This window comes from Myotis daubentonii, chromosome 3 (assembly GCF_963259705.1).
Source record: "Myotis daubentonii chromosome 3, mMyoDau2.1, whole genome shotgun sequence".
NCBI classification, from domain to species: Eukaryota; Metazoa; Chordata; class Mammalia; order Chiroptera; family Vespertilionidae; genus Myotis; species Myotis daubentonii.
In genome coordinates, this window is record NC_081842.1 from 134651158 (window position 1) to 134795336 (window position 144179).

The 144179-nt window shown below is 41.6% G+C and overlaps 1 protein-coding gene and 1 non-coding gene across 3 annotated transcripts; one reads left to right on the forward strand and one right to left on the reverse strand.

Moving 5' to 3' along the window:
• Window positions 1–15818: 15818 nt before the first annotated feature.
• Window positions 15819–101665, reverse strand: ADTRP (androgen dependent TFPI regulating protein). Of its 2 annotated transcripts, XM_059688636.1 has the most exons (7): window positions 101514–101665; window positions 79177–79425; window positions 65966–66100; window positions 64397–64498; window positions 36015–36130; window positions 23834–23985; window positions 15819–17812 (listed from the first exon to the last, which is right to left on the reverse strand). In XM_059688636.1, the coding sequence occupies exons 2-7, from the start codon at window positions 79327–79329 to the stop codon at window positions 17781–17783; spliced, it is 690 nt and encodes a 229-aa protein (XP_059544619.1). In that variant the 5' UTR covers window positions 79330–79425; window positions 101514–101665; the 3' UTR covers window positions 15819–17780. The 2 variants fall into 2 exon arrangements, with proteins under 2 accessions (XP_059544619.1, XP_059544617.1); XM_059688634.1 differs by lacking the exon at window positions 101514–101665 and having other exon boundaries at window positions 79177–79532.
• LOC132232175 (small nucleolar RNA SNORA28) lies at window positions 37391–37510 on the forward strand. Its single transcript, XR_009452318.1, has one exon. It is a non-coding gene; the product is annotated as a small nucleolar RNA SNORA28 (small nucleolar RNA).
• Window positions 101666–144179: the final 42514 nt, after the last annotated feature.

Sequence of the window (144179 nt, forward strand, 5' to 3'; positions counted from 1 at the left end):
GAAAGAGGTGAAATAACAACCGATCCCACAGACATACAAAGGATTATGAAAAAATACTATGAACAAGTCTATTCCAACAAAATGGACAACATAGGTAAAATGGACATATTTTTAGAAAAATACAAGCTCCCAAAACTCAATCAGGAAGAGTAAGAGAACCTGAATAGGCCGATAACTACTAAAGAAATTGAAGCAATGATCAAAAATCTTCCAACAAAAGCCCTGTTCTGGACAGCATTACAGGGGAGATCTACCAAGCATTCAAAGAAGAACTAAAACCTATCCTCCTCAGACTATTCAAAAAAAATCAAGAGGAAGGAAAAATTCCAAGCACTTTCTGTGAAACCAGCATCACCCTAATCCCAAAACCAGATAAAGATACCACAAAAAAAGGAGAACGATAGGCCAATATCCTTGATGAACATAGATGCTAAAATCCTCAACAAAATTCTAGCAAGTCAGATTCAGCATTACATTAGAAAGATCATACACCATGACCAAGTGGGATTCATTCCAGGGATGCAAAGATGGTACAATGTCCACAAATCAATAAATGTGACACATCACATAAACCAACTGAGAGACAAAAATCACATAATCATATTGATCGATGCAGAAAAAGCATTTGACAAAATCCAACACCCTTTCTTGATAAAAACTTTCAGCAAAGTGGGAATAGAGGGATCATACCTCAACATAATAAAAGCCTTATATGACAAACCTACAGCCAACATCATACTCAATGGGCAAAAACTAAACTCATTTCCCCTGAGAATGGGAACAAGACAGGGGTGCCCACATTCACCATTCCTGTTTGATATAGTAGTGGAAGTGCTGACCATAGTGATCAGACAAGAAGAAGAAATAAAAGGCATCCAAATTGGAAAAGAAGAAATAAAACTGTCCTTATTCACAGATGACATGATACTATACATAGAAAACCCCAAAGACACCATCAAAAAACTACTAGACCTAATAAATGAATTTGGTAATGTAGCAGGATAAAAATTAACACCAAGAAATCTATGACTTTTTTATACATCAATAATGAATTCACAGAAAGAGAAATGAAAAACAATACCATTTACCATTGCACCAAAAAAAATTAAGATACCTAGGAATAAACTTAACTAATGAGGTAAAAGACCTGTGCTCAGAAAACTACAGGACATTGAAAAAAGGGATAGAAGAAGACGTAAAAAAATTAAAGAACATACTATGTTTATGGATTGGTAGAAGCAACATCATTAAAATGTGCATACTACCCAAAGCAATCTACAGATTCAATGCAATCCTCATTAAACTACCTATGGCATACTTCAAAGATCTAGAACAAACTCTCCAAAAATTCAGCTGGAATAAAAACAAAACAAAACAAATACCACAGCAATCCTGAGAAAGAAGAACAAAGTTGGAGGGATCACAATACCAGATATCAAGCTCTATTTCCAAGCTACTGTTCTCAAAACTGTCTGGTACTGGCACAAAAACAGAAGAGAGAACCCAGTGGAACAGAAGAGAGAACCCAGAAATCAACCTAAGCCATTATGTTCAATTATTTGACAAAGGAGGCAAAAACATACAATGGAGTCAAGACAGTCTCTTCAATAAATGGTGTTGGGAAAATTGGTCAGATACATGCAAAAAAATGAAACTAGATCATCAACTTACACTACACAAAAACATACTCAAAATGGCTAAAGGACTTAAATGTAAGATGGGAAACCATAAAAATACTACAAGACTCCATAGGCAGCAAAATAGCAGACATATGTCATAGCAATATCTTTACCAACACAGAATAAGGAGAAAATAAACAAATGGGACTACATCAAAATAAAAAGCTTCTGAAAAGCAAAAGAAACCATCAAGAAAACAACAAGAAAGCCCACTGCATGGGAGAACATATTGCCAATTATATTTCCCATAAGGGTTTAATCTCCAAAATTTACAGAGAACTCATACAACTTAACAAAAGGAAGATAAATGATCCAATCAAAGAATGGGCAAAGGACCTAAATAGACACTTTTTGAAAGAAGACATACAGAAGGCCCAGAGACATAAGAAAACATGCTCAAAGTCACTAATCATCTGAGAGATGCAAATCAAAACAACAATGAGATACCATCTCACACCTGTCAGAATGGCTATCATCAACAAATCAACAAATGACAAGTTCTGGAGAGGGTGTGGAGAAAAAGGAACCCTTGTGCACTGCTGGTGGGAATGCAGACTGGTGCAGCCATTGTGGAAGACAGTATGGATTTTCCTCAAAAAGTTAAAAATGGAACTCCCATTTGACCCAGTAATACCACTTCTAGGAATATATCCCAAGAAACCAGAAACACCAATCAGAAAGGATATATGCACTCCTATGTTCATAGCAGTACAATTTACAATAGCTAAGATTTGGAAACAACCTAAGTGCCCGTCAGCAGATGAGTGGATTAAAAAACTGTGGTACATCTACACAATGGAATACTACGCTGCTATGAAAAGGAAGGAACTCCTACCATTTGCAACAGCATGGATGGACCTGGAGAGCATTATGCATGTATATAAGCCTAACCAATGGACACAGACACCAGAGGGGTGAGGGCATGAGTGGTGGGCTGGAGGGGCAATGGGAGGATAAGGACACATATGTAATACCTTAATCAATAAAGAAAAAAAAGCTGTGGTACATCTACAGAATGGAATACTACACCGCTATAAAGAAGAAGGAACTTTTACCATTTGTAATAGCATGGATGGAACTGGAGATCATTATGCTAAGTGAAATAAGCCAGTCAGAGAAAGATAAATATCACATGATCTCACTCATATGTGGGATATAATGATCAACATATTTGATGAACAAGAATAGATCCAGAGACAAATGGCAGGGGAGGGGGATTAGAGATCAACCAAAGGACGTGTATGCATGCATATTAGCATAACCAATTGATACAGACACTGGGGCGGTGGGGCCTTGCCCGGGGTGGGAATGGCTGGGGGTAGGGAGGCTCAAGCGGGGGAAAAGGAGACATGGAAATCTTTAGACAATAAATAAAATTTTTTAAAAAAAGAGTGAGACAGCCCTCTTTACACTGATTTAGATTTTCTCCAACATGTACAGAAAGATGTGAAGGCAAGGTTCAGAACAGTATATCATCATTTGTGGAAAAAATATGTATGGGCTTGGACACGAATACAGTATATGTGAAAGCATCTGCCATAGATTGGAATTGTAGTTGCTTTTGAAGAGGGGAACTGGGTGGCTAGGGGGTAGAGTATGAGAAAGACTTACTTTTTATGCAGGCACTGTTGTACACTTTGAATTTTATGGTGTGTGCATGTATTAACCACTCAAAATAATTTTAAAATATTTTTAAAGTATATTGTAAGAACCCAAAATGATGGCACCTTAAGCTAAACTGGTATCGATAGAAACAAGGAAAAGAGAATTGGCAGGACATGATAAATAACTGGATTGGCAAGTGGGAGAAGGAAGAGTCCAGAATGATGCTCAGATTCTTAGTGGATAGAAGACAGAGAACCTAAGAGCATATTGCTTCAAAGAAAATTTAATCCTATATAATAAAACCCTAATATGCAAATCAACCAAATGGCAGAATGACAGGTCATTATGAAGTGCACTGACCACCAGGGAGAAGACACTCAACACAGGAGCTGCCCCCTGGTGGTCAGTGCACTCCCACAAGGGGAGCACCATTCAGCCAGAAGACGGGCTCAAGGCTGGCAAGCCAGGGGCGGTGGCAGGAGCCTCTCCTGCCTCCGCTGCAGGTAGGCAGTAAGGAGCGAGGGGTCCCAAACTGTGAGAGCCCCCGGACTGTGAGAGGGATGTCCGCCGAGGGGCCCAGGATTGCGAGAGGGCGCAGGCTGGGCTGAGGGGTCCCCCTGAGTGTATGAATTTTGGGCACCTGGCCTCTAGTGTACATGATAAAACAATTAGGTTTATAGAAAAACTACATTTTATAAAATTCAAGGCTGTTCCTTTCTGTACTGAACAATCATAAACCACTTGCAATTAGATTATATTTTAATTTTCCTTGTATTTCTTACAGAACCTTGTATGGTGTTTGACTTGTAATAGATGCCCAATAGATATTTGTTACATAAATGTCTGAAAATTAAATTTCTAAAAATGTGGGGTGTTTCCCCCCCCCCCCCAGAAAGTGGATTAAATACTTGCCCTGATATTTTCTGAGCACGAGCATCAAAGAGACTGAAAATAAAATAAAATATTTCATCATCTTTTTACCAGAGTGTGACAGGCACAGGTGGAGAAAAGATGTAGTTCCTGCAGCAAGTTGCTAATTGGAACAAGGCATAGGACTTGCAAAACATAAGATCATTTGTTTTAATATCTCTAAGTAAAGGGAAGAGTCAGTTTAGCCACTAGAGGGCTCTCATCATTCCATTTATTGTAGGCCTAGAATTATTCATGAAATAAAAAATGCAGTTGAAGACTAGAAGAGAATACATACTCTCTCCCACCCCATTAAATGTATGCTACCATTGTAAGGCCATTCTGCCAAGTTATCTTATTACACGATGAGAAAATTTAAAGTCAGCAAATGTGCTTTAAATACTCTATTTCCAAATGTCAAGAATGGCCTCCTTATCTTTTGTTAATTAAAAAAATGAATGTATCTCTAGTGCCTTGTAATGCAAAGACTGCTCGGGAGGTATTCTCCTATATTAGGTGGCCAGAAAGAGGAATTTGCAATGGGCTCCTTCCCTTAATATAAGCCTACCAGATGTGATGTCTGTTGAAATTTTAGTGCTTTATAAAGACTTAGAGGGTTCTAAAATCTAGGATTCCTGGAGTCGATGGCATTTACAAGTTTTCATTGCCTTCTCCCCATTTTTATTCTGTTGGGTCATAAGTAATGATCTCATAATTATACTTCAAGTCAGGGAATGATTGGGACCCTCTTGCTGATTCTGTAAAGTCACATAGACAATAAGTTATTCTGATCTTTTGTGCACCATTGGCTGTTTTGTCCATTGTGATTTAACTCTAAATCTACCAGGTTCACAAAGGATAACCTATAAATACCTCTCATTGGATTAATAGAGCTCTTGAGTTAAGAGAGCAGACAAGGAAAGTGATGTTTACTGACTGCCAGATCCTGGTGTGCTCCAGATCCATTCTGACATTCCATCCATACATTCCATTTACACTAATACAAGGCAAGTATTTCACACCAAATTTATATATATGAGAAAACCAGCTCTGAAAGGTTGAATGAGTTATCCAAGGCTGTGGAAATGGGACTAACTGAATTCTGCCTGCCTACAAAGCTCATCCTCTTTCTGGTGTTGCAGTGGCCCTTATAATATGAGCTTATATTATAGGCCTTCTTCATCCTCTGGCTACCACCCTCTCTCCAAGCCATTCAGGGGTCTTTGGAACTGTGGCTCATTGATGGAGCTTTAAGGCAGTGTGTTCTGTAGCCCCTGCAATGCCCACTGGGAATGTGATGTAATGGTGGTTGCAGAAACATCACAGGGCTGCTCCCTAGGTGCAGTAGGAAGGGGAGGTAGTATCCCCCCAACCCTCCATCAGCCACAGTGCATGGGACAGTGATTAGATCCTTGCAATTCTTTTGCAGTAACCTCTCTGATCTACTAATGGCCTCTGACTCTGGGATGGCCTGCAGGTAAACACAGATGAGGTTAATGAGCCAACAGATCAGTGATTGTGTGCCTTGCTGTGGACTTTATGTATTGATCATTTGTTTTGAGCTTATATAATAATGGCTCTTGCTCCCAGGAGTAAGGCACAGTGACCCATGGTCAAAAGGACATATGCTTATGGATTTGCAGTGACTCCTTCACACCTTCTCATCCAATTCACCTGGTAGGCAGTGTTACCTGAGCAGGATGGTAGTTGAGGATGTTTGTAAAGTCTGTAACCTTAGAGGGCAGTGGTCTCTAGCACCTCAATCAGAAAGTCCCACCCAAGACCATGGCCTTATAAGCCTCATTAGCACATTTGCCAAACATGAATGCGCTGGGCAACCCGATCGCTAAGGCACAGCATTTTGAAACACCAAGTTCCCTCACGGTCACGAGCGGAACAGTTTTGAAGCAACACTCACACATTAGTGTTTTCTTCCTGAAATCTGTTCACTGAATGAGCTCATCTGAGGGAGGGCAGACTGTTGTTTCCTTGATTGGAACATGTGGGATTTCGGGAGACTCTTGAATGAAGGGAAGAGAGAGACTTTGGCAAATGGAAGCAGAGGGCTTATTATAGGCCTATGAGTCACAGGGACTGCAGGCAAATGATCCAGAGGACCAGTGAGTGAAGGCAGGTGCCAAGCAGGGCTGGAGGGCAAACCCAGGGGAAGGTAGAGGAGTGTATTAGTCAGGGTGCTCCAGAGAAACAGAACCCACAGGGTGTGTGTGTATGTGTGTGTGTGTGTGTGTGCATGCGCGCATGCACACATGCACATATGTGTATGATGGATAGACTTAACTTAAGGAATGGAATCATGGTATTGAAGAGGCTGGCAAGTCGAGGGTTTGCAGGGTGGGCTACAGGCTGGAGACTCAGGAGAGCTGAGAATAGCCAGAAGGAGCTCCCACAGTGTTCCAACAGTCCGGGCTCTTTATCTGCTTAGGAAGTGAATTGAGGTGTGTAGGTAGATGTGAGAATACCCAATCAGAAGGCTCTGTAAGGTCTCTGAGCATTCCCAGAGCCTGGCTCTGCACTCTGCCTTAAAGTCACCTCTGGTGTTGCAGCCAAAAGGACCAGGCATCAATCATGCCAGCAAATATGCCAAGCATCAGGATGGCCGGGCTGAGAAGGCAACTGAGAAAGAAAGTTGTAGCTCTCCCAGGTTGGCTGCACATTAGAGGTGCTTTTAAACTCCCAGTGCCTAATCTGTAGCCAAATCCAAACTTTCTGCAGGAAGGATCTGAGCAGGAGTATTTTCATAAGCTCCCCGGGTGACTCTGAATATGCAGGCAAGGCCGAATAGCTCTGCCAGGCACTCCTCCAGCAGCCCTTTGCATTATCATCCCCCAGTGTCCCTTTAACCCATTTTCTTGGCCATTCACGCTGCAAGGGCTCAAGAAAGAGGATTTTTGTTTGTTTGTTTTTATTGTCTAAAGTTTTAAATATGTCTCCTTTTTCCTTGATTGACTCCCTCGCACCAGCCATTCCCACCCACAAGGGCAAGCCCCCACCACCCCAGTGTTTATGTCCATTGGTCATACTAATATGCATGCATGCAAGTCCTTTGGTTGATCTCTAACTTCCCACCTCCCCTGCCATTTGTCTCTGGATCTATTTTTGTTCATCAGTTTATGTTGATCATTATATCCCACATATGAGTGAGATCATGTGATATTTATCTTTCTCCGACTGGCTTATTTCGCTTAGCATAATACTCTCCAGTTCTGCCCATGTTGTTGCAAGTGGTAAAAGTTCCTTCTTTTTTATAGTAGTGTAGTATTCCACTGTGTAGATGTACCACTGTTTTTAAATTCACTCATCTGCTTATGGGCACTTAGGTTGTTTCCAAATCTTAGCTATTGTAAATTGTGCTGCTATGAACATAGGAGTGCATATATCCTTTCTGATTGGTGTTATATTCCTAGAAGTGGTATTACGGGGTCAAATGGGAGTTCCATTTTTAACTTTGAGGAAACTCCATACTGTCTTCCACAATGGCTGCACCAGTCTGCATTCCCACCAGCAGTGCACAAGGGTTCCTTTTTCTCCACATCCTTGCCAGTACTTGTCGTTTGTTGACTTGTTGATGAGAGCCAATCTGACAGGTGTGAGATGGTACCTCATTGTCATTTTGATTTGCATCTCTTGGATGATTAGTGACTTAGAGCATGTTTTCTTATGTCTCTCAGCCTTCTGCATGTCCTCTTTCGAAATCAAGAAAGAGGGTCTTCCACAATAATGAGTTTTCTTTTTTTCAGGGCCTGTTCCCTTTCCATATTTCCTCAGAAGGCTTAAAATGAAAATGTTTAACATTTTGACCTTGAGGAGGCAGAAGGAAGGGTTTATTTTCTAGACATCATGAAGGAAACAGAAGCAGGAATTTGTAGAAATTATGTGGCATAACGGAAAGGGAAAACACACCCCAGCTGACCATGCTGGGCATGGGCTCCATTCTTCTTGGGTAATTCTCCTTCAGAAAATCCACTAATCTCGCTGAGCCTCGGTTTCTTCATCCTTAACTTTGGAATAATAATATCTACCTTTCAGGGATGTGGGGAGGTCTAGCGATAATTAACGTAGGTGGCCCTTCATAGTAGGCACTCAGTAGTATAAATTATTGGTGACTGTTTGAATTAAGACAGATAAGTGAGAAGAATGAAAAGCTGAAATTTGATATTTAATGACCTCTGACCCTCAATATCCTCATTTGTAAAATAGGGGTAATTATGCTGAGTTGAATAGCATCTCCCCAATATTTATGACCTAGAAAGTCAGAATGTGACTTTTATTTAGAAATAGAGTCTTTGCATATGTGATCAGTGAGTCAGTTTATCATTTTCACAGTAATTTCAACAAGAGGTGATCATCTTCCCTAGTTTCATCAATCAAGGGGGACCCCCAAGAAAGGGGACACAAGAGATCACAGAAGCCTGGAAACAGATGGGCTTGCATGAGTTCCTGCCCTAGGAGTCCTGGCAGGTATACTGGAATTGAACCTTCTTTTCCTTCACTCAACTGACGGGCCTGGCCCAGAAAGCCACTTCTCCTTCTGCTCCACCATCATAGGAAGAGAAACTGGTGTCTCCATTGTGTGGATGGATTTAAGTCTGGGGCCCCTTGTCCTTCTCCCATAGGCACTGTCCACTGCCCCTGTAGCCAGAAAGGTGCACAGTGGGTGGGGAGACCTCTCTGGTCGAGAGGTTTGAATGAAACATTCTGGACTACAGTTGGGCTTTAAAACCAATGACTGGTGTCTTTATAAGAGAAAGGAGAGGGAGATTTGGACTCAGGTTCCCTCTGTGGTAAGAGATACAGAGGCCCACATGGTAGAATCCATATGAAGATAAAGGCAGAGATCAGAGTGGTGCGCACAAACCAAGGCTTATCATGAGCAATCAGGAGGAAGAATTCTTTCCTAGACCTTCAGAGGGAGCATGGTGCTGCTGACACCTTGATTCATACTGTCAGCCTCCAGAACTGTGAGAGGATAAACTGCTGTTTTTAAGCCACCTGGTTTGTGGCCTTTTGTTATGGTAGCCCTAGGAAACCAATACAGATCATAAAAGCTATACTACTCATAAGTTACTGCAATAACAAATTAATTTACATTGTAAATATAATTAAATTTAGTAATGGTCAAGTTTTAGTTCAATATTTAGTAGGATTATTTAGATATTGGGTGAACAGCCTAGCTTGATGATTATGAAGTTAAGATGATGGAGAGTTAGGAAAACAAATACTGTATGATTTTACCTTGCCAGATATCTGGCACACAATTCTGTAATAAGAGCCAAGGCCACTGGCACTTGCAGGGTCTTTCAAGGAAGACCGTGTGAGATAAAGGGAAATGACAAGTGTTGAGTATAAAAGGGGCCAAGGAGAGGGGCAATAAGGCAATAAGTCAAAATCAAAGAGCTGCCCTCCATGGGTACCTTCACCCACCAACCAGGGAAAAAGGGCTGACTGCTTTTTTATCTCAGGTGCACAAGCACAACCCTTTGTAACACACACAGACACATACACAAATAGCTTTGCAGTGGTTCTCAACCTTCTGGCCCTTTAAATACAGTTCCTCATGTTGTGCTCCAACCATAAAATTATTTTCGTTGCTACTTCATAACTGTAATGTTGCTACTGTTATGAATTGTAATATAAATATCTGATATGCAGGATGGTCTTAGGCGACCCCTCTGAAAGGGTCGTTTGACTGCCAAAGGGGTCGCGACCCACAGGTTGAGAACCGCTGGCTTAGAGCTTTGTTGGCTCTCATCCTTGGGGACCCACCCTGGAGTGGTGCTTTCAATCTCTTTCCCAAAAAGCAACCACTGAACTGAGATCCATGTGCACATTTATTAAACCCACTAGAGTGCCCAGAGAAGTCTCCCTTCACCATTGTTTAGACAATCACTCAAGTAATCTCTGGATTCCATGCGGAGTCTCAGATGGCTCCCCAGGGGCCCGAGAGAAGTTCATCTGTGAGTTGGAAGGGTAATATGCAACAGGTCTCTTCTTTCTCTTGATGTAAGAAAGCCACATTACTTTGCAGAAGACTGACCGATTGGGTACAGATAGATCCCCTGGCCTCTTGCTTTTAGTGTGGCAATATGTGAGGGCACTAAAAGGTTGTGATGGCAGGAAGTCTAGCAGAGGAAAAACATGCAGTGCCAATACAATCTATTTTATAGTAAAAAGAATTTTATTTAATCACATGACTTTAAAAATTGGCAAAGCTGAGTTAATGCATGCACATAAAGTGACAATGTGAGTACATTTTAGCATGTAGTTAAAAATTTTTTCAAATGGAATAAAACATGCCTAGATTGAGAGTTTTCAGAATTGTGTGCCAGATATCTGGCAAGGTAAAATCATACAGTATTTGTTTTCCTAACTCTCCATCATCTTAACTTCATAATTCAAGTTATAATGAAATTAAGTGTTGAGTGAAAACAAATCCCTAAAATGTAACCAAATCTACCTGCTCAGACCAGACTTAAGCCTCAGCGGAAGGTTTGCAAGCTCTTGTAGAGGAAGTGTTTTTTTTCTGTTCTTCCTGTCAGCATCTCAAAGGAGCTCAGTCTGGCAGAGCAGCTGCTAATGAGTGAGCTGGAAATCAGGCTTGGTTCTGCATTCCCAAAAGTGCTGCAGGGTAAAAGGATGTAAATCTCAAATCCTAACGCAGATGGACTGGATGATGACCGCCATGTCCCTATCCTTATGTTATGGCATGTACATGGCCAGGGCCAAACACATAGTAGGCACTTTATAATTACCTGTTTAATGAATCCTATGGTATGGTGGAGCGCAGTGTTGTTCAACTTATTGGTTGCAACCCTATCATTGGATTTAAAAAATCAATGTAATTGTCACAATATACTTCAAACAATAGAAGAAAATAGGGAAGAAAATAAAGGGGTATATCATACACATTAAAAATACGTATGTGTGTTTCTACTAGGCCTAGAAGTAAAATGTATTTCTGAGGGTATCAGGAAATATTAAAAGCCATTGGTGGAGTAGAAGCAACTGGGGTCAGATAGATCTAGGTTTGAGTTCTAGTGTCAGCATGAGACACTGGAGCATGTTACTTAAATCTGCCTGAGCATCAAACATGTACCATTTAAAGTCTACTGTGTATTATGCATTGTGCTGCGTGTAGAGGATACAGTGGTGAATAAGATATACTCTTTGCCTTCAAGGCAGCACACAGTGTGACTTTAATAAGTGTCAGTCTCTCTTCAACACTTCAGTAACTCTGGGACTGGTTAGTAAGATGTTTGGGTAAGAAGGAATCTTGGGGAAGTTCAGTCCTAAATCTCTTCATGAGCCAATGGAATCCAAACTTCTTTCTTTGGTCTGTTGCCTCTCCTCAAGAATGATGACAGCCCAATACTGACTTCTCTCCCAAGCCAAAAAATGAGTTTAAATTCCTGTGGTGCCAGGCAGGCAATCAAGACTGGAAACAAAGAGTGACATGTCACAGCTGTGCCTCCTCTTTCTACTCCTCCAAAGGCATCTAGGATTTTATTGACCCAAGTGGCCAAGATCACTGTCTAGCTCTATTTTGGGGCACGGCAACCACAGATTAGCTCTCCAGGGAGGTGTGGAGAGCCAAGATACATACCCAGCCTTCTCTTGGCAGCTTACATGGTAAAATGTGAACGAGGCAAAGTCTGTCCTCAAAGTCTGCAGCTCACCCTTTCTGTAGCTGTTCTTTTCCTCATAATATCCCCATTTTCACTCTGCCAAGCATGCCCCTCCCATACTAATACTTGCTTTCAAATCATGAACTAACTTTCATTGGAAATTGAACATGAATAAATAGGTCACCCCTCTCATAAGCATTTACATGTTAAATTTGTCTCTCCATGTCACATGGAAGGCTTTACCCCTAGTGAAAGATATAGATATAGATATAGATATATAGATATTGTACATTAGCAAGATACACAGGATGGCAGTAAAATCAGAGACCCTTCTCATGTCCCTAAAGAATCACACCATAGAAGTGGCTGAGGAAGTCTCCGTTATGATAAAACAAGGGTTAGACTAGATCAGGTCTTAATGAGAGAAGATGTCATCTGTAAGGAAGGGATGAGCAGGCGCCTGAAGGATAATAAATGATGATGTAAAGAAGGCTTGTCTTCAGTGCTCCCCCTGCTCCATTTCTCTTTTAAAGATCAGTCTCCCTGACTTGGAACCTCAAACCCCATACGCTGTCCTTGGGGCAACTGTCTAGCCCTTCACCTGCAGGCAACCATCATTCTCCAGGCCATTCCACATGTGCTTTTCCTCTTCATCAAAATGTATTTGTTCTGTGTCCCATTGTACCAATGTGCTTTCCATGCTAGGCCACATGAACTCTAACTTGATCACCACTGTTGTTAATAGGGCTCCAGGATTTAAGATGGGAGAGTATCTTCAATGAGATAGGGAGTCTCACATTTGGAATATCAACTTTTAGGAGAGCAGGAAGATATTTGGTGAGGAAGCTTATAGGAAAGAAGCTGGAAGTATCCTTGAGGCCATCTGTAAGTATTTTTTGTATGTTCTCCTGGCGCTGGGTCAGGCGTTGTGGAGGATATAGACAACTCAACATGACCATGGCCTCAAGGAATTTGCAGTTAAGCAGGGTGGGATGGGGAATCTAGGATGCCAAGCACATGCATCCACCACTTTAAATAATGGTATTTTATTATGGTAGGCATTATCATATGACTTCAAGGCTCAGAAAAGTCAACTATTTTCCCCAAGTTCTATATAAATTGTGAGTGTGGAGTCAGGATTTGGATTCACATCTGGTTGGCTTCTGAAGCTTATGCTCTTCCGGCATTCCATACTCTTATGGAAACAGAAGCCAAGAGGAGAGATAAAGGAGAGAGGGTTGGGATGCTGTGCAGGACTGATGTGGCCTGAGATTGGGGGGGGGGGGGGGAGGAGCATAGGGGGATGGTTAAATAATGTCATTAGCCCAGGGTCTGAGAAGGAAGAAGACACTTTTTAGGAGAACTGGGAAGTGGTGTTCCAATGAGTCCTGAAGCCATGAAGAACAACATATTTATTCCATAGTAGCTGAAAGAAGGAGGTATTTCCAGGTAGAGTTTAAGGAGAGACTTAGGAGTAGGAAGAAAAGTGTGCTGGCAGCCAAAGCCAGAGACTTGATTCAGGAAATGAAAATTATTCCTTGGGGGCCCCCTTCTCTTTTGCCTCATCCTAATTCAACGGAGGGAGGGAGACCCAACGCAGGAGGGGGTTCCCCCTTGGGGACAGGAACTGAGCAAACCCAGCTTCCTCATAGGCCTGCCAGGAGCCGCAGCCTCAGGAGGCTGTTCAGGGCTGCGAACTTCTCAGAAGTCCCCAATGGCACAGGTTGCGCACTTCCGGGGAAGGTGAGGGAGCCAGGGGGTTGTGTTTTCTTTTGGAAATCCTGGCCAGCTTCCATTTACATAACACAGCTTCACCCACGGGGGCAGGAGCCAGGAGGCAGGTTCTGTCCCTTATTTTCCTCTCCGAGACACAGAAACCTTTATTTTCTCCCCATACCGCAAACCAGTGCTGTTAAATAATATTGGATAATTGCACCTGTCGTCCTCCCCATATTGTGTTGAGGAAAAATAATTGCTGGTTTTCTGCCTTGCAGTTTAGCTGTGACTCTGTCATTTGACTCCGAGCATGTCATTTTCTCCCATTTTAGACTGTGTATAGTCAAGCTCTATGAAAGGACTCACCGATAGCGGCCCCGCGTGTGTGAGTGGGCGCAGGCCTCATTCAGCAACGATTTCTAATTTATACAGCATTGAAAATCCACAGCTATAAATAAACAGTTCTGGCTGGCTTTGCTGCCTACTCAAATGCTTTATAAAAAAAAAAAAAAAAGAAAAAGAACTGCCAACTGCATGAGAACGGAGAGCAATGTCTGGATGTGGATTCTAGTTTCTGACTCTTGGCCCTCTGAGGGGACACACCAGGCTAGGGATGGGAGACCTGGCCTCACCTCGCTCCTTCCTTGACCCTCCCCCCTCGACCCCCCGACCCCCCGACCCCCACATACACACACACTCCCCATGTGCAGGCGTAACGTGTTTGGGGATTATTACAGTATATGAAACTGACTTCCTGTTATGACAAATATGGCGAGGAGGTGCAGAGGAGCTGGAAATAGCTTGAGAAATGTATGACTCTTTTGGGAGGTGGGTGGGTAGAGCTAATGTTTTGTTTAGGTAAGCAAGATAAATCTCCCCCAAATTCAAAATTCATGTCACATGTGAGACAGGCCTCCAAAACATGCATAGGGGGATGGAGCAGTGAGGTCCCTGAGGCAGGGGGGCCACTCCTCCCTCTACCTGCATGCATGGGTGAGAGTTTCCACCAAGTTGGGGACCCCTGATCTTTTTTTATTTGTCCAGCCTTACAGATATACATACATTTTTGCTTTTTTAATAAAGGCTTTCAGATGACCATTTATTGCTTTGCTCTGTGATATAAAGGAAGGTTGGCTCAGGAATCAACCATCTTTGTGGCCTTGGCCCAGTCTTTTCCCTTCTCTGAACCTAGTGCTGAACTGGAGTCAGCTTGTACAGGCTTACAAGGACCAAGCGTTGGTTCATATCTCTTCCCAACTCTGCATTCAGTGACCTGTTGGTAGCTTGAAAAAGGCCATGGTGGAGTATTTACACCAGGAAAATGGGCAAACACTATTAAAAAAAAAAAAAACCTTAATTTTTTTTCCAGATAGTTGTGTTTTTTCTTCTTTAAGAATAGTTGATTGATTTTTAGAAAAAGAGGAAGGAAGAGGGAGAGAGACATTGATGTGAGAGCACAACATCAACCGGCTGCCTCCTGCATACCCCCCACTGGGGATGAACCCGAAACCCTTGGCATATGCCCTTGACTGGGAATCAAACTGGCAACCTCCTGGTGCACAGGACAATAGCCAACCAACTGAGCCACACTAGCCAGGGCTAGAAAGTTGATTTTAAAACATTTATCGGGATACCAATATCAGAAACTCAGTATATTCACTTGTAAAATGAGAATAATAATGCATTTTCTACTTAAGATTTTTGTGAGGATAAAATGAGATCATGGAGGTGAATGTGGTTATAAATTACATGACACGATATAAATACTATTGCTGGATATATGCACCCCTGTGTTCATAGCAGCACAATTTACAATAGCTAAGATTTGGAAACAGCCTAAATGCCCATCAGCAGATGAGTGGATTCGAAAACTGTGGTACATCTACACAATGGAATACTACACAGCAATAAAAAAGAAGGAATTCTTACCATTTGCAACAGCATGGATGGGACTGGAGAGTATAATGCTAAGTGAAATAAGTCAGTCAGTGAAAGATAAATACCGTATGATCTCACTCATTTGTGGATAATAAAGAACATTATAAACTGATGAACAAAAAATAGATACAGAGGCAAAGAAGCACCAAAGAGACTGTCAAACTACATCAGGAGGGCAGGGGAGGGTTGGGGGTGGGTGGTAAGAGATCAACCAAAGGACTTGTATGCATGCATATAAGCATAACCAATGGATACAAGATACTGAGGAGTGGGGGTGAAGGCATGTGCTGGGGGTAGGGAAGACCGGGGGGGAGGTCAATGGGGGAAAATAAAGGAGACATATGTACTACTATTTGTAATCCTTTAAACAATAAAATAAAATTAAAAAAATATTATTGCTGGTATGTAATCATTTGTTTTTTACACACTAATAGCTTAACACAGCCTGATATGGGCACTGCATACCCTTTAATGAATGTTTAATCAATGTTCTTCATGGGTGTTTTGTTGCTACTCTTTTTCAAAGCTACAGCAGCACCAAGGAAGCATTGTGTGCTCAATGGGAAATGAATCTGAGGTAGTTCTGGTGTTGGAATAGATACTGCACAATGGCCAGTCATGTAGCAATCAAGGCTTAATTTGGTCCTAGGGACAGTAAAGCCACAAATAGAAATCTGCAGGCTCATTCTAGCCAAGAGCTTACTATGACTGTGAGAAGTATGCAGCCAGAGTCATCTTTAGGGTGTGGAAAATTTGGGTGATCCCCTGCAGGCTTCAGATTTGGGGAATTTCCACTGTGACAACTGCTCTGGGCTCCTGCTGAGACCAGGTGCTTGGAGCAGTCAAGAAGCAGCAGGTACCGGAAAAGAGGGGGTGTCCCAGCTCAATCCAGAAGGACTTGAGGCTCCTATTTATATGAGAGTAGAGGAGTAGGGATCAGGCGGGTTTCCTGGTGTCTGTCCTAGTCTTCCCTTCTACTGCTGCCTTATGTATAGTCTGCTCTCTTCCCTAACCCTGCAAGAGCACTCTAGGTATTTTTGGGGTATTTCTGGAGTTGGAACAGATATTGCACAATGGTCAGTTATGTAGCAATCAAGATTTAATTTGGTCCTAGGCACAGTGTTACCAGGTTTTACCCATTTTTACCAAATTTCTCCTGTATCATGTTTGGTTGGGAAGCTCAAGTACAATTTATTCTGGTGCCCACACCCCAACGCACCTGGGCCTTTGACACACCAATAGATTTGACTATCTTTACCCACCACATACTTCTTTGCAAAAACAGACCTGGAAAATTCCATTAGGAAACTTGAAGCAGGGTTCATGAATGTGCTTGCTGACAATCAGCTTTGTTAAATCATAAACTAACTTAGCAAAGTACTTTGTACCAAAGCAATCTCAGCAGTCCTCATAATCATATCACTTCCCACTTAGACTGTCCCCCAAGTAAAATGTACAACATTTATTTGACAAGTTAATCAATACTTGAACGGAAGAGATTTTGACAATGTCATTATGTTCAGTGTTTATACTTGCCCTGAATGCTTGCTCACAAGGGGGAAAGATTTCCTAATATTTTTATAACTGATTTTTTCATTTCCCCAAATAATTTGCCATTATACCATACCAGGTAGAATCTCCCTACACTTCTGTCTAGATTGAGGGGGAAAAACAGATGAGAAATCCATGAAAATAACTAGCTTATGAAAATGCTTGTTTTTAGGAAATTTGGGATTATTAAAAACATGGCACAGGATTGGAAATTAAGAGATCTGGGAGACAAAAGCTCCTGGCTTAGTTCTGACACGAACTCTTTGGCCTCATGCAGGTAACTTCTCATCTACATTCTCGCCAACCTCTTCTGTAAAGTGAAGATGTTGAATTATCCGAACTTCTTTCTCTGTCTAAACATTCTCTAACTCTGAGTTTATGAGGTGGTTTTTTTTTGTGTGTGTGGGGGGGTGTTTTTTTGTTTTCGGGGGAGGGGAGTTATGGTCAGATTTTGACCACAGACAATACTCTTCAGAGTTCAGACAAAGGTCACAAATTCTGAGACAGCAGGAGTTAATTTTGCATGGCCTTTTAAAACCCAAGAGTCCTCAAATTGAGCTACCTGCATAACCCTATTTTTAATTTAAATATTGTTTCCTGTCCTTTTTACTTTCTTATGTTTCTCCACCACCTCCCCACACCAAAAAACAAACAACAACAACAAAAAAAACCCAAAAGATGGGAAAAGAACACCCTCTTGTGTTTTCTTCCTTTTTAGTTTTTGGAAAACAGCATATAATCACTTCTTCTTCTTTGGCTGCCTCATTTCACCTGTGCAAACAAGAACAGAGAGAGATTTCAGGGTTTCCCTGTAGGTGGACATTCACCCTGACTTCAGGCAGTGGAAAGTCAAGGACTTTTCCCAAGGCAAAAGGATGTCCTTCAAGGAGTTCTAAAAAAACACCACCACTGTCACAACAGCAAGACACCACGCTGCTGCCCCGTTGGGGCTTAGCTCCTGGCCAGCCAGTGGACCAATGACGCCCTTGGACTTCATGCGGCTCTATACATCTAACATGAGCCGCTGATTGCTGTTGCTTTTGGCCACTTGTTCGCAGGGCTGTACACACTCCATCAACAAACTTGGAGACTTTGCATATGGAGACAAAGAGACCACATCAAATTAGAGGGGAAATAAAAGAGTGGATATTCACCTAATTAGGGGTCATTCTGTGACCTCTCACTAAATCAACTTATCAGCCTGGGAATAAAAGTACTTGCATATTGATTAGTTTTTAATAAGCTCATTAAAGGTCTTTATTCAGCTGAAATTATAGCCTTAGACTACTAGAATGACTTCCATTCACCCAACAAGTTGTTACCTCCATATGTAATGATCATAAATCTTTGCATAAGCTTTGAAACTTTACTAATTCATTATCTTGTCTATTGGCAAATGCTACCAATCCTACTTTGAAAATTTTTTCAGCTCAGTCTCCTTCTGGAAGTTAGAGCCCTGTTAGATCTGGTTCTGTAGGACCACAGCAGCCTCATGCTCCTAATTTCAGGCTTTACTTTTTAAACCATGACTCCCCCCACCCCCCTTAAATTATATCCCTAACAGTAATCTCTAAATCTTTTCCTAATTTATGTCACTGGAACTCCCCTTCTCAGAGGCTTTAGTGACTGATAACTTGAAGTCCTGCTGTGGCCCAGTCATCACACTGATTTTCTAGGACAGCCAGCTCCTAATCACAACAGCTCTCATGGCCAGCGAGCATTCATGTCTCTCTACATTCTTAAGGACAGTCCTCATCCTTGTTCTTGTCATCCTCATCAGTTCAAACCACTTCCAGTCACTCCAGCAAAGCCTTACAAATTTATCCAGCTTTACAGGGTTCATGTTCTTTTCATTTATGCTTCCACTTATTATTAATTTTTTATGTGAATTTTCTCCTCCCCAATTAGGTCATCTATATTAGGTCTATAAGTACAAACACCATCTCTTTTCTGAAGTATATACTTTGGGCTGTTAATGAATAATTTTTTCAGCTAAATAACACATTTATTTCCTCAGGGTCAAGAGCTTAGCCAATATAAACTTTTCAAATTTCTTCCCCTTGTAGTCATTCTGAGGGCTCCTAAAGCTTTCATTACCCATGTTGTTTACCAACCCCCAGTGCTTTGAGTCTAACTATAATCATAACCTCACTCCTTCAACCCCAGGTGGCAAGGATTGGAGACTCCATCTCCATTTAAGAAACACACAGAACATGAAGGCTTAGAGAAAAGCAGCAGAAGCTGGAGTGGAAATAGTGGTGGGAGTTCCTCCGGGGGAAGAGAGCAGGTGGCTCCTTCCACTGGACCAGAGTCTCCCACATCCAACTCCAAGCAGCTGGCTGGAGCACAAAGGAATTCTCACAAACCTACCTCTGTGCTAGAGAAGGCACGGGCCCCAAAAGTGTGGGGTTCCAGTAGTCATTTCATTCTGTAGAGACTTACATGATGTGAATATAACAGAAACAATGTTTTCTTTTTGTTTCTACAAGTAGGGGTGGGTCCTTAGTCTTGCATTCTCATGGGGCTGAGCAGTTTCTAGGCTTCTTCAGAATTCCTCTCTTACCATGTTTCCCTAGTGCCAGAGATAAGGAAACTGTTGACTTAATAATAGATCATATAATCTTACCCAAACAAAGTTCACAAAATGGATTTCAAACTCTGAATTCCCAACGTAATTGGGAAATTATGTTGTTTGTTATCGCCCCTTTCTTCATTGATGGGCGTTTTCTGAGTGGAGCAGTTCCTAGTAGGCAGTTAGGGAGTTAGCTCCACTCCTGATTTTAGTCCTTTCTTTATCCTCGTTAGATGTACCGAGAAGTGGAGATACTTTAGGCCAAACATTTAATGTTCTTCTTCTGCAAGATCCAAACATTTTCTACTGGCATGGTAAAGGAACCATTCTTTGAATAAATATCACTATGGATAGTATATGTAATTATACATCTTATTATTCCAGTAGTCAGGACATGGGCTAAGTAAAAAAAATACTGTTCACAAAGATTTACACCTATGTATCTACAACCACAAAAGCTACTGCTAGACTTCAAATTGAAAACTCGAAGAATATTTGCCTAGTTTCAGCAGGTTGGCTTGGAAAAGGGCAAGAAGGCAGATGGTTAGGAGGATATGAGGTGTTAGAGGAATGAGATTTGAGCACCAAGGAGTACCGTCACAGTGCAAAAGTAGCAGGAAGCAGGTGTAGCTGAGGACTGGCTGGAGAAACCTTGAGGGTAAAGAGGCAGAGGAAGAGGGATAAGGAATAATCTAGAGTGGACTGCTTAGGGGGAAGAAGTTAGGACAAGAAAGACAAAAAAAGCTTTAGAAATACCTAAAGAGTAATCTCATGATAATATCCTTTTGTTATGAAATGATCAGGGACAACATGCAAGGCAGACTTTATAAATGATTTCTTCATGGATAAAACCAAGAAGGTAGACTATATGGCCTTTAAACAGCTTTTATCAATGAAAATCTCCTTTAAAAACAAACAAAACCCCCCACAAATTGCTCAAGAGCAAATAGTATTAAAGAAAGGTTTTAATGTTATTCTGCCCAAGACACCATCACCATGTCACTTGGCCAGATCGGAATTTTCAGCTCCTAAACTATCCTTAGAAGGGAAAGGATCTGTGGTCTCAGGCCTCAGAACATATCCCTCAAGGATGTAAGGAGCATGGTCATGGGCTTCCAAGCCAAAATGGCAGGTCTCCCATATGTAATAGGTGTGGCCAGAGCGGCAGTCAGCTTATTGTCCAGGACTCCCAACTGGGCCACACTGGGCCTCAGGATTTCAGAAGCAGAGATTCCAACAATTCTAGCTTGAATTAGCTTGATCTCCTATTTCACTCATTAAGTTCTTCAGGAACTGCACCATCCCTGTCAATTTGCATTCAGTGAGGTGGTTGTTACTTTTAATTGCCTTGGCTGGGGAAATTGGTAATTTATAAAAAAAAAAATAGAAGGGGAGGATTGGAACATCTACATAGACAAGAAGGTTTCTGATTTTTGCTGGAGGAGAATGAGATTAACAGCAATAGTGACCAACTCTATGTGCCAGGCCCTGTTCTTGGCCCTTGACACTACCCAAGTCATTTAGAGTTCTCCAGGATCCTAGGAGGTGGGTACTGATATTCTCTCCATGATGCTCAAGAGGAAACTGAAATAAAAAGACATCAAGTCTTTTTGCAGTGTCACAGGTCTGTGAGTGGTAAGAACAAAATAGGAATCCAGGCAGTCTGGCGCCTTTTCCCTAACCAGTGCTTCCCACCATGTCACCAATGCACTCCTTTGAATTTCTGTTCTCATTCAAGGAATCTCAGACTGTAAAAGGAAGTGAGAAAGTAGAGTTAGCCCTGGATTTGGACAGAGTAGGTGGCTACTTGGGAAGTGTTTGGAGAGGAACCCAAGTTAGAGGATCCACAAAATTGACTATCCAAGCCTAGACAATGCTATACTATGTGCCCATTGGCACAGCAGGCATTAACCAGAACCCAACTGAGATGTGCAGCTGCCCTCATTAGAGGTCATATAATGGTATTGACACAAGTCATATAGCAGAGGGAAGCCTTAGAGTGTTTTAAGCCCACTAGGACATGGGAACGTGTGTTTGTACAGATAGCTCTGTTTAGTTTTATACAATTTAAAAGTGTTCACTGCCATTGGAATTTTAAGTGATCTACTCTTTTAATGTCTATTCAACCATTTGTAATTAAGATCTGTTCTGAATTTAACACATTACGATCCTATTTTGATGCCATCTAGCATGAATGAGTTTTCACTCATTTGATTTTTGAGTTAAAATCTAGAGAGAGGAGAGACACAGTAGTCTCTATCCATTTACAATAGTTTATCCCTCATATAAACATTCACTTATGCACATGTAAATGAAGGCCCACATGGTGATACTGGCCTGTTTGCTCATTGGGACCTAATTGTAGTGAAAAATTGGATATAGTACTTAAACAACAAGGCTGATAAAAAAAAAAGCTTGGTGTTGAAAATAATGACTCAATAATATTAAATATTGTGAAAATTTCATTTTTTAATTCAATGGATGTTTCAAAGTCACTGTTTAACAATTTAAAAATTAATTGTTATTGAACTAAATTTGATTAAAAAAGTTATTGTTTTCTAAGCTCAATATTTTTTTTATCTGCACATTTTTATCTGCCAAATTTTAGATGGATTTCTTTCTTAGTTTCTTTCTTTCTTTCTTTCTTTCTTTCTTTCTTTCTTTCTTTCTTTCTTTCTTTCTTTCTTTCTTTCTTTCTTTTCTTTTCTTTTATAAAGATAGATTGGGGAAGGCATCAGAAATCTTTATCCTGATTTTCAAGGAGCCAAAATAAGTTAGAATTAGCTATCAACACATTTGAAATGTCAACACATTTTTTTTCCTGGAGTTTCCTGTGGTTTAGAGTCCTGCTTTTGGGATTAATTTTTAGTATTCCATTTTTTAAGTGCTTTCAAGGAGGTTATTACCTTTGGGACTTTCTTAACCAGTTAAATTCTTCACAAGTAGAAAACATGTGAAAAAGACAAATTGCTTACCGAGGGTCCCAATATCCTCTCAGAAACATACTCTTTTGTACTGAGCCTTCTGAAACTGTTGTGGGGTTTTTTCATACACGGCTGATGTTTTCACACCAGTTCATAAATTGGGTGGAAGATGCCACTTCTATTTTGATAGAACAGAATGGCATGTGGGTGTGTGACGTGGGGGACTGTTTGTGACTCTTGCCTTCCTTACATACAAAATCAGGGTACCATGCCTGTACTTCTCTTTGGGTAGGAAAAAAATCATGGGTATTGTGCAATTTGACTTTTTGGTGGTTAATTTTCCAACAAAATAATATTTTGGGCATTGGGGTGGTGGGAGAAGCATGAAGGAGAATAAAACTTTCCATTTTAAAATCAACTAAGTTAAGATTATTTTTTCTTATGAAGAAGCAACATGGTTCTACCCACCTATAATTAGAAAGCTTAGCTTGCTGACATATTCACATTGCCCAAGACCCTGTCTAAATGAGAATTTCAATCTCAAATACAGGATGTGATCTTATCTGGTAAATGCTTCACTAAAGGTTGAAAAGCAACCTAATGGGAAAGGGATGGGAACTTATCCCGGAAGGCACTGCTGAGGTTGGAAGAGCTTAAAGGGTCATTTCCTTCAAACCAAACCAAAGCAAAACAAACAACAAAAAACCTTGACATTTAAACATATTGTATCCTTCAAGCCCTTACTTAAGGGAGGAAGACCCTGAATCCATTTTTTCATGCCAGGCATGGTGACACCTTGTTCTCTGGGTCCTAAATTCTCTAAAGATAATTTCTAGCCTTAAAAGTTTATGGGAGGAGGGGAGATAATTTGATGGGGTTCTTTGAGGAAGTATGAACTTCCCCTAGGCTTTTCCTTTGCTTATCTTTTTTTTTTAAGTATATTTTATTGATTTTTTACAGAGAGGAAGGGAGAGGGATAGAGAGTTTGAAACATCGATGAGAGAGAAACATCGATCAGCTGCCTCCTGCACAACCCCCCAGTGGGGATGTGCCCACAACCAAGGTACATGCCCTTGACCAGAATCAAACCCGGGACCCTTCAGTCCATAGGCCGACGCTCTATCCACTGAGCCAAACCGGTCAGGGCTCCTTTGCTTATCTTGATAAGACCCATCTGAGTCTTTGGCAAAGGCATCAAGGTCACTGCTTTCTGCTTTGAACTAGTTTCTCTTGTTTCTAGGAGGAATGGGGAGAGGGCAAGGAAGAAGAGTGGAGGTAAAATCGAAATAAACTGACCCCATTGCCAGTGGTTGAGCTTCTCTCCAAGTAGGTAGATGCTGGCAATAAAGATGTAGCTGAGAGAGAAGAAGGCTGCTAGACCCACTGGGCTGAGTTTGGCAAACACAGGATACACCCACGTACCAGTCTCAGAGTAGATCCATAGGACCCTGCAGAAAATGACAAGCCACAATGATTAGGACAGTAGGAAGAAAAACTTTTTCTTTCTTTCTTTCTTTCTTTCTTTCTTTCTTTCTTTCTTTCTTTCTTTCTTTCTTTCTTTCTTTCTTTCTTTCTTTCTTTTCTTTAGTGATTAAGGTATTACATATGGGTCCTTAACCCCCCATTGTCCCTCCCTATCTCCCCGCTTATGCCCTCACCCCCTTCGTGTCTGTGTCCATTGGTTATGCTTATATGCATTCATACAAGTCCTTTGGTTGATCTCTCCCTTCCCCCCACCCTCCCCTGCCTTCCCTCTGAGGTTTGATGGTCTGATCTATGCTTCTCTGTCTCTGGATATGTTTTTGCTCATCAGTTTATGTTGTTCATTATCAATGAATACTAGAGCCCAGGCAAACAAAAAGAACTCATGGGGGATATTTTTCAATAGCTCAGGTGTTCCGAAAACCTACAAAAGTGAGTCTTTTCTAGTTAGACTTGATTCAATGAGACGTCCTATTTCCTGGGCTGGACTTGGCTATTTTACCTAATCTATCAAATTCAATGATGGTGAAAAATATGGGAAGACATTGAATACATCATTAGTCAAAGACAATATGGGAGAACATGAGTCATTTTTTTCCCTGAGAGGTATAACCTGCTGAAAATTTGAGCCTACTAAGATGCCACCCATTTGCTGGCTCTCAGCCAGACAGGTGGGCTTTGTATTTCTGTACTTGAGTCACGTGTAGCTTTCTATTAGCTCTCCAAGTCTTTTGAGGTAGGAGGGACAGAGATTGAACATTATTACTCTAACACAATATGCCTGGGGTTTCATTGTCAGCCCTGATTTTGCCTCCTGGATATAGCCATGGATAGAGTGTTAAGTAGGAATGGATGGAATTACAGGAGGCTCAGATCTTGCTCAGGTGAGGATAGAATATAAATCATTTCTGTAAGCCAAGAGAAGGGAAAATATGCTAGGAGAGGAGATACAATGTCTTAAGTGAAGCCTGTAAATGCAGTTCTCTGAAAATCAACTACACTAGAAGATGCCAAAGTCTGAAATAACTCTTAAAATTAAATATGGGGAGGTTGCTCTCTTAGCGCAGTAGGCAGTGCGTCAGTCTCATAAAATTAAATATGGGGAAGATGATGCATTAGCTACAGTTTTTAAGTGGTTAAAGTACAGAATCTGGAACCAGGCTTCCATGATTCAAATCCTATTTAAGCCACCTACTAGTCACATTGCCTTCAACAATTTATTCAACCTCTGTCCCTGCCCTCATGTATAAAATGTGGGTGCAAATATCATGCACCTTATAAGGCCATTGTAATGATTAAGGGAGTTAACATGTAAAATAGAACATTGCCTAGCATATTGCAGTTATTTAATAACATTTAAAAGCTTATCTCCTCTGGGGATGGCACAGTGGGAGTCTTCTCAGCAACCTTTCTTTTGAGGCTGTTCATCTCCTACAACCTAGGATAGGCCAGGTTATGCTTCATAAACAATATTTAAAATTGGATACTTCAAGTTATCAAAGGGTGGAAGAATGAAATTCTGTGCTTAATTAAACTTTCAGAAACCCAAGAGTCATCTTGATTGTTTCAAAACTTGAAGTTTGTCAAATGCGTGTGGATGAGACAAGGACTAATATCAGGGCCAAGACTAGGATGAGGCAAGGGAGGTACCCATGGTATTAAATTTCAGGGCCCATCTCTGTGCATCAAAGGGCACAGCAGAGTGAAAATGGAACTATGGAATGGGGAAAATGTTGGCAAATCATATATCTGATAAGGAATTAATATCCAGAATATATAAAAAAACTCCTACAACTCAACAAACAACCTAATTAAAAATGGACACGGGATTTGAATAGACACTTCTCCAAAAAAGATATGTAAATGGCTAACAATCACATGAAAAGATTTGCATTTCTCTATAACATTATTAATCATTTGGGAAATGCAAATCAAAACTGCAATGAGATACCACTTCACACCCATTAGAATGGCTACTATCAAAACAGCAGAAAATATTAAGTGTTGTAGAGGATGTGGAGAAGCTAGAACCCTTGTGCACTATTGATGAGTATGTAAAATGGTATAACTGCTGTGGAAAACAATATGATAGCTGCTCAAAAAAATTAAACATAGATTTACTGTATGATCCAGCCATTCCACTTCTGGGTATATACCCAAAAGAATTGAAAGCAAGGACTCAAATTGATACCTGTACACTTATGCTCCTAGCAGTATTATTCACAACAGCTAGAACATAGAAGCAGCCCAGGAGTCCAACTATGGACAGATAAATGAAATGTGGTATATTTACACACAATGGAATATTATTTGGCCTTGAGAAGGAAGGAGATTCTGACACATCCTACAACATGAATGAACCTTGAGAATATTAAGTGAAATAAGCCAGTCACAAAAGGACAAATATTGTATGATTCCACTTATGAGGTACCTAAAGTCATAAATTCATAGAGACACAAAGCAGAATGGTGGTTGCCAGCGGCTGGTTGGGGGAGGGGGAAATGGAGAGTTACTGTTTAATGGGGACAGAATTTTCAGTTTGGGAAGGAAAAAGTTCTGGAGATGGATGGTGGTGATGGCTGCACAACAATGAGAATGTACTTGATTCCACCAAACTATATACATAAAAATGGTTAAAAATGAAAAATTTTATGTTATGTGTATTTTACCACAATAAAAAGAAAATTTTAAAGGAGGCATCAGGCCTGGCAGTGTGGCTCGGTAGCTGAGCGTCAAGCTATGAACCAGGAGGTCATGGTTCGATTCCTGGAGGAAAGGAGTGCTACGAATATCCTTCTAAAACACATGTCAATGGGATGCACATTCACAGGATTCCACTGTTGGAAGGTGTAAGGGACAAGAAGTAGATAGCCCTGCGGAACTAGGGTTAGGAGTTTGGGCTCAATAGGACATCTGAATATATTCTAATCATTAGAATTAGTTCACTTTGTTTACTTTATATACTTGAAATTTGGGCTTGCTAGTTCCCATGCACATTTACATAAGATAGTCTACAAACAAGGACATTGCCCTACAGGCCTGGAAAGTTTCTGTTTATTTACTTCATTTTTGTTTCCTTCAGCATAAAGTTCTGGAAGGAAAGTTTCTGAAGTAAGATAAGGAAGTCTGTACTTTCACAGAAAAAGCACAAAGAAAGTTATAGGTCTATTAACTGACAGTGAGAAAAGTAATGAGAACACAAATAGAATATCAGGCAAGAATGCAGTTGTTTAAGGAAGGGCAGTGAGCAGAGAGGCCTGAGTGAGGACATGTCACTCAGTTGGTATTGCTTCTTTATGGCTTGCCTGAATATATGTTCAAAGGAGAGAGAGGGAGAGAGAAATGGAGATGGAGAGAAGCTGGGAGAGAACAGGAAGAGGAGGAGAGGAGGAGGGGCATAAGAGAGAAGAGGAGAGGAAGGAAGGAAGAAAGGAAGGGAGGGAGGGAGGAAAGAAGGAAGGAAAGAAAGGGAGGGAGGGAGAGAAGAAGGGCAGGCGAAAGAGGGGCAAGAAGGAAGGGAAGGATGAGGTGAGAAGGGGACAGAGAGGGAAGGAGGGAAAGAAAGAGGAAGGGAGGGAGGGAGGGAGGGAGGAAGAACTAGCTTAGCAGGTCCAAAACTGAATGTCATTGTTCTCTATCTCAGTCAGTGTCAGCTTTTCCTGAGCCCCAGGTTCGATCCCATCAAACCACATCTAAAGGTTTCTCTAGTGCACTCATTTCATGATTTCAGTCTAGGCTCCTTCATCCCACCTGGGTTTCTGTAATTGTCTACTCACTGTGCTTTCTTGCTCCCTTTAATTCACTTTCCACACCCTAGGCCACCAGTAATCCAATACTCTTTCTAAAAGAGAGATGTGTTCATGGCACCCCCCTGATTCCAGTGGATCCCTGCTGCTTTAGGAAAATATCCAAGCTCCTTCACCCAGCCTACCTGGCCTTGCCTTGCCTGCCCATCCACTCTCAGATCTGCAGTCCATCCATATTGAATCTCTTTCTGTTTTATTATTATTATTATTTCTATTTTTTAAATTGATTTCAGAGAGACAGAGAGAGGAAAGATAGAAAGAAACATCAATGATGAGAGATGCTCTGCCTCCTACACACCCCACATTGGGGATCGAGTCTGCAACCCAGGCATGTACCCTGACTGGGAATCGAACCGTGACCTCCTGGATCATAGGTCAACACTCAACCACTGAGCCACGCCAGAAGGGCCCTCTCTGTCTCTTGAACTAACCAAGGTCTGCAGCTTCTAGACCTTCACCATGCTGCTGTCTCTGCTTGGAACACCTCTGACCTTTTCACCTCCTGGGACATACTTCTCCTTGCTCTGGGTCTGGCTGAATCATACTCATTCTTCAAGGCTCAGCTTAAAATTCAATTTCTCTAGAAAAGATTTCCTGAATATCCTTTAACTCCCTTCTATTAGGTTCTTATGCGACATGCTTCCTCTACCATGAACTTAGCCATTTTGCTTATTTGACTCTTTCTCACGACCCTGGAAGCTAGTGAGACAGGGGTCATATCTGTTATACAAATCAGCTTCCTAAATGCCGGAACACAGCAAGTTCTTTATGTTTTTAAATGAATGGCTGTTTGGATGGCCCTATTAGCATCTCCCTTTCAACTGCTGTCCACGTGGCTGCTCTAGACAGCTATCAGCCGCCCGACCCAACAAGAGCTCCACAGGCTTTGAAACTGGAAAATGTACCCAGGAGCCTTCCAAATTAGTTAATCTGATGTTTACTTTATTAATGCTTTGAAGAGGCCAATGGCTCTGACCCTCAGTTGAGATATCAATAATATGTGTTCTTCTGGAACTGTCTGCCATGCGGTTCTATGTGAGCCAGGGTGGGCAGCACACATTGGTAGCCAAAGTCAATCTTACAATCTTCCCATCCTTCATCTTGTAGCATCAAATGATTATCATGAAATGCATATTTTCTGTGTCTTATCAATAGAGAAATAGTGGAAGTCTGTGAGTTAGAGATTACTAGATAGCTAGGAATTTTGTGGGCTTTGAGTATCTTAATTCTTAAAGTGTTAACCCTCATGTCATATCTTTCTAGCACAGCAGAATAAATAGAATAAAGACCCTCTTGTCTCACGTTTCATGCTGACTTCATACATAAACATGTGAGAGGGTCATGTCTGCATCTAAGGCCAGAGGCAAGCACAGCCTGCATTTACATTTGCAAATGAATTCAACAAAGTAGCAGAAGAATTCTCACAATGAGAATATCCCTGAGAATGGGTGACCTAGGGATTACACAGCATGGCGCTTTAGTCTATTGCAGCCCATGAAACCCACCCCCTTGTCACACCTCAATTCACCTACCTTCCCAGGCTTTCTATTCATCCCGTACAAAATGCTCTTAGCCAAATATAAATAATGACATATTAAAAACAACCTCTAGCTTTAATAGCTACAAAAATTCAATCTGATTTTTAACATTAAGTTGTGAATTTCTACCATTGTCTCAAAAAATAAATTCCTGTAATGAGTTACGTTATGTTCAATAAATTTTAGGTGAAGCAAAAGTAAGTAGATAAATAGATATATAAATATAGATAGATAGATAGATAGATAGATAGATAGATAGATAGATAATAGATAGATGATAGATAGATAGATAGATAGATAGATAGATAGATAGATAGATAGATAATAGAATGAAAAGAAATTCTGATGCTTAACTGTCAGTTTACTTGGATGTTGAAAGTGCTGGCAATAATGAGAGTTGGGATGGCAAGCTCTTTATGGTATCTAAAACTGTTACCAACCCCTCCCTCGAACATTCCCTTCTGGTTATGAGGTTCTTATATATTCCTGATTTTCTACCATCTGATTATACTTTGCTGATCCCTTACACCTCCTGTCCCTTAGATGAGGGCATTTCCCTAGCATTCTCTTCCCATGTTTCTTCCCTTTCCTTCTCTTTCTCTCCCTCTCTTCCCTCCCCCTCCTCCCTTCCCCCCTCCTCTCACTACTCCAGCAATCTCATCTCACCAGGAGGGTTAAACTCTTTGGATCTCTGCAGCCAGGTTTGATTAACCAGATGGAAGTTTCTCTGAGTAGGTGGTTCTCAGCCTTGACTGATGATTAAGTTGCCTTGGGGGCTTTAAGATTCTGATGCCCAGAACATATCCTGAACCAATTTAATCAGAATCTTTTGAAATGAGACATAGATATGGGATTTTTAAACTGAGTTTTTTACTTATACCCAAAACTATTTATTTCCTAACTTCTCTACATCTATTAATGGAATCACTATCTTTCCAGACTACTGGCTGAAAATTCTGAGAATTATCCTTGATATTTTCCTTTTTATTTGCCTGCTACGTCCAATCAATCCATAGAACCTTCTGTTACTTCAGCAATGAATCTCAGGTATGTCCCTCATTCCTGATTGCACAGCTGTATCCCTCTTCAGGTTGTTCTTATTTCTAATTTCTATAACAGGCATTTTGGGTGAGTAGGAACTGAGGCTTGAACAGAAAGGGTAAGAAACATAGATAGCCATTTCCTCTTCTAGCCCTTCGCTCCCACCCCTCTTCAATATTCATGCTGGCTAGCCTGGACCCCAAACATTGATAACAAGGGAAGCTGTGTGGCATATTTATATTTATTTTCATATATTAATTTACAAGAGAGCTAAGGAGCCCTTTGGAAAAATGGGGCTGGGATTCTGATCCCCATGAAAATCTGAGGTTATAAAACTATGCAGTATCTACTAGTAGATGACCCTAGGAGGTCATATTTCAGGAAAGGGCAACTGGCTCTGGGAGAGAATTCACATAATGCACTAGTGCAGTGGTTCTCAACCTTCTGGCTCTTTAAATACAGTTCCTCATGTTGTGACCCAACCATAAAATTATTTTCGTTGCTACTTCATAACTGTAATATTGCTACTGTTATGAATCGTAATGTAAATATCTGATATGCAGGATGGTCTTAGGCGACCCCTGTGAAAGGGTCGTTCGACTGCCAAAGGGGTCGTGACCTACAGGTTGAGAACCGCTGCACTAGTGGGAGTAGAAGAGTATGGTCAATGCTAGATATGGCCAGGTGGCTGACCCTGGAAATGAGCTTAGCCCAGCCCTCTGGCATTTTTTAAGATCTTCTGGGGATATGATGTCTCTACGTAGAAGTGTGTATGTGTAAATGGGTGCAGTAATTTAGAGGACTATTAAACCTGCCAGGTACCAGGTGCCCTGCCAGGTGTGGTCGTCACCTCAGTAAGCACAGTATAGAAGAAAAGAATCATCTATCTCATCTCATACAAACTGTTATTGAGAAGTGATTTTGCAAATATCTTCCCCAAGGCTGACTTATGGCTGCATATCTGTGCAACAGTTGCACTGGGCATGCAATACCTTACACACTAGCAGAAATACTAGGGCACAAGCAGATTTATGGTCTACCAATATCAAGGTGGTGATATCCTCCAGGCCAGCGGGGGCTGTGGCAGTGGCCAGAGGCACTGTTCTATTTCTACCATCATAGGGGCAATGGTAGTGTGGCATTGTTAGCAATGGGGGTGAAGTACTAACCCTAAAGCGGAGCCAGGTGATGTTGGGCCCAGAACACTAGGTGTTGTGGCTCTACGGCCTGTGTAGGAGAGCAGTTTTCAGGACTATGCACCACACAGGCATGTGTGAGCATTCATTGGATTATTAGAACTCCGTAAAGGTCGGTGCTCTGAGCACTTGGACCTGGTATGACATTGGGACTATGAAAAACCATGGACAAAGAATAAAACAATGTGATTAAGCTATATGGAAAGAATGTTCAAGATAACTTTTATTTGTATATTGTTTTATTCTATTTTGCTTCCCATGTCTCATCATCCCAACCCATTTTAATCACTCTTGTCAAGATACCTTTTGAAAGCATAATTTTCTGGCCATGTCACTAATACCTCTCACTCCCACCTCCATGCCATAGAAATAAACAACAGTGGCAATCAAATCTCACATTGTCTAAACTATGTCTCCGCTTTTAGCCTGCCATCCACAAGCCTCCTTAAGAGGGCAGTTCCAGTGTGATTTCCTTTCAGTGTCTTCCGGTAAGAGCAAATTGCTGACCATTGTCCTGTGCCCTGTTCTCCTTTGGCCTTGGGACTATGCTGTGTTGTCTACTTTCTCCCATTTTTTGAAGTTCTAATCCAGCCAGTCCTTCAGGACCCAGACCCAATGCACACCTTTTCCACACTGGCCAGCAAGACATAACCACTTCCTCCTCCATGTTTCTGTAGCTCCTTGTTTTGTTCTGACATTTTATCACTTCCCATTGTGTGTCTTGTAATTTGAGTGCACAGCTAATCTCCCCTTATTAACTACAAAACCCCTACAGGCTGGGGTTAGCCTTATATAACTTTGCTTTTCCCAGCAAGACCAGCCTTGTGTTAGGGGAAATATTTGTTCAAAAAGAGAATGAATAAGAGCCAGCAGTAGGAACATTTGTATTTTCCTGTTCCTCGCCATGGCCTCAGAGAGAGCTAGGTGAGGTATTCTGAGGTGAGAGAGAAGGGAGGAGTGAGTGAGCTACCACATTTATAGGTGACTAATGCTTTCCAAAGGAAATGAAAGATTTGCAGTTATTACTACTTTGTAAAGCTTTATTTTCCCACTTAGGGGCCAGCCTCCAATTTTGCAATCTGAAAAATAACAAAAAGCAAGTTCCACATGTAAGGCAGTCCCCACGGTCTCGGCAATTATTTTTAGGTCATTGTGATGTGATTTCTGCGGTGAAATGCTTCCCTGGCTCAGAATTATTGCCATTTTTCGGACTCATGTTTGTTTCTCACGCTCTGTCTGGCCCGGGCCCATATTCCTGACCTCATTTCTGCTATACCGTTTCCCTATTTGACCATCCAAACAGGCACGCCTAACAGCTGACCCACAGCCACTTCCCCAAAACATCTCCATGGATATCCACAGTTTGTGGAGCTTGTTGATGGCCACCTGTGGCCATGAAGGTTCATGGGCCTCTGAGCATTGCGTAAGGGAGGAGACAGCAGGCAGCAAAGAGTCTGAGCTCCCTTAACCAAGGAATGGACAGAAATAGGGAAGCTTCAGTCAGTGGTGCAGCATAACATGGCCACATACAGGTGCATTTGATTTAGTCTAGGAATAAAGGGGCCTGATGGACCAAATGCTGATTTACTGCTTCATTAATAAGGAGGTCCAAACCCAAATCACTGGGTGCACCCAGTCGCATTTCTGCTGGTGCTTCCTCCCACTTGCTCCATTGCATCACTTTCCCATCACAAGCACAGCGCTGGACACTACATCATGAACGCTTTTAGACAGCAGGAACCATGTTAAGCTTTTTCGCATACCCACCCCTGCAGCACTTAGAAGAATATGTTTTGCACATGCAGTGAGCTGAACAAATACCTGGCCATGTGCATAGAGTGGAAAGAGAACTGGATTTGGAAATAGACCTGCATTTAAGTCCCAGCTTTGATTATCCCTGGCCCTATGCCCTTGGGCATGTCATTGAACCCGCTGAGGCTTCAGGTCTCCAATGCTAGGCGGTCTCTAAGTCTCCTTATCCAACCCACCTTCTCTAATTATATTTGAAATTGATTGATAATGCCATCAACTGGCTACCACCAAGTCTCACAAACGCCACCAACGGGTCTTCTCGTGCTTTTCTCCTTAATTTTCACACTCCAGCCAAAATCAACTTTTTAATCATCTTTCTTACCTAAGCCACATCAATTTATTCCTCTGCTTAAAACATTCTCCACAGAAAATCCCTCTAGTTTAAAAGTCCAAACTCATTGATGTGAATTCATGATTTAGCTTTACTCTGTCCTGCAATTCAGCCACACCCTCAGCTCCTCCAGCCCTTCACAGATGCTGATCCCTCTGCCTAAAGGTCTTTCCTATGCCTCTTTTGACTTATTCCTACTCATTCTTTGGGCCTCAACTTACACATTCTTTTCTTAAGAAGACAGTCTTCAGCATCCCACAATGCCCTTTGCTTACCCCTATACAGTCTCATCATCCTGTCTTCCCACTGTGTGTGTACTTTCTTCTCTCCCAGGAAGCCCCAGGAGGCAGCATGGTATCTTGTACATTCCTGTGTCCTTGTTAACTCAGCACAGTGAATAACTGAATGGACCTATGACATACCCCCCCCATGACCACCCACCTCCCCCAACTTGTTGTACCTCTTCTCCCCAACCGCCCAGTTCCCTGCATTGTCAGAACACATGCCCAGGCACCAACAAGCCAACCCCTCTTGACTGCTGTTTCTCATCTTTTACGACCACTGCAATTTCCCCCAAATGCTAGTGGCCGTGGTGCTCTTGCACGTTCTTGGTTTCTGGGGTCAGATTTGAGGATCAATGATCAGCTTCCAAGTTCTTAGGTAGAAAAAGTTAATAGATCAAAAGTACTATCTTATATATGAACTCCAGAAGTTATACTTGGCAAGAAAGAGTAAATAAGATTAAAGTCCACCAAACCAAACCAAAGAAAACAGAGTATAGAAATGCATGTATATAATCAACCAGCTACTGCCCTTCTTCTTCCCAAAACATACAACAGACATATCATTATGGATACATACTCTTACCCCATCTTGGAACCTGGGATTTATTTAGGGCTTTATTCCTTTGAGTTAAGGCAGATTTGGCAAATGCATGGCATATATCTTGTTACTCTCCATTCTCATGCTATTGGCCAATAACAATAAGTGCTAACACAATTTTCTTTTGGTAGGGCCTGAGAATCCTTCCCAGCACAGGGTTCCCAACATCAACTACCAGTAGGTCCCCAACTTAAGCATTATTCTCTAAAATGACCTTTGTTAAAATTCAAAGGCCCCAGGCTGGAGAACAGTGTAGATCACTGGAATCTTGGGTTAGATTGACTGAGCAAGTTCTTTCTTTAAGGCAGGGAAAGCAAGGAAGACTTTGGGCACTCAGGGAAAGAGGGTGCGAGGGTGGGAGGAGCAGGCTTCAGAAAAGGGAAAGAAAGGCAAGGAAGGAACCATTATCTGAGTAGTTCTGGCATGAAGGTTACTTGCTCTAAGACAAAGGTTCATGAAGCCCATGGAGCAGGCACTAGGGGCCCAAGCCCCTGTGGAACGTGTTCTCTTTCTGGCTTCTGCTTCTGACAGGGCGCTGTATTCCATTAAACTTCCCCCAACATAGGGATTGGGGGATTACCCAGCTTGTCAGATATGAATAGTTTATGTGAGTCTAGACTAGAGACGGAACATCATGATTAGCTTCTGATATGCAGGCAGTATGCTTGGCATGCCTCTTTCAGTAAAAGCATGGAGTGGATGAGAAGGCTCTAAAATGGAAAGGGGTTTCCACTCACTGGGTGGAAGATCAAGCACTTCCCCTTGATTACAGATCACTGGGCAGTATTTCTGAGAATTAGTGTTGCCAGGTGGTTGAATGATAAAATCTAGGCCAGCTGCTTAAATGAGCTTGCATGACTCCATGAGGCTGTTCTGCAAGCCCCTGGGCAACTGCCCAAATGCCCTCTAGGAGCTCTAGTGCCAGATGTTGATGCAAATAAACCCATAATGATGCAGGCAACAGGAATGGAACACACCTAGCATGCTCAACTGTCACGTGCCTTTTTAGAAAGAATATATTTAGATGCCTTGGGTCATTCAGCTATTCAAACATTTAATTGCAAGTGGAACCAAAGATCAACGTTTTCTTGGGGAAAGTAACATGTGTAGTAGCTTTGCAATGACTAATTCTTCCTGAGAAGGAGAGAGGAACTCGTGACTTGCTGCATGTGTGTATGTGTGTGTGTTGTGCCAGCTGTGTATTCTTTTGCTGTGATGTGTCCATGAGTATCAAAAACAATCAAAATTCTTTTTACTTGAAAACTTAAAGATGGCTAAATCCCCCATTAACTCAATATAAAGGCAGTCTTACAGAACAGTATGCTTCTGGAATATTCCTCAGAGGTTTGAATGACAAGCTGAAGATGGTTTTCTCTCTGCAATTCTTACCTGCAAATGTAAGCAAGACTCGCAGCAGCCAACAAGGTGAGTCCATTCTTCTTCAATGGATAGCAGTGTGGCCTGAGGATGACTTCAACCAGGGAAAAGGGGAGTATGAATGTGTGCTGCAGGAGGAAATATGGCAGTCATGGCAGTGCCTCGGCTTCCTAGTGTTTCTCATTCTCTCTTCCCCCTCCCGTCTACTTTTTCCACAACTACCAGCGAAACGTTCCGAAACTGAGCTCGTATTCCTTAGGTGCCCAAGTTACCTCCAGTGGCTCTCTCTTGCTTAGCATACGCATCTGAACTCCTTTGTCTGGCTACCAAGGCTCTTTTTAACGTGCCATTGCCCAATCTTGTCCTGTTTATTGCCTGCTGCTTCCTTCTCCTAATACACACACGTGCATGCATGCACACACATGCATGCACACACACACATGTGTGCACACACACACTCACTCCTCCACTGAAACAAGGCTGTTTCCTTCATTATTCTTTGTACCCAGCATGCTTGCTCCCACCTTCACACTTCCCGTTCATTCCTCAACTGTGCGAAACGTGTCTTCTCTCCCTGTACTGTATTCACATTCATCTATGCTCTCACAGCCAGTGCAATTTTCCATGATGCTGTCTCTGAATTTTCCTTGTGCTAATTGCTCTCACCCAATCTAACTGCATTTATATCCTGTGCCATGCAGTCTAGCACTTGTGATGTGTATTTGTAAGATCTTGGGGGCCAGAGAACACGTCTTAGCCCATCTCTGCATTCCCCATTGCACTTGGCGCCATGTAACCTTCCTATTGATGGGGCAGGTGTTGTGGGGAGGGGGTGTGAGACTCCCTCCAAAACCCGCTATGCCCTCCCCACTCCTTCCCTGCTTAACCCTCTCCTTCATAACCATCTGTCTTCTCTCACATCTTTCAAACCCTTAACATGTTTTTAAAACAATGCAATCAAGGAAATAAGCCTTTAGTAATAGTGGTGTTTTCAGGTGGAAAGACTACAGAGGTCTGCTCCCATCTTGGTTGTGGGAACTGATCTGGGAACTAAATTTGCCCTTCTGCCATACTCTGTGCTTATTGGGAATATCTAATAGTGTTAGCATTTTACAGTTTTTACATTTCTGTCATTCCTCTTTCATCCCTCTTGCATCCATATCCTTTTCCTGCAAACTCCATCCCATTCCCATTCCTGAGTCCCAAGGCATCTATGTCAGCACCTTGGTTACAGTAGTCCCTGGGGCTTAGGAAGACCACAGCGCCCGCCTGACCATGCTCCATGCCTAGCTATGTTCTGGAAGGCCTTTGCTGTCCATCCCATTATGCTTGTGCTCAGAGGCAGCCCCAGGAGGCAATAGCTTCCTCTTGCCTTATCTGACCTAACTAAGGTACAGTCAGATCAAGACCTTTAGATGACACAATTTGATCTGGCGATAGCAACAAAGTCTAACCTATTCCAGTGCTCTCTCCTCTATGAGAGAAGCCAATATATAGACTTAGACAGTGTTAAAAAATAATAATAAATTTTAAAAAGACATTTAGATGACAGGAAACAAGACAAGTGTTGGGATGAGAAGGAACAAGTCTTAAGCATAGGGTGTTACTGGGCGGAGAGGGCCTCCTGCGGGCCCCCAGTCAAGGCTGCTGTTGGGTGGCACAGAGCAGTTAGGCCTCTTTAAGGACCTGAGAGCCAACATTTTAGTAGCAAAGCCTAGAGAAACAGCCTTTGGTACAAGCCATAGCTTTTATATAATCTGTCCAAAGCTGGTCCTGAACCTCCTGACTGGTTGGATATGCAAATGGAAAGACTGCCAGGTGCACTGTCACACCTTGCCTCCTGTTTCAGTCTGGTTTTAGGCTATAGCTTCTGTGTCTCTCCCTCCAGTAAAGGAACATGATATTTAAAGGCACGACTTTTGAATCTGGACCCAGACTGGTTTCTGAACTTCTGCTTCCTCGGCTGTGAAATGGGGTAATAACTAATGCACACATGAGGGGTGCTGCTCTGAGGACTGAGATACGTGCATGGAAAGGACTGGCCCCTTGGCCCAGGAGACTTGTAGTGAACATTAGCTGTGATTGCCCTTACTGTGATATCATTCTTCTCTCATTGCTGACCCAATGTGGAGAGGGAGAGGCAAAGTTCTGGGATGCCCACAGCAGCCGGTTCCCGGATGCACCCTGACCCATAGGAGGAGGCTGTGGTAGCAAAGCCATCCCCACAGTCACCCCAAGACTCCCTCCTCAGCCCCCAGCTGACGCCTTTGCTCCCAGCCTCAGAGCCCTGGCAATGCTGTGACAGACATGATGTGTGTGTGTTTTTTTCCCCCAGAGGCTACCTCAGGAGGTGAGAGATAGGGCTGTCCTTCCAGCAAAGCCCCTGCCTCTCCACCTGCCTTCATCCTGCCACAGCCAGGAAAGATCCAACTCCTGCTAGCAACCATTAACAGTCCCATTATACCAGCCTTTGCTCTGACAGATTTTATTAGCACTGTCCACTGGCAGCAGCTTCTGCTCTCTACATTAATGATTATTTGGAACAGAATTCCTGTGAAACAATGCACTGTGTCTGCATTAGGAGAAAATGAGTTCACAGTGATTAATGCTTTCACAACAGATAGCTCAGGGATGCATGACTGGTCACCTCTTCAAGGGGCCTGCCCTTTGCAAGTGATATTCAATTGAATTTCCAAGTGAATTCTCCCTGATGACTCTGGGAAGCTTACTTCAGTGATGTCATTAGTGATGGGCCATATACTGTGGCTTAATACCTACTAAAAGGTCCTTAAAAGAACCACAGTTTTTGGCTGGGCTGGAGGTAAAAATGAGGGAGTAGAAATGAGGGGAGGAGGAAGACCACATTCTGTGAGCTTTCTAAATATTTAGCTACTGTGAAGAGCCAAGCATGACGCACTAAACCTTGTGGTATTTCAAATGTACTGGTATGTCACCTCATGTTGATATAAATTACATAACCTTTGTCAGGCAGCATATTTTTTTAAAGAGGAAGAAACAATTCAGTAAGAGAAAAATCAAATATGCTTTCTACTTCCAAAAGAATCTAATAATTAGGCTGGGATTGACACAAATTAGAATGCTGCCAAAAATTGCTGAAAACAGTGACTCATCCTGTATTTCAATTAACAGTTTCTCAGTTTCCCTTATAAACAGTGAAGCTGACAAAAATTAATTATCTCAGAGGGGGTAAAATATTTCTTTCCAAAGTAAACAAAACACCATGGGCTGAAACAATAGTGTGTGTAAACAGAGAGGATGGAGGACGCTATCTTTCCTTGTCAAGTAAGACATCATTTTGGTACATTTTTCTTTAAATATCTCATTTTAAAAGCATCGGTTCAAAGGACAGTGTTGTTCTTTTCCCATCCTTTTTTACTAAAGTATGTCTTTTCTCCCTTGGTGTAATGCCTGCTTCCATTTGGATATATTAGAGACAGAACTATAAGCATGAAATATTGATTTAAGCATTAGTATAATAATTGCCATTTAGAGTCCCTGGTTGCAAAATAGCTTTGTAGATAAGTACTAAAATTTACCAGCCCATAGAAAATTCTTACAAGGTTACAGGAGTGGCAACATGGAAAAGAATGAGCACTTACTTTGACTCAACTCATACCAGTAGGTAAGTAGCTGCTATAAACAGTTTCCCGGTATATGAAGCTTACAATAGGATGCATTTGCCTGGCTCTTCTGCAAGAGGCCAGGCTTAATCACTGAGATAAGCCATGGAGCCAACAGCTCATCATTGTCATGCAGGCTCCAGTATTGAATCAATAGGCTAGGATGGTCATACACTTATCTCTAAGATTCTTGGGGGAACAAAAGCACTTGATTTTCTCCAGTGGGAGAAATTCAGGGAGCCTCCACACTTTAAAAATCAGGTAACATTTAAAATATGATCTCTGTCTCTTTCCTCTATTTCATTTCTTTACTGAACTAGCTGTTGGGTTGAGTTGACTAAGATAAACAAAACAGTTTGTACCTTCTTGGACTGGTCATTAAGAGACTTTCTCATTCATTTCTGTTTCTAATGAACTTACATGTTGCCCACTTCATATTTGCATGTGTCTTCTTCCTTCCCCTGTTCAGGCAACACTTGGATCTGAGAATTAATTTCTCTCCCATTGCCTCTTCCCAAATTGATGTCCTTTCCCCAAGTCTCTAGGATAATGTCTTAGGTTTATAGTGCTCATGGGTAGCAAGTTTTAAATCAAGTTTTATTGCACCAACAAGATCTGATTTCTGGGTATGTTAAGGAGGGTGTTTTTGCTTAGTGTATATTAAATATGTCACTTTTTAATTTATTTTAGAAATGAAAGCCTTCACAATCTCCTCAGGGCCAAACACATGGTCAAAACATCAATTAAAACTTAAACATAAATACAACAGACATGAAAACAAAGGCAAAACCAACCTTAATAGAATGCTATTTTACCAGGCTTGTCATTACACTGTGGATCATGTTCCTTAAGGCTGAAAACTACATGCAGTAATAGTTGTTTTGTAAATCCTTGTAACACAATCTCTGCTTTTCATAATACCGTCCTTTTGCCAGCTAAAAACTTTTACCTCACTCCTTAGCACCTTCTCTTACTGTAGTTTCTGCCTCCAACCATCTACTAGTATATTCTCTATAGTTCCTATATTATTAAAGGTGCAATTTTGCTTTCAATCTGAAATATGGCAACCCTGAATGTAAATATAAGCTAAATTTCTTATATCTCTAGGGGGGATTTCTCTCTCTCTCTCTCTCTCTCTCTCTCTCTCTCCTACACTACCTGCAGGGGGGTCTTTTTTTTAACTTAAATGCTAGAGTTTAGAAGATAATTGGATTTGTAAAAATTCCCTTTTCCACTTTCTAGGAACTCAAGTGCATAGGCTGGGCACCACTATAAAGAGCCAATGTTCAAATGCCTGGGAGGAGGGATTGGGAAGATAAACCAACTACAGAAAAGCCACAGGCTTCTCTTTGATCTCCATAGTCTATGTACGTAGCTGATACAGCCCAGCCTGCTAAATATTCAAAAACAGAAGTTAAAAACCAATAGTTTCATTTACTACAGAGGAGTAGTAATGATTCCTTGGCAATAATAACAGCATTAGACCCCTTTTATAATCACTAACTCATTCATTTACTTCTTATAACCAAATGTGGTTCACTTTTTCCTTCAAATTCTTCTCATAACTGTCTATTCTTTAACCTTCCCCAGAACCACCTCCCTAGTTTCCCCTATTTTGGTACAAACTCAACATTGCAATTTGACCAACCTCCTAAAGCAAGTTTCATGTTGCTACTCCTTGCTCCAAAACTTCCTGTGGCTCCCTGTTGCCTCTGTCTCCTGCCTATACTCCTTCTCTAATCCCATCTCTCTCTCTCAGCTTCCACAGTATCTTCACAGACTCCCTCTTTTCAACTCAAACCAGTCTTCTCTTTAATCTTTGTGTTTTATCCTATTTCCTTCCCTAGAATTCCTTTTTTTCACCCATCAGTTCTGTAATTCTGCTCTCTCATCTGTCTCAGCTTTGACACACCTTATAATCAAAAGCACATACACTAACATGAGAAGATATTTAAGAATATCAAGCCCTAGGAGAGCACTGAAACACAAATACACCAACCAGAGACCTGCCGGTCCACTATTATTGAGATTCAAATTTAACAATACCTTTCCCGACAGCCAAAGTAAAAGAGAGAGATGGAATGTACACAGTTCTTTTTTTACAAGGGAAACTAATTTTTTCTACCCCTAATTAAGCCTCAAATAAATTTCTACCATTGTATTTCATTTAGGGACATTAAGTCATGGTAGGCAGTGCTCTCAACTGTGTCCCCATAGCAAGCACAGAGGTCTTGGTTCCACAAACTGTAAAATCTCAAGACAAAATAATTAAACACAATCTATTGAATGGGAGATAATATTGTATACTTATGTAGCCTTGTAATGATCAGAGCAGTAGATGGATTTGAGAAATACTATTTCCTTCACAAGCGTTTTTAGTGTTTGTCCCATTTGTGAGTCAGACAACAGCCATTATTTTATTCTGTGTTTAGAGCTGGGAGTGTAGGTATTACACACTGTTGATGATGCTGTTGAATGCTTGGAGGAAGCCAGAGAGTCTGTGGTAATGGTCACAACCTTTTACTGCAGATAAAGACTCTCATCAAAGAAACCATCCTGCCTCTTGGAGCTGAGTGCCCAGCCCTTTCGGCTACCTCTGAGGCCCATGTTGCATCCACATTATACCTACATCACATCCTGTCTTCCTTCGTATGAGATGCTCACTCTCCTGTTCTTCCCACAGCTTCTTTGGTCTACATTAGACTCTTCAGTGCTTGATTATATTCAGTTTTATTTTTCACCGTATGAAGTTCATGTAATTTTTCTTCTATTCCGAATTAAATTATAAACAATTTGAGGTCAAAGTTCTCCTTTACTTTTTCAAGACATCCTCCCAACTCAGATTTATAAATGCTCTTTGACTGATTTTCTTCATTTGAACCTTTATATTGCAAAGTAGAATTAAGCCTTTAATATGGTTTACAGAGCCCCTAGTGAACTAGTAAACTGTCCTGTCTTACTTTCATGCCCACACCCCACCTACAGCCTTCACCCCGCCCTTACCTCCTGATTAATCTGCACTCCATCCCTAGTACCCTCTCTCACCACTGATACATAGACACTTATCCCTCCCCTCACTACCTTCTTCTCACCTTACAGGGATAAGCACATATCACTGATTCTGGGACAGAATCTGAAACATCCAGCAGGTGCCCTTCCCTGGCATGGCCGGACCTCCCTGTGCTCATCCCCCTCACAGCATTACATAACTGCATTCACCTAATATTGGACAAACTTTAAATGGAAACAATTCAAAGAAGCTTAGGGCTATCACCATTTCATCTCCAGTGCCTAGCATGGTGCTTAACCTACTCTGGCCACTTAATATCTGTAGCATTAGCGAATGAATCAATGAAACAATAGAATGGGCACAAGAGGAAGAATAGAGAGCTCTTCAGCATAGCTGGGGAAGATAACCCAGTATCCTGGTATGAGGAGACAACAGCTGCAGTCCAGATTCAAATGGCATGGGCAGCCATGCATCAGCTATGCCCATAGTAGCAGGGTCACAGAGTCAGTTCCACTTCAGGCTGGTCATATTTATCCTTTGTCATGGCTATTGATTTATTCTCCTAACATTCTGAAAAAGGGGTGTTGTGGGTCACAGAAAAACTTGCAAGAAAATGTGACTCCTGGGAACACCCCTTGGGTGCTCATGTCATGGCAACTAAATTGCAGACTCAATAAAGGGGTTTCACCACCCAGGAGCCAACAACTCTGCAGAAGCTGGAAGAAATGTAGCCAGTAAAGGCTGTTCTTTGTTAATCTTGGGACCCACTGGCCTCTGACCCTTCCTTCTGAACTTGGCCAGGTGGAAAACCCCCAGGTTTTACTTGATATCTTCTTATATCCCTCCCCTGTATTAATCTGTCATTCGCCCTTCCTCTGTGTTTCTGTGCCTGGCTGCACATAGAACACAGGGAGACTTGTTTTTAAGACATAGACAGATGGGCAGCTCTTTAGAAAACTGCTCCAAGTTGGAGGACGAAGACTGTTCTTTTCAAGAAAGAGAAAGTTTGGGAAGCTTGGTAATCTGTTCTTGCTTTAGAGCTACCATCTCTCAGGGCACCATCCCTTCCTCTCAGATATCTTACTACAATGTGAATAAAGGACTCAGAATGTGTAGACAGCTGGTTTCCCCGGGAGATAACAGTATTTTAGGAAAGCATCCTGTAAGCATAAGCTCTGGGGAAAAGTTCCAAACTCCCCAGATGACGATCCCATGATGGACCAGTTTCCACCCTTTCTCCTTCCTACCTCCAGCTTTCCCTTGCTGACCCACCAGGGAGTTCCTAAAGGGACTCACCCACTGCTGTGCTGAAATGACAGGTACTCACTGGTGAGTTTCCCAAATGCAAATAATTGGTTGATTCAGAGTTAGTCTATATGTCAGGCTATATGAGGGACACATGAGCTCACCATGTGGGTCTTAACACTAGAGGAGGAAATGGCTGAGAGAGGGACCTAGATGTAAAGGAAAAAATGTCCCCCTTCAATATCCATCACATATTTCATGAGAAGCGGTTATGTTTCAGCACTCCAGGCAATTAAAAGGTATGTAAGATATGTTCCTGGAACTCAAAAAATATTGAATTTGAACTTAGGTGTAGCCTTACAGAAGTAGGACTAGTTAGTTTTAAAGTATTATAATGGAAGCTCTGGAAGTGATAGACAACAACAGGTGGCACTGGGTTAAGCACTTTGAAGTCCACAATGAAAGAGAACAAGGTCTTGTTTAATGCAAAGACCAACTTCTCTTTCACTCACCAGGTAAAATCTCTCTGACCGAAAAGACTTTCTCTTCAACAGCTTTTGTGTCATCTCAAACTGTGTCTTATTATCTCATAGAGTGTCATTAAGTTGTGTTTTGTTCCCTCAAAATAAAAGTTAATTGTAATTCCACTTTATTTAAAAAAGATCACTATATATTACAGATTAATTTTTCAATTATGAACCCCTTTTTCTTTCCTTGCTAGAATAAATAAAACCAAAGGCTTCCTGTAGGCTATAACACTGAAGATGCCAAGTGGGATAGTAGATATGAGTTTGGTGTTCAGGAGATAAATTTATCTGAAGATAGAGATTTGGGAGCCAACAGAGTATAGATATGACTTTTTTTTTTCATGGTAGTAGATGAGAGGACCCTAAGAGATTGTATGAGTTAAGAATAAAGGATCTCAGAGTAAGCACTATGGAACAGCAATAGTTAAGCCAGTTTCTCAACCTCCACACTACTGATGTTGTAGAATAGATAATTCTTTGTTGTGGGAGCTACCTGTGCATTGTAGGATGTTTAGAGCATCCTTGGCTCCTACTTATTAGATGCCAGAAACATCCACTCACCCTCAGTTGTGACAATCAGAACTGTCTCCAGATTATTTCCAAGTGTCTCCTGGAGAGCAAAATCAATCCCAGTTGAGAATCTCTCATTTAAGTGATGGGCAAAAGAATATGTTGCAAATATAATTGACAAGGAGTAGTCATCAAATCTGGCGGTAAGGAAAGAGAATATTTTGAGAAAAATGTAATCAAATATCAAGGAAAGGTATCCTATATAATAAAAGCCTAATATGCAAATTGTCTTACGGGGAGTTTGACAGCTTGCTATAATGCGGGCTGACCACCAGGTGGTGGCGCAGAACATGATGGTCATTGAGGATGCGGCACTGGCAGCAGACAGCAATGGAGGCGTTGCCAGCCCCCATCAAGGCTCCAGCAAGAGTGGGACCTCAGAGAGATGGTGGAGCAGGTGAGTGGGTGACACCAGGCTGCAGTCAGTGTGAGCCAGGGCCTGAATGCCCCACCGATTGCCCTGCAGATGGCGACCAGCGGTGACGGGGGCGGGGGGCGGGGTGGGGCTGCCGCTGGGCTCCCAGGCATTAAGGGAGCCGGGCTGGAGGCCCTGGACCTGATTGATTACCCCGCAGGCAGGACAGAGGAGCAGGTGAGGGGGCAACACCAGGCCAAGGCAGGGTGCCAGGCGGGGCTGCGGGGCAGCAAGGCTGGGGGTGTGAGCTGGGGCCAGATTCCCACAGGCCACCCTGAGGGACATAAGTACCAACCACCCAGCTGTTTTAGAGGTAAGCACACTGTAGTGAGCACACAGGAGTTTGCTCTTTGTGTCCCACATTGCTCGTTCTTCCTTCTAGGCCCTAGAACAGGGGTGGGCAAACTTTTTGACTCGAGGGCCACAATGGGTTCTTAAACTGGACCGGAGGGCCAGAACAAAAGCATGGATGGAGTGTTTGTGTGTGTGAACTAATATAAATTCAAAATAAACATCATTACATAAAAGGGTGCGGTCTTTTTTTTTTTTTTTTTAGTTTTATTCATTTCAAACAGGCCGCAGTGTGCCCACGGCTGCCCTAGAATCTAGGGTGACACTCATATTCTTCATCCAGTCCTCTGCATCTTTGGATTTCAAAGCCCTGTTCCTAATATTCTTGGACTTGGACCATGGAGCCCCTTGAAGCTAGGGGGTTAACATGGACATGTCTCCATGGCTAGCATTGCCACCTGTTCCATAAAACCTGAGGGTGGGCGGAAATCTGGACGAGTTTGTAAGTGTGAAAGTGAGGAACCAACATGCAGGACAAGTCGATGACAAGTTGGCTTGCTCAGAGCCCTCTACACTTCAGGGAATGCAAACCTGTGGCATTAATACCACCTTCCCATTGCCAAGAAATCTGGCTCGCTTCCTTATCGTGGTCTTCTTAAGAAAAACAAACAAAATTTCTTGAAAGGTCAAAAAATTCCTTCCCACCACAATATAGTAAATGTGGCTTTTATGAGTTCCTAGATGTGTTTTCAGAGAGACACCGAAAACACACATGCTTTATTCCCAACCAATTTGTGCTAGGCGGGCTCTCCAGAAGACCTCTTTGAAATGATGCACTTTTTAGTTTCCAAACTCAGTGGTGGGGGAAGGGAGGGAGGGGAGGAGCACAAAGGTTTTGTTTTGTTTTCAGCTTTCAAATCTGAATTTTCACTGGTAAAATCTGTTCCTATTAAGGGAAATGAAATCCCCCCTGCCTTTATGAGTTTTTTATTCTGCCCTCATAATAAGAAGACTCTTGATTACTATTTTACTGTTAAAATGTTAGTTTCTACGGCAGCCACCAAAGAACACTGATGGAGTTCCACATTCTTGGATTCGCTTTTCACATACATACACTAATGAACCCCATACAAGCCTCTTTGTCCATCAGTGGGAATCCTGGGTTGGATATTATCAAGTATCTCTCTCAGGGCCAATGCTAGCCCAGCAATGAAGAGAATGGGGTAATTGGCCTTTCACACATTTCACAGAGATAGAAAGAGACTGTTTTTAACGGACTCCCCTTTTTCCTTTGACCACCTTTCTTTCATCCGGTTGCCTCTGAGGTGCTGTCTTCATTCCTTCTTCATTGCAGCCTTTGCCACCCCTCTTCCTTGATTCAGTGGCTTTTTAGAACTCTCTTTGTTACATGGGTACCCAGTTACCTAATTAAGATCTAAGAATGGTAGTAACAGAGGCAAGTGTGAGCCTGGAAACGGTTCTGCCAAAGAGCATCCATCCTTGAGCCACAGTACGAATCAAAACAAACATCACCTCTTCCTTAACAAAATACCTGCCACTACTATTGCTAACAGAGGGGAGAGGGTCTTGCCTCCCCAGTTGTTAGTGGGGGTAGATTTCTTATGATATCCTGAGAAAAAGAATTTTCTGAGACTCTCGCACTGGAGGAGTTTCCAAGTTCTATTTCTCTTTGCCCCCCCCCCCCCCCCAGAAGGAGTGTAGCTGGGGCTTTAGTAGAGCTAAAATCAGGGCCAGAATCCAGAGTTTCCATTCTGTCTTGCATAGCCCAATCTAGCATCAGGCCAGCTTAATTTTGTTTCCCCAATGCAATCCATCAGTCCATTGCATGTGGAGACTGCAGGGAAACATGGGCAAATGCAAGGAAGCCTAGAGCAAGCCAAGAGCATAAGAGAGCCAAGAGAACTCTTTTGTTTAGGAGATTATGTGTTCCCAAATTTTTGCATGCTTGCAGTGACTATGCCCTTTCTGCCCAATGATCTTCATTCCCAGGTGTGACTAACACTCCATGTCACCCCAACCTTACTGGGCATGCATCTATCTTCCCTTTGTTGGATTCTTTCCCCGAGAGTTTCAGGGAATAGGCTGGTGGTTCCCTGGGTAGTGAAAAGTTGCAGCTTCCTGGTGAAGCTGCCCAAATGACATGCCTATGTCTGTTCTTCTATCTTTGCTCCTTTCTTACTATTAATAACTAGCTAGTTACAATGGTATCACTATGACTCTGCCTCTTTTTCAACATAAATCAGTCACTAATATGTCATGTTTTTGATGTAACAACTAAAAGCCCCATAGATATTTCAAGATACCAACACTCTCCCTGAAATTTCCTCACTTACAACTTTCTATGCAAAAGAGCACCTCAAAACATCAAAGCATATACTGTCAGCCACAGATTCTAGAGATAGGGCTGATAAAGGCTTTTTCTTCACCTTCAATGTTCCCTGGCCCCAGCACACCCCACTTTACCCCTAATGAGGAACTCTGGGGTGAGTCAAGGGTGCAGAGAAACTTCCAGAGTTAAGAGATAAAGACTTCATTCATTCTTGTACACAGTAGTCTTCAGTAAGTGCCTGTCCCATGCCAGTCTGTGTTAGGTACTGGGGATTAAATGGCAAACAATTATGGTCTCTGCCCTTGTAGGCCTATTGTTTAATCAGCAAGATTTTATATAAACAAGTAAAAAAATGACTTAGATACCAATCATGGCATATGCTATGAAAGACACAAACAGGAATCCATGTTTCAAAAGAAAAGTAGAGAGACATTAAGTAAGGTAGTCAGGGAAGGCCAGTCTAAAGAGGTCATTTTTAAGCTGGTGATTTTTTAAAAGTGCAGAATATTATGGAGGAGGACTATTTTCCTATTTACAGTTGACTCTCAAACAACATGGGTTTAGGGACACAATACCTCCCCCCATACTACACTGTCAAAAGTTCATATATAATTTTTGATGCCCCAATAACTTATTTGCCCCTATTGTCCATGGGAGATTGGTTCCAGGACCCCTATAGATAGCAAAATTTGTGGATGCTCAAGTGCCCCATATAAAAAGGTGTAGGTCAGTGCATACAGTCAGCCCTCTGCAGCCATGGATTGAAACAGTATAGGTATTTTTTGAAAAAAAATTTGTGTATAGGTGGCCTGGTGCAGTTCAAACCCATGTTGTTCCAGGGACAACTGTATATTTTTGCTGTATGGAGAAGGCTGAGAATGGAAGTAGGAAGATCAGTGTGGAGGTGTTGTGTCATAGAAGCAAAGGTGGACACCAGGGTATTAGCAGTGGAACTAGAAAGTGAACAAATTTGCTCCGTGAAAGGAACAAGATTAGCTAATACATTGAATATAATGGTGGTGGATAGAGGGAGGTGACAAGGCCAATGCTGGTTTCCGTCTTGAGCAATTGGGAGGATGGTGGCTCCATTTCCTGAGGAGGAGCATGCCAGGACAGGGTTGTCAGTGAGTATCATCTGTCCACGTCTGGACAAGCTGACTCAGAGATGGGCCAATAACAGCAATATCAGGTAGACAGTTAGAGATGTGCTATCAATAGAGCCAAAAAAGCAGAGTTTCAAGGACACAGAGATCTACTGTGATGAATGCCATTGAGAGTTAAGTAACATGGGTGCAAAATAGGAGCCATGGATTGGCAATGTGGAACAGCCGATGACTAGAATAAGAGGAATGCACAGAGTAAGTGTGGATCATACACATGGGTCCGGAGGCAATGCCTCAGGCTCTGTTCCATTCAGAGACACATGCATTCTTTTTCTTGTGGATTGAATGGCAATATCTGCCCTGAAGGAAACGAACCAGCCAACCCCACAACTACCTCCCATCTCAGCCCCAAAATCCTGGTGACATTCAGGGCAGAGCTCAGAAAAAATAAAGTTATAACTTGAGGTTCACCTCTGTTTCAGGTGATAGAAAGAAAGGGTGCTCTTTTTTATGTCTTTCATCTTCTCATAGAGTAGGCAGTTCAGAAGACGATGCCAGAGAAGAGGTGCCAAAAAAGCAACCTAGCAGCAAGCTGCCTTCCTGCTTCTAGAGAGGCTCTCAGTGAAAGAGACAAGATGGCTCAATCTAACTCACTAGAATTCAGGGGAGCAGGAAATGGGGGTGGGGGGTAGGGAGTAGTGCCCACGTTAGCAAAGTCTCCATCTTGGGTCATTAGGCTTCTTGGGGGAGAGCTGAGAGTTTGGTTAAATCTCTCAGTGGGGGAAATCCCAGTTAACGATTAGGACTTGCACTTCACACCTCCCCTGGCCAGTAGGCCCAGGCTGTTCTGTAGGTTTGTGTGCCGAATACCCATGTTGACATTAACCAGAAAGTAAATCAAGCAATCCTGGGGACATTAAAACCCAACCCTGAAACTTTAATTATATATAAACATATAAACACTATGCATCAGAATATAAAGAAATACCAACGTGTGCTTAATTGCTACTTTGCTTATCATGGAAGGCAGGCAATTTGATCACCTCAAGAGATCCCTGTATGATTAAGAGCCTTTTCTTAATTGCCAGAAAACTCTAAGAATGTCCTCAGCGGGGACAGCTGTCAGGATTAGAAAAGAGAACATATCACCCAATTCATCTATAATCGCAATTTAGTATTATTCAATAGTAGCCTGTGGGATTAACCTTAGGAAACAGGGCTCTTGTGTGAACAAAGGGATGAACAAAATGGATTACTTAATCATTAGTTCTCTTTGTTTATGCCTACTCCTTTTCAATTAGTACTTTAGAAATTTCACATTTTCCTCTCTCATGTTTTCTGACCTTACCATATTACTACCTGCCCCACATGTCTGACTACATCAAGCATGTCAAACTCGTGGCCTGCGGGCCAAATGTGGCTCACAATTAATATTTTTGCGACCCAGCCAATATAACTGTATGTAAGAAATGTTTTAATAAAAATTTTGTAACTTAATTTTTATAATATCCTGGCACACATAATTATTAATAACAAACTACAACATTCGTAATTACTATAATCGTCTTGCATTCATTTCCCTTATGCGCCTTTCAGGCAAGTGCACCATTTCTCCCCACTGATAAAGGGTGTCGCAAAATTCACGCAAGAAGTAATTTTGATAGACAACACAGGTCTATAATGAAAAATTTTAAATTTTTTATTGTATTGATGCATAAAGTATACAGTATAGGGTTATGTCTGGAATAGCATATCAGGTAAACTGGATTATCATGTCGCGATAGTGAGCACCATTAACTGTTACTGCCTGAGCAGCCGCATTTTCGAAAAATGGTCCGATGATGCCTCTATCCCAAAATCCGCACCAAACAGTGACACATTGTGTATGCATTTGTTTCTCAACAATCACTCGTGGATTTTCTGAACCCCAAATGCAACAATTTTGTTGATTAACCAAGCCATCAAGATGAAAATGAGCCTCATCGAAATTTAGCCACATTTATGCAAAAACGGTCATGGAAAGTTTCAACAAAAGAGTGCGTATGTGCTAGCAAAGCCATGGAGGCCATTTACCCGATATGCTATTCCATACCTAACCCTATACTGTATGCTTTATGAATCAATAAAAACTTTACAATTTTTCATTATAAACCTGTGTTTTCTATCAAAATTACTCCTTGCGTGAATTTTGGGACACCCTTTACTAGCAGCGAATATTTTAGCAGCTGATTGCCACGTCATTAGTCTTGGACTGACTTGTTTGGTGTGCGCAACAGGAAATATTTCGCTTTCAGAGAACAAGAAAAATAGGTTTATTTGCATTATGCTTATTAATTTGTGCAGTTATTCAGTGTCCAGTTAGTTAATGTTCAAGAAAAAATATTAATTTTTATTAAAATGTTCTATTATTTTATGTTAACAATTACTCATTTATTTCAGCCTTTTGTATTTAGCATGTCTCTATCGAAATAAACCTATGTTTCTATGAAAATTAAAGCTTTTGTATTTTTCAGTCCACATAAACTTAAACCTTGTTTTTTTGGCCCGTGTTAGCCTTTGAGTTTGACATGCTTGGACTACATGAGTCACTGGAATAGCCCAATTAGGGATTATCGTATAACTTAAGAGCTTTGTGCCTTCAAGAATAGTATAAATATTTCTAGGGGGAGGAAACTTAATCCTGCACAAAAGGCCTTCCTGTATTCATGGATTTGCATCCACCCCACACCAGGGCCTGTTCCCCTGCTTTTCTCTACACCTTAGAACAGCCTCTGACCGTCGACCAAATTCTCGTCAGTTTTTCCTCTTCTACTATTGCAGAAGTCATACACTCCAGCTCTATGTGGTTATTTTAGACATTTTAACAAGCTTATTTAACTTGGTAGTGGCTAATATGTCATTGTCTGTAGCCTCTCCCCAGCAGCAATCCAAGGAGGCTTTAGAATGCCTCTCCCAACTTACATTCTATTTTCATCCAGTATTTTAATTCATTCTTTTTCTAATCACCATACGTTGAACAAATTGCTTGCTACTGCTTTTGATATCTTGGCTCTCCCTTCTGAGATCTTTTTGAAGTACACCCTCCAGCATTCCCCTTTACCAAGGGTTGGTGGGTAGTCAAGTCTGTTTTCCTGTGTCAGAAAATGTCTTTATATACTTTCAGTGAGTAAATAGGTTGGCAGGTTTCTTTGTTCAATACTTGGAAGCTATTATTCTATCATCTCCTGGCTTGTTTGTTGCTATTGAAATATCAGCTACCAGTCTAACAGTAATTACTTTTTGGGAAACCATCTTACTACTGGTTGCTTCTTGGATCTTTTTTTTTTTTTTGTATAAATGTATGTGGTGTCATACAAGTGGCTAGATGTCTGCCTTTTGTTCTGTGTGACATTTTTCGGGCACTTCTTAAATTTGAGGATTAATTTTTCATAAATTCCAGGAAATAATCAGTGATTCTCTCTTTAAATATTGCCTCTACCTCATTATCTTTGTTGGATACTGTTCTGTTTTCTTTTAGTTTTGGGGAATTTCCATTATTTTCTTATCAGTAAGTCAAACATTTGAAACATTGTAGATGCCTTGTAATGTTTGTTTATTTCAGGCTATTGTTCCACTCTGCAGCCTGAAACAGAAGTCACTCAGAATTTGGTTCTTTTGTCAGGGTTTGTGGGCATGATTTAGAAGGAAGCAGGAATTTTATGGTCATGTATCAGTCATAATTGCCTCAGGAACACAGAAGTCTATCAAGGCATTCCAAGGAGGAAGGTCTTAGAGTGTAGGAAGCTAGCTGTTGGAAAGGGTAGGACAGTAAAAGTCAGAAAAATTCTGCTGGAAAAGGGGGATTCCAGGGAACTGGCCCAGAAGCTGGAGCAAATCTCAGGTCTCTGGGAGCTGCCAACATGGGGATCTCAGCAACTTGTAGTATAACATGTGTGGCGCCTAGGTGTTTGTCCAGCAGCCACTGCTAACCCTGTGTCTGAAATCTTCCCACACAGCTATACATCTCCCTAGAGACAAATGGATTCTTCCATTCCTTTAGCAGCTCATGGGAATGCCTCTCACTGGGTAACTCTAACCTGGAACCACATGGAGAAAGAGCTTCTAGGAGCTGTGTGTGGTTCCAGGCTTATCCCTTGCTACACAGAGCAGAATGGAGAAGGGGTGATAGTGATTTCAAGTTGACAACAATTTGGCATAGGTCCTTAAGTATTACTGATACAACTTCATGTTGTACATATATTATTTTATTTTCTCCTAATAACATGGCTAAAAATGAAGAACTAACACACCCATTTTGTTTTTATTTATTTCAGAGAGAAAGGGAGAGGAAGAAAGAGGTGGAAATATCAATGATGAGAGAGAATCATTGTTCGGCTGCCTCCTGCATGCCCCCTACTGGGGGTTGAGCCCGCAACCCGAGCATGTGCTCTGACCTATGAATCAAACTGGTTCATAGGTTGATGCTCAACCGCTAAGCCCACCTGCCAGGCTAACACACCCATTTTAAGGGACCCAATATCCAGAGAGGTCTATTAACTTTTCCAAAACCACATAGGAGATAATGGCAGAAATGGGGCCAGAATCGAGGTTTTCCTAGTACTGAAATAAACTATTTTCATGAAATAAAATATTAACTTGAAGAAAATATCCAAGATTATAATTTCTGCAATTTAGACAAAGAACTAAGACATTTTGCTTCCATTCACACCAATCTGACTTTTAGAAATCAAGCTCTAATACCTTTCTTCTTGATAATCTATCCATTTCAACTTTTTAGTCCCAAGAGAAACTTAGCAGATGTGAAAGGACATTTGTGAAGGTAGAATATGATTCCAAGATGGCTCATTTCCTGGTGACCTGTATCTGGGGATGTCTTGGACTATCTGCACCATGCTCTAAGAGTCACTACCTCAAAAAAAGCCATCACGATTAAGTGTCATTTCCATTGGACATGCACTCAATATTCCAACTGTCAAATATTATTTAACAAGTACTTCTCAAGCACCATTTTTTATTTTTTGCCAGGCTTATAATTCCTGTGATCATCATGATATTTCCATGTTATTAACTCTGAGATTATTAGGTTAGCAAAGTATTTTAAAATATGTCAGTAAAAGTATGCATATTAATTAAAATGTTCCTACATAAAAGCCTTAAACTAAACTCCCTGAGCTGATTAGAGACAAAAGACTTTTATTAAATACGATTTGATAGGTTAAGTATTTTAATATCTCTGCCAATCATTGCTACAAAAGAACATTTATTATCAAGCCTGAAATGAGTGAAAAAGGGAAATATTAGTATATTATTGTCTGTTACCGCTGTATGTTCTTAAGATACCAGCAAAAACAGCATTTTTAAGCAATGGCCAGGACATCTTGCCCCTGGTGGAGACCTGTTATCTACCATCAGGTTTTCATTCTGTTTTAAACATTCATAATTAAATGACTGATTCTTTGAGTGGATGGATGGAGTGTGAAGCAACATGCTTATAGATTTTTGTGTTAATGGAGATGCTCTTTAGTGGCATATGGAGCACTTTTAGTTATCAGTCCACTGTGGATATATACTTGGCACTCAGTGTAGAAGCACTGAGCATAAAAATAGGATCTCCACTTTGAACAAACCTTTTATTCACACTCCTTCCTCACTTTGCTTTAGCTTTGCTGTAGTGTAAAATTTTAGAGAAAATGGATGAATCTAGCAAATATGTGAAGGAGACAGAAACAGGATGAAGCTGGTAAATAAGGCTGGTGATAGATTGGAAGAGTTGGTGAAATTTAGGACGAAGTTGGCGAAGCAAGTACCTCTGTGTAAATGAACATGCCCATTGGATTGGGAGAGAGGAATAAAGGCAGGGCTCAGGATTAAAAATACTAGACATAAAGCATCCGAAGGTAGGAATCCACTTGTATAGTTTTTGGGCAAGTGGAATCACCATCAAGATGACCAGATAAGGACCTGCAGAAATATTCTACTGGCTGGTAACACAAGGACTTGGAGGTGAGAGGGAGAAAGAGGATTTGGACAAACTCAAATTCCCATTTAACCACAAGACTGCTCTGCAGGCAGAGAAGGTGAAGAGACCAGGGAAAGAGATGTGGGGGCTGGTCGAAAGCCTGTCAGCAGCTCCTTGTTCAAGGCAAAGGCAGGACTTCACAGCTGTCAGTCAGTGTCTGGGTTGTGTGGCAATGAGAGGCACAATAGGGGCTCTCCTGTGCTGCTCTCTAATCAGGAAGAGGATGATGTCCATTTGAGTCTTACAGAAAGGCTCTCCCACCCACCCACCCACTGGGCAGCTCTTGGACATTTTCACTTCTGCTCTGAGATCACGGGACTTTAGCCCTTTCCTATGCACTTAGATTTGATTTTTTTTTTTCTCTTGGTATTTCAGAGGGGTTTGGGATCTTCTGTAATGAGTTTCTCCATCCTGGTTATTCTCCAGCATAACGTCATTCTTGCCATTGGTAGTATTACACATGGTTGCCATGGAAGTGAGGATTAATTACATCACAAAGGAGAGGAGGAGACCCACTAGCAAACCCTCCAGGGCACCAAATGATTTCAACTTTTCAAATTCCTAGTAACTTCTTAGAAGACAGGATATTTTTTTGATCATTAAACATTTTTTAACTTGATTTTGAAGTTGGGATGTATTTTTTATTGTTATTCTCCTATTTAAAAAGAAAGCAATGGATAGAGACTCACTGGATATTGGGATAATGGAATTATAAAAGCAAGCTACTCTTCAGCACACATTGAAAGTTCTCTGATTTGGAATTTTTTTTTAAAAAAAATAGAAGATATACTTTCACCATTTTGGTTCTTGTTCTCAAGAGCTGAAGAAAGCAGGTACTGTGCATGCTTGGTTCTGGTTATATAAAATCTTAAATGGGTTGGTAATCCTCTGGCAGCTCATTATCAGAATCTCCTCTATTTACCTTAAGACTTCCTGAGGGGCAAGATGCCTTTATTGTCCTTACTCAGCTAATTCTGCTTCTTAATTCCAGGTTAGCTTCTAGTTTCATTGCTGAGCTTTAAGCATTCATTTAGCTTCTCCTTGTTTCCTAGGTGAATGCCTTTGGGGAGTCTAGCCCATCTTAGAGTAAGAAATGAATGGAATGAATAAAGGGACAACTAGAAAGTATTTTAACCAAGAGGACAATCCATAAATAACACTGTAGTGATTAACCTGAAAAAATATCCAAGTAAATATCTGTGTGCTGCAAATGATTCCAGTTTCATTCTTGCTCAGGAACTTCAGAATAATGCTCTGAAAAAGGGTCTTTCCAGTGGTACAATATTGAAGCATCCATTCATTGTCTTAACTAGTGTATCTCTACCCTTGCCAGAGCCACATGACAAGTTATTTACCATTACCATTTTCTGGTCACTGTGGGCCATCATGTTTTCTCTTTCTAATGTGGACATGGTATAGAGTAGAGAATTGCCAGAGAAGATTTTAGAATTTAATGGTACAACAAATTTGAAGGAGGAAGAGGCCATGAATCAAGGAATGTAGGCAGACTGAAGGTGGAAAAGGCAAAGAAACAAATTCCCCTCTAGAGTCTCCAGAAGGAATGCAGTTCTGCTGATACCTTGATTTTATCTCATAAGTCACATTTTGAACTTCTGACCTTCAGAACTATCTATATATATAAAAGCCTAAGTGACCAAACGACCAGTCAACCGGTTGCTATGATGCACATTGACCACCAGAGGGCAGATGCTCAACATAGGAACTGTCTCCTGGTGGTCAGTGCATTCCCACAGCGGGAGTGCTGCTCAGCTGACTTATGGGTGCCAGATGCTGGGCCCACGGCTGGCGAGTGCAGCTATGGTGGCGTGAACCTCTCCCGCCTCCATGGCAGCGCTACCACATGGAGGCAGTGGCAAGCACAGCAGACAGAGATGAGCGGGAGCAGCATGGCAGCTGGCCTGGGCTCAGACTCCTCCCTGGCCACCTGTTGCTTTGTGCATTACTACATCCCTTGGGGGATGTCAGACTGCCAGTTTTAGCCCCTCAGCCAGGCCTGTGGGGATTGGGCTGAAACCAGCAGTCCGACATCTTCCAAGGGGTCCCGGATTATGAGAGGCTGCAGGCAAGGCTGAGGGACCCCACCAGTGCACGAATCCATGCACTGGGCCTCTAGTAAGTTAATAAATTGTCTCGTTTTAAGCCATAAGGTTATGTTCATTTGTTACCATAGCAAAGGAAACTAATACATACAGCATTAAGGCTCTATCTCTCTCCACCACTTCACAAACTGCTCTCATACCAAGGAGTTAAATATTGCCAAATCCAATGGAAAATTTTAACTTAAGTCCTTTTACAGTGTCATCTTACTTGACCCCTCAACAGCTTTTGACATAAAATACTTCCTCTTTCTTGAAACATTTTTATACTTGACTTCCAGGAGACTACACTACATTGGGTTTCCTCCTAAGTCATTGGCACCTTTTTCCCAACTGCCTTTGTTGAATTTCCCTGCTTTTCCTCCTGAGCACTGAAAGTTCTAAGACTTAGTCCTGGGATATAGTTTCTAACCACTCTTACTCCCTAGGTGATCTTATTTTACTTTAAAAACAATCTTTATGATGAAGACAACCAAATTTATGTCACCTGCCCAGAACTCTCCCCTAGGCTTATAGATCCAACTACATATCCTGCATCTAGATTTTGTTGTCTAACAGGCATCTCAGAAATAATTTCATCCGCTGCAATCCTTTCACCTCTCCTAGCATCTCTGTCCATACCACTTCCCTGTGTCTCAAGGTAAAAATCGTATCTCATCAACTCTACTGCCATGCCCCTAACCCAAGTCATCATTTTCTACTGTACTTTATAAATACCTCCTAACTGGTCTTCACTCCTCCCTTCCCCATCATACCTCCTCCATTGTGTCTACTCTTAGTGTGCATCTTCTACACAACAGTGAATGTGATGCTCTTAAAATCTCAGCAAGATGAATAAGTAAAATGCAAATAGATGGATGATAGATAGATAAATAGATAGATAGGTAGATAGATAGATAGATTGATAGATTGATAGACAAACAGAGAGATAGATACAGAGGTAAGTGCTGGGGAAGAAAGAGGGATTTACATAACCCTAAGCACTATTATATATATATATTGTATTGGGAAGAAACAGGTAAGGCCTGATCTTCAGTCTTTATATAGTTTAAACATTGAAAGTGCTTCCTCAGCAGGCAAGGCCTCCCTGAAAAGATCCCCTCCCCAACATACTCGGAGTAAAATCATAACTCCTTGTAAATCATGTGAGGCATAATCCCAACCCTGGCTGCAGTTCTATCATTTGCCTCTTTATTCGGCCTGAACCAGCCACACTGTCCTTTTTTGCTGTTTCCTAAAGATGGTGGTGGTTCCTCTCGGGGTCTTTGTCCTTGCTGTTCTGTCTGCCTGAGCCTTTCTGCCAGAACTTCCTGTGGTGCCTCCCTCACATTACCCAAATTTCTGTTTAAATATCAGTTCATCATAGAGGGATTCCCTGACCACTCTGATTGCCCTGTACCCGATTAAACCTGTGCATGTGTGTGCATTGTATTATTTATTTATTGTTTACATGTTTATTGCTGTCTTCCCCACTAGGATGTATGTGTTTTCCATAGGGACAGATTTTTGGGGGGTGTCTTGCTTATTTCTGCATCCTCAGCTCCTAGAAAACAGTTTGGCTCATAGTAAGCACTCTATAAGTAAGAATATATATGTGTGTGTATATGTATGAATACAATAAGCAGACTCCCTATTGTGAAGTAAAACTTTATTAACACTGGTGTCAATAAAGGTGTGGCTTACAAAGATATTTATGTAGGGTTTTACTCTGGGCCAACTCACTGTATAAGATCTGCATGGTTTCATTAAGTTTGGACCAAGCTTCACATGTCCTCCAAAGGATCTCACTTACCATCCTGTGAGTGACATGGGCTGGGCACTGTATCAGCAGAACATACTCTGGCTCCTGTCTTATATCATGTGGAAATGGAAGTGGATAGGAGGTGGAGTCCCTCATGGGTACCCTGACCAGGTCCCTCTTTCTTTTCAGACATGGACTTACAGGGGACTAATAGGGGTTTTGTTTTTAACCATACAAATGTCATCCTGAATATTCTGCAGAACACAGCCTCTGCTTTTAGCAAGTTAAAAAGCTGAGTGTTTGTGGGGGAAATATACATATACATATATATGATTAGATATATAATGTCTATAATTTAAGCTTTTTGAGGTTAGAAACCATATCTCATATTTCTCTTATCACTCCATAGAAATGAAACAGCACTAAGCATATAATAATGACTTTGGAAAATGAGTATTCTTAATTTTGTCTTTTTGATAGGAACTCAGCATTAGAAATCATCTGGGGTCCTTCTTTTCAAGTATATGCTTGGTTATGTCAGGAGATCTTAACACAAGGCCATAAATGGAATTCTGCAGGTCCATGAACCTTCTAAAATACTACACAAAATTTTATGGGTATTTGTGTTTTCTTTGGGAAAGGGTCCATAGATTTCCTTAGGTTCACAAAGGGTCTGTTCTCTGAAGGTTGAAAACAACTGAGCTATCCAGACATATATCGATTGTGGGTCTCCTCTGCCCAGAGGAAGGGCTGGGTGAATAACCAGGAAGGCGTGCAGGAGGGCTCTGTAATGTTGGTGGACAAAAGGTGGCCATTTGGTGCTGAAATGCCTGCAGTCAACCTTCTTTACTCACCAGGACTCACCTATCTCAACGCAGCAGCCCAACAATTTTACATGAAGGTGGGAGAGAGAAATCTGAAAATATATCTGAATATAATGATAGATAACATGTGGCATGCTATGAGGGAGGAATAAACTGAAAGGTTAGAGTTTCACTCCCTTGACATTTTGAGTCCTGGAGAGCTCTCAGCGGTCTTTCAGTTCCCTCAGTCATGACCCACATAATATTTTTTCAAGTGATAAATGACAACACATTAAGTAAAAAAGTAGCTGTTTTTTTGGGTGTTTTACACAGCCATAGGAAGGCCCAACTCTTAAGAGGAGATTGTTTGTGAATGAAGTCTTTTACTTCTAAAACTCTGATCATGGTTTAAGACTTTTACATGATAATAACATTTATGCAGTCCTTGATAGTTTACAAAGTATTGTGTTAGTGTATGTAGCTAGAGATTAATAAGAAAGGAAGCAAAAGAAATCAAACATTATTGTTACACCAGGAAACTACAGCTTCACACACTCCAGGGGATCACATTATTGCCCCACAAGGTTTAACACCCCTCTCTTCCCCGCTCTGGTACTGGATTAAGGAGCGGGTACAGGGGGAGGTAAGCGCATACACAATAGAACTCAAAATGGCACAGGGGGAGGTGCTTGACCATAGAGGCCTGTCAATCTAGCCTGGGGAAAGAAGAGATTGGTTGGGAGGTGGACCCATTCATTAGAAATCATCAAAAGCTTGGGAAGTTGATTGGCTATTTTGAAAAAGTGCCTGATCCTTCCCAAGCCTGAGATGATATAATTCCAGGGAACAAAGAAGAACTCTCTCTCTCTCACCCACTAACCCATGCTCACCCCTTGAACTAGCGTTTTCTCTCTCTATAGCCACATGGCCTTAGCAGCTGTGCAGCCAGGGAGGAGCCTGTGTACAGCACAGCAGTGGATCATAGATGGGAATGCCGGCTAAGCTAGCTGGATGGAGAGAAAGGCTGGACTGGATGAGCTTTATTACGGCACAGGAACTCTGGACAATAGCAGTATTTCTGGCACTGGTAGTCCACAGCAGGACAGATGGAGATGGGACATTGGGAACCAGGAGGCAGCCTTCTATTTTCACCAAATACATCTTCCCACCAGACCTCATCCTCCCTTGTGGGCCTCCAAACATGCCTTTTCTTGTGACACCCCATAGACCCCACTTCCACAGCAACACTTACACCATGTTCTCAACAACTGTGTACTATTTTCAAACGTAGAGGAGGCTCTGAATAGGTTCCTTGACCTATCGCCCCCCTCTTTGGGGGAAACTTGAGCAATTTAGATTGATTTCCTGAGAAATATGTGTCTCAGCTCCCTTCAGGTTAGCATCTGATGGTTTCCTCAGTTGCTGAGTCCTCTTCCTGCTATTTAAAGCTGCCTGCTCTCATTCTAGCTTTAGTAGTCATTTGATAAGTCCTGAGGAGCTAATGTTTTCCTGGCAAACCTGGAGGGATACTTTCCCTTCTTTCATGAAGACTGGAGAACTGTTAGCAGTAGAATCATCAGGTTGATGTACTTTAAATAAGGCAGCTGGTTCAAATGGGAGTTCTTAGGGCACCAGTGAATGGCAGACTGTCCATGATTGGTGCAAATATTTCACTGATGTTACTATTTGGTTTAAATACAAGACAAAGGTAGAAAAATGTCCATTAGAGATGATAGTCAGCTTTGAATGGTCCTACTGCAATGACAAGTCTCCAGTGAGCTAAAAAGCTTGCACTGGGAGGATTCCAAAGACTTGATAAATCATGGAAGTTTTAGAACTTCACTGTGCCAAAGGAGAGAGTGGTATTTATTAACTTGACAAATATTACCCGTAAAATGCAGGGCATCATCACAAATGGCAATAGGGAAAATATTTCCAAGCTAAGGACAAAATTGAAAACGTAACTGCTGTGAAATGAAGGAACCTTTCAGGAAAGTTTGACACCGGCTATGTGTGCCAGTAATTCTTACATTGTGGAGGAGAAAGAAAAAGGAGCAGTACAGGAAGCAATTTCCCACATACTGTGTAGGCAACTATACCAAATGTCTGGCCTGACTGCCCATCATCATTCTGGCTGCCACAGTGGTGGCTTCTGGGTATTCATTCCTTTGGGTTGTCATGGAAGGACACTGTTAAAATGTAGGCAGTGTTAACAAGTGACCGGGTAATAGCCATTTCCATATGTGTTTATACTAGTATTTAAGAAGTTAGCAGAAAGCATTCCTTGACACAATAGGCCAGGAGGACTTAATGATGAGGACAGAAATTGTCCAGAATAGGAGACACATGTGGAGAGAGGGATGAGGTCCAGTCATGAGGACACTGGACTTGAAGCAGACACCAAAAGGAAGCATGGAAGTTTCATGACCACATTAGGGATACCCAAAGCTGGTTTTGTGGACGCCAACCTTTTCCCCTAGAAATGCTCTGCTGGGAGTTCCTCCATTTAAATTAACAGAATCACAGAGTCTGTGTCTGATGGAAGATAGGTGGCCACCTCCTCTTTTCTCTTTATCACCATTGCCCCACCTCCTTTGTCCCTAGCCCCCTCTCTCTGAGATATTCAGGTTACTTCATTGACTAAAGGACTAGGAACAAACAGAAACTCCAGGTTGTGAAGGCATAAAAACAGTTTAGGAATTCTGCTGTACAGTGTCCTCTTTGCTCTTGGATGTGATGTACATTGTACAGCCATCTAAAAATCCACATGGCTGTTTAGCAAGGTCACAGAAGCTGGGTGTCACCAAAGCAAGTATTTGAAAGAAACCCAACCTTAATTCCACTGGAAAATGAACCTAAAGAGCTGGGAAGCTTGGAACAGTTGCAGGAAAACACTACATGAGCTCACCAAGCCAGGAAAAGGTGTGATATATGTGGTTGGCCCCAAATAAAAGACACTTTCAAGAGTCTGCTTTTTTTTTTTTTTTTTTTTTTTTTTTATCTTAGCAACATCTAGCTCAGTCAGTTATCCCAAATCACTTCATTTTTGTAAATCAAGTTTGGTCTTATTAACATACAGATGGGGATTCCGGATTTTTTAAGTGAGAATTCTCACTTTGCTGTGTTAATCAAGCAATCTTTTCTTGCCTGGTGAATTATGAAACCAGATCAAACCTCACTTCTGCCCTCACTGCAGCAAAAGATAAGGGGGACCAGAATTAGTCTTGGATTTAAATCCTAATGTCGCCACTTACCAGCTCTGTGGCTCCGGGCAAATCACTTAACTCCTCTGAGCTTTTTTCCCTAATTTGTAAAAATCAGGATTATAGTTGTTATCAAAAGAAGGTTGCATGAATTAAATGAACTCATATTTGAGGAACATGCTTCATAAAGTGCCATGAAAAAGCAGGAATATTCCCTACATAGGTGTCTCAGATTAACATTAATGGGAATTAGAAAGGTGGTCAGACAAAAAGAAGGTGGTAGGAGAGGGTCCCTGAGAAGTGAGATTTCTTTAATATATAGTTTTGGTCCTAAACTCTACATTAGTTTAGAACTTGGATATCTTAGTCAGTAATCAGTACCTCACTGAACACATGTTTAAAACTGAAACTACGTTTTTACTGAGGAATGAGGTATGCGGAAGGGCAGAGTCAGTGGACTGAGCTGCTCTTCTGGATTGGTAACCATGTGAGTGTTAGGACAATGGAAGGGTGTAGGTCAAAGAAAGTCTGTGATCTTGGGGCGCGTTAATAATGCCAGTCCCTTGTGATTTTCGCTGGTTTGTAAATGTCATTTGCTTCACAGACTCTGAAACCTCATTCTGAACTCCTAACTAATGTGAAATACATTTGTGTGAAACAGCTAAGCTAGACGTTGAACGATTTCTTCATGCCAGTGAATCAGGCCCATCCTTCAACCAAGACCTGGACAGCCTCGCTCCCACTCTGCTTGTCCAGGTCACTGTCACTGGTGTTCAGACACTACTATCCTGAATATCTCAGAGTAAGTCAGGTTTACTATTTAGCCCTTTAAAAATACACGCATGAATAAAAAAAAAAATGGGAATGTATTCATAGAAACATGTAAATAATAATGTCACTTGCGATGAATAGTCCTGATCGGGTGTTAGCTAAGAAGCTGCTGTTGAGCTCTGAGATAGTCTTTGGATGTCGGGGTGGGTTTTCTTAAGCTTGCTTACTTCCATTCCTGGACCAGAATTTTCATTACATGTTACTTATTGAAGTCACTTCTCTCTCAGGACGGCAGCCACCCAGAAGTTGCCTGCCCTTATGGTTGCGTGTCTTTTCAATGACTTCATATGTAACTTGGCAGAGTCTTTCTTGGACACCCCTCTGCTTTCAGTGACTGCAATCACAATACCAGTTTTTGTTCATGTTATATCCTCAATGAGCTCTTTAAATAAATAGTGACAGGACAGAGAGGGAGGAGAGAACAGGATGTTGGAGATTGAGGAAAAGTTCAGAAACAAACAAGGCACTTTGGAGTTCAATCCAGAGGCTGTTGCCTTTCTATATTCACTAAATTTTCCCCTCACTCACCATTGCATGATTGAGCCACACTGGAAAGATACCATCTACGGCCTTAGGGTAAACAAGTTCTCGGTCATAGAGAAAGAGTAGCCAGAATGACAAAAATACAAACTGGAAAATAAAACACAAAAATAGCATTAGGTTTTTTTCAATCAGAGATTTTTAAAAAACATAGCAAAATAAAAATACCAGTTTTAAAGACATTATAAAAATGTAAAATGAAAATAATTCCATATTGTAGAATTGTAATATCAATTCTCTGGGGAGTCTGGAGAGTTAGGGATCAATTATTTGTCACTGTGGCAGGCAGAGAAGATAAAGATAAACAGGATTTGCAGACCATTAAGTCATTTCATTTTAACCAATGACCTCTCTTCTTTAAGCTCACCAGGAAGTGCTGAGAGCCACCACATGGAGTGCGTTGAGTCTTACACTTTCCTTGCCCACCCCCTACATAGACATGGCAAGGGGAAGTAGGAAGGGGAGGGGGGAATAGTGACAAACTCCCAAGCTAGTTAACTGAGAGCTGGATCTCTCCATTGCTCAGAGGTTTAAGTTCATCCCCATTCTCTCACAGCCCTTGACTGTCTGTGCTCTATATCAAAGTCAATGAAAAAATGGGGGCGGGAGGGAGAAACTATTAATTTTCCAACTTTCTTATCTTCTTAAATTCCAAAGCTTCAATTTCTAAGCCTTAGAAAATGAATAACTTCCATTGTTAAATAAAACTTGGCCTTTAGATTTATGGGGGTGACGGAGGAGGTGTCCTGAAAAGTGACGCTGGAATACCAGGACTTGCTCTGTAATCTGAGAACTCAGAGTTTGGGGAGCTTCATTTTGCATTTAAGTTTGAAGTCTCAATACTTTAGGAAGCAGGACAATGACAAGTGGAAGGAGGTAGTCATGTCTAATTATAGGTCCTGCTGGGCAGCTGGCTGGCTTGATCTGTGTGTTTCCATTCTAACTAATGCATGAAAACATAAGCAGTGTCATAGAAGTGTGGACAGTGTCAGCAAACAAGCTGACTCTCCCTTGCATTAGTCTTGCTTCTTTCCAATGTCCATTCACACAACAAAATGAATGAGGCACCCATTTTGTGCCCCACACCAGGTATTTCAGACAGATTGTCTCTCACTTCAATTGCCGTTTTCATGTGCCAACTTTGAAATTTCCCATATCTCTTTTGTATGGTTTCTACTTGTAGAAGTAACACGTGCTAATTGCAGCAAGTGAAACAAGATGTATAAAAGGGAAAATGAGTTATCTTTCTCCCTAGCACTCTTCATTCCCATCACCATGCTGGAACCAAGGTTATCTCAGTTGTATTTTGATTAAGCAAGGCCCTTTAAACTTCCCTATTAGAACAACAATAAGGATCTTGCAGCATACATTCACAAAGACACAAAAGCTAATGAGAATTCTGTCAGTATTGTGCTCCTGATGCAGATCTCAGGACATTTATGCAAATGCAGCTGCTCTGGTCTAAAATAATGGACTCGAAACAGCCTTGCCACCCAGGAGACGCGTTCGTCCACATGCACATGTGTGTTACATTGCATATACATCTTTGGAACTCACTGTGGATACAGGAAAAGCCAATGTGGTGAAAAGCAGGTCTCTGAAGGCAGTTATGAACTTAATGTCTTTTTTCCCTTTCATTCTCTTCAGCACATCTTCCAGGCAAGCGACCCCATAGAAAATGGCCTGCAAGAGCTAAATTCATTACAACAAATGAGGGCGTTTTCATTTGCTTTAATTAATACATTATTCACCGACGTAAAGCTCCATCCCTCTGGGAGCAATGTGGATTTGAGAAGGAAGGGTGATGTTGGCTGTTTTGGTTGAAAGCCAATTCAACGGCTGTTCTTCCAGCTCCCTGGGCCCTGACCTTGCTCGATAAAACTGATGGAGTAAAATTGTTTAGGGGATAATAATGTGTACAGTATTTAGTGTAATGGACTTGAGCAAAAATGGAAACAAACAAAAAGAGTCAGCTTAAAAGGAGAATGCAATGAGCTAGATACCTTGGCTGCACAGAGGTGGAAAAAAATAAACAGCACAAGGGCAGAGAGCCAGAGACAATGGTGGACATGTTCTCCCTAGGAAGAAAAATTAAGAAAAATGCCTAGTGCTGCAACCTAATTAGAGAAGCCAGAATTGGGGTCAAGAGCACCATAAAGGAGCTTTTTTCTCTCTTGGAGGAAACACATAGAATGCATCTGGCTTATTTGAGGGAGAAGACAGTATTCTTCCTTCATTAAAAGGTGGTACCTGAGCCCTGACCTGTGTTTCCCAATGGTTAGAGCATTGTCCTGCACATCGGAGGGTCACAGGTTTGATTCCCGGTCAAACATGTACCTGCATTGTAGTTTTGATCCCCGGCCCCAACCAGAGCTCATGCAGGAGCAACCGATTGATGTGTCTCTCTCACACCGATGTTTCGATGTTTCTCTTCCTCTCTCTTTCTCTCTCTCTTCTTCTTCCTCCCTCCCCCCCCCCCACTCTCTCTAAAATCAATGGAAAAAAATGTCCTTAGGTGAGGATTAACAAAAAAAAAAGAGGGGTGGGGTTAGTGCCTGAAGGCCTTAAAGAGAAGATCTGTCTGAGAAAGTGATTTAAATCTACAGAGATACAGCAAGCCAAGGGCTCTGGTCAGTCACTAACTCCTGTGAAATCCTTAATGTCAGTTAAAAGAGAAGAGGGCCTTTTCGAAGGAAGATCGCATAAAGGCAAACTTTGCCCACTCTTAATTTTTTGTACCAACCTGTGACTTCTCATACAGAGTTGGGGTTGTTTTTGCATTATGCTTGCATCAGAATCCATCGCATTCCTTAAAAACTCTGGATTGGTACGAAAGGGTGGGGACTCTGCTCTGAGAGTGTGCATCAGGCAAGTTCTGGAACCTGGGAACTTGATGGATCAAGTGGGCTGTTGGGGAATGACCTTTGGGTCTGAACTCTAGGAAAGTTCTAGCAGGGTTGACCTCCTGACAGTCCTTAGGCTGAAGGTGTGGGTGGGAGAGGATCCAGAGGTGAATTAGGTCAGGGTTACTCTCAGGTAGGTCTCTATATAAGCTAAAGTTCTAGAACCACTGGATCAGGCATAAATGTATCACTTAAAATCCTAGTGACTACTCAAAGCTATAATAGCTGGTTTTTAATGATGTCTTGTTATATACCAGGTACTGATCTAGGCTTTTAATTTCTAATTAACAACCTTATGAGGTAAGTCCTATTATTATTCCCTCTCTTAACCCATTTTACAGATGAGGAAACTGAGGCATAGACAGATGAACAAAGTTCCCTAAAGTCTCATAGCTGGTAAGTGTAAAGGCCAGGATTTGAGACCCAGAGTCTAGTACTTGAGCTAGACTTTTTTTTTTAAAAAAGTATCAGATTTCTAAGAACAGTTCAGATAAAGAACTGCAGGAGGTTAGAAGAAAGCCAATTATCCATAGGTGAGAGAATTAAAAATGACTTCAAAAATACTGCCCAGCTGGCATGGTTCAGTGGTTGAACATCGATTTATGAAACAGGAGGTCACAGTTTGCTTCCCAGTCAGGGCATATACCGGAGGTTGCAGGTTCCATCCCCAGTGTGGGGCATGTATGAGGCAGCCAATTATTGATTCTCTCTCATCATTGATGTTTCTCTCTCTCTCTCTCTCTCTCCCCCTTCCTCTCTGAAATCAATAAATATATATTTTAAAAAATACTGATACCTGATTTTTTCTGGCCCAGAGATTCTAATTTAATGGGTCTGGGGGGTGTAGCCTAGGCTTCAGAATTTAAAAAAATAAAATTATCCCAAGTGATTCTATTCAGGGCAGCTAAGATTAAGAACCACTTGCCTAGAGGAGCTTCCACTTTGAAAATCAGACCTGGTCTTCTCAGGAGAGGTGGAGTTGTAGAGATGTAGGGAGTTAAGCCCTATTGGTGAGATGAGATTGCTAGAGAGAGGGAGGAGAAGAGAGAAGAAAAGAGAGAAATGGGAAGTGAATGCAAGGAAATGCCGTCATCTAAGGGACAGAGGGGTAAGGGGCCAGCAAAACACTAAAGAATGATCACATGGTGGAAAACCAGGAATGTACCAGAAACTCATGGTCCCAGAAGGAGAAAGCTTCAAGCAAGAAGGGGGCATTTCAGGGAAGAGCGAGCAACAATTTTAAATGCCATGAAGATGTTGCCATCCCAATACTTGTCACTTACTTTTGACATTTGGCCCTTAGGGCTATAGAATTTGAAGTGCAGTCTTTTGCACATGTATATGAGAAAAAGTCACTCCTCCACCCTACTCCCGCCCCCACCCCAGCTATTTAGGCCAGAGCAGGCAGCTGATTTCGTTAGGAAAGGCAGGCCTGGGGCCTGGGCTCTGGGTGAGAAGGCCTGCACTGTTCTATCAACACAGCAATTAATCACGTACTGAGCACTGAGTGCCTGCCAGTTTTCCCTCTTCGGGGAGAGGCTGCCTCCACCCAGCATGTGAAGTCCACGTGACCACTTTCCTTAGCGAGAGCCTCCCTGGATCATCATGAGTCAAGCTCCTCCTGACTTTCTCTTTCCTTCCCCAGTTGCAGAATGTGGAAATTGAATTGGGGAAAAGAACACATTACTCAGAACTTCCACGGCTTCTCCTTCATCAATAAAAATTGCCTCCACACCATAAACATGCCAATCACTCCTCCCCCTCCACCCTCAGCTCACATATTATTTCACAGGCATACGCCACAGTGTAAAGATACCAACATCCCCAGTGATTTTAATCTGCACTGAGGTGCCATCATCAACAAGGAACATTATGGAGCCCTCACACAGGAGCTCAGGAGGGAGGAGCTAGGGTGTAGCCAAGAGAAGTAAATGGGCAAGAACTGGGGCAAAGAGGAACCACACAGCAGAGCTGGAGGGCAAGGAGAGGGAGGCACCATGGCCTCACTCAGTGAGGAGGCTACTGGGGGCTTCAAGGACAGGTTTGGATCAGCTCACCGAAGAGCACAATGGCCTTCTCTTTCTCTAAGGAGAGTACAATGGAAGGTTTTACAAAACCTGCATGGAAAGAATAGTCATGGGAGAAAATGGTAGTTGTTATGGGGTGAACTGTGTCCCCTGACGCAAAGTTGATACTGGTATGTTGAAGTTATAACCCCCCAGTACTCAGAGTGGGACTGCATTTGGATATAGGGTCTTTAAAGAGGTAATTAAATTATGACTGGGGCTTTCATAAGAGGAGATCAGGGCACAGAAACCTAGAGGGAAGACCATGCGAAAACATAGGAAGAAGGTGGCCATCTACAAGCCAAAGAAAAGTCTCAGGAGAAACCAGCCCTACCAGCACCTTGATCTTAGACTTTTAGCCTCTAGAACTGAGAGAAATAAATTTCTGTTGTTTAAGACACCCAGTCTGTGGTAGCCCAAGCAGAATAACACAGCAGCCTTAAAATAAGACAGCAACAACTGGCTTTGTCTTAACATTACTGTCTCTTACATTTTTCAACTACTTTGACTTCCCAGGAAAGCAGAGCTAATGGTATCCTCTTGATCAAGACCCACTTCAGAGCTGCTCTCTGATTTATCTTTTCTACCAGTCCTTCTCAAATTCTGTTTGGTTTTTTTGTGCCTTTTTCTGAAATGCCGCTGGTCCTAGTTTGGTAGATGTCTTCCATTTTTGTTGCTTGCTGACAAACTTACCACCTGGGAGAGCTGAATATACATTTTTATAACTAGTGCAATTTAAGAAAGAAACCATAGCTAACAGATATTTAATTTTTATATTCATGTGTCTTCACAAAATTCACAAAAAATCTTGAAATCACAGAAACTTAGTCTCTCTAAGTCATCAAGTTTATGGCTTTGCCTTTAAGCCAAAATTAAACCATTGCAGGAAATGAGAATTTTTGTATGCAAAAAATTATTCCAGAGAGGGAGATTCCACAAGTTTCCTGAGCAAGACATTATAACTCTTATTAGATGAGTCAAGTAATCCAATGCCCAACTCAGCACTCCATGCCTGACTTGGACAGGCCGGGACTTTCTTAGGTCTCACTTTGGAAATGATGCAATACTTGCAATGAGAGACTATTTCAGAATAAAAGCCAACGGGGACTAATTGTAGTGTAGTGGTTAGGGTGGTGGCACGAGGAGCAGGTAGAGGAAGTCTTTGTCAAGTATAGATATATTTGTATTATATGCATATACTATTTCAATAATAATTAATGCATTTAGTTTACTAGTAAGTAAGAATTTGAAATACAGAACAAGGAAAAGAACATAGGGGAAGAATACAAACTGGAATGATGAAGGGGGAGGGGGGAAGAGAGAAGAAACCAAGAACACTGAGGGACAGGTTGGAAAGAAGAATTATAAGAATGCTTGGCCAGAGAAACCAAGATGGCGGCATAGGTTAACGCCAGAGATTGCTGCCTCGAACAACCATTTCAAAAAACAACTAAAAGACGGAATGGACATCATCCAGAACCACAGGAAGGCTGGCTGAGTGGAAATTCTACAACTAGGAGGAAAGAGAATATCATACCGAGACTCAGAGGAGGCGCAGTGCTGAAGTGAAATACTAAGGTGCGGAGTGCACGTGGAGCGGGCTGGAGGCGGAGGGAGCAGTTGTTGTTTTCAATCGGGAGGGAGTTTCAGACTCTGAGCTCCAGATCCGGGCAAGTCTCTAGGGACCCAGACTCAAATGGGAGAAGCGGGACTGTCTGGCTTCCGTTGGAACTCGAAGGCAGCTTTCTCTCCAAGGTTTGCAGCGGTTGCTGGGACTCTGTGAGGCAGAGCCCCTAGGGACGGAACTGAGAGCAGCCATAACTGCTCCCTCCGGCCCGCCCTGTAGATCCCCTGGGACCCGCCCTGCCCAAGCCCTGCACAGAGCCATTTGCCGGATAGCCTCAGACAAACGCTAGATTAGCACCGCCCTAGAGATCCAGCACAGAAACTCTCCCACTGCAGACACAGCGGACTCTCATAGCCAGTTAGCCTGGAGGTCAAATCACCCCCGGTATTGCCGACAACAATCAAGGCTTAACTACAACAAGACTGCGCACAAAGACCACAAGGGGGTGCACCAAGAAAGCATAAAAAATGCGGAGACAAAGAAACAGGACAAAACTGGCAATGGAGGATATTGAGTTCAGAACCACACTTTTAAGGTCTCTTAAGAACTGTCTAGAAGCCGCCGATAAATGTAGTGAGATCCTCAAGAAATCTAATGAGACCCTTGATGTTATGATAAAGAACCAACTAGAAATTAAGCATACACTGACTGAAATAACGAATACTATACAGACTCCCAACAGCAGACCAGAGGAGCGCAAGAATCAAGGCAAAGATTTGAAATGTGAAGAAGCAAAAAACACCCAACCAGAAAAGCAAAATGAAAAAAGAATCCGAAAATACGAAGATAGTGTAAGGAGCCTCTGGAACAGCTTCAAGTGCACCAACATCAGAATTATAGGGGTGCCAGAAGATGAGAGAGAGCAAGATATTGAAAACCTATTTGAAGAAATAATGACAGAAAACTTCCCCCACCTGGTGAAAGAAATAGACTTACAGGTCCAGGAAGCACAGAGAACCCCAAACAAAAGGAATCCAAAGAGGACCACACCAAGACACATCATAATTAAAATGCCAAGAGCAAAAGACAAAGAGAGAATCTTAAAAGCAGCAAGAGAAAGAAACTCAGTTACCTACAATGGAATACCCATATGACTGTCAGCTGATTTCTCAACAGAAACTTTGCAGGCCAGAAGGGAATGGCAAGAAATATTCAAAGTGATGAATACCAAGAACCTACAACCAAGATTACTTTATCCAGCAAAGCTATCATTCAGAATGGAAGGTCAGATAAAGAGCTTCACAGATAAGGAAAAGCTAAAGGGAGTTCATCACCACCAAACCAGTATTATATGAAATGCTGAAAGGTATCCTTTAAGAAGAGGAAGAAGAAGAAAAAGGTAAAGATACAAATTATGAACAACAAACATGCATCTATCAACAAGTGAATCTAAGAATCAAGTGAATAAATAATCTGGTGATCATAATAGAATCAGGGACATAGAAAGGGAATGGACTGACTATTCTTGGGGGGGAAAGGGGTGTGGGAGATGCGGGAAGAGACTGGACAAAAATCGTGCACCTATGGATGAGGACAGTGGGTGGGGAGTGAGGACGGAGGGTGGGGCGGGAACTGGGAGGAGGGGAGTTATGGGGGGAAAAAAGAGGAACAAATGTAATAATCTGAACAATAAAGATTTAATTAAAAAAAAAAAGAATGCTTGGCCAGAGTTGCATAGCTGATGACCACAATCCTCAGTAGTAGGATGGCTATAGGGTAGACTGTCTTACTAGTCGGTCCCTAGAAAATGGCTCTTACTAGTTAGAAACATGTTCTTGTCATTTCTGCATGCAACCAACATTCACAGAGTGCCTATTGGGTGCTTGAAATTGTGTTAGACATAATCCAGGCCAGGGTAGGCTCTGTATTAATATGTTTTTATTAGGAAGAAGAAGAAATAAATAGAGCAGGAGGAGGAGGAGGAGGAGTTGGAGGAGGAGAAGAAGGAGAAGGAGGAGGAGGAACCTTTCTGTATGTTTACTCTTTTACATTATGTAGGTCAGGTTCCTTGGGAAACACAACCTGAGACTTCAAGGTCAGTCTGCAGAGTGTTCATTGAGGGTGCTCGTAGACCTTCTGTGAGAGTGAGGGAAGGAAGTAGGGAACAGGACTGAGCAGCAAGAAAAGCTAAGAGGCAACACGGCTGCATGGAATCAGCTAATCCCTGAAGGAGCCCTGGAGCTGAAGTGGCCCTTCAGAATTGTCCTGGAGCCTTTGTGCCCCAAATCAACCAGTCATTGGATACAGCAACCCCAGGGAGGTCCCTGAGCCTTGGTCCCTAGGCAGCTCCTTCAGCTGAGCCCAGGTCTGGGACAGGCGCTCAGCTGTGAGTCATCAGCAGCCAACACTTCTCCCAAGAGCTGGGGGATGAGTACCTCTGTGCTGGCGAGGTGGGGGATCTGAGTAACACCCTCAGTATCCACTACATATAAGGAAACTAAGGCACAGAGAAGTTAGGTAACTCACTTAAGATCCCACAGCAAATAAATGGCAGAGCCAGCAATCACACCCAGGCAGGCTGACTCCAAAAGCTAAGCCTCAATCATCTCTAAACTGTGTGTAGAGAATCTACCAAATTGCTGTTATGGTTGCTCAATTAATTACATCTCTTTTCTTTTGGATGTTAGTGTTTACTATTCCCTTCTATCAGCCCTCATCCTTTGCAGCTTCCTCAGAGCTAAGAACAGCAGCCTTAAGTATTTTTGTTAAATACACAGTTAAGTGTATTTTTGATGGTTGAATTTAAGAGGTCCACAGATTAATACATTAACCTGATGATGGACATTAAAGGTTGGCCCCAAGTATTGAACTGAGTTCTGTAACATAAATGGAACTTTGTCTTCTCACTGTTTGTGGGCTGCCTTAGTATCTGGACCAATGGAGCATCCTCAAGGACCTCTGTTCCCCAAGCCCTGCTTTGCTATCCCTGGGGACCTATGTGATGAGGTCACTGTAGTCATCTGAGAGCTCGAGGAGAATGAGGTCAGAGCTGCCTGAGGCTTGGGCAAATTAATGAAGAGGGGAGGGAAAGGTCGTGTCTCTGTTGAAGTGGAGTGGGAGAAACGGTGGGGCCCACCCAGAATCGCCCCTGGACAGCCCAGTTACATGGCAACACCCCTAACAATGTTTCAGAAGGACTATTATTTTCAAAAAGAGGAAAACCCAGAAAACTGGGTAAACTCTGCAAGCCGAATTATAGCTAAAAAGTGCCCTCCATCCCACAACTCCTCAGCTTGCCTTCCCTGGGGTCAGAGACAGTCAATGGGTTGAAGTGGAGTAGATGGCGAGGAGGGGCACATCGGTGGTGGAAGACTGAGGCGCTGGAAGCCTGAGCTGACATCAGCACCCTGAGGATGTCCACAGCACAGCTTTGTTTCCACACCCAGCTTTGGGAACTTCCCATTTAGCACTAGTCATTGCTGCCTGCTTGAGCCTGCAAACTCAGCCTCCAGGACTGTCCCAGGGCTGAGGGCCTCCACCTTGGCAGCTGCAGCAGGGAAAGCAGTGGCTCCCTGGGGAACCGGAGCCTTCAGCCTGCAGAAAGAGGTATTGAACAATGAGGAGTGACCCTTGCGTAGAAACATGACCCACCCAACATGGTCAGTGAGGAGACCCATGTTTCACTAAATCACCCTTCCCTCTGTTGCACCACTACTCAAAGATGAGATGACTAGAAGCTCACCACCACCCTCCCATCTTCTCTCTCCCTCACCCACTGCTTATACCATTCTTAGTGTTTTCCACATGCCATCTTATTTATCCCTCATGGTCACTCTGTGATTATGAATTATTTTTATTTCTATTTCACAGATTTGGAAATGAAGATATAAAGAAATACCTAGCTCAGGGTCACAGAGCTAGTAGGTAGTAAAACTGAAGTACAACCCAGAGAGCTCACGACCTAAAACTCCGCTTGTAACCATGAGGCAACACTGCCTCTACCTCCCAAGAGAGAATTGACTGCCTCTTCCCAGGAGTCACTTTACTCCTTCATTAGGCAGAAACACAGGTCTCCCCTCTCCTTTCTTTACTCTCCTTAGGCACTAGGCATGCACTGGTCACCATGACCAATTCTCAGTGGTACCCCCTCACACCTCAACTTACCCCTGTGCCTACCACCAATCCTGTTTCTTCCCTTTGAGTCCCCTAGGATAGCTCCAGGAGGAAACCAGGAACACTCGGAATGCTGACTTCCACTGTGGTGGACTTTGCTCTTAAAACCGGGCATACCTGCCCTAGCCAGTTTGGCTCAATGCATAGAATATTGGCCTGCAGACCGAAGGGTCCCTGGTTTGATTCTCGTCAAGGGCAGGTATCCCGGTTGCAGGCTCCTCCCACGACCGGGCCCTGGTATTGGTGCGTGCTGGAGGCAACCAATCAATGTGTTTATCTCACATTGATATTTCCCTCTGTCTTTCCCTCTCTCTTCCACTCTCTCTAAAAATCAATGGAAAAATATCCTCGGGTGAGGATTTAAAAAAAAGGGGGGGTGGCATAACTGATATTCAGCCAACTAGAAAGTAAAGCTATTTAGAGGGGAGGGGTGTAGATTTCCTGGAAAGCAGGATGGAGCACAGACTTCCACAAGCTTACAAAAAATAAACTTTAAAATGTTATAGGAAGCTATGAGACCTCTATAACTTTATAAGCAAAACCATTAACTAATTAATCATTAGTTAACACTAATTAATCTTTAGGAAACACAACCACAAGACCTCAAGAGCTAGAAATTTTAAGGCTCAAGATTTTACCTTAAGTAACATATTTGAAATCCATCCTTAAATTAATTCTCTGAAACACATTCAACCCATCTTCACCAACAGAAAAACTTGGCATTGTCACACTTTCAAGATGACACGTACTAGAGCTCAGGAGGAAAATAGCCATAGGGGAGCCTCTCTGCTCATTTCAAGGGCCAGAAGATGTCAGAAGGGACTAATTGTTCAGGAATGCAGACAAGGCTAAGGTCAAATTCAGTCAGCACATCAAGTCACCCAGCTTTTATTATGGAGGTACTCTGTGCCAGCCATTGTAGCAAATGCAACTTAGAATCATAGACTGTTAAGACTGGCAAGGACCTAGGGGACAAAATTTCTGTTATGGAGCCACTTACAATTTGATTGGAATATTAAGACTCACATATGGGTGGAAATTAGAAAACAATACTAAACGTAAATAAGCAGATACTGAGAGATGCTGTAAAACTTAGGAGAAGTAAAAACAAATTGGGACTGGAGTCAGTCAGTAGAGATTTTAAAGAGAATATGGGATTTCAGGTGACCTATGAAAGTAACAAAGTAGAGAGGTAGGTAGGCCTTTCATTGAAGGATAGTGTGAACATGGGTAGAGTAATGATAGCAAGAAGTCTGGGAACCAACCCTGGAGAAGACTTGGGCATTCCTGAAAAAGAGAGCAGCCTTCCTTGCCGTGGGAGAAGTGTGGAAGGGGGAGTGGGGAGGCTGAAGGCTGGGTAGTGAACTTTTATTATTTTATTTTATTTTATTTTATTTTAATTATTTGGCAAGGAAGAGGTAGTGAGCTTTTAATGCAGGAATTTGAAATTGGTTCCATAAGGTCAATGGGAGCTATTATAGCTTCTTAAGTAGTAGACCACACTTCTTTTTTTTTTTTAATATATTTTATTGATTTTTTACAGAGAGGAAGGGAGAGGGATAGAGAGTTAGAAACATCAATGAGAGAGAAACATCGACCAGCTGCCTCCTGCACACCCTCTACTTGGGATGTGCCCGCAACCAAGGTATATGCCCTTGACCGGAATCGAACCTGGGACCCTTCAGTCCACAGGCTGATGCTCTATCCACTGAGCCAAACCAGTTACGGCATAGACCACACTTCTTAAGCAGGCTTATGTTTAAAACAAAACAAACAAACAAACAAACAAACAAAACACAAAAACAGCACTTTAGAAAGATTAATCTGGAATCTGATTGGTAGATGGATGGATTGATAACGGGAGGACAATCAGATGATCTGGTCACCCAGGTGATAAAAGCCTATCATGAGAGAGATAGAAAGACTGGGAAAAATGGAAAACATAGGATTCAGTGTTAGGAAAGCAAAAAGGGGATTAACATTAGGAAAAAAAACATGTCTGACAAAATAAGTGTGGTGTCTTTTTCCACTTTTAGAAATGTGGGGTCTCTGGGGCATGAAACCAATGTAGAATTAAGAAGTCAGGGAGCTGTTTTGTGGGAGTAGGTGATAAATCTGTTCTTAGCCATGCCTAGCATGAGGTGAGACACTGGAAATTGAATTTGATTAGACCATTAATTCTGGCTACATACACACCTCTCTTTAGGTTGACCATCTATACTAATAAAAGGGTAATATGCTAATTAGACCAGGAGACCTTCCGGACATCCTTCTGGACAAAGCCATGGTGGTGGGGCCAAGCCAGAAGCGGTTAGGGGCGATCAGGCCAGGTGGGAAGGCAGTTGGGGGTGATCAAGCCACTGGGGGAGGGCAGTTGGGGTTGAGCAGACAGGCAGTGGGGGGCAGCTGGGGGCAAATAGCCCGGCAGTTGGGGGCCATGAGGCCAGCAGGGGAGGGAAGTAGGGGGTGAGCATGCCAGCAGGGGGGCAAGTTGGGGGTGAGCAGGCCAGCCGGGGGTGGGAAGTTGGGGATGATTAGGCCGGGGGAGAGAGAGCAGTGCAGGTGAACAGGCCAGTGGGGAGGGGCAGTTGGGGGCAAACAGGCTGGCAGGGGGGCCGTGGGGGTAAGAAGGACAGCGGGGAGGGCAGTTAGGGGCAAGTAGGCCAGCAGGGAGGGGCAGTTTGGGGCAAACAGGCCATCAGAGGGGGCAGTTGGGGGTAAGAAGGCCTGTGAGGAGGGCAGTTTAGGATGAGCAGGCTGGCAGGCAGAGTGGTTAGGGGCAATCGGGCAGGTAGGCAGGTGAACGGTTAGGAGCCAGTGGTCCCGGATTGCGAGAGGGATGTTTGACTGCTGGTTTAGGCCCGATCCTGTGTCAGACATCCCCCGAGGGTTCCCAGATTGGAGAGGGTGCAGGCAGGGCTGAGGGACATACACCCCCATGCACAAATTTTGTGCACTGGGCCACTAGTGTTTAATATAAAGTCAACAAATACACAAAGCTGAGATTTTTACTATATTATTCTAGCTCCACAAAAGCATTTCTTTTGTTGTTTTCTAGGATTGAAATAAACTGTCACCTTGATGTTTTCAAGAACACTGAAGCTGTGTTCAGGCCTCAGATTTTTCAGGCCAAAATCAAAGGCCAGCAATTGACCAGAGAAGGAGAAGCAGAACCTTCAGGCTTGTTTGATTTGAACTCTCTGAATTTCCAATCCTCAGCATTTCAGAGCGTCACTGTTTCTGACCATGTGTAACCTCTGCTTAGGAATATGATTCCAAAGGATTGGCATGTTTTGTCCAGCTTCTGAAATCAGATGTTGACATTGGCACTCTACATTTTAGTTAAAAATATCAAATATTAATTAGCATCCCCAAAGGATGTGCCAATTTTAGCTTTTAACTCTAAAAATATGTTTACATGTTCCCAAAATATTTTTTAAAAGTCTGCTTTTCTCCCATTCATTCATCAGAATGAGGTCAACAGGGCTAGAAAGACAAGAAGGGATCAAGTATTATGATTGGTTTGTAAATAGTTGAAAATCTTTATTTGTTTTTTGGTTGGGTGATTTTAACCTTTATGATAGAGCCTTGAGCCTGTAAAAAATTGAAGTGGGATCTGAACATGGCAAAATGTGTTTGCTTTTCTCAGATAAATCTGTTAGTCTGCATGTGCTGTAAAATGGCATTTTCCTCCATTGAAAATTCCACTTCCTATGCAACATATGCCATTCTGCCTTCCTCACAGACTTCCCCAAATAAAGTTCAAAATCCCTCTTGCATTTGTAGTCAATCTAGCCCCCCCCATTTGGGGTCAACTGAGAAGTGCCCCAAGAGAAGTCTTTTCAAAAAAGCATTTAACAATTAGCCAGCACAAAAATGTAGCTCTGGGTGACTTCTAAATTGAGTTTCTCAAGGCAAACCGTTAGGTAAAAGAGAAAGCCAAAACTCAAAAGCAATGAAGAAGGAAGAGAAATAATGGAGTTTTGTATTTAATAAAATTTAAAGGTGATATACTTTACTATAGATAGATTGCTCCCTGAAACGGTCATACAGACTTACCAGATTAAGGAGTGTCAAGTATTTCCACTGTCCACCATTTTGAAAGATTTTGGACATCTGCGTATTCCTTCCTTTTTGTGAGATGTGATAATTGAGAAAAATATACCAGCTCAAAACAAGGAAGTGGTATACGCATGTAGAAGTCCTCGTCATGGCTCACTCTGGCCGGGAAGCTGTGAACGTCTGAAGTGGCTTTCGTCTGGCGTCTTGTGTTGGGTAAGAGCTGAAGTCCTGCAGCAGGCGGGGAAGCTGTAAAACACACCCCTCCGGGTGAGAGTTCCAACAAGGTTGAATTTTGCCTCCCTCATAAGCTCCCTCCTGATAAACTTTGTGACAGGATTATTGTTTATTTTCAGATGTCCCAGTTAGATAACAGGTAGTGTGCAGGTTTGCATACAGGCAAGGATCAATGCAAGAGCTGCACTTTGCTCTATCAGGCTGAGCTGGGGCGTGGTTAAGTGACCTTATTGAGAATTACCACTAAACTGATGAAATCCTGTCATGGTTGCATTCTCTCTTCTTTCCTTTTCATTTGAGCAGAACAAGGAAGTTGCAATAATATCTTTTGAGAGAATGAGGGGCAGGTTGGTAAACCAGCAGGGAGAGATTGTGGGCATGTTTAGGACATGGAGGGAGGTAAGTAAAAAGGGAAAAGGTATTGTAATCTTGCTGCTGAGGTCTCTGAGGCCCCATGAAATCTGAAACAACACTTGGACCTCCAGAGAGCAGTTCTAAGGGTTTTTTGTTTTTGTTTTTTTAATTTTGTATCTACTCCCTGGAGAACCGAGGGTTACCCAAGGCTGTCCCAGACACTTTTATTTGCATAGGTTTTTCTCTACCCTGGGAGGACAGAAGCAGAGCAAGTCATCTGTGGCTAAAGAAGCATAAATAAGCCGAAGTGTGTGGCCATGACCCCATCATACCTGAGTTTAGACATTTCCTTGGGGAGAACGAGAATATGCTCAGGCTGGGCAGTTTGAAGAACTGAATCCTGCCTCGAGCTGGACGGAAGGGACCTGAGAGAGAGCTGAAAGTGTCATACCTTGTGCCATCACCAGCTTGTTTCCCTGAGCAACTCACTAAGAGGGTTCTGAGCAAATCCCTCAGGGAAATGCTCTCAGCGTAGTTGTGTAAGTATGTAGTTGGCGCTGTTCGATAATTTAACCAGGGTTTACAAGTACTGGGAGAAAGAGCTTCAGGCATGCCCTAGCTGGTTTGGCTCAGTGGATAGAGTGTCAGCCTGCAGACTGAAAGTCCCAGGTTTGATTCCGGTCAAGGGCACATATTAGAGTTGTGGGCTCAATCCCCAGTAGGGGGTGTGCAGGAGGCAGCCAATCAATGATTGTCTCTCATCACTGGTGTTTCTATCTCTTCCTCTCTGAAATAAAAAAAATATATATTTTTAAAAGGAACTTCAGACTGTACATGTAGGACAAAACCAAACAAAGCTACCATCATAGGATCCCAAATCTTAGACACTGCATATGGGTGTAGAGCAAATCTGAACTAGCAACAAAGGGTCTGCATTGTAAACATTCCCAAAGAAGAGGTGATCTGGGAAATGGGTGACATAAAACTGTACACAATTCCATGGCCTAGGTTAAAATTACAAATAACGATGATGACCAGATTGGTGAGACGAGGTGTTTTCCCCGGGTCGTGTCTCTCAACGCCAAAGAATGAGCTTCGCGGACCAGAAGATTTAAGCAAAGTGTGGAAAATTTATTACAAGCAGATTCAGGCTCCCCGCAAGGGGAGGGGGACCCAAGAATGGGCTGCCCGTCAAAGCCTTGTAGTCCAGGGGTATATATTTGCTACAAGCCTGCTCTATGTCTACCTGTGTCATCACCTGATTGATTCCCTCCATTGTTTTTGCCCAGTAATGGACCTAAACTTTCCCTGTCTCTATGTGTTGTTAGTATGTTCCTATCCTGAACTTTTTCTGTTTCTGTGTTTGTACGTCTTGTTTACTGCAGGCCCTCTCTTGGTTTCCCATGCCTCCCGCTTTGAGTCCAGAAGCATTTTATTATTTCTGCTTGGTTGGTTCCTGTGGTTAGGCTGGTTGAAACTGCCGTGTCTGCTGCCCCTGCCTATGTTCCACCCGTCTTTGTTTTCTACTGCACCCCTGCCCTATCTGCCTGCACTTCAAGTTAACCTTCTCAACAATAGCATCTAATAATTTTCCAGTACTTAATACATGACAGGCATTGTTCCAAGTGCTTTACACACACGTTAATTCATTTACCCTCTAAACATGACTATGAATTAAGTACTATTATTGTTATCGGTGAGACAAGGAACCCTCAGTTACTGACTTCTTGAGGGAAATATTTCAATCAAGAGACAAAGTGTAGAAAAGCAAGCAAGAATTTATTGACTGCAGCAAAAATATACTTAGGACAGTGAAACAAGGAAGGGCATAGAAGTAAGAGGAGAGCCTAGGCTGGGCTGCCTTACCTCACTGGGAAGTCAGAGAATAGGGGGCCTTGGAGACAGGTCCAGGGGGTTAGTCTGGGACCAGATGCTGCTGCCCATCGCTCCCCTGGTTGCAAGTCTCATGGGGTCCCTTAGAGACTGGGGATGCATGCCATGGGGAAAGGACAGAAGGAAGGGGATGGAATGGGAGTGCTCCCAAGAAAAGGCGAGAGAACACCTTGGGACCTTCATTTTCAGGGGTGTTAAAGATTGGGTGTTTAGGGCAGATCTTAGTGGTGAATCAATAGAATATTCATCAGCTTTATGCTGATGTACCAAAATGAGATTTATTTTCTTAATTTATCTGTCCTTGGGTGTGGGTGGCAAATGGCACCTAATTGAATTTCTGTTATTTGTCTCTGTGTGTTTAGCTATTTACCCTCTGGTTGGGGAGGCGAAATGCACACCATTTACTCTCAAGTGCCCTTGGTTTAGGGAAGATAGGATTTACTAGGTCCATGGTGGGCAAACTGCGGCTCTCGAGCCACATGCGGCTCTTTGGCCCCTTGAGTGTGGCTGTTCCTAAGCCTTATGAGTACCCTAATTAAGTTAATAACAATGTACCTACCTATATAGTTTAAGTTTAAAAAATTTGGCTCTCAAAAGAAATTTCAATCGTTGTACTGTTGATATTTGGCTCAGTTGACTAATGAGTTTTGCCGACCACGGTACGAGGTGACTACAAAATGCTGTTTAACTCTCTGTCTTAGTTTCCCTATTCTGCTTGTCCTGCGATTTTCCTAGTTTCTTACTATTCTAGAACAATTATGATCCTCATTTTCAGATGAGGAACTTGAAGCCCAGGCGCTAAAATAGAGCTTGCAGAAACTTCAGAGGCAGAGCTGCAATCTGTGCTTTAACGGGGGTGTCTGACCCTAAAGAAACAAGGTTTGCTCTGCACACCCTCAGGCTCCCTTTGCATTTATCCACTCTCTGCTTACCCCTTAAATTCTCTTCCTGTCCCACCAGAAAATTCTCTGTAACATGTTTTGTAACTTGGTGCACATGTGAATTGTTGTGCTACGTCTCCCAGGGCATTATCATGGTAAATACTACTGTAGATGTAGGGATTTTACTCCTTCATGCAAACATCTCAAGTATAAGTCTGCAGATGGGTAAGGATTTGAGGCACAAGTAGGAAAAGAGGAAAAGACCCAAATCTCTGAAGTTTGTCTGTTCAAACCTGGAGACCGACCTTTTAACATCTGGACTTTTTTTCCTGCATTAGCCTCAGTGCCCACAGATGAGGCCTTTCATAAATATTGATAAAATTATTTAAATTTATTTGTAAGAAGTTTGGCATTTAACATTGAAATTCAATTTTTAGCATTTTAATAAATGATGTAACGTAATATAAACAGTCATGCACTGCTTAACAATGGAATACATTCTGAAAAATGTGCCACTAGGCAATGTCGTTGTTGTGCAAACATCAGAGTGCACTTAACGCAAATCTAGATGATATAGCCTACTACACACCAAGGCTTTACAGTATAGCCTATTTCTCTGTAAGGGAGGAAAAATAATTTTCCCTTCTGGGTTCTTGGTTAAGTTATCCTTGAAATAAAACACAGGTTAACAGGAGAAAAAAAAAAAAACGAAAGTCTAATAGCACGTATAACATAATATTTATGTCCTGTAAACATGGAGAGACCCAGGAAAGCTGAGTAACTTGCCAAAATGACTAAAACCAACACCTTAAATAACATCTCCAGCTGAAGACAAAAGATGCTGGGGGCGTAGGGAGTCAGTGAAGGGAGGTTACCAGGAAAAGCACAGCAAGCAAGGGTAAGGTTGTTACGCAGATTTAACTGGGAGTTGTCTTCTGCTTTGGTAAGAGTTTCTAGAGATAAGGTAATTCCTCTCTTATCTTACAAAGGGTAACCTCTATTCCATTTTCAGTTTCTCCCATGTCTGCTCTTTTTTTAAATTAACCAGCCTAAAATAATCTTTACGCCAAATAGACATATTTTGGGATGATGAATTCTGTTCCCTTAGATCTCCTAAGATTCAAACCTGTACTGCGTGTTACTATACTGAGTACTGTAGGCAATTTGTATATCGCATTACGGTGTGACTTTACGGTGTGCATTATGGCCATGACATTACTAGGTGATGGGAATTTTTCAGCTCCATTTTAATCCTATGGGACCACCATTGTATATGTAGTCTGCTGTTGACTGTATGAACAAAAAGAGGACTATGTAATAAATCAGAGAAGCTCAGCAGTGGCTAAAAGTAACTTCACAGGGTGATCTGATTATAAATTCCTACTTGGGCAGGTCATGGTTGACTATAACTTCTTTAGTAAGAGTTTTATTTTTGCCTTTAGCAGCCTGTCCATTGTTTTGTGCTTATAGGTTAGCACACCTTTGAAATGTCAGAATAATCCTCTGGATTATTTTAGACCCCTGGAGGTTTAACCAGACTGAAGGGAGCACATGAACTTGTTGCCTGTAAACATTCCTATTTACTGTGTTAAATATACTATATTCTCCAATGTAAAAGAAGTCTGTGAAAAGGAAAATGGGGCGGGGCGGGGGCTTGCAACCTAGTTCAGTATCTGGTTAAAACTGTAGTCTTACTTGCCCACTCTGGCTGACGTGGGTGGAGCTGCAGAGCCTAACCCCAAGGCCCCGCCAAAACTGACTTGGGCAGAGCTGCAGGGTCCCTCAGGAGCCCACCACAGGAGGAGGTATATAGAGCCTCCCCATGAGTTCAGTTCAGGCTTTGGATCCGGAACTCCCCTGGACTAGCAGATCTGTGAAATAAAGGCTAAACTTTCCTCCCTCAGAGTGCTGGCTGATGGTTCTGCCACAACAGTATGTGCCCTGACTGGGAATGGAATCCTCAACCTATTGGTGTATGGGACGATGTTCCAACTGAGTCACCCAACCAAGGCTGGAAAACAATTTTTTTAATTTCACAAATACTTATTGAGTAATGAAGGCTCTGGGGATTCCCTAGGGAATAAGAAATCCAATCCCTGCTCTCATGGAACTCATATTTTAACAGAAGATCTAGAAATTAAATAATAACACAATTGGGTATAATTTATAATTATAGTAGCTTTTGTGAAGGGCAAACACAGAGGACTTATTAAAGGGATAATATAGTACCAGACTTGGGGTAGACAGGAGGTCAGGGAAAAGCTGGCCCTGAGGAAGCCACATGTGAGCAGGACTGGTCCTCCCAACACTCCTAACATGCTCTGATTATCTTTTTTTTTTTTTTTTTTTTTTTTTACTAGCTCCTTACATGTTCTATTTCCCAGGGAGCTGGGCCAGCCACTGCCCATTTCACACAACATACTTATCCTGGTGATTTTGCCAACTATTAGCTTCTACCACTGCTTTACAGTTTGTGACCACAAACTATATACTTCTAGTCCCAGCCTTCTCCTCATCCCCATAAAACTTCAAACATACCCAACTACGTTTGGACATCTCCTGGATGTGCCGGTTATACCTCAAACTCAAGAAGTCTAAAATGAACTCACTGCATTTCCCCAAACTTGGGCTTTTTATTCTCTGTCTTCTGAGAATGCCCTCATTAACCTCTTATCTTCCTTGCCTTCTCTCTCACCCCAATTCCAATTAACCACCAAATTTTGCCAAGTTCATCTCCCAAACCAAGCTCAAATTAGTCCTCTTCTTTTCATCACTTCTACAACTGTCCTAGTTCAACTTTTCTTTATTTCTTTCCAGTGCTACAGCAACTGTCTTCTAATCGGTTTTCCTGATTCCAGTCTTATTCCCCAACTCTGTTCTTCACAAGGCCAGGGAGAATTTTATCAGGAGTTCTAACCTTACCACATCCCTCCCCAGCTTGAGTCCCTTTACTGAATCAATATCACCTGCAACATAACATCCAAGTTCCATAGCTTTTAATAAAACTTCCCACTTCCCTATGGCTTTGTTACTCTTCCCAGCCTTATCTCACCTCACACTTGATGTTCCTCCAACACCACCAAATTGGCAGAGGTTTCCACCCACACCTCACTATGTCATGTCCCAATGCCTTTATTCCCACTTTCTCCTCTTCCTGATGCCTTCTTTCAACATAACTTTGACTGATTCTCTCATACCCATCCTCTAAAATGCAGCTCAGCAGTTTTCTTCTCTAGGAACTCTTACATAAGCCTCTCCTCAACCAGGCCATATTAAATAACCCCTTCTAATCTTTCTTAATACCTTGTGCATATGTAAATTGCATGATAATTAATTAGTGTATTAGTCTACTTGGGGTGCTATAACAAAAATACCACACATTGGGTATGAACAACAAAAACTTATTATTTCTCACAGTTTAGGAGGCTGGGAAGTCCAAGATCCAGGCACCAGCAGATTCGGTGTCTAGTGAGAGCTCACTTCTTTGACAGTTGTCTTCTCACTGGGTCCTTACATATCAGGAGGAGCTGAGGATCTCTTTGGCATTTCTTTTGTAAAGACACTAATCCTATTCATGGGGGCTCCACCCTCATGATCTAATCATCTTTCAAAAGTCTAACCTCCTAATACCATTATTTTGGCAGTTATGATTTCAAGACATGAATTTTGGAGAAACAAAAACATCTAGTCTATAACAATTAGGAATTAATCTCTTAATGTGCCATTATCTCCCAGGGCTTAAAGTGGTTGTGTTTGGATTCCTAGAGCTTAGCATAGTGCTGGGCACACAATAAGAAATTAATAAATATCTATTAAATAAATGAATATGTGCATATCAGGCATACTTGTCTATAGAGCCTTACTATAATGCCGGCTCATTCATGTAAAATCTACTATCCTCAAAATGTTTAGCTGCTGGGTTCTGGGAAGCAGGTAGAATACTAAGATGAGTAAGACATAGCCTAAACCCTGGAGGAACTCATAGTCAAATTGCAGAGACAGATACATAAACAAAAAATTACAGCACGATGTGATAAGTACTATAATAGAGGCATGTATAATGTACTAATGGAACCTAAATTATCCTGCACATTATTCTGTCATTCTGAATATACAGAAGTTTGAGTTAAAGATGAATGCATTGAGTAAATCACGGGAAACTTCAGACACCATGTAAGAGGAGAGGAGGATTAAAGTAATCCCTCTGAGCGAAGTGTTCATGGCCACTAGCAAACATAACACTTTTGACTGATAGGGATTATAACTCATTCCTAGGCCAGTCACAGAGTGATGAGGTACAAAGAGCAGGGGATCAAACCTGGGCTGGAATCTACTGTGTAACCTTGGACTTGTCAACTATCAGCCCCATTGGGGTGTTAGTTTCCTCAAGTGAAATGGGGCCCAGGGATTCTGGAGGTCTGATTGTTTCCTGAAGCCAGGATCTCTAACCCTTGGGATTCCTATTATTCCTCATTCATGCAGTGCTGCTTGTATTTCCCTGGAGCCCCTCCTGCCTCTGAGCCAATATCACCCTGTCTTCTAAAGCCCTCTCCTTGATTTAAGGTGGGTGATGCTGGAAATAATTAAATATGTGTGTTGCCCCGTTGAAACCAAGGTGAAGGGAGACTGGGATCTTCCTTCCAGTGGACTTTGCATCCCTAGAAGTCCCTGTCCATTTGCTGTACATGCAGCTGAGAACCGAGGATGAAGCTCACCCATTATACCACATTTAAGAATATTTGTTTTTCCCAGAGGTCACTGTGAGTGACCTTCTTTTTAAAAACTAGAACATTTATTAAAGGCCCCCCATCTGAAGTCTGTTTGATGAGAACATGTTTTGGTTTTCAGTCACCAAACAAACCAACTCTGAAAGGCACTGGAACCTTTTTTTTTTTTTTTTTTTTTTTACTGTGAGAACTCTCTTGGCCCACCACTTTACTTTGTCTGTTGCATTGGGAAACCTGGTTCAGAACTGCCTTGCTCCTTGATCTCTAGCTTTGCTTTTACAAGAAATGCAGTGTTCTGTGATCTTCTCAGATTCACTTAGACGTTCTCTGTTGATAGTTTTGAAGGTAGATTTTCAGTTGGGAACCTAAAGAATTCTTCCTGTTTACAAGCATGAAATTGACTCACATTATTTTAAAAGTTTAGAGCTGTAAAGATCCATTTGAGGACAGTTGGTTCAACATTTTTGTCTTTCAGGTGAGAAAATGAAAGCTCAGAGAGGTTAAGGGACTTTCTCAAAGTTTCACAACTATGGGGGAGTAATGACCAGAATACAGGTCTCTTAACTAACAACCAGTACAGGAGTCTTCCACTGTTTCTTGAATTACTTTGTTTTGTACCCAAATTCTAGAATTTTCAAGTGGATTTCTCTTGCATGTTACTTGATTATGTGAGGTCTGATGATGTTATTAAAGAGAAACTATCTAATTAAAAGGAACACCTTTTTTACACTCTCAAATTTCACTATTTTGCAAATATCCTGTTTACAGAAATGCATACATTTTCTCACAAGAAAACTTAGATATTAGTATAGATTTTTATATATTGAATTAATCAGCAAGATTAAGAAACATATTCAATGGTGATCATAAGCACATTCATTTTCAAGTTTTGAGTGTCTCATGTGAATTCCTGCTTTCCTGGGAAATTCACTACAAGGACAACAGCAGTTAGGCTCTGATTACCTTGTTTTAGCAGTCTATAGAGACACATGTCTGAGTCATGGGTACTCATATACATGAACTGCATTCTGTTTGCTGATTTTCTATCTAATAATTGTTTCATTTGCTGGAAAGGGGCTGTTGCAACCCCTAATAATTATGAATTTGTCTATTTCTCCTTTCAACTCCATCAGCTTTTGCTTTGTGCATTTGAGACTCTATTGTTTGGTGCAATATCTTTAGGATTGCTATCTTTTCCTATTGATGGATCTTTGTATCATTATGTAATGTCTCTCTTTGTCTCTGTTAACTTTCTTTGCTCAGATAAAGTTTACTTTACCTGATATTTATATTGCTATTCCTTCTATGTTTATTGGTATGTATTTTTCATCTTTTTACTGTCAAGCTACCTATATCATTGACATTAAAGTGAGTGTCTGGTAAACAATATAGTTGGGTATGTTGCTTTTTTAAATTCACTATGCCCATATCTGTCTTTTAATTGGTACTAGAGGCCCGGTGCATGAAATTCATGCATGGGGGGATGGGCAGGGCGAGATCCCCTCAGCCTGGCCTGCGCCCTCTCATAATCCAGAACCCTTTAGGGGATGTCGGGCCTAAACAAACAGTTGTAATCCCTCTCACAATCCTGGATGCTGCATGTACCAGTGACTATACTTTTCATACAGGTGATAAGCATCTTGCTGTTGTATGGGCAGCTACATTTTTTTGCCCTGATTATAAAAAGTAGTACATAATATGATCCTTCTGAGGCAGTAGTACCATTTTCCCCATTTTCCGAGAAGGAAATCATCCCCAATTGCTCAATAGAAACCAGAAGAATTCAGTGCCCCTTCTGTAGGACAGGCCATGATCCTGTGGGGAGAGGGGGATGTAAAGCCTTATGGAAGCACTTTAATCTGTATTTACATGCACCAACTTCTTTGGTCTTGGAAGAGAAAAAGGCTTTATTTGCCTCTTTCCACCTCTGCCCATATGTGTACTCAGAGAGGTTACTGAGAAGGGCTCCTGTAATGGAACAGAATTTGATTTCCTGTGTAACCCAGCTCAGAGACTAATTGAGCCCTTGTCAAACAAGTGGTCTTTATTAAGGAATTACAGCTATCAACTTTCAAGGTGAAATCCTCTTAGTATTACACATATATGCATGCATATTTATGGATTCTGCTTTAAGACATCTGCCAAAGATTTTTATCAGATACATCCTTTTTGCTTGTTACTTGGTTTTCTTATTTCTACATTTCTAGAATTACATCACATGACCTTTGAAAGTGTTTGTTTTTCTGCCTGGAAACATAGGGCAGTGTTTCATAAAAGCAAGGAAAAGTTTGCTGGGCTTTAAATAAAAAATCCCCTTAACTTAAAAAAAGCAGAAGAAGCAGTAGCAGAAGCTGTGAAATTGTTCATTACAGAGTTGACTTATTTGGTCAAAAGGAGTTGTTTTGGTTAATTGTTTACTGCCCTTTGAATAAAAATGATATTCTCAAATTATATGAAAATGAAACAAAACTTCTAAGTACCTTTGTTTACTTTGAAGTTGAAGGTCAAATGTGTTGGCTTCCTTGGCACTTCTGCCTACCAAGCAAATCTAAATTAGTGTATATTAATTATTCATCTGGAATTACTTCACTTATCTCCATGGTTGATGAGTATCCATGATCACTAAGCATTTTCCAACAATCCCCTCTACAACATTCATGCTGTTTGGGGCTACTCGAAGTGATTCCAGTTTTTGTTGTGGCCTAAAATAAATCACATGCCAATGCAGAATAAAATCAGCTTTTCTCTCTTTGTACTTTCAACAAACTCAACTTCTTTGAACCTTGGCCTGCTTAGGATAAGAATGCTTTACAGGTTGTGAGCTCCTGGAGACAGAAGTACAGCCGATTATCAGCTACTTAGAAGAAATGTCTCCTCCTGACCCTCTAGTCCAGTACCAACCCTTTGTATACTACTCTTCAAAGATGTCAAAACTTTTTTTTTTTCATGATAGCCTGACATTTCCCCTTCTGTGTTCACCTTCCAAGATACAGAGGCAGACAAGTTAAAGTGATTCAGAAAAGGCCTACATAGGGACTCTATGAAGCTTACCCACTTGACCTGAAGATTGTTCTCAAACCATGAGGCCTCTTTGTCAATGAACTTAATTGTGGGAGAGAACTGATTCCCCCCCCCCCCCCCCGGGTTCTGGAAGCAATGATTTAATGATTTCTGCACTACAGGCCTAAAAACACCCTCCCCCACAGTTGTAATAACATAAACCAGTTTTTATATAGTTTTTGGCTCTTTAGTTGAATTAGTGTTCCATCAATCTGGCTTTAACTTTCAAAGGAAGCACTGGCTCAGGAGCGAAAAGAGAGCACACTGGGCCTCAAAGCCACTGAGCTAAGTGGCCAAGTAGGACTATGCAGCCCTCAGCCCCGACATTGTTGTCGCTCCACCATCAGTGATGTAACTGTGGGGACACTGAGAGGAAGAGGATGACTGAGGAAATGTTGGCAAGCTGCTGGAGGATTTGAGTGGCTCTCAATTTGCTTTCTGTTGTTTTGATAAGGCTCCCAGCCCGCAGTTAAATGTTGGCTTCTAACAAAGCATGGACTCCAACGTGAAGTGAGGTAAAACGTTTTTACACAGAGGCCAAGTGTCTGGGCTCTAAGGTCAGTGTGCCCTAGTTCAGCTCTGGTTTCACTTCTTCCTACCTGTGTGGCTATGGGCAAGCAGATAAAACTCTCTATGTCTCAGTTTCTTCAACTGTAAAATGAGTATAATAATAGTGCCCAACTCATAGTATTGCTATGCAGGCTGAACAAAACAGTACATGTGAATGCCAAGAATAAAGCCCTGAAGATGGTAAGTGCTCAATAAGCATTAGGTTTTATGATAGCGAAGGTACTGGGAGAAAGTCTGTCCTCATGGTCATCACCTGATCAGAATGCCCATCTGGGGCACAAGAAGTATCTTGCCACTAGGAAGTGTGTTTGCAGGAATAACTTTTTGCAGTGTGTCTTCAGTGAGTGGCATAGTAGAAGTGCTAAATCTATCAATAGGCTCTCCACTGCAAGCCTGAATTCTTTCCAGAAAACATTTGATAAGAATAATTCTCAGACATATTACAGAGTCGTCTTAAGATCAGCATTAGCTTTTAAACTGGAAAAATGTTGTAACTCTTGACCCGGGGCTTTCCATTAAGACTATAATGAACCAGAATTTCCCAATGCCCCTGATAAGTTTCTTAGGAATTGAAAAGAACAACTGAAATTGACCTAGAGTCTAAGGTTTATGAGCTATCATCACCTCTCTTTGAAAGAGAGAAAGAGAGAAAAAGAAAGAAGAGAGAGAGAGAGAACAAAGGGGCAAGTTCATGTAGACAAGGGAATTAGATAAACGAAAACACTCAATTTGAGTTTGTTTTAATGAAGGGGGATAGTAAGCGATAATTATAAATGTCTCCTAGGTAGCAGAGAGAAGTATAGAAAAATTCAAGTGTGCTCAACTGTTTGCCAAATTATGAAGCCAGAAAACTGCTTTTGAATCCATTGCCCAAATACTGTATAGTTAGAAGTATTTCCTTTTTAAGAAATCATATCATAGGAGTGGCTGTTAGTTGATGATGGAAGTGAGTGTGCATTGCCCAAATGGGCCATGCAGAGGCCTGGTGAATCCTGGGAGTTTTCTGTGTTTGAGAAGTAGAGAAACAGCCCTCAGTACCTCAAAGATCATAGAAAGAGAGGAAGTTGCTTGATCCCCCAGTTTCCCAAGCCTTTGAGTCCCATCCCCCGTTCAGCAGAAAGATATGGGAGGCTGAGTTGTGAACTGTTCACCAGGTCCACAGAGAGGGAGTCCTTATACCCATGCTCAGAGCGCTAAGAGGGTGATCAGGGAGCCCTCTCAGTGAACCCACACTGAACACCCCCGGGCAGAATGTTTCAACTTCCTATCCTGAATGGGTGCTGTGGACTAAATGTTTGTTCCTCTCAAAATTCACATGTGGAAACTCTAATCTCCAATTTGATGGTATTTGGAGAAGGGGGCTTTGGGGAGGTAATTAGGTCATGAGGGCAAAGCCCTCGAGATGGGACTAGTGCTCTTATAAGAAGACGCATGACAGAGTTTGCTTCCTCTCTCTGCTCTTCACATAAGATGGCTATCTACAAACGAGGAGGTGGGCCCTTACCAAACACTGGATCTGCTGGTACCTCAATCTTGGACTTCCTGCCCCAAACCTGTGAGAAATGTGTTTATGTTGCTTAAGAAACCCAGTCTATGGTCTTTTGTTACAGCAGCCTGAACAGTCTAAGACAGTGATTTTCAACCTGTGTGCTGTGGCACAGTGGTGTGTGGCAAGAATTTCTAAAACATGCAATACCTGACTATTTAGTCAGGGCATGGACCTTTTTTCTCTCTAGGCTGTCAAATGAAAAAAATGACAACAGCCAACATAACAATAACCATTTGATCTGAATGAATCAAAACTATATCTATTTTTTTTGTCAGATCAGCAAAAAGTACATTTTTTGGTGTGCCACAGAATTTTAGTAATTAATTTATGTGTGCCATGAGATGGAAAAGGTTGAAAATCGCTGATCTATAGTAAGACAATGAGTATACCCATTACATCTTCCCGCCATTTCTTTAGGTGGGAAGAGGCTTGTTGACAATGTGACACAAAAAGATGATGGGTCCACTTGGCTTGGTGGGGACTGAGCCTGGGTGGAAGTTAGAAGAGAGCTTCCTCCACTGCCTGAGAAAAGCAGCAGGATAAGGGGGGAAATGGAACTTATCCTTTGAAGATCTAAAACTATAATCATTATACAGTGGCCACTTGAAACTATTTTAACATATGATTTTCTAAAGCAAGTATTATTGTGCCATTTTTCTTTTTTTAAATTCTTTTTTTATTATTATTTATTTATTTATTATTAAATCTTTATTGTTCAGATTATTACATTTGTTCCTCTTTTTCCCCCCCCATAACTCCCCTCCTCCCAGTTCCCGCCCCACCCTCCGCCCTCACTCCCCACCCACTGTCCTCATCCATAGGTGCACGATTTTTGTCCAGTCTCTTCCCCCATCTCCCACACCCCTTTCCCCCCCGCCCCCAAGAATAGTAAGTCCATTCCCTTTCTATGTCCCTGATTCTATTATAATCACCAGTTCATTCTGTACATCAGATTATTTATTCACTTGATTCTTAGATTCACTTGTTGATAGATGCATGTTTGTTGTTCATAATTTGTATCTTTATCTTTTTCTTCTTCCTCTTCTTAAAGGATACCTTTCAGCATTTCATATAATACTGGTTTGGCGGTGATGAACTCCTTTAGCTTTTCCTTATCTGTGAAGCTCTTTATCTGGCCTTCACTTCTGATTGATAGCTTTGCTGGATAAAGTAATCTTGGTTGTAGGTTCTTGGTATTCATCACTTTGAATATTTCTTGCCATTTCCTTCTGGCCTGCAAAGTTTCTGTTGAGAAATCAGCTGACAGTCATATGGGTATTCCCTTGTAGGTAACTGAGTTTCTTTCTCTTGCTGCTTTTAAGATTCTCTCTTTGTCTTTTGCTCTTGGCATTTTAATTATGATGTGTCTTGGTGTGGTCCTCTTTGGATTCCTTTTGTTTGGGGTTCTCTGTGCTTCCTGGACCTGTAAGTCTATTTCTTTCACCAGGTGGGGGAAGTTTTCTGTCATTATTTCTTCAAATAGGTTTTCAATATCTTGCTCTCTCTCATCTTCTGGCACCCCTATAATTCTGATGTTGGTACGCTTGAAGCTATCCCAGAGGCTTCTTACACTATCTTCATATTTTCGGATTCTTTTTTCATTTTGCTTTTCCGGTTGGGTATTTTTTGCTTCTTCACATTTCAAATCTTTGACTTGATTCTTGCGCTCCTCTGGTCTGCTGTTGGGAGTCTGTATAGTATTCTTTATTTCAGTCAGTGTGTGCTTAATTTCTAGTTGGTTCTTTATCACAACATCGAGAGTCTCTTTAGATTTCTTGAGGATCTCACTATATTTATCGGCAGTTTCTAGAAAATTATTGAAAGACCTTAAAAGTGCGGTTTTTAGCTCTATATCCTCCATATCTGTCATGTTTCTTTGTCTCCGCATTTTTTATGCTTTCTTGGTGCACCCCCTTGTGGTCTTTGTGCGCAGTCTTGTTGTAGTTAAGCCTTGATTGTTGTTGGCAATACCGGGGGTGATTTGACCTCCAGGCTAACTGGCTATGAGAGTCAGCTGTGTCTGCAGTGGGAGAGCTTCTGTGCTGGATCTCTAGGGCAGTGCTAATCTAGCATTTGCCTAAGGCTATCCGGCAAATGCCTCTGTGCAGGGCTTGGGTGGGGCGGGTCCCAGGGGATCTACAGGGCGGGCAGAGCGAGCAGTTATGGCTTCTCTCAGTTCCGTCCCCAGGGGCTCTGCCTCACAGAGTCCCAGCAACCGCTGCAAACCTTGGAGAGAAAGCTGCCTTCGAGTTCCGACGGAAGCCAGACAGTCCCGCTTCTCCCATATGAGTCTGGGTCCCTAGAGACTTGCCCGGATCTGGAACTCAGAGTCTGAAACTCCCTCCCGATTGAAAACAACAACCACGCCCTCCGCCTCCAGCCCGCTCCACATGCCCTCCGCACCTTAGTATTTCACTTCAGCACTGCGCCTCCTCTGAGTCTCGGTATGATATTCTCTTTCCTCCTAGTTATAGAATTTCCACTCAGCCAGCCTTCCTGTGGTTCTGGATGATGTCCGTTCCATCTTTTAGTTATATTTTTGAAGTGGTTGTTCGAGGCAGCAATCTCTGGCGTTAACCTATGCCACCATCTTGGTTTCTCTTTAAATTCTTTATTGTTGAAAGTATTACATATGTCTCCTTCCCCCCCCCCATTGTATTGTGCCATTTTTCAATTTAAGAAGCCACATCTGAGGATATGAGTGGCTAAATAACTTGTCCAAGGACACAATAATAAATAACAGAACTGGGACTTGAAGCCATTGCTCTCTGACTTAGAAACCCCTTATCATATGGAGACTCTATGTACATGCTTTGCAACTACTCCATAAATCTAAAATGTTTCCAATATAAAAGGAAATTATTACAAATAAAATCCAATATCTAAATTGCTCTACTATGTTATCTCACTAAATAAATTATGAGAGTTTTGCTTTGTTTATATGTGAAATTTCTTGGAAATTTTGAAAAATAATGTGCTATATTTTCACCTGACGATCTTTTTAGCATCTATATTCCCCAAGTGTTGTCTTGTACTTTTTTATGTAAAGCACTTGGCAATAGAGCTTGTCATCAGGAAAGCTTCCAATAAATGTTAGGCATTGTCATCATCATCGTCACTGTCTTAACAAATAATCATTTCTTACATTATATCTTTAAAGCCAGTGAACATGTTAGACTCCCCCACTGGACTGTGAGTGGCTCAAGAGTAGGAACTTAGTAGATTCTAAATAACATTTTCTAAAACAAATACAGTCATGCCTCACTTATTGTGCTTTGCTTTATTGAGCTTTCCAGACATCGAGTTTCATCAAAATCAAGGCAAGACCCTCCACCAACAAAAAAATTATGATTCTCTGAAGTTTTAAAAGATGGTTAGCATTTTTTAGCAATCAAGTATTTTTTTAATTAAGGTCTGTAAATTTTTTAGCCCTAATGCTATTCCACACTGAAACATAACTTTGATATGCACTGGAAAACAAAAACAAAAATCTGTGTGACTTTATTGCACTATTCACTGTATTGCAGTGGTCTGGAACCAAACCTACAATATCTCTGAGGTATGCCAGTAAATCCCTGTGCTCACAATTAGATCTCATAGCAATGTATCTTCAAATCCATAGGCAGGCCTGGCCAGCGTGACTCAGTGGTTGAGTGTTGACCTTTGAACCAGGAGGTCATGGTTTGATTCCCGGTCAGCAGCAAACATGCCCGGGTTTCCAGCTCAATCTCCAGTGTGGGGCATGTAAGAGGCAGCCAATCAATGATTCTCTCTCATTCATGTTTCTATCTCTCTCTCCCTCTTTCTTTCTCTCTGAAATCAATAAAAAATACATATAAAAACACACACACAAACTTATAGGCAGTTTGTTTCTGTTTCTGTTTCTAATTTACCTATGCCCTGAGGGAAGAGAGATGTGGCCAAATTGATGCCTTCTCCATGATTCTTGGCCACTGTTTCCAAGGAGAAGCCCCGTCGTTTCATCCAACTGATGCTAGGGGTGAGGATATGATAGACTTAAACCCATCCATTCCAAAGGTGGCTTCTCTCATGCATATCCTCCTTCAGCTGTAACTCAACTAGATCGAGCTATCTTCTCTTCTGTGCTGCGCATCAGGGGGGAAAATCTCCAAATGAGAACAAGACAGAGCAATTCTCATGCCTTATGGGCAATTTAAAGAGGTCAAGTCATCTTTTTTTGCTGTCATGTCAAATGTTTCTTAGCCCATGTTCCCATTTCCACTAAATACCAACAAATGTTTATAAATTCCTGGCATCTAGAAAGGTTGAGGGCCTAGTTCCAGCAGCTTATGCATCAGGAAATGTGAACTCTAAAAAACAAAAGTTTTCACTGTGACTTTGCTGAGTTAGCACACTCTGTGTTCACTGAGATAGCAGGCCCCATCACATGAGTTTGCTCAACCAAATGGTGACACTTGATTAGGGTATTATTTTAAAAGATATTAGTTTTACGTAATTGCAGGAAATACCCTCCAGCTCAGCACCATCCAACAGACTTTCTGCAATGATGGAGATTTTTATATCTGTACTTTCCATTAAGGTAACCTCTAGTCATATGGAGTTATTGAGCCCTTGAAATATGGCTAGTACAACAGGGGAACTGAATTTTTTTTATTCTATTTAAGTTGATTGATATTTAACTAGCCCCATGTGACTAATGGCTACCATGTCTGGCAGTGAAGCTCTTGGTTGACCAACTGCCCCACTTGACCCAGGACTGAGGGGCTTCCTGGGATGCAGGACTTTCAGTGCTAAAACTGTGACAGTGCCAAGCAAAGTAGGCCAGTTGGTCACTCTAAACCAGATCTCTTTGTAAAATACGTTTGGCATTTTTGGAAGTGAGAATTGGATATGTTCCAGCTACCGTGTCAAGTAAAAGGGAAGGAAACTCAAAGACAGATATGTAACTGATAGTTTTTCTTCCAAAGCAAAATACAATGAATTTTTTTCTAAAAAAAAAAAAAAATTAATGAATTGATGAGACCACATGGTTGATCCTTTAACTGAAATAGTCTATTTAAAACTGCAGTAAAAATAAGTATATAGAAAACATAAGAAACTCGTCCTCAAACTACCTGCAGAACCCACCAGTAACCTACTTGACTATATATTGATTCTCATGGGAAAGTGGAAGGCAATAAGTGAATTCAGATATGCTTCTCCTGGAAAAGGCTACTCTACCCCAACTCTCATCTACTTGCCAACCAGAGAACCTGAAACTCCCTGCCAGCATCGAATTCCTCCAGGTTAAGCATTGCCCTTTATTAAAATACAGACATTTTCTAAGATAAGTCATATATGACCAAAAATATAGGGTGTCCCAAAATTCATGCAAGAAATAATTTTGATAGAAAATACAGGTTTATAATTAAAAATTATAAATTTTTTATTGATTCATAAAGTATACAGTATAGGGGTATGTATGGAATAGCACATCGGGTAAATGTCCTCCACGGCTTTGTTGGCACATACACAAAGCCATGGTCCTCATTGGTCTTCATTGTCCCTGCTCCTGGGCCATAATTGGTACTTGGTAATGCTTATCAAACTGAAGGGATTGAAATCAAAGGGTAACAGATATTAGAATCTGATTCAATAAACCAAGTAAAATTTGGCTTTTATTTTTGTTGTTGTTGTTGTTGTTGTTAATGCTCACGCAAAATTCAAATCTTGCTTGAATTTTGGTACACCCTATATAAGTTGTCCCCAAAAATGTATATATACACTGAATAATTATAAAGGCAGTGTTTATTTAAATATATTTCATCTTCAAAATTGAGCTATCAACTGTTAAGTGTGTATACTTTTGGGGGGGACATGCGGTATGGAGAGATAATCACTGTCAATTCATACATTTTAATAAAGAATTTTTATAATACATTTTGAAGAAGAATTCCACTGTTACCTTTTATTTTGTTTTATTTTGCTTTGCCTTGCTTTGCTATTCTCACATCTCTGGTTCATTTGACTTAAATCAATATCCATATAAAAATGCACACATGTAATTCAATAATATTAGTTACCTGAGTTATAACGGCTCTATGAGTAATGATGTCTTTGCATCATTAAGGAGAGCTGAAAATCACTCTATTTCATCATTCTAGCATTTGTTATTTAAATTTTTATTTCTCATATTTGGTTACTTTTCACTTAATCTCTTCTCATACATTTCTTTTTCTGTCATTGGCTCATTGAAGGATAGTGGTAGAGACTAGAGTTATAGTTGCTGAGATAAATATGAGAATGAAGTCAAGTCTTAGTTCTGGTTCCTTTATGAACCAATTTATTTGCAATCTTTTTGGCAGTACAAAACTTTATTGTGCATAAGAATTACTTGGGGCTCTTAACAAAATCCCAACAATTCCTCATTTCTCCCCACAAAAGATTCTGCTTCAATAGATGTGGGGAAAGGTCAAGAATCAGCTTTCCCCCACTTCCATGCAAGCAGTCCATGATCAAGCTGTACTCTTCTCCCCAGGAATACTGGAGGAGAGAGCAGGAATGAATGATCACTAATGCAACCTCATATTGGGTAAAACAATCTTGACTGTATTACATGGTGACCACTGCTCAGAAGTAAGATCACAGAATGTCTTGGGTGCATAGTTAACAATGAAAATTAGGTCAGGTGTGAATCTTGGTCCTCAAGTAAACTTAATTACTGGAGCATCAAAAGAATACTAGCATCATATGACATCCAACTGTACATTTTGCTCTTTGTCACAGATTAGTTATGTAGTTGGGTTGGGATGGTAGATGTATAATTTATTTCCTAGAAACAAGAAGCCTCAGCAAATAGGCCCTAAATTGGTGAGCCTGTGTCTCAGATCCTAATCATGTCTAGACCTGTCTGTTTCCCAGCATGAACACACGACATTGTTCTGAAGATAGGACCTTAGATATTGATAAAGAGAATGATAGTTGCTGTATATATAGAAGGAAAGCATAATTTCAAATTCAGTTTCTTCATTAAGTTTTATTATAATTTTTAAACCTTCACCACTTTCATTTCTTTGTTTTGAGTCATGACCTTAAATCAATAAGCATAATTAGACTTATTGAATTTCTTTCTCTTTGCTTCTAGGAATTAATTTAGTAAACCATAGGTAATTTAGCGAGCATGTTTGCACTAAACATAGTTTATATATCTGACCCATTGTATACAATTGTGCACTGTGGTCCCTTTAAAATGCTGCCTACAGCCCATGTTATGAAAGTTCAGAGCTGCAGGAGGGCTTTAGGGAGACCCCCCTGGTGTGAGAAAGGAGGGTTTCTTGTTTCTTGATTTCACAGAAGGCGTATCCTCAAGTGTAAATGCATTTGCTGCTCATTGAAATCTTGTCAGTTCTGAGAGAAAAGTATTCTGGAGATAATTTGAAATAAAATCCATGGGATTTCTGACCAGAATCCCTAACATTTGCTAGTTGGGCTCAATAGGAAGATCCAACAGCCAAGGCACCCCTTAACAGTAAGGACACAGCATGTTACAGAGGCTTTACATTCAGCGCCTCATTCTACTGCTTTCCTTCCAGGGCTATCGTGCTTCCCCACCAAATCCCATCTCCCCTCTCTTCAGGATGGTTTTCAGTGTTTACCAAGTATCTATCAACAAATTCCTGGTAAGCGGAGAGGCCAGAGAACTGTGATGGGGGTAGCAGATAGTTATTAAGCTTGACTGAGTGGCACAACACACTGGCCAGTGATTTTCCCATCAGCCTGTAGTGTGTGTAGGGATGCCCTTTTTCCTTCTGCCTTCCCTAGCTGGAAATTTCATCACCAATATATATACATGTCTGAGATGCTAGGAAATAATGCAGGCTGGGCAGGACTTAACTCCTCTGAGTTTGTTTTCTTTCTCAGGACATAGGAAAGTTTTCCCAGTCATAAAAAAAAGGGGGGGGGGAGCAAATGACAGCTAAACTCCTAAGTGTTTTTTTTAAATTTTTATTTTTTAAAGAAACCTTAGGTTTTGAAAGGAAAAAGGATGGGGGAAAGGGCATCAAATGTTCGATGATTCACTGTGTGTTGAAACGGCTGGTGCCTGGGGACCCGTTGCTGCTTTTCTGGATAGGTGAGTTGGGTGTTGCCCAGCCTGGGTGTGCACACCTAAGCAGCAAGTGGCAGGACACACCTGGGCTTGCTTTTATCTCTGTTTTGTTGAAATTGTGTGGTCTGAGTCTTCCAGAGAGGGGTCACTCAGCAGCTGAGCCTGTGGTGCCATATGTATCTTACCAGGGCCTCTGGCAGCAAGAGCCCATATTGGTTGGCTACCATACTAGTGACGTTAACTGTTTAAAGTTTAGGGAAGTTTTGGCTAGATTAGAGAAGGGGAGTGGTACCTGGGCAAGTCACTGGGGAGGGCCTTTTAGTGCTTTGGAAAATATATCCTGCTGAAACCTGCCTCCTCTGCAGTTTCTCTCTGCAGGTTGTTTAGGGCCAAATTGTCATAGTCGGTGTCTAATAGGACCAGGAAGCACCATTTACACTACAGGAATCTGGATGTTAAATACCCACCGTCAGCTGGCTATTTCTTGAGAACAAAGGAAAACAAGATGTCCCATGTAGTGCTGAGGTTGGAGGAAACTAGAAGTGGTTAAAAGACATTCTGCTCTCTGATCCCATTTTACCAAGTGGGTAAGAAGTCTTCCCATCATCCCCCTTTTTCTCTGACCAAAGCAATGAACGACATTAGACCTCTTCATCTGATTTCACACTAGCGACAGTCTGTTGACACACAGGATCCATGTTCAGAAACCCAAGTTCCAATTCTGAGAAGCTACACAAATCTATGCCCCTGCCCACCCACTCCCTCTCTGTAACTGTTCACCTTCACACAGTGATGAACCTCAGATGCCGACTCACAGCCCTGCTGAGTGAGACCCCTGTGTCAAGATCAGACATGTTATGAGGACGCAGAAGCCTCATTGCCCTCTCACCCCATTGCCCTCTCACCCCATTGCCCTCTCACCTGGCCACTTCTCCAAGTAATCATCAGGCCGAGCAGACACTTACCTGCAAGCTATTTTTCTTAAGATTTGGCCTCACCTGTGGTTTCTGCAGAATGACCCTCTGCCTGAATATGGTCATTGTGACTGAAGATGATGAAGAGCTAAGGTCTCCCTTGCTTGTTGGTGGTAATTCATTTTGTTGATTGAAAAAGAAAAGAACAAAAAAGGCTTGGTTTGGAAGATCTCTCAGGCTGGCAGACTGTGAGAATGCTATCAAAGGTGAGCAGGCAGCATACTTGACTGATGAATTGATAGTCATGACTGCCAGAAAGTGTGGGAGTGGTAGCTGGCAAGAGGCACTCTTTTTTTTTTTTTGTGAGAGGGAGTTGCCTCACTCCCTCCACACTGGCATCAACCGCCTGGCAGGAGTGTGTAGGAATAGGGCATAGAGAAAAAATGTGAGGGTATGGTGTGTGAACGTAGCACAGTGGATTTCTATCAATGAAGCGGAGAACCAGTTTTCCTTTCTATTTTATTTAAATAGCTTTTTTGAGGTATATCTCTCCAAAGAACAGAAGAAAATTTGCCTGGAGAATCTGAGTGTCCACTCTTCCCTCAAAGGACAACTTAAAAAGGAGATTTTCCAGGCGCCCAGCCAAGAGTCTGCTGGGGCACCACCAGTGCCCCAGTGCATTGGCTTGGACAGGGCTACTCTCAGCTAAGTGGGAGCTGCCACACTTCAGGTTGTGGCTTGTCATGTTGCCCTATTATCCAGAATCCTTCCCCCAAGTTTTCTACCCTCTAAAGGGGACATGTCAGGAGCTGTAGTCTCAGGGATATTCCTTAGAATTTCAAATGAGACCCAGCTCTAGGGCAAGTTTAGAATCTCGTGGGCTATGTTTGGCCCAGATACCATCCCTTTGGCCACTTTGGATGGTGCTATTATTTTCAATTGGTGGGGCAATTATATCCCTTTGCACAGCCTTTACATGGAGAGTCTTAAAGATCTTTGCATCCATTCCATTCCATCACAGGCCTTTTAGCAATGACCATTCTCTTGCATTCCATGCTAGAAAAACAAAATTCTTGCTGAGGCAAACTAACTCCCTTCAACCAAGTAAAGGACACCCTTTGGGGAGGAAAGCACATACCTATTCACCTGGGATGACCTTAACTCACATCTGCCCATTAGACACCAATACTTTCCTGTTCTGAGCCAACCCCCTGGGTCCCAAGCAATTCTCTTAGAGAATTGGATTTTATTTTGTTTTTCTGTCTCTAGCTATTTCCTGCTTTATTATTCAACAGCCTAAATTTAGCTCCACACTCCATCTTTACAGCCCAGATTTCCAATGTGCCATTAAAGCAAAAGTAACTGTGAGTGGGAGGCATTAGAGAGGTACTGGGGGCTGGGGGGAAGGGAGGCACATGAGGGCCAGAAGGGAGGAGGAGAAGTCATCGTATTAGCAGAGCTGGATTCTGACATTCTGAGAGGCTGCCCGCAGCACATAACAGGCCCCAGGACCGCAGAATCCCTCTAACTCACCTGAAGGGAGGTACAGTGCTGCCTGCCATGAAATAAGTAATCGGTTCTTCCCTTCCTATATCCTATAATGTGTTGGCACAATGCATAGTACTTGCTAACCACTCAAGAAATAAAAAGAGCCACTCACTCTGATTAACTGTCAGAACTAATTCTCATCCATGTTATTATACGACAAAGAGAAAAAAGGAAATCCAAGGAAACTGTGCTTAAGGCCAGTGCCTAATCAGGTTTTTTTTCCCTTTCATCTGTTTCATACAAAAACTGCCTGGAATCACTGGTGTGAACCATTAGGTTCCTCTCGTCAAGTGTTAATTAATTAAATGTGATATTTAAAAATATACACGCCTCTTTCCAGGTAGAACAACCCAAGCTCTTTGTAAATTGCTCAATGGTTAGTCCCCGCCCCCGCCCCCGCCCCAGCAGTTCTACTTCATTGCCTTGTACCTTCTATTCCCCTGTTGGGCCACAACTCCAGCAGCAATAAGTATAGAGTAATTATTTCTGCCAGAAATGTTTCCCCTGAAAGGGGCTTGCCTTATTTTGGTTCTATGTGTGTGCTTGAAAGAAAGGCATGTTATAATATCAGGCCTCTTTGTTTTCCCTCTTTTAATACCCACTGGTTCTCTAAGATGTCATTGGCAAACACAACACCATTTGCTTTTGTTCCCTTTATAAATATTTTCCACTTGAGCCCTATTTCTTACTTACAACTGCTAAGTGTCTTGCTATGAAAAGCAACTGTTCCAAAGCAGTAGACTGAATGAACACAGCCTGTGTGGTTTTGATTTAGGAAACATTCAGCTTTTGGTCTGAAATGCCCTGGAATCAGAGCAGGTTATAGTCTCTTGGATTCTTGAAGGCAACTCAAATGGTAGGTATGTGTGTGTAAGGTGGGAGCTGGGGGTAGGTGGGGAGACTTGGAATATCCAATTGATTTGTTATGTCTATTGCAATCATGCAATTATTCACTCAACAATAATTGCTGAATGCCTACTATGTGTTTGCTACTCCTGGTCAAGTAATCCCCAAAAGGTGACCATTGAATCCAAGTAGAAAGCTTGTGTTAGACACTCTATGTCATGGAGGGCAAGAGACCAGACTTCATCATTGTCACAATTTATGTAAGATATAAGCCCTATCCAGAAATCTGGAGACATTGAACATTTCCCTATCTTGAAAAAAAGCTTACCAGAAGATGCTTACATAATTAAGAATTTTTTAAAGGAAAAATAAATAAATAAATTTTATATTATGTCAACAGACAAATCACATTATCGCCTCTCACTCCAATAAGGCCCCCAGTCTGTTTTACATTGTGCCTGGCTTTTTTTTGCTAGAATTCATTGTAATAAGATGCTTGAAAAGGTTCTTTCTGTCCAGGTTCAGATCCAACAAAACTAACCCTACGTTAAGCTATGACAAGAAGACAGACAATTGGGAATCAGAGGCGCGAATAACATCCTCAAGATTCTCTCTTCTCCATCTGGAGACGTGCCCCCGCTCTCCGAGAGACTCCAGTTTTAATTTGATCGCACCACTCATTTACCTAATCCTTTACCTTTACTACTGACTTGATAACTTCTAGTAAATTTCATGGCTAGAATAGGGAGAGAGAGAGATAATTCATTCTGAGGTTGAAATCTGTTTCCATACTCAACTCTTCTGCTCTTTTCTACACGCTGTTTCACAGTGAGCTTTCTAAAATATAGGTCAAGTCATATATCTCTTGTTTTAAAACCACCAATTGTTCCACATTGCTTACATAATAAACTCCTTACCGTAATAAATGCTTTTCAAAACAAAGATGCTTTTCAGAGTAGAGGTTTGCTGGAACAAAATTATCATTACCGTGGAGATGCTGAGGCCACTGGTCCCAGAAGCAGAACTAGAAATTAAAAGCCAGAGAGTTAATCTTTAGATTAACGTAGAAGATTTGGAACATTTAGAGACTCATAATGGAAAATCCAAGGGGTGCAATGAGTTTTGAACAGTGTAACAGACACTTTTGATTTGGATTCTTACAGGCCAAGTTGGACTAGAGTCTAGACAGACTGTGGTTAAAGGTGTTATATTTGTTCTAGAACAGAAAGGTGAAATAATGTATGTGGGACTTAAACTCATGTACAATTCATCAAATTAAATAAAGATGAGAAAGATGACACTAAAATTATCACACGCTTGTTTAACAATAGGGTTATATAAGTGCCCTAAATCATGCCATAAATCCCAGATGTTTAGCCCGTAAAAAAGAGAAGAATTGCATCTGTGTATAAGGTTAGGTTTCACTTAGACCCAGGGGATTCAAGATGGGAGACAGAAACAGAAATCATTTTCTCAAGAACAGTCTGGATTTCTGAGTCTCAGTGTTCAAACCAAACAGGTTAAGTTTGGGGGATATAATCTTTTTCCAAAGGTATCATTTATATGCAGTAGGACTTGTGGCTCTTAATCAAGTGCCTCAGGTTTCTAGAACATGAATGAGCATCCGTTGAACAGAATAACTAATTAATGAAATTGTTGGCATTGGAGGGCAGATGCTGGGAGGGGGATGAGGTGCATCTTGGATTACTAGACTTTCCCAGTCTTTGAAATCGTGTAATTTGGTTTCCTAACCACTCTTATGGAAAATTGGGAAGGATGGAAGGTGAAAAGAATCCAGAATTTGAATAATGGCATCTTAAAGACAAGCTCTGAGTGGCCTATTCACGCCTCCTTGTCGGAGTGGCTTTGTGGGCAGGGTATTGAAATAAGAAGCAGATTTCCTCCATATTATTCTGGGGGTTTTTATAGTATTCTCCTCTGTAAGGTGCGGCTATAGGGTTAAGCCTTGGACTGACCTGTTGGCAAAGCCACAAACAAGTCCCAGCTTAGAGGGCACAGTCCTTGTAGCATAATTCGGCTTGACCTTATGACACTCCCTAGATCTTATCTGGGAAGCTAATGGGCTGAGGGAGATGTAGCAAGTGCTGCCAAAACAAGTGAAACTCACAAGAACATTGTAACTATGGTGACCACTACCTTGTTTACCTCTGGCTATAAAATAAAGGCTCAGCTTGCCTCTGGATCTCCCTCTGTGGCCTCAGCCAGGCACAGGAAGATTCACCTAGACCCAGCTTATTCTCTCTGTCTGTCATTTCTTCATCCTTTCACCGCCCTCACTCAGGCTTTCAAACCTTTGGCTGAGCTGGCTCAGCACACTCTCCCCCAACCCATTCCCATCCCCTATAATTACCAGTTATCTTTTGTTCAAGCAAAAATCAATATTGCTTACCTATGAGTACATACAGTAGTGTCCAAGCTAAATAGGCTTTCTCACAAGCCACATCAGCTAAGACTCCCAACATAATGGGAATGATGATTCCATTTTCATTAGGAAACTTCAAAAAGTTTCACATGAAAATAATGATCACCCCCCAAGAGGTACTGAGCAGAGGTCTGTCTGGCCCATGGATGTTGGGAGTCTGTTTCTTTAGAGTTGGAAGAACCGAAGAGATTTAAATTTGGATATTAACTGCAGATGAATAACACAAAATTGGAGTAAACTTGACATAATGTTTCTCCTAGGGACATGTCCATCTCTGCATGTGAGGCCTCAGCTGAACTTCCCGTTGGCTGGAGATCAGCATTTCTCCCGCTTCAAGGCTCATGCAAACTACTTGGGATCTGGATAAAAATGCAGATTCAGTCGGTCTGAGAGTGGCTGAGATTCTGCATTTCTAACAATATCACAGGTGATACTGATGCTGCTGGTCTGCAGAACATGCTTTGAATAACAAGGATGTGGTAAATTGTCAATGAATCAAAAGACATGGGTTCAATTCAAGTTCTGCCTGACTGTGTGAGTTACTTAATCACACTAAAATTCTGATTTTATATCTATGAAATGACAAGTAATAATATCTGCCCCAAAGTATTGTTTTAAATATTCAATGGGATATCCAGTACAGCATTTTATAAATCTATATTGGTTGGTGATCTTTTTAAAAAATATTTTTTATTGATTTCGGAGAGAAAGGGAATGGGAAAGAGAGATAGAAACATCAATGGTGAGAGAGAATCATTGATCAGTTGCCTCTTGCACGCCCCTGAGCCCACAACCCGGGTATGTGCCATGACCAGGAATCGAACCATGACCTCCTGGTTTATAGGTCAATGCTCAACCTCTGAGCCACACTAGCTGGACAGTTGGTGATCTTGAGACCTGCTTGGATTCTCCACCAAGTGTGTAGTGAACATCTCTGAGCTTCTCACATCAGTGAAAGGTAGGGGGAGCCCAGCTTCTAGGTGACTGATAGTCCCCATGGCTGCTCCCTTGGGTCTAAGTGGAGGGGTTAGCAAAGATAAAACTGATTCTAGTGAGGCCACCAGGGGCCAGTTAGTTGAGACCTCAGCCCCTTACAGAGAGCAACAGTTAGCTGTGTCCCCTCTTCATTTCTGGAGGAAAGCCAAGGACACATTTCCCCTTTCATTTTATATCTTATTAAAGAGAAAGCATGGAAAATATACTTTTTTTACTGAAATATTGGAATCAAGGAATTTATGGGACAGATGGAGCAATTCTCTCCTAGAAATAAAAGTGATAACTCAAAAAAAAGTTATAACTCATGTAAAAAGCATTTGAACTCTCTCATACTTGCACAATTCTAAGCCAGCTCTATTACTGTGGAGTTTCATTGTTGAGAAAGACCTGCTAGAGCTAGACCATATGCTGATCATGTTTAATTGGTAAAAGTCTTATAGTTCATTCAAGTAAAAGTGGTTTACCTGGGTCCTGGCTGGTTAGGCTGGGTTCTAGCTGATTATCTGTACTGTGCTTGGGAAAACCTGCTTGGGTAAAGGTCAAACAAAAATAATATTCCCTTATTATTAAACAACTAGAGGCCCAGTGCACGAAATTCATGCACTGGGGGAGGGGGGGGTCCCTCAGCCCAGCCTGCACCCTCTCCGTCTGGAACATCCCTCTCATAATCCGGGACTGCTGGCTTCCAACTGCTTGCCTGCCTGCCTGTCTGCCTGATTGCCCCTAACTGCTTCTGCCTGCCAGCCTGATCAGCCCCTAACCACTCCCCTGCCAGGCTGGTCAATGCCTAACTGCTCCCCTGCAGGCCTGGTCGCCCCTAACTGCCCTCCTCTGCTGACCTGGTCACCCACAACTGCCCTCCCCTGCTGGCTATCTTGTGGTGGCCATCTTGTGACCACATGGGGGTGGCCATCTTTTGCAAGGGCATGATGGTCAATTTGCATATTACCTCTTTATTATATAGGATTATTAAACTCCAAAAACCAATTTATATCAACCCCCTTATGACGCTCTGTAAAGCTTCTCCAAATCCTTTTTTAACTTTGGTTTTCTGCCAGAAATAGATGCAGATGCATTAGCTACCTCACAAGGAAAACCTGTTCTCACAAGTTTTATTGTACCACTTGGCAAGGAAAAAGGCTTGGGTAGAGGCTGAACACTTTCACATAGATCCAGAAAGCTTGGGAATTTCGCCATCTTGACTTACCGCCCACCACTGAGAAGAAACTTAGCAAATTTTAAGAGCCAGGATCTAATATTCCTTTAATCAGAAAAGAAGAAAATTCTACAGGATCCAACTTTCTTTTTGGGACAAATTCCATAGATTTTTTCAAAGACAGGCCATTTCAGAACTCTTCAGGGTAATGAGGGAGCTCAAAGTTGCCAGGGTTTCCTACTCTCAGATCCTCCTCGCCCCTTTCCTCCCAACCTTCATTTCCCCAGGGCAACTTCCCTCAGAAGACTGTAACTTCAGGAAAATTCCAAATTAGAACTAGAAGGGATATGAGGGAAGTACAGAAAGGGGAGTAAAAAAAGGATTTTAGTTGTGCTATTTTGTTTTGAGGAGCCCACAAGAAATATGAGACAGTCTCACTCTAATTAAAGAGTAAATAATTAAGACCACGGAAATGTAACTGGGAATCTACTGAGAACGTCTTCACATTACTCACAAGTTAATAATTTTCCCAAGAGTGGGAGTTTCTTGAGGATGTTTGCAATTTATTTTTAAGCCTTTTAGTGCCTTAGAATAACACTTGCAATTTCTCTTTTATTGTTTTCACTAGAGGCCCGGTGCACAAAAATTTGTGCACTCTGGGGGGAGGGGGGTCCCTCAGCCCAGCCTGTGCCCTCTCGCAGTCTGGGACCCCTCGGGAGATAACGACCTCCTGGCTTAAGCCTGCTCCCGGGTGGCAGAGGGCAGGCCCAATCCCTAGGTGCAGCCCCTGGTCAGGCTCAGAGCAGGGCCGATTGGGGAGTTGGGGCGCCGCCCCCTGTCATGCACAGAGCAGGGCAGATTGGGAGGTTGTGATGCCACGCTCAGTCACACTCAGGGTAGGGCCGATGGGGGGGGGGGGGTTGGGGCACCGCCCCCTGTCACACTCAAGGCAGGGTTGATGGGGAAGGTTGTGGTGTCACCCTCTGTCACTCACAGAGCAGGGCCAATCAGGGGGTTGGGGCTCCGTACCCTGTCAGGCACAGAGCAGGGTCAATCAGGGGGTTGGGGAGCTCCCCCCTGTCACTCACAAAGTAGGGCCGATAGGGGAGTTGGGGCACCACCCCCTGTGACACACAGAGCAGGGCGGATCAGGGGGTTGGGGCGCCGCCACTCTCACACTCAGGGCAGGACCAATGGGGAGGTTATGGCTCTACCCCGTCACACACAGAGCAGGGCCCGTGTGTGTGTGTGGGGGGGGGGTTGGGGCGCCGCACCCTGTCACACACAGAGCCGCAGGGCCATCAGGGGGTTGGGGAGCTCCCCCCTATCAGGCACAGAGCAGGGCTGATCAGGGGGTTGGGGCACCTTCCCCTGTTTTAACAGAGCAGGGCGGATAGGGATGTTGTGGCCCCGCCCCCTGTCACACACAGAGCCACAGGGCGATCAGGGGGTTTGGGCGCTGCCCCCTGTCACGCTGATCCCGGTGCCGGGAGGCATAATACCCTTTTACTATGTAGGATAGAGGCCTGGTGCCTGGGTGGGGGCCGGCTGGTTTGCCCTGAAGGGTGTCCTGGATCAGGGTGGGGGTCCACACTGGGGTGCCTGGCCAGCCTGGGTGAGGGGATGATGGCTGTTTGCAGCTGGTCACATACCCTTCAGGGTGGGGGGTCCCCACTGGGGTGCCTGGCCAGTCTGGGTGAGGGGCTGAGGGCTGTTTTCAGGCTGGCGAGTGACTGAAGCTCCCAACTGCTCCATTTTTTCTTTTCTTTTTTTTATTCTGGGCCAGCTTTAGCTCTGACTCCAGCTCTGAGGCCTCTGCTGCTGAAAGCAGGTATCTGGTTTATTTGTGTTCTATAATCGAAACACTGTATCAACTCCAGCTCTGAGATCCTGGCTCAGCTCGCTGAAAGCAGGTTTCTGGAGTTTTGTTTAGCTTCTATATTTGTCACTATGTTTCAAACTGCAAGCTCAGAGGCCGGCAAGGCAGGCGGGGAACATTGGTTTCCTCCGTCACTGAAGCAAGCAAGCCTCATGTTAGTTTCAAGCTGCCTGGCTGCCAGCCACCATCTTGGCTGGCAGTTAATTTGCATATCGCCCTGATTAGCCAATGGGAAGGGTAGCGGATGTATGGCTAATTACCATGTTTCTCTTTTATTAGATAGGATGGTTTTCAAATGTTTCAAACCTAGGCATTTTAGAGCCCACCCACTTTCTTAGATGTAGTTAGAAACACACAGGGACCTCTCCAAATCATTACAGAACTTATCTGGAATATGTGAGATAGATGATAGATGATAGATAGATAGATAGATAGATAGATAGATAGATAGATAGATAAGAATATCTTATTAAAGAGAAAATAGATTTACTGAAAATTGGAATCAATGGATTTATGGGACAGATGGAGAAATTTTCTTCTAGGATTATATATATAAATATCATACACACACACATACACACATACTCTGTGATCTTCATGAGACACAGCATGTTTATTCCATTGCAAATTTAGTATTGTGTTCATTGTATGTAACCCACGGGGATGTCCCCAACCTATGTCATTACTTATGCCAAATCACTTTTCATAATTGTGGCTGTGGAATATATAGAAGTCAACGGACATTTTCTGAGAACCTATGAGGTAGGTAACACCGCACTAGGGACTGCAAGGGAATACGTCATCAGAAGATATGACTATCTGCCTGGTAAAGAGGCTTCTGAAAAATGATAAAGGGAAAGAAAAATCAGCCATGTATTTGAATCTTGATCTGCTTATGTTCCCAGGTTACTCAAGGGGAAAAGTAACCATTGAACTTGCTGATCATTTATTAATTTCACAGATAACTTTATTCCAAATGCCATTAGGCCTAATGAACATGCAAAGATGAATATGCAATGTGATTAAGTGACTATAAATCAATGAAGACCAGTAAAGCATGCACATGATATGAACATAATAAATGTTAGCTCTTATTATCATCATTATCATCCTTATCATTATTTCTGTCATTAGTTAAGGACGCTTAAACCTAGTAAGAGAAATGGCATGCACATATTTGTAATAGAAGGCAGAAAGTACACAGATTATGTTGTTGGTGCTGATAAAAGTCTGAAGGAATCCAAAGACAGGAAAAAATAACTTCAGACTGGAGATGAGCATTTAACACATATAATCATAGGGAAGCCCAGTACCCTCATGCTCTCAGTAGTGTGTGTCTGATAAAGCAATCTGTCAAGAGTTTTGCCAGAAGGCTTGGTAGTTTGCCTTTCAGCACAAGAACCCCAAATGTTCCTGATTTCCTTAATGATGTATTATGGCTCTGTGCACCATTAATTCATTCTAGTCCTATATATTTATATCTTTAATTATAAGATCAGTAAACAAGTTCTCCAAGCCTGCTGTTTGCCAAGTGTCTTTAGGTGGTAGAATTACAGGATTTAGCAGGCAGTTCCATGGTCAATCTATTTTTATCTTCATTATTTTATAAACTTTATATTTCTTACCAGCCTTTCTGGAGTCTAAAGTAATTCTGGTATGTCAATTGATTTTCCTAAAATGCAGCCAATTACTTTCCTCTTTGAAATGCTTTCCCACAGGTCTCTGTAGCTCTCAATTACCATTTTTAAGGTATGAGAACAGAATGCGTCTCAGACTTCCTCAGGTAGATGTATCTTGGTTAGGATAGGATTTAGTAATCCTGTCTCTAAAAACTATCCCCAAGTTAGCAGGAGCTACGGAAGCAGCTCCATGCTGACAGGGAACTGTGTGTGTCACTGGCCATGGAGCACTGTTACCCAGGTCACAAAAAGAAATAATGTTCAGTTACAAACTGATGATGGCTTCTTATGGAGTTGCCTAAAAAGAAGATGGCATATATGATCACTCTTCTCTCACAGATCACTTTAACCCTCTTTCTCAGGGGAGCATATCAATCAAATTATTGCTGAGCATGAATTATGTACTCAGCGTTGTGCTCAGCATTCTAGGGATTGCCAGAGAAGCATATGGTAGGTCCCCTGTCCTTCAGAAGTTTTAAATCTACCTAAAGCAATATAAAGCATGAGAGGAGAGCACATGACCCAATGTAATCCATAATAAATGTTCTGCAGAAAGCTTCGGGCAGAAATAGCTTTTAGGAGTTCAGAGAGTGGCAAGATGAATATCGACAAAAGTAGTTAGGTTAGGGGCATGTTTGGGGAGCTGAGAGGAGCTCTTTGGTCTGCATTATGGAGCAGAAATGGCCTCTTGTTGCAGCTCCCAGTACTCAAGAGTCTTTAGAAATAAAAATCACAAGTGGGCTCCTTGTGTAATGAAGAACATCCTTTGTGTTCTCATGTGTTTTCAAAGGAGGTGGCTAGAAAAAATGAAGCCCTGTGAGTGCTTTTATACACTCCACGTTGTTCTTGAGCAGAACCAAATGATCAATCGTCTTTCCCTGAGGAAAATGTCTGAGTTATCTTGTCAGAAAAGATGAAAGTTTGTCGTCATCCTCATACTTGCTACAAATGAGAGGGGAATATTTTTCAGCTGAAAGGGAGCATGTTTGGTCATATCCTCAACATTACCAAACTAAACACACGCACACACACACACACACACACACACACACACATTATATCTGCCCCCTTTTGAGAAAATGTCTTGATGAAATGCACACATGAACCAGCTTCACAAAATCATCAAAAGTGTGTTTTCTCTTTTCATAAAGTAGCCTGTACTACAAGGCAAATTAATCAGAACAGAGCCGGGGGAAAGTGGGTCAGGCTGATGCAAAGGCTAGCATCTCAGATTTCAACCTCTCAGTTTCTTTTGTTAGACAATGTCCTGGGTCCTTCCCTGGTTACAGACACCACCCAGGTTCCTCCCACCCATGGAGGATGGCTTTGTGATTGTGAAGACATGAACTATTCACCGCCGAGCACTTATGGAAAGTTTCTCCTTTACTTGTGGTGGCAGACACAGGGCTATGGAGCCTCTGTAGCCAGAATGAACACCCAGGCAAAGAAGCCTGGATCAAAGCCTTGTAGCCAATGGGGAAGCATCTTAGTCGCTCACTGTGCAGGCTTATTCACCCAACCACCATTTGTTGGACATCTGAACACCTGTGGCTTACTGGCCACCTCTCTGGGAACCATCCAAGCAAAGACAAATAAAACCTTATTTCTGTCCTAACCAGTTTGGCTCAGCGGATAGAGCATCATCGTGTGTACTCAAGGGTCCCAGGTTCGATTCCGGTCAAGGGCATGTACCTGGGTTGCAGGCACATCCCCAGTAGGGGGTGTGCAAGAGGCAGCTGATCGGTGTTTCTCTCTCATCGATGTTTCTAACTCTCTAGCCCTCTCCCCTCCTCTCTGTAAAAAATCAATAAATTATATTTTAAAAAAAACAAACTTACTTCTGAGTTCTTCATAAGTCTGGGAAGAGCTAGACATGGAAATACATAATCAGAATAAAGAATGGAAAGAGCTATGGAAGAGCTTTAAACAAAGTGTCATTGATCTCAGCAGAAGGTCTGACTAACTCTGGATGAGGTGTGACTGTCAAAAAACCTTGAAGGGTTAGTTGGAGTTGTGGTGGAGAAGTGGAGGAGGGCTTAGAGTATTTAAGGAATTGCAAATATACTTGTGTATGGATAGAGTGTAGGGTCTTGAGGGTTGGATAGGAGGTGGGGATGGAGCTGGTGGTAAATGATGGCTAGAAAGCTGAGAAGATTGGCTGAAGAAAGACTCTCAAAGGAGCCTTACATATTACGCTAAACTTTGAAGTCAAATGGAGGCTCTTTGGAGGTTCATCATTGGGAGAATAACATGTCTGTTTTAGATGCTTAACCTTGTAGCAAAGGATAGCAGGAAGTGAGACAGAGGTGGGAAGAAAGTTATTAGGTGATTTGCTCTCAACCTGGAGAATGTGTGAGGGAGAGCTCATGCTGCAGGTTTAAAGGACCAGTCCATCAGCAATAAAAACCTACAGGCTGATTCTTATTACCACAGTAGAAGTAAATTCTGTGTGGTTATTCTAATTCTATCAGCCAGTCACTCAGTCATCCCAACATTTCTCATCAAATCTTTATTGAGCAATTACTCTATGCTAAACACTGGAAATACAAAACAGACCTAGTTCTTCCTTCTTGGAGTTTAGATAGTAATAGAGAACATGACAATTAAGTCAGTAATTATAATTGAGTTTAATTCACCTGGACCCAAGTTAAACACAACATCCAGAGATCCACAGTTTAAGACATGCTAAAATAATGCCCTTCAGATCTCTTCAGAATTACCTAGCTTCTAACTTTTAGTTTTTTGGTTGAATGGAGAAATAAATAAATGACTGAGTGCAAAGAGATTTCAGCCCTTCAGAAGTGTGCATCCCGTACATCGTCTCTGGCTATAGAGCTCCTATCACTGTGCCTTAGTTCACAAGGATTGACAGCCTAACAAAGTCAAAGTGTTTGGAGGCTGGAATTAGGAAAACCTACTTAGGAATAACTCCTACACCTTCTTAGCTGGAGGAAGTTGAGTAAATTTCTTAATCTCTCTAAATTTCAGTTTCCTTACCTAAAAAATAGAGTTGTTAAAAATCTACCTTGCAAAGATAACATATAAAGGATTAAAAGGGGAGGAAGGATTTAAGTATGAAAATTAAACAAAAGGATATATTTCAATACCAGGCACAAAGGAAAATAGTTAAAGAATATTTAACTGTTGGGTCCACCTGTGACCTTTCTACCTATAGAGCACTTGAAAGAGCTTCAGAGTTAATCCCTGATCATGCCACTCTTCTACCTAAAACCTTAAATGACTCCCTATTGCCTTTTTTCTTGGTATAGCATTTAAGGCCCTCCATGAGTGAGTCCTTGTCTCTCTTTCCAATCTCGTTTTCCTTTGCCAACTTGGCATCACTACCTCTTCTAGGTTCTCTGCATTGCAGAGAAGCCAGGGATTACATTTCCCCAACCCCTTAGTCCATATTGCTCCAGGTTAGAATTTGTCAACGTGAGCTACTTGCACAAGATTTGGAAGAGAGAAGGAAAAGCCATTATTTTGTGGAGGCAGTTGTAGTCCGACTGGTGGTAATTTGGTTCCCATGGTCTACTATGGGTTCTCTACCAGTAGCAAATGCAGAGATGATATTCACAAGGAGAACAGTAGTTAGTGTTCAGAAGAGGGCACAACAATGTATCCAAATCTCAAAAGTCTGCATAGTGATTCTCTTCCCGAGGCTTTCAAAGACTTCACTCACCCTCTGATCTTCTAGATCAAAGCGCCCAAGTTGTAGAGCAGTTTATGCAGCAGCCTGGACCTGTTGCAGATCCTTCTCTTAATCTCAACACCTTGCAAAACTTTACAACATAAAGATAACTTGGTAAAGAGAATAGAACAGCACACTTAACTATGACATGTGATGCTTCCAGAATCCAGTCTCACCAGCCTCTGTGCCTCTTCCTTAGTGGCAAGAGGTGCAAGATGATACAACTTTGGATTTATCTCAGAAGGAATACCTCAACATTCCCCAGGCCACTGGGCTCCTAGAAACTTCACCATGGGTTTGGGCTTCTGTTCTCTGCCACAGGAGGAGCATATCCCAGACAGAGCTGCTCCTCCAGCCTGGTGCTCCAGAATAAGAAGACAGGTAGAACAGGGCCAAACAGAGCTGCAGACAATCAGCAGATTTTTGAGCAGGACAGTAGTTGTGTTTACAGTAGTCGCCTCTTACCTGCAGGGAATACTTTCCAAGACCCCCGGTTGGAGACCTGAAACTGGATAGTACCAAATCCTATATATACTATGTTTTCCCTATACACACATGTAGAGGGCTGCCTGGGAGGCACCTAGGCATTTTCTTATAATTATTGTCAATTGAACTCAGAGCACAGGCATAGCCACGCCCTGGGAACATGCTAGCCCAATAAGGGTGGACATGTTAATCAGGCAGGGGCGGAACTAGATATGTAAATCTAGGCCTTTAAAATAAACCTGCTGTGTGGCTCAGCCCGCTTTTTGCCGCCTCTCCATCAGAGAGGATGGCGCCCACCTGGCCCCAGCTTAAAATCTATTTCTGCGTCTTGGTCTTTCTTTAATTTCTTAATCCCCAGCTCCTCCACTCAGCAAATGGACTGTTTCCTTTTCCATGCGGGACATGGAGAAGAGAGAAACAGCCCCCCACATTTGGCGCCCCCGAACAGGGACTGAGTACGGAGGCAAGAGAAGAAAGCGAGGGGGTCTCTCCCAGAAGCGTGTGCACACAGATTCAAAGGAATAAGGTAAGGGGAGTGTATTGTTGTGAATTGATATGAAATAGCTAGGTGTAAAACGTGGGTAATCCTCAAAAAAATGCTTTAAACTATGCTCTGTTAATTGTAGTCTAATTCTCGATTTCTTTCTTAAGCTTTGTTGATGAAACCTGGGAAAAGGTTAGAAAGCAGTTGTGTGACCAATACTCAGCAAAATGTCCAGAGAAAATAATATTTTAATTGGTGATGGCCTTGATTCAGCACAGGAGAGTTTAAGAATGTCTAAGTGGGGTGCAGCCACGGCCTTACAGCCTGGAGTGGAAGGGTGCGAGTCTCTAAGAATACCATCTGCACCTCCTCTGCCTCCACGTGTAAACTACTTGTAACCAAGTAGAAAAGGATTAAAGGAATTTCTCAGCAACTGCCTATGATTCTTTAGCTTAAAAAATCTTTTCTTTCCTTAAAAAAAATAAATAAATAAAAATAAATAAAAAATTGAAAAATAAATAAAATAGAAAGAGTAAATGCCAGACCATATCTGAATCTTCCCCTAAGAAACGAGGTGGGGGAAGCTCACGCGGTCATCCAATATGGACGTCACTCCCCAAGAAAGCCACTTCTTCGCCTCATCTTCGCCATCTTTATCCCTTTTTTTCCAGCTAATGACTTAAAGCTTTTACAAATTCATAAATGCATCTGGGATTTCTGTGCACATGTAAAGGGAAAAGGCCAGTTTAAAAACGAGTGCGCATAGTTTTGAGCTGATCTTGACCTTTTGCTGTGTACAGAATAAAAACCTGAGACTGTTTTGGCCTTAAAAATGGCGGGGATGAACCTAAGAAAGAAATACAGGCTGGTTTCTCAAGGCAATTTAAAGTAGCTCTTTTGAAATTTCTTGACTTCCCCAGCAGGAAAATTGTGACCATTTTGTAATTTAGCAGCTATGCCAGGCTTATTGGCTGGAAACTTAACTTTTAAGTTCAAATCATTTAAAAGTATTGAGATCTATAATACTGAAATGTTGATCTGAATATGCCTACTATGAAGTCTAGATGATAGAAGTTAATCTATTAATTGAAAATGCCTTATATTTTATTTGAAATGTATCCTTAAATGTAAAAGTCTCTTTTCTTGCCATTGAAAAAGTTTAAAGCTACATACTTTTTTTAATGGAAGGAGGGGTAGACACGCCCTTCCCCTAGCGTGTAGGTAATCCAATTCCCGCCAGCAGCCATCTTTAGGAATGTTAATTTGCATTTCTATGGCTACACCTTTTGCTAGCGACCTTCCCAGAAAGGTCAAGCGGCCAAAAGGTGGCTCCTTTGAAATCAGCTTTCCGCCAGTAGTCATTTTTTAATACAAGTTTTCTTCTCAGTTTCTCTGTGCAGAAAAAACATGGTTTAAAGTTAATTATTAGATTTTAAAATTTATTCTTAAAAATATAAAAGTGTAGTTAATCAAAGAACTGCTATTTGACTTGTAAGCTCTGAAAGTTTAAAGTGCAAATTTGAATCAGGAGAAATTAAATATCTAATGTATAACTTGTTTTTGAAAAAATAAAATGTGTTTTCTCTTAAATGATTAGGAATTCAAAATATGTTACTCATTGGTCTGATTTAAAAAAGAGGATTAATTTTATGATCTTAACTGAAAATTTTTTAAATACAAAAACCAGTTTGGATTTGATTGATATTCTTTGAGATAATTGTAAAGGATATAAACAGCTAATGAGATTTCTGTTTGTCTACAATATAATGTTGGTCATCTATCTTTCAGGGGTTTTGGTTTGCTCTGTCAAAGAACAGTGTAGACAGCCGCCACTTTGAGCTGCCTGACTTGGCAGCCGCCATGTTGGCCGCATGGCCTGCCGCTCCCCTGGGGGCCGCCATCTTGAAACAGCAAAGGCCCCGCCCACCCTCTGACTTAGCCAATCACAATAGGAGTGTCTGCTCACTGAGGCAGGGTGGAATTTCAGGGGTGGAGCTTTAAGGCGGAGTTTTACTACGGAAATGCGGATGGGACAGAAAGTGCTTGCCTCTCGAATTTATTTAATACTATTTTTAAGAAAATATTTTTAATACTTAATAAATTAGCAATCACGGTCTTAATATAATTTCAGTGGTATGATAGACCAATGTTTTAAGCAGTTGGCTTTATAAGGGCCGACAATAGAGCTCATATTTCTTAAAAGGGCTTGTAGATAAGAGACATTTTTAAGTCATCTTAAATTCTCAGTAGAACCACAGTTATACATATATCATAAACAAATAAAGAGTAATTGATTCCATGATCAAGGCTAGATCCTATTATGTTGAGAGCTGCTTTTAAATGTTGAAAATTTTTAAATTAGATATATATTTGACAGTTTTTCCCGAATGCAATATTTCAAAATATAATATGCTTGGTTACATAATAAATTTCTGCCAAATAAAAGAAAAAATTGATTTATTTGTAGCAATGTCTTTATTTAAACTAACGAAAGCACCATGCTGCTGCATTTTAAATTAGGATGGAGGTGGGGCAGCGTTTGCACCTCGTGTATCAGACATAAAATTACTAAATTTACTAATCTTTGTAAGCAATTGAATCCTAGTAAAGTAAAATTCTTCTAAAAAGTTACTGAAGGCTCCCCAGGATCCCTCTGTATATGGAAATAAGCCGAAAGGAAATGCTGTTTAAAAATATCATTTTAAATTTAATAAAAAGGAGAAATTTTAATATTTTGAAATATCTTCCACTAATATTTATAGGATAATCTAATGCTTTGCTGTTAAAATACCAAATCTGAAAATAAGTACAGTCACCATAAATGTTTAATGACTTTGACTTGAAATACATGGCCTTGTGGCACTATCAGTCAACATCCAAGAAGTAATCCTATAGGTTACTTGGTGTAAAAGAGAAAGATTTTTCTTTTTTAAGTTGAAGTTCTCCAAGTGTAATCCAGCAGGAAGAAGACAAACCAGACAACCAACAGCCCAGAGACCACCTGGGGCACAGTAAAGTGAAGTATGGTAACAATTAACTCAGGTAAAAATTGTAAGTTTCATATTGGTCTTAGAAGGCACATTTTTCCTTTACCTGGGAAGGACAGCACAACTATCCCAAGGTCAGAGGGCTCCAGTTAGTGTGTCAACTCAGTGTTCTGGAGACCCAAAATTGTAATCTAGATAAAGTGCCTAAGTTTAACCCAGGTCACCCAAAGATTCGAGACCCAAAACTGTAATTTAGATAACATGCCTAAGTTTAACCTGGGTTACCCAAGGACTCTAGATAATGTGTTTACCCAAAACTAGTTTGTATGTTATGCTGTCTCTGTTTCTGTAAATTGCTTTTTTTTGCAAACGAGGTTCCTCATTCCAAACTTGAGACAGCCAATTTAAAATTGAATTGTCATGACCTAGAGCAAAGAATATTCTTACATGGTATTATTCTACAAGTTTTACTCATAATTTTGATGCTTTAAAACAATATATTGTGCATTTATCCCAAACAAACTTACAAATTCTTCAAATGTTTGGCAACAATTAAATATTTAAGAACATAAAAGGATTTATTCCCTTCCACTGTGTGGAAGGCCCCCTGGGAAGGCACTTAAGCATTCTGTATTGACCTCTCTTGACCTTTTTGCCAAGAAGATTTCCTCTTCTCACAATCCAATTGTCTGCAGCTGTTATCTGAGCTCTCCGTTCAAACTGAGATCATGAAAAGCTGGTACCATGGATCTGTCTCTTGCCCAATGGTGTAAGTTGGGCCCTCTCGGGAGAAGAAACCTGGGTTCCCTATGATCAATGCCGGGGTCCTGCCAGCAGGCGAGGGGATCCAAAGGTAGTTTCTGGGCATGGAGGCCAGAGGGACATAGGCTACCAAGGAGACAAAACTGAACCTCACATCACCCTACTTGGCCCAGAGATGGCTGGTAGTCAAAGACGGGTAAGACCTCACAGGGTGGGGCGACCTAAGACAGGCACAGTCGGGGGCCAATAGGAGAAAACTTGGGGTTCAACAGAGGTGGGGCACAGATCCTCACCCCCACAATGGTGCAGGGGCTTGAACACTCGCCCCTTCTGAGGAAGGTCTCCTGTCCCCATGGCTGCTTCTTGCTTCCCATGCCCAGCCCAGATCAGGAACCAAATAACAAAAGACTTGGTCCAGCTGAAAATGGTACCCAGAAAAATGAAGACTTAGTTAACAGACCCTAAATTTAAATCTAGCCTAACAACAGAAATGCTTAAGCCTCCTCAAGGATGTAAAGTGATCCTTTCAATTAATATTTACAGTGTAAATTAAGATTATTGTTAAAATATTAAATTTGACAGTAAAATAGTTAAGTTTTCAAATTAATTAAATTTGGCTAACTTGAAATAAATATTCAAAAAGTATTAACCAAAATTTTCATTTCATGGTAAAATTGCTTAACATGCTATAAACCTAAAGCAGACATATTTTATGCAAAAAGTTGGGATTTAAAGTTATCTAGACTGCATTATATATTTTCCAAAAAATCCTCCTAATTAAATAAAAGAAAAAAAGGGGGGGGGGGATAGTGGAAAAATATAGTGGAAAAATTCCATGTAAGAAAATAGATCCTATAACTAAATTAAAATTTTTTCTTTAGCGAGACACCCAGAAAAAAACACACATTATGTCAGGGAAAGCCAGGAGAAGATCATTTCAAAGAAAAAATCCCAAGTAAGGTTTTCTTTATTAACCTTTGGTCGAGAATACATTTGTATATTTTCAGAAGAACAGGTTCAAGACCATATGGATTCCTGCAACAATAGATCCCAACTGACCAGATTGCTCCAGCCACAAAGACAGGAAAGACAGTTCAAAGATAGAGATGGTGAAGACGCCTTGCCATGATAGCAGTCAGCACCTGTGCATTGCTGCAGGTTGCCCAGGACCAAGAGCAAGGAAGAAGGAGCAATGCAGCCAATTCGGGTGCCAGAGCGTTACATCCGTCACCACAATGGACTCAGACATTCATTCAAAAGGACTAAGTACTGCCCTAATGACAGCAAAAGAGAAGAAGAAGAAAACTGAAAGACGCAAGGGACTGTTGTACCAATATGGAGTCATCTGAAGAAGTTAACAACTGAAGCACAACAGATTGTGGAAAAGCAAGAAGTTGAAGCTACTTCTTCAACCATGTTCCTGCTCGTGCTAGCATCTGTTAGCTGCCAGTTTTCTGCAAAGTTTGGCGCAGCCAAATCCAAGGACTCTGAGTAAATATACACCAACAGCAAAAGAGACTTTTTTTCATTTAGTAGCAAAAATGTTAATATGTCCATAGTTCTGATTTCTCATATTGTTGTTTTGCATTGGCATTGTTTTGTTATTATTTAATAGCCAGTTTTGTTCTTAACGTTCAAATTTTGAAAATGATAGCATGTATGTAGTTTAGTTTTTGCATTTGTATTGTTTGCAATTGTTTTAATTCTAGAGCCCTACTATTGTTTAAAATTTTACTTTTATTATAGTAGCTTAAAAACAAAAACGGGGGAGATGTAGAGGGCTGCCTGGGAGGCACCTAGGCATTTTCTTATAATTATTGTCAATTGAACTCAGAGCACAGGCATAGCCACGCCCTGGGAACATGCTAGCCCAATAAGGGTGGACATGTTAATCAGGCAGGGGCGGAACTAGATATGTAAATCTAGGCCTTTAAAATAAACCTGCTGTGTGGCTCAGCCCGCTTTTTGCCGCCTCTCCATCAGAGAGGATGGCGCCCACCTGGCCCCAGCTTAAAATCTATTTCTGCGTCTTGGTCTTTCTTTAATTTCTTAATCCCCAGCTCCTCCACTCAGCAAATGGACTGTTTCCTTTTCCATGCGGGACATGGAGAAGAGAGAAACAGCCCCCCACACACACATACCTGTGATAAAGTTTAACTTATAACTTAGGCATAGTAAGAGATTAACAATAACTACATATAAAACAGAGCAATTATATCAGTACTAGAGGCCCAATGCATGAAATTTGTGCAAGGGGCTTGGCCCTGCCCGCTGCAGGGGCTGCCTCTGCCTCAGCCCCTGCCACCGTGGCTTCATCTGGAAGATTGTCTGGAAGGACACCCGGAAGGAAGTTCGGTCTAATTAGCATATTATGCTTTTATTATTATAGAAGATATTGTAATAAAAGTTGTATGAATGTGGTCTCTCTTTCTCTCAAAATATATTATTGAACTATTTCTTACTTGTAGTTACAAGTGGGATGGAGCAGGACTGCATGAGATTTCATCATTTTTCTCAAAACAGCACACAATTTAAAACTTGAATTGCTTATTTCTAGAATTTTTCATTTAATATTTTTGGAGCAGGGTTGACCACAGGGTAACTGAAACCATGGAAAGTAAAATCACAGATAAGGGGAACTACTATAAACCTCTGATATTTGGGCTTAGAGTAACAGCAAAAGCTAATTGATATATCTTCATATATCTTTATCTCAGCCAAATGTAGCTGTTAACATTATATATGTCCCATTCTTTTTCATTTTCTTGACTAGCAAATTCAAAAGCCCTTTTTCATCTTGCACATAATTCCAGTCTTTAACTCAGAAGTCAGTTCTTTCTTAATCCCCAGCTGGAAATAAGTTATTTAGGTTTAACACCCAAAACACAGTTATGTCTCTTTATGTTCAACAGTTCCTATCTTGTGCTTTGTGATTTGTTTACCTGTCTGCTCTTATAACTTTTCTGGTTGATTTCTCAATATCTAGTCCATCTGAAATAGTTAGCTTAAGCCAATCACAGTAATCCCAATCTTTTATTAGTGATAGTTTTAGAAATGGTCTTAGAGCTAAATCCTAACTAGTGAAAAAATAGGGGAAAGCTCTGGAGGATTGCTAGAAAAAATTTACTTGCTTCTACAAAGAAAAAGAAGTCCCTAGCTGGTCTTGCTCAGTGGATAGAGGGTCGGCCTGCAAACTGCAGGGTCCGGGGTTCAATTGCAATCAAGGGCACATGCCTGGGCTGCAGGCTTGATGCCCAGTGGGGGGCGTGCAGGAGGCAGCGGATCAATGATTCTCTCTCATCATTGATGTTTCTATCTCTCCCTCTCCCTTCCTCTGAAATCAATAGAAATATATTTTAAAATAAAATAAAAAGGAGGAGGAGGAGGACGAGGAAGAGGAGGAGAAGGAGGAGGAGGGTTGGAGAAAGTGGTGGAGGCAGCCCTCCCCCACCCCTTCTTTCTCTACTTTGCTAACAATATAAGGATTAAAGGCACATAAGAGGGGAAGCCAAGCTGAAACAAGCACAGAGGAGTGTCCTACATAGTTTGGGGGCATGTGCCACTGCCCTGGAGACTCCAGATCTGTGTCAACTGCACTCAGTGTGGGCCCAAATAATTTATGACATGAATAAATGGAAAGAAATACTTTTGGGTTATTTAAGCCTGTGATATAAGACCTTTGAGTAAAGCATAAGACAACCATGATGGTTGTAGCCTGGAATGGTGGAGGAGAAGCTACTCCCAGTACTCATGAGTATTTTTTAAAAAGCAGAACAAAAGCTTTTAAGGACTAAGAATCATTGAAGAAAAAAAAAAAAGAAAAAAAATGGGGAAAGAACTCTCTGGAACAAAACTTGCATAACCTCTTTTTCTGAGGTCTTTGTAAACTAGACCAAAGATTATATAGATTTTCCTTTATACGTGAAGTCTTGGTCCAACTCTGAATATAGCATTTCAGTGAGTGTAACCAAACCTATTAAGGGTGGGAACCAGAGTTCAATAGCATTACTGACCAAAACCACACTTTAAAAAAATAGTAATTGATTATATAAAATAAAATTGACAGGTGCTTCCAGTATTCATAGATCTAAGAGTAGTGGTTTCATACCAAGTCATTTAAGGAACATAGTATTACATCTAATCACCAGAATTTAGAGTAGCCATTTTCCTCCTGTTGCTATCTTCAAGCTGAGTTTTGACCTTTTCTGTATTGAACAAAATAGTAGGTGGCACATCTTAGGGACCTTTCTAGGACTCTGAGTTTACAACTGACCTTGAGGCTCCAAAATAGGAATGGTCTTTGGGAGACCTGAGAAAATTGTTTTGTTCAACTTCATAGCATGGAATAATTAAAACCCCCAATAAATGAATGTTTTAAGTAAGATGAATAAGCATCTACAGAGTTTTTGTTTTGTCTTCAGAAACAGTAGAAGATGTGCTACCTGGATAGAGCAGTTGAGCTCTCAATCCTTGGGAGAAAGGGGACAATTACAAAATCCATCACTATATATGTATCAATCTCTTGCTTTCTTCACCCTGGGGGGAAAAAAAAGAACCCCATTTTCTTTTCATCTAAGATTCTCTTTCCCACACCTACACTAAACCCTAAAGGCGTAGATATCACTGGGGAGAATGATAAAAGCAAGGACTAATGTGATTACTGATAAATTAAAAACAGAAGTTCTCATTAAGTAACTATTTACTAAGAGTCAGGAAAATATGTCCTGTAGCTATTATTTTCCCCCTCTGCAATACTGGAAATAAATTGCTTCATTCAAGTAAAATGGTTTGTCTAATAGGACAGACCACTGAAGAGTCAATATTCAGGTTCAAAAGTAGTTATTTATCCTCTCATGCACATACAATGCGTGATTTTCAGGTACTGTTGTGCTCAGCCTCTAGTAGTGCAATCTTAAGGTAAGTGACTGAGTGTGGTGCAGGATTAGAGAATTTAATATAAGATTTCTGACTTTGGCATCAACTCACAAAGAAGTATAAAATTATAGTAATTCTTTATCTCATGACTCAGTTTGCTATGGAAAATGAACACATTATATTATGAAAATCTTAGCACACAGTGTTGAGAAGAGCAAGCCAGATGTTTCCCTTCAGGCTTTCCTTTATTAAAAATTATTAACTTTTGACTCAACGATACCCATCTTTGCAAAAACTGTGTTCTTGGAACATGGCTGTTGAGTCACATTTTAATAAAAACACAAGTATCCATTCATGAATGGAAGGGCTCCTTTGAAAAATATATTGAGGGCAAGTGGCTTTATTTGGCTTTCTGGGGTAGATGCTAACCAGCAACCTAAGGAGTAATCTTGATATGAACTTTGTAAGGAGAGGACTGGAATGGAAGAGGAGGGGACAAGCTGGGGTCTGGGCAGATTCAAGAGAATGAAGGGGAAGCAGAACAGAGAGAGTGTTGTCTTTTTTACTTATCTTGTCTGTTAAAAGATATGAAATCATTTTATTAGATAGTGATAATGTGTTAGACTTTTATAACAAAAGATTTATCTTCTAACATTTCTAAGTTGCCTGGACTATGGTTTGTTGCCATTGGTTGACTTAGTTAACGAAGTAGTGTTATGGATATTCAGGTAGTTAACTAGAGTCTGAAAAAGACATTTTTCAGGTTTCTTTTGGCACTTTTATTTATATTCACTCATTTATATAAACTATTGAGTAGGAAGCTAAAATAGACATGAGAGATGAGGTGGCTGTGAAAAGTGCCTCCCAGATCTTGGCCACCGGTGATATAACTGAACAACAGCGCCAGCTATTGCACTCTGAAAAACTCTACCACATTGGTTCCAAAGCCATGCTTCCTATGGCTGCCCCCAGCCAGTGACTGAGTGTGGCAGGGTTATAAAGTGGGCCTTTTCCTGGACTCAAGGACTCCCTATCAGCTTTGCCAATACATTTTTAACTGTACTGCAGTCTAAGATGATTCCACTTAACTACCCTTCCCTATCTTCTCCAAGGTCTAATGACTCTTCCAATGCCTTCTGCTTCCCTTATTATCTTTCCACCAAAGACATTTCCCCTAATGAACCTCTTGCATAGCTAATCTCTTGGGGTCTCTTTCTTGGAGTGTTCAGACTAACACAGAATAGAAGAAGGAAACTACTGATACCTACTTATCCAACAACATTCATTTGTAATCTATTCATTTGACATTTATTGGTTTTCTACTTTGGTAGCATTTAATGACAACAAAACTTGAGGTTTACAGAGACTCGAAGGCCAAGTTGTGTTGACTGCATTTCTAACCTTATCATTGAGATAGGGATAGGTTGTTTGTGGTTTGATCAGTAAAGAGGCAGCAGGTTACCTAAAGAAGGTAGCTAGACACTTAGGCATGAAGGAAATATTTTTCTTGGCATTGCTCCCTCTACAGTTTAATCCATGAACTCAACTTTTCAGTGCCTCAGAATTGATCAGGTTCTTAATAACTGATTCATATACTCAAGGTCACCAGTGATCTCCACATTACTAAACCTGATAATCAGATTTCAGCCCCCATCTTACTGAACTATCTACAGCATTTGGCAAACACAATTGATTACGCTCTCTGCCCTGAAACAACATCATCACCTGGCTTCCAAGAACCACACTTACTTCCTCTTACCTCCCTGGCCACTCATTATTGTCTCTTACTGATTTTTTTCTCATGCATTTGACTTCTTATCATTGCAGCGCTCCAGATCTTAAGCCTTGGACATTTTTTTCTCTAGATACCCTCCACTCAGCTGTTTTATGCAGCTTCTTGTTTTCTGTTTGTTTGGTTTTTAAATATATTTTTATTGCTTTCAGAAAGGAAGAGAGAGGGAGAAAGAGATAGAAACATTCATGATAAGAGAGAATCATTGATCAGCTGCTTCCTGCATGCCCCCCACTGGGGACCGACCCCACAACCTGGGCATGTGTTTTGATAGGGAATTGAACTGTGACCTCCTGGTTCATAGGTTGACACTCAACCACTGATCCACACTGGTCAGGCAACAGCCTCTTAATAATCTATAATAATAAAAGGGTAATATGCTAATTGGACTGGATAGCCTTCTGGACGTCATTCCAGACATCCTTCCAGACAAAGCCGGGGCTGGAGGGAAGCCAGCCTGGGTCCCAGGTGCCAGAGGGAAGCCAGTGCTGGCAGCCGGGGGAAGGAAGGCCTACTCTTGCACAAATTTTCATGCATTATTAGTCTATAATAATAAAAGCATAATATGCTAATTAGACCGGATGTCCTTCCAGACGATATTCCTGACGAAGCCAGGGTGCCAGGTGCCAGAGGGAAGCCATTGCCGGCAGCCAGGGGAAGGAAGGCCTACTCTTTTTTTTTTTTAATTTATCTTTAGCATTAAAAGTATTACAGATATCCCCTTTTATCCCCACTGACCCCTTCTACCTAGTGGAAGGCCTACTCTCGGACCTCTAGTATCTATATAATAATGACTCTAAAATTTAAATGTCCATCCCTCTACCCCGAATTCTAGACTCATGTTCACATGCCTACCTGGCATCTCTATTTAGATGTCTAATAGGCATCTCAAACAATGTGTCCTAAACAGGATTCTAATCAATTCACCTTAATCTGCTTGTCTCATAATCTGCTCATCTCTGGTAATATCAACTCCATCCTTTCAGGTGCTCAGGCCAAAAAAAAACCTTGAGTTATTGTTGAAGTTTTCCCTTTTGTGGCCTGTACTCAATTCTAAGGCAATTTTTTTGAAGCTCAACTTTAAGCATATTTCCCAAGTATAAATTCTTATAACCACCTCAAGCATACTGTCATCTTGGACTGAGCCACCTAATTGTTGCAAAAGCCTCCTAATTGCTCTCTCTTCTTATGCCTTGGTATCCCTACAGCCCCACAATCTGTTCCTATAACAGCAGCTCAGTGATCATGTCAAAAACGAAGTGAAGTGTTATGAGCTGAGTTGTGTGCTCCCAAAATTCATATGTTGAAACCTTAACCCTGAGTCCTTCAGAAAGATGGGTTTCTTATATAGGTTAGCTTAATTATACAACCTAATTAAGTTAAGATGAAGTAAGTAGGGTGGGCCCTAATCCATTGTGGCTGGTGTCCTTATAAGAAGAGGATATTAGGACACAGACATGTACAGAGGGGAAGACCATGTGAGGTCACAGAGAGAAGATGGTCATCTACAAGCCAAGGAGAGAGGCTTTCATTTTGTTATGACCACCATAGAAAACTAATACGGATTTTAGTACCTAGAAGTAGGGTGCTGCTATAACAAATAGCTGAAGTGGAAAGTGGCTTTGGGAGTGGGGAGAGACTGGAAGAGTTTGGAGGTACATGTTAGAAAAAGTCTAGATTACCTTGAGGAGATTATTAGTAGAAATAAGGATGTTAAAGATGCTTCTGGTGAAGTCTCAGATGGAAATGAGGAACATGTTACTGAATATTGGAGAAAAGGCAATCCTTGTTACAAACTGGCAGAGAACTGGGCCACATTCTATTCTAAAATTTTGTGGAAGGTAGAACCTGTGGATGATAAACTTGGATGTTTAGCTGTGGAGATTTCTAAGCAAAATGTTGAAGGTCTGGCCTGGTATCCGTTTATAGTAAAATATGAGACAAAAGCCCTAACCTGTTTGGCTCAGTGGATAGAGCATCGGCCTGCAGACTGAAAGGTCCCAGGTTCGATTCCGGTCAAGGGCATGTACCTTGGTTGCGGGCAGCTCCCCAGTAGGAGGTGTTCAGGAGGCAGCTACTCGAGGTTTCTCTCTCATCGATGTATCTAACTATCCCTTTCCCTTCCTCTTTGTAAAAAATCAATAAAATATATATATTTTTTAAAATGTGAGGCAAGAGAGATAAATTGAAGAAGGAATTGTTAAGTAAAAAATAACCAGAACTTGAAGATTTGGAAAATTCTCAGACATATTTTTAAAAAATAAATAAAAGTGTGTTGTGTAGAGAGCACCAACAGTTTGGCTGAACATACATTTGTTGAAGAGACTGCAGGTGTGACTCATGAATCCCATCAAACATGTCAGTAGAACACTGCCAGCTTGGACTACAGGGATAGGGGCAACAGGAAATAGAGGAAGGCTATTGGACTTCTGGAATTTACAGGACAGGCCAATAGAGCTATCCAGTTGCAAACATGTATTATCCTTCAAGAGAGTGGAAAAATGACCCTGAAGGTAACTCAGAGATAGGCAAGGCTGCAGCTGCCACCACATACCCAGAGGGCACTGGGGTTAGGGGGTGGTGAGACTGTCTCCTCCTCAGTTCCAGAGGCCGGGGCCACCTCCTCAGTTTCAGCAGAACAGGCTGCTGCTGCCCAGGACCAGAGGAGAAGGGTAACAATGACAGTGGGGCCATAAGGTGGGCCATTCCCCTTTGGGGCTCAGAGGACAGTGAATGGAGCCAAAGAGGATTATTCTTGAGACTTAAAATCTAATGGAATTCTTGCTAGGTTTTGGAATTACTTTAGACCCATCACCCTTCTTTCTGATTTCTCTCTCTTGGAAGGAGAATGTCTATCCTACACCTGTCCCATATGTGTTTTGAAAGCAAATAATTTGTCTGGTTCCACAGGTCCACAGCTGGAGAGGAATTGTGCTTTAGGATGAATCATATCTTGAGTCTTACCCATACCTGATTTAGATGATATTGAGATGAGACTTTGGACTTAAAGTTGGTGCTGGAACAAGTTAAGAGTTAAGATTTTGGGGGCTGTTGGAATGAGATAATTTTTTTTTTCATGTGAGAAAAGCACAGATTTGGGAGGAATGTTAGTGACTGAATTATATCCTCCAAAAAAAATCATAAATTGAAGTTATAGCCCTCAGTACTTCAGAATGTGACTAAATGCATGTATTTGGAGATAGGACATTTAAAGACGTAATTAAGATATAAAGAGTTTTTCTGGTAAATCCAATATTACTGGTTTCCTTGAAGAAGCAATCAGGACACAGACAATACAGAGACTGAGGGATGACCATGTGAGCACACAGCAAGAAGGAGAAAGGCCTCAGGAGAAACCTACCCTGCTGGTGGCTTGGCCTTGGACTTCCAGCCTCCAGAATTATAAGAAAATAAATCCCTGTGGTTTAAGGCACCCAGTCTGTGGTATTTTGTTATGACAGCCCTAGCAACCTAATATATGAAGTGATAAAATTCCTCTGCTTAGAACTCTCCTATCTCTCTCCATCTTCCTGAGAGTTCTTACAGGGTCTACAAGGTCCACAATCAGATGCCCAGATCCCAAGTGTGTGGGTGGGGGTGAGTGCTGGAAAGACTTTAATTACTAAAGCCGCCTATACCTTTTTTCAAGGGCTAGTTGTACTCTCCAAGGCCAATAGTGCCACTGACCTGATATATGCATTCCATTGGACAGTAATATAAAAGTGCACTTCCTTTTTGCCTTTGTAACCTCATTTTGTATTTTCATTTAGGGAATTTTCCTTTGGTTAACACATTCTGTCTTTAGATGTGTCTACAGGATTGATTAGGCTTTAGAGCAGTGGTTCTCAACCTTCCTAATGCCGCGACCCTTTAATACAGTTCCTCATGTTTGGTGACCCCCAACCATAAAATTATTTTTGTTGCTACTTCATAACTAATTTTGCTACTGTTATGAATCATAATGTAAATATCTAATATGCAGGCTGTATTTTCATTGTTACAAATTGAACATAATTAAAGCATAGTGATTAATCACAAAAACAATATGTAATTATATATGTGTTTTCCGATGGTCCTAGGCGACCCCAGTGAAAGGATTGTTCGACTCCCAAAGGGGTCGTGACCCACAGGTTGAGAACTGCTGCTTTAGAGCCACATAAACCTCAGATAAGTTATTTAAACTATGTGAATCATTTGGCTCAGTGGACAGATCATCACCTGTAGACCAAAGGGTCTCAGGTTAGATTCTGGTCAAGGGCACTTGCCTTGGTTGCAGGGTCCTTGGGCCCTGGCCCTGGTCAGGGCTCGTGCAGGAGGCAACCAATCGATGTGTTTCTCTCACATCAATGTTTCTCTCGGTCTTTCCCTCTCTCTTCCACTCTCCCTAAAAATTAATGGAAAAATATCCTTGGGTGGGGATTAACAACAACAAAAACAACTATGTGGATCTTAAATTCCTCATATATAAATTGGGGATAATAGTATCTATATTGTAGAGTCATTCATTATTCAGTAAGTAAATATGTATTGAAAAGCTGGTTGTTTACAGGCACGATGTTGTGAAAATAAAATTAGGTAAAATATATAAAGTATGACACTCATAACTTGGTTTATATTAGTTGCTCAAAAAATGATATTATTATTTTTATTATTGCTGATGTTAGGATGGAATTCTAATTCTGTTCTTTATTCTGAGAGATGTTTTGTCTTCTTTTTAAAATATATTTTTATTTATTTCAGAGAGAAAGAGAGTGGGAGAGATAGAAACATCAATGATGAGAGAGAATCATTGATTGGCTGCCTCCTGCATACCCCACACTGGGGATCCAGCCTACAACCTGGGCAAATGCCCTTGACTGGAATCGAACCCAGGACTCTTCAGTCCACAGACTGGTGCTCTATCCACTGAGCTAAACCAGCTAGGGCTGTTTTGTCTTTTCAATGTGGCTTTTGCATATATTATCTCATTCATTATTTGCTAATTTTCTAATTGAATCCTCATAATCCTGAAATCCCACATTTTCTCCAGTTTATCACTCTATCTTTCACTCTTCACATTCAAATTTCTCGAGTTAGCTATACTCCCTGTCTCTACTCATCTCCCATTTATTCCTCAACATGCTCCATTCCAGTTTTTCACCTCCCATCACTCCTCAAAACAATTTCATCACTGGTTATTTATGACCCCTTATTGCTTGTATTAGCCAGCTACTGCTGCCATAACAAAATACCACAGACTAAGTGGCTTAAACAATGGAAATTTGTCTTCTTATAGTACTGGAGGCTGGAAGGCCAAGATCAAGGTCCAAGCAAGGTTGGTTTCTCTGAGGTTAGTTTCTCTCCTTGGCCACCTTCTCCCTGTGCCGTTACAGGGTCCTTCCACTGCATGCATGCATCCCTGGTGTCTCTTCTTATAAGGACCCCAGTCTATTGGAATAGGGCTCCACCCTTATGACCTCATTTAATCTTAATGACCTCTTTAAAGGCCCTATTTCCAAAAACAGTTACATAAAGGCATTAGGGTTTCAACATATGAATTTTGAGGGGTATAATTCAGTCCATAATATGCTAAGTAATATTTCTCTTTGCTTATTTTACTTGACCTTACATAAAAATTCAAAAGTATATTCCATACTTACCTTCTTGAAACCTTCTCTTCTCTGGGTTTTCAGAACGCCCACAGGCTCCTAGTTTTTTTCTTTTTTTCCTTGGACCACTTCTTGGAGTCTCATTTGCACTCTCTAACAATGAAATCTTGGAGTTCCTTAAGACTTTAACCTTGAGTCCTTCACTTCTCACTTTATACTGTACTCTGAGGTGAGCTCACCCATCCACATGGCTTCATCCCAATTGTACAGAGAAAACTCAGTTTTTTATCTGTAGATCAGAACTGTTGACTTGATCTCTCCATGTATTTGTCCCTCCCTGGAACATATTAGACTTTGAGAAAAACAGTGTTAGTGCTATCCATTTTTCTGTTCAGAATAACTGCTGTATTGAAACACATTTACCCTGTAAATTCACCGCTTATTCTAGTACCATTACACTCACAGGAGGGAATTTCCAGGGTGACCTCAGATGAACTTGTGTGGCCCTTAGAGAAGTCACCCACATGTGTAGCTCCTCTTGACATCAAGGTGTCAGGGAAAGAGGGAAATTCCAAGTTGCAGAGTGCATGAAAATAATTTTAAAAGTTAACTGATAACCATCTACAGTGCAAACATTCTGTGACTAGTATGTAGGGCTAAGGACTCTGAGACCATTAGACCACACACTGCCAATATGGAAGAGGGGATTTTTTTTTAAGGTTGAGCTGAATTGTTCATTTGCTGGGCTGTGGTGAACAGTTTCAAGATACCATAACTTTCTAGATTTTAGCTATAATTACACAGTTCAGGAGATAATACATTACTAATTATTACTAATTAGAAATTAAAGGGGTGAGAGGGAGGTTGTGGGGCTGGGTGATAAAGATGAAGGAATTAACGGGAAAAAACACACTCAGAGACACAAACAACAGTAGGTGATTACCAGAGAGAAAGGAGGTAGATGAGGTTAAAGGAGGGATAAATGGTGATGGAAGGAGACTTAATCTGGAGTGGCAGCACACAATACAATATGCAGGTGATACATTATTGTACACTTGAAACCTATATAAGTTTATTAACCAGCATCGCCCCAATAAATTCAATAAAAAGGAAAACACACTTAAAAAATAAATGAAAGGAGTAAAATCAAATCATTCATATAGGACATATAGATTGAATATTGGTACCTGAGAGAGAGAAGAGAGACAGAGAGAGAGAGAGAGAGAGAGAGAGAGAGAGAGAGAGAGAGCTACTGAAAGATAGAAAGGTTCTAAAGAGAAGTCCTTGACCTCACCAGTGTAATGAGTATGCCTGGGCGAGCCTGTTCATTCCACTCAGAATCACTCCATGTGCGTCCTGGACACACACACCTGAGCTTGTCAACCTCAGAACAGACCCTGTGCATGTTCATCCAGAATCAGACTAACTCCACTTTCAACTTAGATATACAATTCTGACCATCAGGTTCCTTTCACCAGGAATCAATACTAATAAAAGAGAAACATGGTAATTGGTGTACGACCGCTACCCTTCCCATTGGCTAATCAGGGCAATATGTAAATTAACTGTCAGCCAAGATGGCGGCCAGCAGCCAGGCAGCTTGAAACTAACATGAGGCTTGCTTGCTTCAGTGACGGAGGAAACCAACGTTCCCCGCCTGCCTTGCCGGCCTCTGAGCCTGCAGTTTCAAACATTGTAACAAAACCCCAGAAACCAGCTTTCAGCTGGCTGGGATCTCAGAGCTGGAGTTGATACAGAGTTTCGAGAACCCGAAACAAACCAGATACCTGCTTTCAGGAGCGAAGGCCTAAGAGCTGGAGCCACAGAGCTAAAGCTGGCCCAGAATAAAAAGCAAAAAAGAAAAAAGGAGCAGTTGGGAGCTTCAGTCCCAGCCTGAAGACAGCTCTCAGCCCCTCACCCAGACTGGCCAGGCACCCCAGTGGGGACCCCCACCCTGAAGGGTGTGTGACCAGCTGCAAACAGCCATCATCCCCTCATCCAGGCTGGCCAGGCACCCCAGTGGGGACCCCCACCCTGATCCAGGACACCCTTCAGGGCAAACCAGCCGGCCCCCACACGTGCACCAGGCCTCTATCCTATATAGTAAAAGGGTAATATGCCTCCCAGCACTGGGATCAGCGGAGCCACCAGGCCTCCCGGCACCGGGATCAGCGTGACAGGGGGCAGTGCCCAAACCCCCTGATTGCCCTGTGGCTCTGTGTGTGACAGGAGGCGGGGCCACAACCTCCCTATCGGCCCTGCTCTGTTCTTGACAGGGGAAGGCGCCCCAACCCCCTGATCGGCCCTCCTCTGTGGGTGATAGAGGGCGGCGCCCCAACCCCCTGATCAGCCCTGCTCTGTGTGTGACAGGGGGTGGTGTGCCAACTCCCCTATCGGCCCTACTCTGTGAGTGACAGGGGGGAGCTCCTCAACCCCCTGATGGGCCCTGCTCTGTGCGTGACAAGGGGGAGCTCCCCAACCCCCTGATGGGCCCTGCTCTGTGCGTGACAGGGGGTGGTGCCACAACCTCCCCATCGACTCTGCCTTGAGTGTGACAGGGGGCAGTGCCCCAACCCCCCAATCGGCCCTACCCTGAGCGTGACTGAGGGTGGCATCGCAACCTCCCAATCCGTGCTGCTCTGTGCATGACAGGGGGCGGTGCCCCAACTCCCCAATCGGCCCTGCTCTGAGCCCAACCAGGGGCTGCACCTAGGGATTGGGCCTGCCCTCTGCCACCCGGGAGCAGGCTTAAGCCAGGAGGTCGTTATCTCCCGAGGGGTCCCAGACTGCGAGAGGGCACAGACCGGGCTGAGGGACCCTCCTCCCCCCCGAGTGCACAAATTTTTGTGCACCAGGCCTCTAGTTATATAATAACACACAGATTGTGTTTGTCCTGAGGTAAATTAGCATAAGTGATAATTGTATCAAAACCTCCATACGAATTTTGCTCAAGGGCATCTAACTTATCAAATGTCACACAATTAACATATCTGTACTTATATATTTACATTCTGTCAAAGACTCTAACTCAAAATAGTTCCAGTATATATGGATTGGCTCTTTCTTGGATTCTTGATTTCTCCCTTTTTGGCTAACAAATTTAATTTTATTTTTTTAAAAAGCAAACTTGAAAATCTCCCTTTCCTCACATGCTGCAGAGTTCCCTGTGTCAATTCCACCATCTACATGAGTGATGTCACCTCACCCAACCTTATCTAAATCTTTAGGATAAAGATATATGGGTTTTCAGCACAAGCACCCAAACCAGTGAAAAGGGGGGGAAAAACACAACTCTAACCATTAGAAAAAAATGGAGACAGATACCTTATGTAACTTATCTTTGAAGAAAAAAATAAACAACTTCACCCCATTTCAAGTGGAGTTAAGTGGGTTCCAGTTGAAAAAGGAGATTAACTGTGCTGGAATGATCTGTCCCTCCCCTTCCTCCTGAATGCCTGTGCATTTTCCCTCTATATGGGGTTCTTACTAAATTCAAAAGGGAAGTGAAGACTTCCAAGCTGGAGGAAATGAGATGGGGATGAAAAGTGAAGTTCTGATTTCAGCTGAACTCACCCAGATGGCAAAAAGAAAAAAAACAAGTGACAATTTTGACCTTAGAAAGCAGCAGAGAAGTAAGAAAAGTCAACTTGAGCTCAACTCCAATTTCCTCTTTGATGGCTAAATAAATGTTAAATTACTTTGTAAATATTTTTTGAATGACTGGTTTTGGAGTGGGAGCGATGAGGAAAGAAAGGGGGGAAAAGGTTAACTACCACACATAAAACAACCAGCTCATACAGCCTATGGCCAATTTTTACAGTTGGATTTTTATAAACTCCTGGAATAGTTGGGCAAGGGACGGGTTTATAATGTTACCATGGCAGTGCTGTAGTCTTTTGACAAAATATTGTGACACTGAAGCAGATGTACGATGGGAAGACAGGCATAGCTGCTGGGACAAGTAGGAAGGAATTTAAGACCCTCACTAAATATTTCAGTGAAGAATGTCTCACTGAAATGTCGCTGGGTTTAATTAGCTGTAGAATGAAAGATGAAGGGTTAATCCAAGGTCAGTGTGGGGGAAAATGAAGCCTGTGACACATGCAGCTATTTGATATTTGCTGGATGCCACACTCTAGACAATTAGAACAGTAAATTAACAGAGCGCAGGAAAGAATGGGCACTTAGGTTTCTTAAGTCAATTTGATATGACGGTGTTCAGTTATTTAATTTCCATATGCGTTTCTCTAAAATGCTTTCTGTCAATCCAGGCATTTCTTCTGAAATGTTAAAAGTAACTGCCAAGTAGGTAAGAAACATTCTCCAATTTCAGTGAGAAACAACTTGATTGCACTCAATTAAAAACAATTGAATCTGTTATTTATTGTTTGATGTCTATGTTTGCCTATTTACACTACTTCAATTTTTTTTTTCTTATGCACAAGGGGGGAAAAGTGTTGGACAGACATATGTATGTATATAAAAACTTGTTTGAGTAAACAAACTCTGAGCTCTGTCTAGAGCAGTGGTTCTCAACCTCCTGGCCCTTTACATACAGTTCCTCATGTTGTGACCCAACCATACAGTTGGGTCATGTTGTGACCTTTAAATACAGTTTAAATACAGTTTAAATACAGTTCCTCATGTTGTAACCCAACCATAAAATTATTTTCGTTGCTACTTCATCACTGTCATGTTGCTACTGTTATGAATCGTCATGTAAATATCTGATATGCAGGATGGTCTTAGATGACCCCTGTGAAAGGGTCGTTGGACCGCCAAAGGGGTCGGACCCACAGGTTGAGAACCGCTGGCCTAGCGTACGGGAAGGTTTGCCGGGCATGTGGAGCAGCGCTGGCACTCATTGACTGATTCCCTGAGCACCTGGTACAGCGGGGGGTTGTGCGAGGCACTGTGTTCTCACTTAGCAACAGGACAGAGTGCTCTTCACAGAGTTCCGTGGGTTGGAGCCCACACTGAATAGTTCTCTCATTTCCATTCTCCAGTTTAACCACTAGATAGATGCTCCATAGTATTTCTCATATAAATTACACATGAATACTTGTGCATAGTAAAAGACACATTTTAACTTTAATTTTTCAGGATTTGTACTAGTAGTGTAACTTTATACACAATCAAAGTGAGTTTTTTAGTCTGGCCTGAGTGGTATGAATGAGCAGATATCTCCCACTCACCACTAATGTAGTATAGTAGGAAAGACAGAGGAAAATCAACTAACTGTAGCAAAGTCACAGAGTAGTAAACTCCCACGAGGGTCCTGAGTCATGTTAAAATGAAAAGTAAATGTGAGCTGACATTTAGCCATGTTTTCACATTAGGCACAGGCATCAATCCAGAAAGCACTGGGCAAGTCCAACTGCACTGATGTCCGTGAAAGATACCAGAAGGAACTGCATTTAGCAATAGGCTTAGAGGGAATGGCCAAAGATTAAGTATAAGCCTCAGGGAATACTGCAGCCTCCACCAGCTGCCCTTCCAGGACTGACCTTGAAGCTTAAGAGCCTGGCAACTGTGAACTTTAGCAGTTGTAGAAATAAGATACAGCAGGTTTTTTGCCCCTACCTCAACAGCTCATGCAAGTCATCCAGTTGAAACCTGTTCACCCAATGCTGTTCTGTGGCAGGTATTGGACTGGGTGCTGAGGATGCAGTTTAGACAAGAAAGAAACTGTCCTTGTGTAGTTCAGAAGAACGGGTGTGGGGGGAGTGTGAGTTGGTGATCTGGATATTTCAGTAAACCAAGATTTTCATTGCATTAAGGAGAGTGATCCCACTGAAGGTCTCTGAAATCAAACAGACAAAAGGACAAGGACCTCTACTCCACGAAGCAAGATGTGGCTGATACAAAGGTGAAAGTGTCATGGAGGTCCCTGCCTACAGCATTCTGTATATGGCAAGAGGTGACAGAGGGATGTGGTCTGAGTCCCCAGTGCCTTTTCTGCCCTTGGCTGTTCTGCACTACTTATAATAGCTACTCAGAATGGGTAAATGGGTGCAGCCAAAATGGCAATGGTATGCACATTCTACCTCCCTCGATTGCACACAGCCAAACACTCCTTCTGCAAGTGGATGTAGGAGCAGAACATATGTGTCTGTGTCTGGAAGAGATAATTGGAAGAACAAGAACAGGGGTCACAGTGCTCATGGTTAAGTAACATAAATTGTCATGGGATTCTTAGTTGATTGCCTCATAAATTATCAAACTAAACTGACACTACTCATTCTTATTGTCATGTGGATGTTCATCTTCTACAAGTCGATCTACTTAATTTAAACGTATTGAAAGCAAAACAACATCAAAAATTCTGCCTAAAAAGAATGGCTATCATTGTTAAATACTACTTAACTCTAGTTGGAGTTAGTTGTGTACTCCTTGTGTAGTTCAGAAGGGCACGTGTTTTGCAATGTGAAAAGTCAATGGCACAGTCCATCTGTTTCACTAACCCTCAGTTAACCAGACAATTATTACCCTGTTAGTAGGAAAAACACTTTCACAGATGTAACTCTTTTCTTATGAAGTCAAGTAGAATGATTGTTTGAATGTGATTAGTACCTTTTAAAGCTATAAATGTGTATTCAGCATAAAAGAAAAGCAATTTAAGAGAATGCTGACTCTGAAAACTCCAGAGCCATTGAGATCTTCTTGAAATCTATGAAAGAATAAAACAAAGGTGAAGTTGAATTTCTAGTTCCTATTAGGAGATCAAATAACAAATACGGGTTACCACTAAGGTCTACTATGTTGATAGTCACTTACACTTTTTGTGACCTAAATTCTCTGTGACTGCTTCAACAAACATTTTTGAGTACCTTCTAAGGACAAGACCGTGTATGGGGATAATTTAAAAACGATACAATTCTTATTGAAGATTTGACACACAGAGATTAAGTCTTATTGACATAGTGGGGTATAAATAGTGCTTGAGCTTCTATGTAAAGATATTTCTGTCTGTGGTTTGGTCCTCTTATCTATAAATGCCCATATTGGGGTAACAGTGCCAATTAAAGCCAGCAAAATTGTTGTACATTGACACATTTTTTTTAAAGGGCTTTAACAACAAAAACTTTCCAAAACCAATGAAGTGATAAAATAAATAAAAGACTTTTAGGCCACCTTCTAAGAGAACTTTTTTGCTGATATTTGAAAGACCTATTAAGTCAGAAGCTCAAGCTCTCATCTGGACATGGGCGTTTGTTTTAGTTGTTTTAATGACAAACTTGAGGATGAATTCATTTATGTCATGGTTTTGAGTGACTTGAATTTTCTTTGATAATGGACAGGGGAACTTACCTACCAATGGCCATGACTTAGAAAACACATGCACACGTATACACACCTAATGTATAGGTGTATAATGCACATCCCAGGTGTATAATGCACATCCCAGGTTAAGCTTCTTTACTTTGCATGATAGGGAGGCCTTCTGGGGAGAAGATAGATGCTAAGCTCTTCTTGGTCTGGGGTAATATCCAGTGGATTAAGTAAAGAGTCAGATACATTAGGGAAGGAGCCAACACAGGTACAGTCAGCAGGGAGCATAATCATGGGGAGGCTGAGAGCTTTGTCGGAGCTTCAAATGTCAAGATTGTAATTTTTGAGGTGAAAATTAATGGTAATGAGGAGCTATTGGAAGGTTTTGAAATGTGGGTGGGCTTAATGATGGATATAATTAAGCCCACCCACATACCAGTAAATGGCCTCAGATGGTAACAGTGATTATTCTGGTACAGTTGCTGTTTTTCTGACCCACAAATATGGAGAGTCCTTTCAAGCCAATAGCCAGCTTGTGAGTGGAAAGGGCTGCTGGAAAGAAAGTGTTGATGATCACAAAGCAGCCGCTGTCATTCTCTGTGGTTCTATAGAGAATGGTTATTTGAGACACCTCCCAAATCAAGGTCCCTTAGAAAGATGGGACAAGCTCAGTGTTAGAACATTGGTCAACAAGTTATTTATGGCAGAGTCCCAGCTGCTGCCAGAATGCCCCTTATTAAAATAGCCAACAGGTGGATGACCTAGCCTTTGCAAACATTGTGTCAGATCATGTATAATATACATTATTGCGTTTGCATTCTTCTTGCTTAGATATTATCACATTTTTCTTCTTGTAGATATACTGTAATTTTAGAACTCAGATATCAGAAAAACTACTAGTTCAGTGCCTTTCATATAGATATTTAATAAATGCCTGCATACTGAAAAAAAAAGAAAAAAAGTAAATGTCTGCATACTGATTGGTTAAAAATTCCCGAAAGTAAGTGTGTATGTGCAGAGATTCTGGGTTTGAAATTAATATGATCATCCATTTATCTTGTTCTTCTTGTCATTTATTGACTTTTATCCTATAATGTATGTTCCAAGTATTTGCTGCCTCATCTTCTTAAAAGAATGCAAAACATGGCTGTATTTTCTCTTTCTCAAAGCCAATGAGGATGAATTTCTAGAAATCATTTTAATTAAAATCTATATCTCTTGTACATGAAAAAGAAGAGTGGAGATGCATTTTTCTCTTGTGATTGGACAGTTCAGTTAGAGGAGAAAGCTGTTGCTGGAGATGCGGGTGCTGGACTGGCCACCTTCCTTCCTGTCTGTCAGCATGCTCTCTTAAGAGCAGAGAAACATGGAAAGTGTTCAGCCTAGATCTCAATTAAACCAAAGGCATGACAGGCTTGGTAGAGGACTATCTCTGACCTTCATGGCTCCACTGATGGCTCTAACACTTGTTCCACAGGGATGACATTCAAACCTCATCAAAGAGATGCAGGAAAACAGCTGCCCTAACTGGTTCTTCAGCAATACTGCCTTGTGTTGAACCTGCGTTCATTGGGGTGAAAGTGGGGACACTTAGGCCATCAAGAAAACAGACAGTAAAGGAAATAGAATTTCCAGAGGCCAAGAACAAAGGCTCTTCAGCAAGGGAGGCACCCACAGAGTAAGTGCTGAGTGATCTAAAGACATGGTGATAAATTTAAGGAACATTTAAGTGGCAGATTTAAGTAAGAGGAAGGAAATCCTCTTTCCTCTCCAGAGGTGAGGAACCAGACACTCTTAAGAGAGACTGGGCCACTCTGGAATATGTACAGCTTAAGGACAAATGGCACAATCTGAGGTAGGTAGCCAGGTGAAGGAGAGAGAGCCACAGAGCCTGGGAATTAGAAAATCTGAATTCTGATCTTGGCTTGCTTCCAACCAGCTGTGGATTCTTGGCCAAAACATGTTATCTATCTGAGCCTCAATTTCCTCATCTCTGAAGTGTAGGCGTTGGATCAAATGACTTCTAAATAAAATGCCTTTCATTTTTTGTAATTATATGCCTGAGAGAAGTTGTCATTTTGATTTGACTCTATTAGAGTCATGTGTTGTTTTTTTAAAACTGAATAACAAGGAAAGTTTGCATGACAAAGTGTGCTTATCTGTTTTAGAATTATTATTTCCTTTAATGTTTTCCATTACCCCTCCCCTTCTTGGCAATATTCATTAAATTTGCCATGTGCAATGGACCTAGGCATTCTGATCCTGATATGATATGATGTCTGCAGAGGAAGGCTGGGCTTTGTTGAGCATCCCAGGTTGGTTATCAGCCTACTCTTTATTGCCCGTGGGATGGCAACAGAGAACACATGATTATTATTCATTTGAACAAGGCCCTTGTATCAGATTTCCAAGAAAGTTATAGGTGTAGCAATGATCAGTGGCCAAGAAATAGTTTCATAAACAAAAAATAGAAGGAAATGAAATTTACCCTTTAAAAACATCCAAGGAGAACTGCATTTGGACCTTAGATTTGAAAGGGTTAATTTAAATATTAGAAAAACACTTTGATATAAAAGTTTAAAACTGGTAAAGACCTCAAAAGTCACCTATTCTGACCTAATTGTTTTTGGCATAGGAAGAAGCTGAGGCTCATAAAAGTTTAGTGAATTGTCCAGAGAAACACAACAAATAAAGCAAAGCTGAGATTCAAACATAAGGCATTTGATTCCCAAAACCTTTTCCCTTTTGCAGTTACTTTCTGCTAAACAGAACTGGCCCTATTTGCAGGTGAAGACATCACTTTCCTAAGCAATAGGTATGGAAATCTATACACTACTCCAAGAATCTACCCAGCACCCTGTCACAAGACCTAGAAGTTTTCCACAGCATCGCAGGCCACCACATCAAAAGCCCTTAAAACATAGATTCTTCTCAATTTGGGTATGTCAATGTAAGAAATATCCAAACCTGTAAAGAATTTTATGAGTTTATTTGAGCCAAACTAATAACATGCCGGGAAGCAAGATCTCAAATTCTCCCAGAATGACAGGTGTTTTTTTTTTATACATTTAGAATTAAGGAGGCAATATAAGAAAGATTACATGAACGTGGAGGAGAGCAAGGCTGGGAATTACAGGACAGTTAACAAGATTGTGTTCTCTTGAGGGTGATTATTCTTTCCAGGGAGTCTGAAAAAGAGGCTTTTCAAAGGCAAAACAATGACAGACCTTGCTTAAGGCAAAGATAAACTTTTACTAGGGAAGGTTATAGGTCTATGGTGTGACTACCCATCATGAGTTGCCCAGTTAGGAATTCATGATCAGGCTACCCTGTAAGGTTACTTAGATTTTATCCACAGATGTCTACTTCCAAGTCAGCTTCATAATCTTCTCATTCTCAGTTGCATTTCTAGCTTTAGCATGTTGCCTGGCACATGGTCAAATCTCAATCAACAGTTGTTGAACCAATGACCAAAAGCTTGAAGAATATAGTAATGAATGGATGAACAGAAACCCAAGATCTCTGTCATTAGAATTATTTGTATTGGTTAAGACATATTCAAATAAAAAAAATAGTAGGTGAGCATGACATGTGAAACATTATCACAGCATCTCAAATTGCTTTAAGGAGTCAAGAGAAAGGAAGTTTTAAAGAGATCTGGGCAAAAGAGTCAGCATGGGAGATGAGTGGAGAACACTTCCATATTTGTGTTTGGCAGGGCAGAGTCCAGAAAAGTGGTCCTCACTAGGAAGCCTGCATGAAGTGTTGTCCAAAATAATGCCTCATTACTTCCCACTCTACCTAAGCCAGGGGGTTTCTTGTACCAAATCTACCACCCAGAATGAGTTTTTTCATTACTGATTACAATGATATAGACACCAAAGCATCATGGTCATGAATACTTCCTAACTATATATCAAATAAAACTTTCCGGAGAATCATCACACCTTTTACCTTTTTTATTTATATTATATTATATTATATTATATTATATTATATTATATTATATTATATTATATTATATTATATTATATTATATTTAATTTTTGCACCTTTGAGAGACTTGGGGCAGATGATGTTATCTCCATAACTGTTGAGGAAACTGAAGCCTCACAACCCTGTGCTCTGACCACTAGGGAAACTGTTTTTCTTCATTTGTTAAGACTAATACTAAATTTTAAAAATATTCTAGGCAAATATTTTTTTGGAACATGGTCCCATTTTGTATTAATTAGGCCACCTTGCAAACTTATTTTTTAGTCTAAA

Excerpts from the sequence above, each read along its gene's own strand:
- ADTRP (XM_059688636.1), bottom strand. The coding sequence starts at position 79,329 with ATGACGAGGACTTCTACATGCGTATACCACTTCCTTGTTTTGAGCTGG. Across the intron at positions 64,499-65,965 it reads TGGCTTTTCCTGTATCCACA|TTTGTATTTTTGTCATTCTG; the intron begins GTGAGTTCCAAA and ends TTTATTTTCCAG. Across the intron at positions 23,986-36,014 it reads AGTCTTGCTTACATTTGCAG|GGTCCTATGGATCTACTCTG; the intron begins GTAAGAATTGCA and ends CATTTTCTGCAG.